The sequence below is a fragment of the Bos indicus x Bos taurus genome, chromosome 17, assembly GCF_003369695.1.
Source record: "Bos indicus x Bos taurus breed Angus x Brahman F1 hybrid chromosome 17, Bos_hybrid_MaternalHap_v2.0, whole genome shotgun sequence".
Taxonomy (NCBI): Eukaryota; Metazoa; Chordata; class Mammalia; order Artiodactyla; family Bovidae; genus Bos; species Bos indicus x Bos taurus.
In genome coordinates, this window is record NC_040092.1 from 9,345,156 (window position 1) to 9,485,495 (window position 140,340).

The window sequence follows — 140,340 nt, forward strand, 5'->3', positions numbered from 1 at the left end:
GAACCTGAGGCTCAGAGATGTGAAGTTACCTGCCTGAGGTCACACGGCAAGTCTGCGGAAAGTTGGGGTTCAAACCCCACAGCATAGACTCTTGTTCACATCCTGTCCCCTCCTTCCTCCCTGACCTGCTGGCCCAATGTCTGAACAGAGGGGAATGGGAGGTATCCCCAGTCTGATTCAGGCCTGCCCTCTCATGCATGGAGCCCCATCTGGATGCCTGGCATGGCAAGATTCGGGGAAGAAGAGGGACAGAGGGGACACCCTGGATGTGACCTTGCAGTGGGGACATCCACCTCCCTAAGGCCAGGCCCCAGAGCCTGGCAGCACACGGAGGTTTCAAGAAGAGGCTGTGTCCAGGGCAGGACCCAGGCCCTTCTGAGCCGGGTCAGTGAGCCAGACATGTCACCAGGGCCTGAAGAGCAGGAGCAGGGGTCCGGCTGGGTGACAGGCCAGGGAAGCCATCGCTGTGTGAAAGGCCCCTGGTGGTGGTGGTTTAGTCGCTAAGTCGTGTCTGACTCTGCGACCCTGTGGACCAAAGCCCACCAGGCTCCTCTGTCCATGGGATGTCCCAGGCAGGAATACTGGAGCGGGTTGCCATTTCCTTCTCCAGGGGATCTTCCTGAACCAGGGATCAAACCCACGTCTCCTGCACTGGCAGGTGGAGTCTTTACCCCTGAGCCACCGGGGAAGCCCGAAGGCCACTGGGTTTGACCACAGACAGGATGCAAAGGAGCACCGACACAGTGCTTTTCTGACCTCATGTAACTGAGTCTCACAACGGCCCTTTCAGGTCATTATAAAATCATCCCTGTTTTACAGATGAGGACACAGAGGATCTGAAAAACAGCCACAAAGAGAGGAAGAGGGAGGCGGGTTCTGGCATCAAGCCCCACACTTGGGCCAGGCTGCCCCCAGACGTTCTACCTTCACACATCTCTGAAGCTCACCAGGGGCATCGCAGCGCCCAGGGCTATCCAGCCTCTGGAGGGAGCATGCCCTAGGTACAAGTCCTACCATAGGTACTTTAAGTGACCCAGAACCAGTCCATCCCCAAAGAGGGCAACACCAAAACCAGGAATGGAATTCAAGGAGACCACAGTGTGGGCACTTGGGACAGGGGCGGGGCAGAGCAGGCTCAGCGCTGGGGGCGGCAGCCCGTGGCCTGGCTGTCCCCGGGGCTACCACTGCAGCCACCTCTGCACCAACGCTAGGTAGCCCAGGTCCCCAGGTCCTAGGCCTACCAGCAGGCCCGCCAGGCAAGGGGACAGAGACTGCAGCCACCCTCCAGGCCAGGTCCCTCACATCCAGGGTGAGGACCCGTCCCCTATCAGAGGAAAACCTCCTGACCCCTCTGCAGGGCGAGTGAAGAGGCAAGCAGGTGGGGCCACGGAGCACAGCCAGTCCGGGCCTGAGCCCAGGACCCAGCTCCGTCCTAGTACCAGCTCCCTGGGTGCCTTGGCCGGGTTTCTTCTCCCTGGGGGCTGAGGGAGCTGAGCTCAAAGGGCTCTCCAGCCTCGTTAAAACCACGTAGAGGAGCAGTGCAGGTGTTAACGATGTTATCATCACTACAATTACCGACAGCCCTGTTCCTGCAGGCCAACAGGCCCAGGCTCAGCGCTAAGTAGTAGGTAGCTCTCACCACAGTTCAGGTGTACGTGGTATACTTGAGGCCAGCAAGACCAGAGAAGGGCGATCACTTTGCCTAAGTTCACGCAGTTCAGGATGGAGCTCAGAGAAGGGGCAGGCGGGGGCAGAACACCGGCCTTCTGATTCAGAATCGAAGCTCTTAACTCCTATGCAGAGACTAAAACCACCACCGATCCCTGAACACGTCCTGCCTGGCTCCAGAACGCAGATCCAGCATTGGTTCCCACACCCTGCGGCGCTGCTGGGACCTCCTGTGGGTGATGGACGCAGAGAGGAGCCACCTGCTCCCCCACCAGAGCTGCCTGCCTTCCCTTTATAAAGACACTAGAAGCTTCTCCCTCTCTGGGTATCTGGGGTTCATCCCTAGTTAGAGGTGAGCTGTCTAGTCCCGTAGGCATGTGCTGGAACCACGTATATTACTACCACTTCCCATCATAACAACAGTTAGATCACTCCATGTTCCAGAGGCCTCAGATGCGCATAAGGGCTTCGGCAAAGCTTTAATTGCAGGGGAGTCCATGGCAGGGACACTCACCTTTGTGGGCTAGCTCCATGTCTTCTTGTCTCATCCCAGCCTTTAGATCCCGCTCCCATTTTCATTCCCGCGCCTAGCCTCCAAGCAGCGACTTCGACCTCGCTCCGCAGTGCTGAGCTGCACCTGGGACTCCTCGTGCCCCGCGTGCCCTGCGCCAGGGTTTCTCCTACTTGCGCTGTAGTGCGCATGTGCGTTTCGGGAGTCTTTAAAGGGCCCACGCAGTCACTACGGGGCCCCCTTCGCTGGCCATTGGAAGGTGGGGCCCAGCCATGGTGGGTGGGCAAGCCCGGGGGAACAAAAGATTTTTTTGTTTAGCTCACCAGAGAGTGACAAGGGGAGAGGAGGAGGCAGGAGGCAGGAAAACTGGCCGGTTCCCATAGACTCGACGTGTGGCCATGGGCCTCGGTCGGGAGTGGTGGTGGCATTTGAAGGGCTGGGACAGCATCACGTGATGTGTGACCAGGATGACAGGGCAAATTAGTGCTGTGAGTGGGCCCTGCCTCCCCTTGCCCCAGGCTGCCTCCCACCAGCATGTGGCCTTGGCAAGTGGCTGCCTCTTTGAGCAGTTTTCTCAATGTCAAGTGCGTCTGTATCACAAAGCATGCACCACATGCGGCTGAACATAGGCAAAGGGCGGTCAAGTCTGAGGGGCCCCTGGTGGCTCAGCCGTAAAGAATCTGCTTGCAATGCAGGAGACCTAGGTTTGATCTCTGGGTCGGGAAGATCCCCTGGAAGAGGGCATGGCAACCCACTCCAGTATTCTTGCATGGAGAATCCCATGGACAGAGGAGCCTGGCGGGCTGCAGTCCATGGGGTGGCAGAGAGCCGGACATGACTGAGCGACTCAGCAGCAGCAGTCAAATCCTCTAGGCGGCATGGAGCCTCTTCTGAAGGTGGATTATTCCTGTCATCACCAGAGGCTGATTTTCACATTGCAAAATGGGTTTCTAGGTTAAAAGAGTTTGAGAAACCGAGGCCTGGTTCACCCTCCCTCCAGCATCGTGGAGATGTATATTAGTATATTGTTTGCACATGGATTTAATATGGTAAGTCACATTAGATATTAAAGGTTCTGAAAAGTCCTGCAGGGTAGATGTGCATGCTTGCGTGCTCAGTCACTTCAGTCGTGTCCAACTCTTTGCGACCCCGTGGACTGTAGCCTGACAGGCTCCTCTGACCATGGGGATTCTCCAGGCAAGAATACTGGAGTGGGTTGCCATGCCCTCCTTCAGGGGATCTTCCCAAGCCAGGGATCGAACGCAGGTCTCCTCCACTGCAGACGGAGTCTTTACCATCTGAGCCACCAGAGAAGCCCAAGAATATTGGAATGGGTAGCCTATCCCTTCTCCAGAACTTTCCAACCCAGGGATCAAACCCACATCTCTTGTCTCCTGTATTAGCAGGCAGGCTCTTTACAACTTGTGCCACATGGGAAGCCCGCGGGGAAGATAGCCTTCCAGATTTAGCCCAGCATTTCCCTAACTTTTTCCTATCAGCTAAGTTTTTGTTTGTTTCTGTTAGCATCCCAAGGAACAAACGGGACTTCAGGAAATACTGAGTCCTAATTTGTGTTGCAAGTGGGAGAACTAAGTCTCCTCTCCCCACTGGGCCTCAGTTTCCCCATCTGCAACACAAAGACTCCTCATGGGTTTGCGGCAGAATCAGAACTGGGATCCAGACCTGCCCTGGAGTCGTTGGGCCTCATGTCCTAATTGGTTTTTGTCCACCGTGTTGAGCTGGGCTCCAAAGAGGGGAAAGACCACCAGGAAGAGAGAGGAAGCCCTCGTTTGAGAAGTTGGGATGATGTCCTTATTTTGAAAATGAGAAAAGTGAGTTTCAGAGGAGGGAGGCAACTCGCCTGAGGGCACACAGCAACTAGGTCCTAGACTCCCCGGAGGCAGAGACTCCTTTTTCACCTGGTGGGAGTGGCATGGTGGGGTTTCCTTGGCCTGTAGCTTCAGCCTCACCTCATGGGGAGCTCACGCTAGGGGCTCCTCCCAGACCATGGCGCCAGGTTCCAAGTTTCCCTACGGCCTCCTCTGAGGAGGCTCCTGGGCATGACTACAGCAGCCTCTGGTGGCCAGTCTCTACAATCAGCTGCCCCACCCTGTAGCAGCCAAAGGCAGATCTGTGGGATCCAGTGAGTATATCCTAGACTGTGGGGGTCTCAGATAAAGCAGGAGGCTCTCTGACATCACTGAGAACCTTGAGATGCAGAGATGAGCCTGAGCTCAGATATGGGGACCTGGGTTTGAGTCCCAGCTCCACTTAACCTGTCCTGGTTTCATCTGTTAGAAGCCATCAACAGCCTGTGGGAAAAACAAAGTCCTTGTGCTGTGGAAAAGCCACATAGCAAAAAAAAAAAAAAATCCTGCCACCTCCCAGCAGGGGTCTCCTTCTAAGACAGAGGGTTCAAATGCTGGAGTCCACCACATCCAGGCTGTGTGTACTTAAGCAAATGCATTTACTTCATTGAGTCTCACTTTCTTCATCTATAAAACAGGCAGAAAAGTTTGTTCTTGTGTCTTCATGATTTTGGCAGAGTAATAGGAAACCCTGACGCATTGGTATAGATGAGAAAAAAAATTACTATCTCAAACAATCATAAGAAACCCTAAGGCAGAGTGGCTCCAGGGTTGGTTAATTCACTAGCACAATGGTGAGATCAGGTACCCATGTCCTTTTCTTCTTTCTGCTCCACTAAGCCCCTTCATGATCACAAAATGGCTGCTACAGTTCCAGGCATCACACCCAGCCCTGATGGTGCCTAGCAAAAGAGAAGACAGTGTTTCTTATATTTCTCCAATTTCCCCCAAATCCCTCTTCCTTCAGCAGACTTTCTCTTTTGTCTCATGGTCCAGAACTCATTTATGTGGCTATTCCTATACCAGTACCTAGTAAGGGAAATAGAATCACAGTGGTGGGTGCATCTGGATAAAGCCCATGACTGTGGAGCAGAGTGGAGAACTCTGAACAAACTGAGGTGCTGTGAATAAGGAAGAGAGTCTGCCTTCCAGAGAGGCATCCACACCAATTCATAAGCGCTCACACATAGTCCCTGAGATTGAATCCCAAGCACTGAGCACAGCACCTAACACACGGAAGATGCCTTACATGTGCTCATTTGTCCCCTCCTTTTTGTGTTTCCCTCCAAAGTCACAAGACTCCCAGCCTGGCCTCTCCTGACCCAGCCTCCTGCCCTCCTTCCCTGGGGCCTGGGTCTCTACTGCCCAAGGCGGCTTCGCCTCTGTCCTCTGGCTCCATCACCACCACCTCCTTTTGTTTCTGTCCCAAAAGGTTGGGATGAACAAGGATCTCCCCATTGTTCCCCAGGACTTCAGATTCCTAAAAAATAAAAAGCGGGAGGTGCTTGATTCTCATGTAAATGCTTTCACCAAGGAACCAGAAATTAATAACAGTATGAACAGAGGCCTGGAGTATTTAACCACTCCATCCAACAACCAAAATGATCCGAATACACCGTTATCCAGGCGAGGTGTAGAAAATTGACTGCCGACTACGACATTATTACATCGGAAATGTCAGGAGCGTGTGAAAGCCAGGGGGAGATGAACAGTGTGGTTGAAAATGGCTTTTGATTTTTTAAAAAAATTCCCAGCATTCATCTAAAACAATAATAACAGCTAATAATAACAGGGCATGTAATAATGAACTATTCATAGGCATAAGAGGTAATTGTTCAATTAAGATCCGAGAGTTTCTGCGACTGTCTTCTCTGATGGGGTCCCTTTGTTTTTGACTCTGGTAGCACTAATTATTTCCCGGTGGTGCTTTAAACTTGGGATGAAAAAAGCCCTGCTGTCAAATATGACATACAAGTGCTTTATCATTATTAAATACACACGCATGCACACAATAAGAAATCCTTGTTGGGATAAAGTTAGGGGTATGTTTAAACTGACAGTCTCCGGGGTTCAGCATTAGCGATAGGAGACAACCAGGGTCTTCACCCACAGCAGAAGTGATCTGGCCTCACTAACTCTCACCCCTCCAGGCGTCAGAGTGTTTTTCTCTCTGGCATGAGAATACATGAGTTCAAATCCCGCCTCCACCACTTACCAACTGGGTGCCCTGGGCACAAGTCTTCCCCTCTCCGAGCCTCTGTTTCCCCATCTATAACATGGAGTGCAATGGACATTCAGGTTTTTGCAGCCTGACCAGGTTCCAGTTACTCTTTTTCCTGTTGTCTGTATTTGTTAGCTATTGCCACAAAATTGATGATTTGCACTTGAACAAAATCGCGAAAACTCAATAGCATACCAAAAAAAAAAGTTTTGGTCCCACGTTGGTTGGGGGCCCTCTGATTTCTGTGAGGCTTGGCTGGGCTGACGCAGCTCTGTTCCACGTACCTCTCATCTTCCTAGGTGCTGGCCTCGGCAGGTCTGCTAACACCCCATTGGTTAGAACAAGTCCTGCTCTGCCCACAGTGGAAAGAAAAAGAGGTACTGGAAAGGAACGGCTAAAGGGGAGAGTCAGGGCCATTGCCGCAGGCTAACACAAGTATCAGCATCCCAAATTGCCTCGGGATCTCTCTCCCCTCATCCTCAGTCCCTGTAGTCCTGGAGAAGTTAATATCATCCCTGGTTCTAGCTCTGCCTTTCGGAGATTCTGAGCCTGGGGTTTTTCTCCGTAAAGAGAGATTCATGTTAGGAAGGTCTTAAAAGCTCAGAAGCATCAAACAGAGACCACGTCATAATCAGGAGGGATATTTTTCTCTAAGCGATTCTATGGCCAATGTGTCCCCTGAAAATGTTTTGACCTACCACCAGTTCACACCCAGTCCTTTGAAGGACATTGGCAAAGGTCATCATTAGGATCTCACAGGAACAAACAAAATCTCGAACGGCTGGAAAATATTTGAAATTCCCCTGAAACAGCTTTTGAAAACCTTACAGAAAATCAACACCCACACCATCAAATTATTTAGAAAATCACAATTGAAAAAGTTGCTATCTATTTAGCTAAAAATGTTCCCATAGGAAAAGTCATAGCCTACAATGATTTCACTATTTTAAAAGAATGCATTCTGCATTCACCTCAATAATTTATGGAATCTTTTTGAGTTAAGAGGGTGTTTTGATTTTGTGGGCCAACCCATCACAAAACTCCTAGAGAAATGACCTCCTTATGGCCCCAGGATAAGTCACAGTCATGTTCCGTGACAATGTTGCCTGCCTTCCAGTGGAAAGATGGGGTGGCGGGGAGGGCATCTGGCTGCAGAGGCAATAGTGGTTTCCACATCCTCTTTTCCCACAGAACCAAGACCTGGCTGGGGAAACTTCCTTTCTCTATATTGCTTTCTGCTGCTTTAGGACAACTGCTGCTTCCAGCCTGCTGATTGGCTGAAGCACAGGCCACATGACACAATTCTGGCCAATAATACAAGAGGGAACCTTGGCTGGGGGACTTCAGGGAAAACATCTCTCTCATAGAGAGACATAGGAAGTACCATTTCTCCTTCATCTGGATGCCCCTGAACAACAAAAATGTGAGTTGCTCAGTCGTGTCCAACTCTTTGCAACCCCATGGATTGTAGCCTGCCAGGCTCCTCTGTCCATGGAATTCTCCAGGCAAAAATATGGGAATGGGTTGTCATTTCCGTCTCCAGAGGATCTTCCCAACCCACAAATTGAACCCGGGTCTCCTGTATTGCAGGTGGATTCTTTACCATCTTAGCCACCAGGGAAGCCCTGGATGCCTCTGAATCTGGGTGAAATGCCCGAAACAGTGGCTCCATCTTGTGTCTTTGATGGAGCCCCACGGCTTCCCTGGTGGCTCAGACAGTAAAGAATCTGCCTCCAATGTGGGTTGGAGACCTGGGTTCGATCCCTGGGTTGGGAAGATCCCCTGGAGGAGGGCATGGCAACCCATGCCAGTATTCTTGCCTGGAGAATACCCATGGACAGAGAAGCCTGGTGGGCTACAGTCCATGGGGCCACAAAGAGTCAGACATGCCTGAATGATTAAGCACAGCACATGTGAGGAAAAAGCCAGCACGCTTGGTGGGCGGTGACCAGCACAGTGCCTGATAAATGCCTGAAGGAATAGTGAGCTGGCAGAACCCTTAATGAATCACAGAGACTGAATTAACAAGCCTTACTGCCCTCCCTAACTTGGGACATCTTGCTGAGATATTAAATATTCTTTTCTTCAAGCCAACATAAGTCTTCTGTGACTTGCTGCCCCAAACATGTTGATGTATGAACACCACAACCACAATTCTCTCTTCTTTGAAAAGCCCAGGGAATCACTTGACCTTCACAAAGTCAGCGCCCATTTTACACATGAGGACACCGAGTCTCAAGAGTTTAGGAACTACCTACCATTTCGTAGAAGCCTTGGCTCAGCCAGGGAGGGTATCCCATCCCCCAGGATAGGACTGGCTCAGGTATGACTTGTGACCCATGTCCATTCAAACAGAATGGCTCTTGGGACCTCCATTAAGAATGCTGGAGGGCTTCTCTGGTGGCTCAGTGGTAAAGAATCTGCCTTCCAATGCCAGAGACACGGGTTCCATTCCTGACTGGGAAGAGCCCACATGCCGCAGACCAACTAAGCCTGTGCACCACAGCTACTGAGCCTGTGCTCTAGGGCCCGCATGCTGCAACCACTAAAGCCCAAGTGCTAAAGCCCGTGCTCCGCAACAAGAGAAGCCACCGCAATGAGAAGCCCGTGCACCGCAACCAGAGTAGCCCCCACTAACCACAACTTGAGAAAAGCCTGTGCAGCAACAAGGACCCAGCACAGCCGAAGATAAATAAATAAAATCATTAAAAAAAAAAAAAAAAGAATGCTGGAATGAGGAAGAAAGTATCCTTGGGAGAAGCTGGGTCATCCATGGACCACAAGGGCAGCCCATCAGCCCTTGGAAGCCAACGTAAAGGGAGACCGAAAGAACGGGTCTGTGGGAAGGCTGGCGCCCCCCCAGCCACCCTCAGTGGTAATATGAGTCTCCCCTTCATTCTCCGCTTCATTCCGATAGCCGAAGAGATTCCCATCCTTCAAGTAATTGACATCCTTCTAACAGACAGGGAACAAGGAGGCCCAGAGAAGTGACCTGTTGCCACTGTTTGGGCAGAGGGTGCAAAGCCGGGTCTTCAGACCCCACGCCCTGTGTGTCTCCCACAGCAGCTGTCCTTGGCCAGGTCCTCCAGAGTCCCAAGCTCTTCTCAACTGAAGCTTCAGAGGGGACCTAAGACTGGGTCCAAGCCAGGATCAAGGACCTGGGAGGTCAGAGGAAAACCGGAGGGCCCCTTCTCATGCCCGGAGGCTTGGAGCTGCCCCAGGGCTGGATCAGCAGTGGGGTGTGACCTGGGGAGAATGGCAGCCCTCGGAAGGGAAGCTCCAGCTCACGTTCACAGCTCCGCTGGTGCGTGGTCCCAACCAAAGGTTCTCTCTCGACTCCAGTGGGCCCCGCTGTCCTTATTAGGGCTGCTCTCCCCCTCACCATCACCCCACTGGACACCGGATGGCTCACCCACCTCCGTGGCTGTCGTCTCCGCCTCTGCTCTGCCCCTCCCAACTGCGTGCCTACTCCCCCTGAACCCGCATCACTCCGCCATGATGAGCTTTACCATCTCCCCACTGGCACCATTTTTCCCCACCAACGTCATCACCTCTCCCAGCACCTCTGGAGACTTAACTGTCTCCCCACAGCACCATTATGCCTCCACCAGTACTCTCTTCTCCTCACTCCCTTCATCTCTACCTCCCCATCACACCCCAAGCTCACCCCCATCTCTCAGTCACCACCACCACCGAGTCCAGCCCCTCCAACCATCACCCTGAACACTTCCTTGGTTGTAACTCCTGCCCCGGCTTCTTATCCCCACCCTACCCCCAACCACAGAGGTATCTCTTTGCTCACGGTCTCCCTGCTGTCTTCCCCCCATGCCTGCTACCACTGCCCCCACCATCTCCACCATCAATGAACATTTATTGAGCACCGACAATCCCAGACCCACCCAGGGCCCGGCCCCTCATCAAAGCCACCGCACTTCAGCCCAGGGTGGCCTGTGCAGCCGGCCCTGCACCTGGGATCCGGTCCTGGGGCCCCGGCCATGCTCCGGTTCGGGGCTGGGGGTTGGGCTACTTTCCTGAGAGCAGAGCAAATAAATAAATGAAGAGGCAGGGAGCTGAGTTCCGGTGGGCGGAGACCCTGGTGTCCCTTACTGTGACTCCATGGGAGTGAGACAGGCGACCAGGCGTCCCGTGCCCGGGCCAGGGAGGTGGGGCGGGGGACGTGGGGGGCGGGCAGGAGCCTGGAGACCAGAGGGTCCTGGGGCCTCCCTGGGATGTGCCTGGCCCTCACCTCTGGGGGTCGAAGGAGGGTACGGGGCGGGGCACACCCCGGTGGGGGGCACCTCTGAAATGCAGCTGGACTGGAAATGGGCGGCGGAGAGGACCTTGCTCCTGCCTGCCGGCCCTAGAGCGGGGCGTCGTCAGTCCTCCACTTAGGGGGGTAACTCTGCTGGTGGCCGTCGCAGCTGGGGTTCCCTACGTTGTCCAGAGGCACCACCACCTCGTCCGGGTTGGAGTTCTTGTTGAGCTCTACCACGCGGGGCACCACTGAGGACCAGCGATCTGCAGTGAGAGCGGTGGAGGGCGGGGTGAGGGTGGCCAGAGAGCGCATGCGCCCGTGTATTGCGCGCCTTTGATGTCCCACGCACTCAGCAGGGGGCGAAAGGAAAAGGAAAGTGAAGTCGCTCAGTTGTGTCCAACTCTTTGGGACCCCATGGACTGCAGCCAACCAGGCTCCTCCATCCTTGGGATTTTCCAGGCAAGAGTACTGGAGTGGGTTGCTATTTCCTTCTCCAGGGCATCTTCCCGACCCAGAGATAGAATCCGAGTCTCCGCATTATAGGTAGACGCTTTACTGTCTGAGCCACCAGGGAAGTCAGTGCTCTAAAGCGGGAGGTATATTATCCCCGTTTTACAGAGGTGGCAACTGGGGCTCAGAGAGGTCATGGAGCCCGCCTCGGAACATACAGGAGTAAAATGAAAGAATCAGGATTCAAGCCCAGGTCAGGAGGCCTGCGAGCCCAAGGCCTCCCGACTGTTCTCGGCTGAGTGGAAGAGCCCAGGCTTTCACAGGCAGCAGAAGCAGCTCGGCGGCCAGCCCATCACACCCTCCCATTCTACAGACGTGAATACTGAGTCCCAGGGAAGGGACAGGACTGCTCCAAACAAAACGGTGCTGAGGATAACCAGGGCTCCCCCTCTGTGCCCCTCAGTCTCCCCCACACCTCCCCTGACCGCCCCGCCAACTCACCCCTCCGGAGGCGGCCCACGGTGTGCGAGAAGCCGTAGTACTGGTAGTTCTCGTTCTTGCCGGGGTCCTCGTTAATGATGCCCAAGTTCTGGTTCCAGTGAGACCAGTTCACCTCGTCCACCCTGGTGGGGCCACAGCAGACAGAGGGTCAAGGAGAGCCCCCTTGCCCAGAGAAGGCACCCCTTCCCCACCCCCAGGCAGCCTCTAAGCTCCAGCCTTCCAGCACACCCTCCTGCTTTTTTTTTTTTATAACTGCCTCTGAGTCTGCTTCCTCCAGCAAAGGAGAGAGCAGTAACACCGGCTGCTTCAGGGTGTCTGCTCCAATGTGCGTTGGGTGCTGGCCGGGCACATCTCATGTGCCAACCCGTCTAATATGCACAGCTGGCCAATACAGTGATGCTATCATTGTCCCCATTTCACAGATGAAAAAAACGAGGCTGAGAACTGAACCCACAGGATCAGGCAGTGGAACTGAGCTCCGGTCAGGCCCCTGGGGGCTTCCATGGCTCAGAAGTGGCAATGGGTAGAAAGCACAAGGAGGCCCGGTGGTCTCGCCCAACCCGGCCTCACCTGAAGCACCACCTGCGGTCTGGAGTGCCGTCCGAGCTCTTGCCCACGGTCACCATTTCACCGGAGCGGAAGGCCTTCCTCAGGAACACGGGGAAGGAGCGCTCGATGTCCAGGATGGTGGTGGCCCACTGTGGGGAGAGAGGGTGGGTGGGCAGCGGGTGAGCCACGCCCGGCCTTGCCTAACTGTTCTCAAGGCAGGAATGACGCAGAGAACCAGGCTTTCTAGCTCCCACCACTCCTGCATTAAAGACTCAAATACCTACAGGCGCCTGGCCAGAGAAAATGAATGAAGGGTCAGCAGCCTGTGCCCCAGGACACCAGTGTCCCCTCAGTGCTGGGCATCCCCAGGGAGGGGTGGGGATGGGGCAGACCTGGAGGTGCAGGAGACCCCCACCCCGTGTGAAGGGGGCAGCCACCTCTCATTCATCCAGGAATGTGGGCCCGCCTGCAAGGCTTCCAACTTTTCAAGAAAGGCCAGAAATCTGGATTTTTCTATGAAATCTCTCAATTAAAATTTTTTTGCATTAAGTTTTTAAAAAATATATAGTGATGCAGAAAACAAATAAATCTTTGCTGGTCAAATCTAGTCCACAGGCTGTGAGTTGGCATGTTACAAGTTACATCCAGCAGGGAAACTGAGGCCTGAGGGAGGAAGTGGTAGAGATGAAGGGTAAGAGCAGGTCCCATGGTCCCCTGAGACCCAGACCTCGGGGGAGGACCTCGTGGAGTTATTTTTCCTCACTGTGCCATTTCCTGAAAATGTGCCAAGTCCCGGTAAGTGTGGGTGCTGCCTTGCCGGGCCTCGTGGTAAGGCTGTTTATCGGGAGCCCGGGTTCTTGAACTGCCTGCAGCCAGGCAGGCAGTGACACCCTCCCCCCAGGCCCTCTGCTCCCTAGGCTTGCACGGAAACCTGCGGGAAACAAAGGCAGCAGCTCCCCAGCACATCCACACCCAACACATCTGCCTGGGGTTGGGGGGGCAGGGGGAGTGGGGAGCCCCTCTGATGACTATGCTGATGCTTCCCGGCTCTGGGGTGGCCTGCTCCCATGCCAGCCTGGTGTCTTGGGCCCGGCTGGGGCACAGAAGCTGCCCCCGGGCTCCGTGCGGAAACCCCACTGAAATGTGAGGCTCTCTGAGCATTTCCGGTGCCCAGAGCGCTCCCTCCCTGGAGCTGGGGGGATTGCATCCCATGAATGGGACCGCAAGGGCAGCTGAGCTGCAGAAGCCAATGGAAATCCGCTAGGTGGCTCTGGGAAACAGACCTGCAGGCTTTATCTGTGCCCATTAAACAGACTGGGAAGTGGAGGCAGAACGGGGTGGTGCGGCTCGCCCGGAGCGCCAGGCCGAGGAGGTGCAGCAGGCCAGGTGGCCCCAGGGCAGAGCGGCCAGCGGGGCGGGCTCACCTGCAGCTTCCAGATGTGCTTGCTCTCCTTGGACACCTGGCCCACTGTCTCCCCCATGAGGGCGATGAGCATGTTAAGGAGCAGCACGAACGTGAGGATGATGTACGTGACCAGCAGGATGATGAAGACCACGGGGTACTTGGTGCTGCTCAGCATCTCCAGGTCGCCCATGCCGATGGTGAGCTTGAAGAGGTCCAGGAGGAAGGTGCTGAAGGTCTCGCTGTCGCGGCATGAGGGGTAGGTGGGCACTGTGCAGTTGGCGTGGTCCTCATCGCACACCTTCAAGTTGGCACACGGGTTCAGGAGCGAGACCAGGGCTGCGGGAGGGACGGCAGTGACGGTCATGGAGGGTGAGAGGTAGGGAGGCCCCTTCCCATTTGATGGAGGGGAACACTGAGGCCTGGGGAGGGCGGGGAGGCTGGCCCAAGGTCACCCAGAGTGGAAGCCAAGCCAGTGGTTGAATCTGGGTCCTCCTGCACGCAAAGCCTTTGCTCTTTCCACAAACTCTTATTAACAAGGAAGAGGGTCCCAGGACTCAGCCTAGTGGTTCTCAACCGGGGATAATTTGTCCCCCAGGGCACCTTTGGCAGGTTTAGAGACATTTTTGGTGTCACAAGTGGAGGAGGGACACTACGGGCACCTACTGGGTCAAGACCAGGGATGCCGCCCAACATGCCACCATGTACAGGACAGTCCCCACCACAGACAACTGTCTGACCCCAAATGTCAACGGTGCCAAGGCTAGGAGAACCTCACTGAGCTGACTGTTCTTACAGGTCTTGGCAGTCTGGGATGCCAGCATTCCAGGGCAGACTCACTCTCGTGTTCCTGTTTCCCAGCTCACAGCAGCACAGAAAGGAAGGGAGGAAGGTGAAACCAGGCACCAGCCTTGACTGCGCCCAGAGCTGTGCTCACTACGGCCGTCACCCCCTCCAGACATCAGCTAACTGTGGCGCGCCTCCCTTCCCATGAAGCCCAGATGAAGCCTCCGAGTGCTGCTCCTTTTGGATCCTGGGCGTCGGGTGGCCGGTCACCCGCCCCTGGCGACCAGCCCGACAGCTTGATTACCTTCCCCAACCCTGGCCCTGCCCCCCTGTGCCACTGAGGTCCCAAGGCATCGTGACATCAAGGATACAGCCTAGTAGAGGCTTTGTAGCTCCTGCCACCAAGAGGGTAGAATCTATTTCCACACTCTTTGATTTTTACTCTTTTTATTTTTTGGCTGTTCGCACGATATATAGGATCTTAGTTCCCAGACCAGGGGTTGAAGCCAGGTCCCCTGTAGTGGAAGCGCTGAGTCTTAACCACTGGACCACCAGGGAATTCCCCTGTTTCCCCACTCTTTGAATCAGGCTGAGGCTTGCTTTGGCCAATAAGGTGAGAGAGAGAGTGACGCTGTGCCAGTCAGTGATCTCGAACACTTCTGCTTACATCTGGGAACCCTCAGACCACCGTGTGACCAAGTCCAAGCTAGCTAGCTAGAGATGAGTGACCCCGAGGAAGACAGCAAAGTCACTCCCAATGGAGGCCAGCCCTAGCTACGCTAGTCAGCTGCAGCCAGTCCGCCAGCGAACACAGACACGGGAGCCCAAATCTGGCCCAGGTCAGCACAAGCACCCAGCAGACCCATGGACTTGAGCATAATAATAAATGGTGGCTGTTTGGGGGTCTTCCCTGGAGGTTAAGACTCCATGTTTCCACTTTAGGGGGCACAGGTTCGATCCCTGGTTAGGGAACTAAGATCCCACATGCTGCAGAACATAGCCAAGAATAAAAAGGGTGGTTGTTTAAAGTCACTAAGTTTTGGGGCGGCTTCTTTTGTCACAGTAGCTAAGATGGCAGTTTTACCGTTTCCTAGCTTTTGAACTTGGGCACGTTATTTAACCTTACTTAATCTAAGCCTCAGTTTCCTTAATTGTGAAAGGTCATAAGAAACGCACTTCCCTTACAGACTTGTTGGGAGGATTAAATGAGGCAGGGATGGGAGAGGACTTGGCTCAATGCCAGGCACACAAAGAGAACCCTACAAACGCTGGATATTCTCCTCCAGACACCATGGCGGCTGCTTCAGCCCGGGTGCCACCCCCCGCCAGGCCCTCCTGGGCACCCGGGGCTCACCTGACGCGTAGCCGATCATGAAGAGCAAGTAGACCAGCAGGAAACGGAAAAGGTCTTTGAAGAGGATCTAGACACCCCGGTGGGAATAGGAAGCAGAGATGAGATACGTGGTTTCTCGCTTTCCCAGCTCCTCATCCCACACCTTCTCTCCAGCTCCACCCTGCCCCGCCCCATGTCCAGGCCCTGCCCACTGCCCCTACACCACCCCACAGCCTCAGGGCCAGCGGCACTATCTGTGCACATGTGGTATGTGTGGCTCCCTCCAAGGACACACAAAGCCCAGGGGGAACCGCCTGCCCTGTACCTTCTGGATCATGATGCTATAGGTCCCCGTCAGCTTCAGCCCGCGGGTGAAGTAAAGGGCGTTCATCCAGCCCAGGACCAAGGCAAAGACCATGACGGCCAGGTACGCCTCGATCCCCGCCAGGTAGAGGGCCGCTGAGACAATCACCAGCACAGAGTAGATGAAGCTACAGGGCAGCAGAGGGCACGAGAGGAGCCAGAGGGGAGAGGGGGAAATGAGACCCTGGACAGGGAGGCAGGCCCCCAAGCCCTCTAGGTACTAGGACATCCCGACGACACCCAGAAGAGAGACCATGAGACCATGTGGCTTCATGGGGTTCCCCAGCATCCTGATAACCAGAATCCTCAGTTAACTGGCAACTGGGCTTCCCTGGTGGCCCAGTGGTTAGGAAGGCGCCTGCCAATGCAGAGGACACGGGTTCAATCCCTGGTCCAGGAAGATGCCATGGGGCAATTAAGCCTGTGTGCCACAGCTTCTGAGCCTGTGCTCCACAACCAGAGAAGCTACCGCAAGGAAAAGCCCGCACACCACCACAAGAGAGTAGCCCCTGCTCGCCGCAGCCAGAGAGCCCGCACGCAGCAATGCAGACCCAGCGCAGCCAAAAAATTAAATAAATAATTGCTTTACAAAGTTAATTGCCAACCGATGTGTGTGTAATTGTCCTGGGGCCCTACCAGATCCCAAAGTGATGTCCTTTGGAGTTGCTAGAGGAAGATTCAGTAGTTCTCAGTGGAGATTTTGTGGCTAAGTGAAATTTTTTTTTTGCCCTACCATGTGACATGTGATTTCCTAGTTCCCCGGCCAGGGATCAAACCTGTGCCCCCTACAGTGGAAGCGTGGAGTCCTACCCCCCCAGAATTTTCATTGTTCTCTAACTCTAGGAAAAAGGGGAAATATGTAACACACATGCAGCAACCCAGCCTGTGCCCCAGGCAGACATCATTAATCAATCCCAGCACTCTTTCCCACTGAACACAGACACAGCCTTAAGATTCTTAACATGGGCACTCCTGGCAGACGTTAGCAATCAATCACAAGCGTAAGAGGTTAAATTTATTTCTACCCATGGTGTATATAGTGATAACTCTCTAGCAACCAGAATCTTGCTTTAACCAGAGGACTCTTTTACTTGACAACAGCATGACTTTGGGCTACAGTAGCTGATCAGACTGGGTGAGTTCACTCCTAATAAGAGTCACACACACCCTCTACCACCAAACCTCGAGGATGTCCCTCCCAACCCCACCTTCCTCACCCAGAAGCTGCCACCCCAGGGACCTCTACTCACTAGAGTAGCTGGAAGGAGCCATCGATGAAAAGAGAGTTCACTCCAGGGCATTTCTTCATGAACAAGTCTTTGATCTGAAGGAGGGGACGGGATGGGTGAGAGAGGTGGAATCAGCAGAAGCGTGGAGCAGACAGTGGAGTGAAGAGAGGTGGAGGGGGACTTCCCTGAAGGTCCAGTGGTTAAGATTCAGTGTTCCCAATGCTGGGGGCATGGGTCTGAGCCCTGGTGGGGGAAGCTCCCCGTGCCATGGGGTGTGGCCAAACATTAAACAGATTAAAGAGGTGGAGAGAGAGGAGGGTCCAGGCAGGGTAAGGCTGGGGCCAAGTGCTCACGTTGGTGAAAAAGAACAGGATCCCAGTGAAGAGTGTGATGATCTCGCCGGCCAGCCTCAGGTAGTCCATTGTGGTGCGGTAAGGGTATGGCGGCTAGGGGGCAAGGGGCATGCAAGTCCTCACCCAGCCCCTCCAAATCCAGATGCTCCCCAACAGCCCAGCCTCTGGGTCCACGGAGCCTCCTCCCTCACCGTCCTCCCCCTGGGCGTGGGGGCGCCTTCCCACCCTGTTCCAAGCCTTCTCCAGCCCCTCCCACAGGGGGCCCAGCTGTGCCCCAGCTCCTGCCACCCTCGCGGCCACTCACAGTGCCCTCGAGAGGCTGGTAGTAGGCGGTGAGGGTAAAGATGACCATGGCACACAGATAGGAGACCACGTTGATGTAGAAGGAGACAGCCCCGAACTTCCGCCACTTGTCCCGCAGTAGTTCGTTGATGGGTTCCACGGCCAGCATCTCGTGGCGGTTCTGTGGGGGAGCAGGGTGGGCAGGGGGTGGGCAGGCTGACTCCAGTGCGCCTTCCCCAACCCTCTGTCCCGAGAGCTCGTTCTCCTCCTGACCCATTCTTCAGACACCCAGACTTCTGGGCTCAGCATTTAAGGCTCTGCCCAGTTCTGTCCCAACTTACCTTTCTAGCCTGTTCTAGACACACAGAACCCAGAGCTAGAAAGCTCCTGAAAGAACATCTATTCCTATGGTCCCCAAACTCTAATCAGTGGAAGTTGCCAAGTTGCTGGCACCAAAATCACCTATGGAGCTTGTTAAAAAACATAAATTCCTGGGGACTTTCCTGGCAGTCCAGTAGTTTAGACTCCGAACTCCCAAGGCAGGGGGCACGAATTAGATTCCCTGGTCAGGGAACTAAGTTCCTGCATGCTACAGCCAAAAAATTTTTAGTGCAAATAAATAAATAAACCCCTGGGTTTCAACCTCAGACATTCTGATTCAGGAAGTGGGAACTGGGAAATTTAGCCCCAGGATGATAAATACTTGACTTACCACAATTTTCCAAGTCTGAACCCAGGACAGACAGCAATAATTGAGTCCCACACAATAGTTCTCTATACAGTTTCCTGGGCAGACACTACCAATCAATCAGAGTTTGCAGCAGAGATGCTAAAACTTACCACCACCCCCAGTTTAAATCAGGTTGGTCACTGATTTGAAAGATGAGGGAAGTGAGCTCCGGTATGAGAAGGCATCTGTCCAAACTCACAGAGCTGGGGCTAGAAGGAAGACCTTCTGTATGCAGGCCCCAGGGCTTTCTGCCCCATTTGTGCAGCATCCTGTCTCTTTAAGGACTTGAGTTTCTTTATCATCAAGCACATGTGCAATGATGTAGCCACAAAGATGCCACTGCAATCTTATTCCTGATAGTTAGGTGCAGAAAGAAACTCAAATGACCAAGAATAGAGGAATGGTTAATTAGAATGTGGTACATTTCCACGCAGCAATGATACTGCAGAAGAATATTTAATGGTGCAGAACGATGTTCATAAAATACTGCTAAGTTAAAAAAAGAGCTTTTAAAACTTCATATAACAAATGCTAATGATAATAGCTGACACATAATGTTTACCCTGCGCCCGGCTGTTCATATGGTCCTCCCAGCAACCCAATGGGAAATGCTCTATTTTTATCTGCATGGTACCAAAGAGGAAGCTGGGACTCAGAGAGATTGGGGAGTTTGTCCTGAGTCACACAGCATGTCACTTACAGTGCCAGGCTCCTAAGCCAGTCCTGCGTGCCCCTGAAGTCTGACCCTTACAATCCTGCCATTCCTGCCCTTGCCAGATGCCATTCTGGGCACTCAGTTGGCCTCTTCTATTGCACCCAGTCCACAGACTCACTGCTCTGGCCCCTCCTGCCCTGCGCCCACCTCGATCTTGCTGTTGTACACCAGGATCTCCAGCACAGAGGTCTCCTCCCCACATGTGTCCAGGGAGGAGAGGTCGTAGAGCGAGGAGTACACCGGCCCATAGGCCCAGTCCTTGAACTTGCGCGACAGGTGCCTGGTGTCCTCGTCTGTCACCTCCCGACGGATGATGTGTTGGAAGATCTGTGTGGGAGGAGTAGCATCGGGGGGTTTTGGGGGGGCGTGGGCAGGGGTACTGCCGCGGCGCAACTCACGAGGGAGGGACTCCAGCAAATAGCACCTCCCCAGAGAGCAGGATGGGCGAGGGAAAACATTTACTGAGCACCTGATGGACGCTTTCCTCACATCACCTGGTTTAATTCTTGCCCTCACCATCCTGTTTGACAGATGAGCTAATAGCATGCGTGATAAGTTGCTTCAGCGGTTTCCGACTCTTTGTGACCCCATGGGCTGTAGCCTGCCAGGCTCCTCTGTCCATGGGATTCTCCAGACAAGAATACTGGAGTGGGTTGCCATTTCCTGCTCCAGGAGATCTTCCTGACCCAGGGATTGAACTCGTGTCTCCTGCACTGCAGTTGGATTCTTTACTGCTGAGTGATCAGGGAAGCCCCCATGAGGAAACAGAGGTTCAGAGAAAAGGAGGATGTTCCCTGAGGCCACACAGCAGGTTAGGGGCTGAGCCAGAACCCTGGCCATGGAGGGCAGAGGAGTACTGCAGGGCTACAGCTCTGGGGCACAGCTCTCTGTCAGTGGCATGCCCTGGCTGGTGGGAGTGGGGCGGTGAGCATCCAGCGGGGTGGGATGAGCAGAGAGGCTCTGGGATGAAGTTGAACAGCCTTGCTGGACAATAGGGAGCCACAGCAAGTTCTTGAGCTAGAACATCTGCACTCTGGGGTGGGCAGGATGGGAGGCGAATGTGCACATTAATAACACACGTCAGCTGCAGCCTCCCTCGTGTGTGTGTGTGTGTGTGTGTGTTTGTATGGTGACCCCGGCCCCACACGCACCCCAATCTTGCCCGTCTTGGCGGCCATCATGAGGGGCGAGAGGCCGTCATTGTTGAGCACGGCCTCCAGGTTGCTGTCGGGGAAGAGGCGGGCACACTTGAGCAGCAGCAGGTCGTACATCTTGGTGACGAACTTGGTGTTCTCGCGGGTGTTGTCGGCAATGGCCACCAGCGCGTGCAGCACCGTGTTGCCGCGAGAGTCCTGGCGCCGCATGTCCGCCTTCTTGTGCGGGTTCTCCGTCAGGTAGTTGACGATGTGGGGCTGGTTGGTGCAGGCAGCCAGCGACAGGGGCAGCTCACCTGCGGGGCAGGTGGTCGGGGGGCCGGGTCAGGGACGGGGCCCTCCCACGGGAGATGCCGTGACGATGGACACAGCGCCCATGGCCAACGTGAACCAGCCCTGGCCGACTGCAACTGTCTGGGGGCGATGTCCCCGGGGAGACGGACGTGGCTATTTGAGGCATGGCCACGCGACTTGGAGGCTGTGAGGGACTCTTTGAGGAACTTTATCTCTGAACCCCGAATAACATGTGTCTAAGTGGGGGTGAAATTTAAAATCTTTCATGGGTCCAGCTGGGCCATAGTAGTGATGCCATTTGGACCCTGCATCTGACCATCAGTGCCAGCTTAAGTCAGACCAGAGGATTCGAGTGATAAGGTGTGTGTTGGGGGGAGGGGACAGCCCACCACAGCCCTCTGATCCCATTACGATGCCCACAGCACAGACGGGACAGCTGAGGCTCAGACAAGCGAGGTGACGCTCCACCCCTCAAAGGTGAGACCTCAGTGACCAAGACCAACAAGGCGGCCTGTGCCCCGGGCTCCGTGTGGGCCTGCGGTCAGCGCGGCCCTGGGTGTCTCGGGAGGTGTCAGGACTGCCAGAACCACCAGGTACCCTCCGCGGCCCCCAGCTTCGGCTCCATGTGCCCCAGCCCCCACCCGACCCCTTCTCACCGAAGTAGAAGTAGCCGCCCTCGTCCTTGGGCTGGAAGAAGCGGCCCCGCGCCTGGGCATGGACGTCGGCTCCTTGGGCCACCAGCAGCTCCACATAGTGTTTGCAGCGGCGTTCGATGGCGATGTGCAGGGCGGTCTGGCCTGGGAGGGGGTGGGGGACTGTCACTGGGGGGTGGGTGGGCGCACAGCCCTGACCAGGTGTGGGGGGTGCTGGGGCGCAGAAGGTGGAGATCCACCCCAGGGCAGCAAGGGGACCTTCAGACGTTCCCGGATGTGGAGTCTCTGAGGCCTGAGATCCCAGACCTGCTGCGTCACACCCGCAAGAGTTTAGGCTCACGGGATATCTGACTTGGAGGACCCCAAATGTGGAGACTTTGCAGACTCGTAAGAGCCTTTCACGCCAGAGGAAACAGTGGCATCGTGGTCTCACAGGATTTGGGACACAAAATTCACAGCCTCTGAATCTGACATCCAGGAATCCGAAATGTCAAGGTGGATTCATGGATCTCAGAATTTAGACCCAGGGAGCTGGGCCTGGTGACACCTCTGCCTTTTCGAGCTGTTGGCTCACAGGACTATTGTCACAAAGCCTCAGAGTCTCCAAACCAGAGCATCTTGGGTCCGGGATTCCAGGTTCACAGCACCTTTGGCTCATTACATGCAAGAACCTTGGAACCTTCAATTCTGAAACTCAGAATTTAAAAGTTGGAAGGGGTAGTTATTGTTGTTCTTCAGTCCGTTCATTCATTCATTCGACAACTGGTTCCAGGACATGCTGGCACTCGCGGCCCAGGCTGAAATGAGGTGTTGCTGGGGGTGGGGAGGGGCTGGACAAGTGAAGAGGGAGCCCCTCTCCCGCCCGGCCCTGGGCCCTACCTCGGTAGTAGATGTCTCGGAAGGGCGAGTTGATGAATTCCCGCATGTTGCCCGTGCGCTCGGCGATGTCCAGAAGCACAGGGATGGTGTCGTTGCGGCCGTTGCTCAGATTCAGCAGGGCCTTGGGCAGGCAGGTCTTCCCGGTGGACGGTTCTGCGGGGAGATACGTGCAACAAGAGGAGTGTTCGGCCCGAGGCCCAAACTGCTGGGCAGCAGGGGACAGGGCACTGGGCAGGGAGCCAGAGGTCCTGGCTGTGTTCTCCTTCCTGAGCCCGGCCCCTATCTGCTCCCTGACCCCACCCCAGGGTACTGAGAAGGTCAAAGAAACTCAGAGGAGCAGAAGTTCTTTAAAACATGGGAAGCTGCAGCCTATAGAGACATGGTACTTACCAAAGCATATTTGGAAGGACTTTTCTTAAATATGGACCATTAAAAAAATATATATATATATTTATTTGTCTGCATTGGTTTATTTGCAGCAAGCAGGATCTAGTTTCCTAACCAAGGATTAAACCCAGGGCCCCTTCTTTGGAAGGCAAAGTCTTAACCACTGGACCACCAGGGAAGTCCCTGGAGGGGACTTTTAAAAAATCAGATAAAAGGGGCGAATACTGAGTTAATCAAAGCCAATCGCCGCCATGTCTTCACTACAGGACTTCTCAGAGCCTTTAATCTGCTAATGAGGACTGGGAACCTCTAAAAACAGACCCAGGAGGCAGTCTTTGCTTGAACACAGATCCTTTACCCATGAAGCGGGTGCAGTAGCGCCCCTAGAGGGGAGGAGAGGGAGTGCAGCGTTTCCCGAAGTAGGGGCTGTGAGCCATAATAGACAGGAAACTATCTTAGAGGATTTGGGGGCTCCTGCAGAGGCAGCAATAAAAACAGCAAAAGCCCAAATGTGCAAGGTGTCAGCCCCTTGTCAAATCTCTCCCGTGAAGTCAGTCTCCGTTTGGTACTAAGGGGTCTTTAACACCTCCCCCTAATGCTTACTAATGTGCCTTTGCAATTTTCTTTCCCTTGTATTAATTTTTATGGTGATGTGAGTGGATTTATATCTTTAAAAGAGAGAGTCAATGAAAAGAGAACTGGCTCTTAACCAGGCACAGGGCAACACAGCCCGATGCAGGAAGGGGCCCAGGAACGGGACAGGGAGTGGGAGAGGCAGGGGTGGGCTGAGGGGCTGGCTCTGGAGCCAGGATCCCTGGGGCTCACATCAGGCTTTGCTCCCCATTTCTGATTTGTGTGTGACCTTTTCTCCGCTTCCATTTCCTGTCTAACTACATTAAGCCTATAAAGGGAAATCATAGGCTAATAGATAGCTGTTGAGCCCAGCACCAGGTAGACAGGCATTCTCAGTAAGTCATACGGTTGCAGTTATTATTCTACCAGAAACGCTTTCGAGACTCTCCTTAGATACCTGGAATCAGTGGAGAGAACGGGAAAAACCTGTGGACGCAGAGAGACCTGAATTCCAGTCCCACCGCCCCTAGGAGTGAAGTTGCTCAAACCTCATTCTGGCTATTTCTTGCTACGTCCCTGGCGCCCAGCCCAGTGTCGACAGCAGGTAACTATGTATTGAAAAATAACAGACTTCAGCTTTCCATCTGCATAAGGTGGGGGGGGGGGTGCCAAATGCTGGCCCAGGCCCCTGGGGAGTCTGCTCAGACCCACGAGCCTGGAGGTGGATCAGTCCGTTTCCTAACTGACAGGGAATTAGAAAATTAGAATTGTGGCAACTCTCCATGCTGACCTCATCATCTTGCATTCCCCAAACCCCAACCCGATCTGCACGTGTCCCCTTCTTAGACACTGATGTCCCTAGCCAGCTGAAACCTCTGTCCCTCGCCTTCATCTTACCCTTGGCGCACACCCTCTCCCCCAGCAAGTCCCCACTGGTTTCACCTGTTTCTCCAAACCCTCCACCACTCTCCATCTCCATTGCCACCAACCTGGCCCAGCCAGCATCTCTCTCACATGCCCAGGACACCTGCCTGGTTTCCTCTGGACATCCTTGAATCCTGGACAGCCTCTCTGGACATCCTTGAATCCACTTTCCACATAGCAACTGAGTTCAACTCTGGTCATGGTTAGCCACAGGGACTTTGCACATGCTGCTTTTTAACCTTCTCTCTAATCCTTCCCCACCTGTTTATACCTGCTGCTGCTGCTGCTAAGTTGCTTCAGTCGTGTCCGACTCTGTGCAACCCCATAGACAGCAGCCCACCAGGCCCCGCCGACCCTGGGATTCTCCAGGCAAGAACACTGGAGTGGGTTGCCATTTCCTCCTCCAATGCATTAAAGTGAAAAGTGAAAGTGAAGTCACTCAGTCATGTCCAACTCTTAGCGACCCCATGGACTGCAGCCTACCAGGCTCCTCTGTCCATGGGATTTTCCAGGCAAGAGTACTGGAGTGGGGTGCCATTGCCTTCTCCAGTTTTTACCTGGTTAACTCTAATTCATTCAAACTCAGCTCAAGTGTCACCTCCTCCCAGAAGCTCTCCCAGATTTTCCTGATCAAGTCAAATCCTCCAACACAGCTTCTTTGTGGACACAGTTACAGGTTGTAATTGTGTATTTGTTTCTGTGATTGCTTAATCAGTGTCAGTCTCACCCCCGAGACTGAGAGAAACTTGAGGTCAAGTCTGCTTTGTTCATCATTTTTTGCCCCAGGCCAGTACCACTCCCGACGATCGGTAGGGGCCCAATAACCACTTGTTGAGTAAATACACATTCAGTGAAGGGGCATGCTGTGCACTGCAAGGAATTCCAAACCACAAGGGTTAAGTGGTTTATGTAGGATGTGGGACCACACGGTTGATTTGGACTGTAGCAGGGTAAGGGGCTGCCAACCTGGGTCCTGGAATAAGAAGCCATGAACAGGGCTCAGCCAGAAATCAGGCGTGGTTGCAGTCACAGGACTCCACCACCAGGTGGCGAAGTGGCTTTGTCCATTGGGGAGGCTGGAGCCAGGGGCCCTAAATAAACTTCTGTTGGAAGTTGTCAAACTTTTTAGGGGGTGGTCACTGACTCCCCTAATGAGCTCATGAACCTCTGGCTAGAAAAACATGCAGGGGTGGAGCCAGTGTTTGCGGAGCTCGAGACATGCAATTTGGGGATCCTGTTTATGAAAATGAACACACAACTACAAATTCCAAGTTAGGTCCACGGATGTACTGGGGGCCAGAGCAAGAGAGGGTCCTGAACCCTAAGTAGTGGGCCTCACAGTAAGTCCCCCTCTACACCTGCCTTATTCGGTACAATGTCAGGGACCTCCCCCCAGCCGGTCTTAGAGCCCCCGACCCAGGCTCACGCAGACCCATTTGCCCAAACTCAGCCTGTGCTCAGAGACCCAGTCCTGAACTCAGGAAAAACCAGAAGTCTTGGCAAGTCCAGCCTGGCGCTGCTCACCAAAGGCAAAGCACCACGATCTCTGTTTCACAGGGGCTCCCTCTACCCCAAAGCTCCCTACTTTTGCATGGTGAACTTGGGGGGCTAGGTGGGGCTGTTTGGCCAGGGCTTATATGTGGTTGATCTCCAAATGAGATTGGCAGCATCATGGAGACCTTCTGAGGGGGGAGGGGGACCCCATCCCCCTGCAACTCTAACCTCACGCCCCAAACAAGGCCACACCATCTGCGCCCTGGCTGGGCACCATGAATGAACGCTTTTTGTAAGTCCAGTAATTCTCTTCTGATGGACACAGTGATACAGCAGAGTACCATTTTGGTGTTCAGAGTCTGGCTGGTAAAGGTATATGTGAAAAATACACTGCAGACCTGGTCAGCCTATTTAGGCACTTAATTTGCTTGAAATACCTAAAGTCTCCAAATACCTGATCTCCCTGGAGCTTCGTCAGCCCTGTTACTGTGGCCAGCCCACCTGAGACAGGCCCTCCTTCCTGGCAGGTCACAGTTCTTGACATTTTATATTGATTTGTGGGGTCATTTGGCCAGTTAATGACAGCTCACCTGGTACCTGGCACACAGTAGGTGGCTGACTTGGGTGGAGAGGTTCACAGGCTCCCCTCCCAGATGTGCAGAGAGGCCGGGGCAGCGGAGGGAGCCATGGCCCGGGGCGGATGTTTGAGCCTGGACGAGGCTGGAGGGAGCTGTCTGGGCTACGTCCCAGGGCAGGTGACTGGGCTCCAGTCTACAGTGGGGACCCAGAATATTGGGCAGGGGCGGGGCTCGAACCTGGAGAGCAGAAGCAGGAATGACCGGCAACCCCCTCCAGAGCTCCCCCAGACAGGACAGGGGCTTCTGGGACCCTGGCTGCCTGTGCTCAGCACTATGGGATTCTCTGTCCGCAGAGGCCAGGGCTGTGCTGTGATTATTCCCCAGGGTACAGATGAGGAAACTGAGGCTCAGAGAGGCCAAGGATCCCTTAAGTGGTAGAGGTGGGATCTGAGCCCAGGTGTAGACTCTGGGCTTCCCTGGTGGCTCAGATGGTAAAGAAACAGCCTGTAATGTGACCTTGCTTACCTATGACACTTTCCATCAATAAAGGCTGAATGAAGAAAGGCAGCCAAGGCCCAGAGAAGTTAAGTAATATGGGAATGGACACACAGGACTAGACTCCCTGTCCAATGCTCTTCCTGGTTAGTGCAGCCCACTGACCCAAGAGAAGACGCTGACGGAAAAGGGGGCCCCTGACGCCAGGCCTCCCCCAAGCCCCAGCTGGCCTGCCTGCTATTCTTGGGTGGCTCACCCCGGAACTCCTCGTCCGTGAGGCGCTTCTTGTGGGTCAGCAAGAAGGGGAGCAGCCCATCCAGGTCAGCTGTGGAGCCCCGGGACACGATGTCAAAGAGGATAGGCCGGTTGAAGACTTTGAGGATGGGAGGCGGCTGGGGTGCGGGAGCTTTGGGGCTCTGTGGCTGCTTCCTGAAGGGGGAGGAAGTGGGGTGATAGGAGGGCTCATCCCCTGCCCACGCTCACGGTCTCCAGCCTTAGAGGCTGGAGGATTGTAGGGGAGGGCAGCTGGAGCCCTAGGGAGGGGCCAGGCTGAGAGGGGAGAGACATCTGGAGACACAGAGGAATGTTTTACCCCAACACTACCTGGCACCTACTGTGTGCTGGGTGGAGACAGACAGAAGCTCCCAAGGTCCCCAACCATCTATCCAAACATCCATCCACCCATTCATACATCCATCCATCCACCCATTCACTCACCCATCCATCTACCTATCCATCCACTACCCACACTCCCATCCCTCTACCCATCCATTCACCCATCCACCTATCCACCCACCCACCCACCCATCCATTCTTCCATCCCTCCACCCACCCACCCATTCACCCACCCATCCATCCATCTCTTTGTCTTTTATTAAGTGCTTAATAAGCCAGAGACTGGAAGAGACAAAGATACTAAGGACAGAAAGGAGGAACACCAGACTAAAAGATAAAGCAACTCTATCATTTATTCAAATCACTCACTGCTTGATTTATTCATTCAACAAACATTTGAGACAAATGAGGCCATGCACGTAGATGCTTAGCTCAAGGCCCCACCACAGTCAACGCTGGTAAACGTTAGCTGCTGTTCCTGTTATTATTTAGTGCTACTGGGTGTCTGGAGCCTGTATGTGTGGAATAAACGCTGAGCTGCAGAGGCGGGTGGAGAAAGAATAAGGTGGGGAGGGCTGGGGGAGGAGAAGTGATGGAGAAGTAAAGAAGGGAAAAAACAGACAGTCAATCAGCCATTCAATAAGCATTCACTGGGCACCTACTGTGTGCTAGGTTTTGAGAGACAAAAAGCTGGCGCAGAGCTAGCCCAGGGGCACCGAGGTCGCATCCTCACCCACCCAGCACCCAGCACACACAGGGGCAGGAGGAGGCTGTGAATGAAGACAGGACGGACAGGAGAGGAGGAGAGCGTGCAAACGGGAGAGTGGAGGGGAGCAGAGAGGGAGCCAGACAGGAGGCGCGGCCCAGGGCCGTTCCCAGGCCCAGACCTTGACCCCCAGGACGGGGCCTCCAGCAACGGGGCACCAGGGAAGGGACAAGAGGTGCTTCTGGACACTAGGGTGGGGGTCACACAAGCTAGGGCAGCCCCCATTTCACCTGCTCCTGAACTGTGACCTTTGAGCCAAAAAATGAAAAGAACAGCCTCGCCCCGCCCCCATCCTCACTGAGGCAGCCTTCGGGGTCTCTGAAGACCTCAAGTGCTCAGCCGCACCCCGCTCCGACTCCTCTGCAGCCCCTCCAAAGCCATCAGCCCTAGCTGTCTGAGGTAGTGGTGGGGATGAGGGCCTGAAGGAGGGGGAAAGGGAGACGAAGAGCCCACCAGCTTGCAATGCAACCTTCCAAAGAGATCGGGCACCGGGGCACCTTACTGTCCTGGGCCTGTCTCCACTTCTGAGTGGAGCTTACAAAGTTCATCCAGCAGCTTGCAGACTGCACTCCTTGGAGACCTCAAGCTTCTCCAGCCTCCACCTGGAATGTTGTTCAGTCACTCAGTCATGACCGACTCCTTGCAACCCCATGGACTGCAGCACGCCAGGCTTCCCTGTCCTTTACCATCTCCCGGGGTTTGCTCAAACTCATGTCCATTGAGTCTATGAGATCCAACCATCTCATTCTCTGTAATCCCCTTCTCTTCCTGCCCTCAATCTTTCCCAGAATCAGGAGCTTTTCCAATGAATCCCCTGTGTGGCTGCCCTTTCTCACTCCTTAGCTTTGGGCTTAAATGCCAGCTCCTCCAGGAAGTCCACCTGGATTATGTTTCCTGTATCAGCTCCCAGTCTCACCTCAGCACCTCCCCCAGAGTGAACTATTTCTTTTTTTCAATTCTACCAGTTTATTGCTACCAACCCATCTCCCTCCACCCTCCTCATGCATGCGGGCTCAGTCACGTAACCCCATGGACTGCAGCCCGCCAGGCTCTTCTGTCCATGGACTTTTCCAGGCAAGAATACTGGAGTGGGTTGCCATTTCCTTCTCCCAGAGTCAACTCTTTCTTTCTTTCTTTTTGACCAAGCAGCATGCGTGATCTCCCCCGAGCAAGGACTGAACCCATACTCCCTTCATTGGGAGCATGGAGTCTTAACCACTGGACCACCAGATAAGTGCAAAGTGAACTGTCTACTCACTTGCTTATTAAGTGTTCTGCCCTCCAAACTGAAAGTGCCAGTGACAGCTACTCAGTATCTAAGCTAAGCAGGGGCAGCACCTGGCCTGGCTCATTCCTGGAGCCCCAGGACCAACCCCTCCCCTAACCTGGCATGTGGTGGGTAGTCTAAAAACCTTCACTGAACAAACTGATGACTCGGTAAATAAACAAAGGAGACAGACAGTTCCTGACCAAGCAGGGGCTGAGAAGGTGGCTGGGCTTCATCCAAGGGCATAAATGAGTCTGTGATCAGCATGGGGGGACAGAAGGACACACGCAGACTTCAAGACTGCTCCAGACACACACAGAGGCCTGAGTGGGGTCTAACGGGTTTTCATGTGGAGATGGCTAGACAGAGAGATGGCAGATGAATAGATGGGTCGATAGGTATCCGAATGAGTGATGATGGAGGATAAACTGGACAAACGGATGGACAGGTGGAAAGGCGGGTAGCTGGTAAGAGAGAAAGAGAGAAGGAAGGAGAAATAACGAAAGAGAGATATGAAAATGGAATAAATGAATGAATGATGAATAGTTTGATAGCTGACTGGCTGGATGAATAGAAATGAAGAGTAGATAGAAGAATGGACAGCTGTTTGGAGAGTAAACAGTGGACAAACGGAAAGCGGGTGGTATGAGAGGACAACTAGATGATGGATAGAAGGGCAGACAGGTACTTGAGGGAGTCGATGAAGGACAGGTGGACAGATGGATGGATGGACTGGACAAGTGAATGGTTAGGTGGAAAGACAGGTAGCTGGATGAATGAATGAGTAGATGAAGGGTGGGTGGGTGGATGGATGGGTGGATGGGCGAATTCAATACAGAGGAGACCTTGGCCAGGCAGCCAGCAATACTCACTCTATGACCTTCCTCCTCCACCGCTTGTTGTCACTGGGGTGGTGACGATAGGTGCCGTAGTCAAACAGCGAGTCCATGGGCGCCTTCTTGGGCCCGGGCACCACGGAGGACTCGTACAGGGTGGACTCCAGCAGGTCGATGGGGTTGGGCACCCCCTTGCGGAAGGCGCCCTGGAACTTCATGCGCAGGTTGGGTCGCCCGTCGCCTGGGCCGGTGGAGCGACCGCCATCAGCTGGCGAGGGCGACGGGGAGCCGTCTTCCCCCTCGAACAGGTTGGCCAGTGATGACAGGGGGAAGGCCTCCCCGCCGGGGGGCCCACTCTCATCCCCGGGCGACTCGGCCATCTCCCCTGGCCCCACACGAGGGCCTTCGCCAGGATCCGCCATGCTGCCCTGGGGACCCGTCCACACGGCTCGGCCTGCAAGGGAACGGGAGGGGCATCAGGCCGGCTCCAGGAAGCCCCCCTCCCACGTGGGCAAACAGCACTGCTGCCAGCTGCTTCAAAGCCACCCTTGTAATGACAGGGGTGCAGGGTGGCCACTCCCAGATGTGGTTGGCCGCCAGCCCCCGGCAGGAGCTGCAACAGGAGCCCCATTCAGGGACCTGGAAACACAAGTCCGCCTCGCGTCCAGCTACCCTGGACATCAGCTGAAGAAGGAAGGGCCTCAGAATCACACCAGGTCCCCAAACATATGAGCCTGGGGCTTACTCCTGGCCAACCAAACCAGCTTTGGAGCACCCAGAGCAGGGTTTGAATCCAAGTTCCGCATTTAGCCATCATATGATAGGAAAGCCGATGGTTCACAGCCTCGGTTTCCTCATCTGTGAAATGGGGATGAAGCAGAGTGCATGCAATCCAGTGGCCTGTGCTGTGCCTGCCACACAGAAAACACCTACTAAAACATAACCATTGAACGCATGCTGCAGGCACACGAGGTGCTCAGCAAATACACATGAACTCATTGTGGGAGTCAGTCGCCCTCAACTTGCCAGTGTCATCATTATGACCCCATTTCACAGAACAGGAAACTGAGGTTCTGAGGGTTCAGTTAGCCGTGCCCAAACTCTGCTCCCCAGTGCCAAGCGCTGACCCCTTCCCTCCCCTCTTTGCCCGGTTAGCTCCTGCCCACCTGTGTTCCCAGCTTGTGCTGCTTCCTCTGGGAAGCCCCCTCGACCGTGTGTTCGTGGGATTAGTTAATCCTGGGCTGTGAGTACCAGAGGGCAGGGAAGGCCTCTGCCTGTCCATGCCTGCACCCCCGCCCCTTGAGGGGTGCCACATGGACACACGACCTGATGACAAAGGTAGTCTCTATTCTCGTTTGTCAGGTGCGGAGAATGAAGCTTGACGGGGGCCAGTCACACAGCTTGCAAGGAGAAGAGCTGGACTTGAACCCAGGTCTTTCTGCCTCCCAGGCCCAATGTTTAGCCAGGAGAAGGGCAAGGGAAGGACCAGGGCCTGCTGGCTGTCAGCCCCCTGCCCTCTGCAGCACGCACAGGGTGGGCTGGACACCAAGGGCGAGTTTCCTGGAACTCCTCACATCCCGCCTGGGCTGCAGAGAAACGTCTGCAAAGCTCTCTTTTCTACATCTCTCCCTCCGCGCACATTAGCAGAAGAACAAGTAAAGATTGGTCCCCACCTTGTTTGTTTTTGGTTGCCAGGAGAGAAGGCGAAGGCCCCTGCAAGAGGCCTCTCTTGGCGGGCACAGCAGGGCACACACAGGGTCAGAGCTCCTGCCTCGGACGGGCCCCATTCCGGGCACAAATGGGGAGGCAGAGCCTGGACTTTAGACTTTTCCCGGCCTGGGTTCTAATCCCAGCTAAGCTATTTCCATGTAGCATGACCTTGAGAGAGTGTCCCAAGCCTCAGTCTCCTTGTCTATAAAATGGGTACAATAGTAGTAGCTTTCTCATACATTTGCAGGAGGAATTAAATGAGATCGGGCATGTCCAGTGTTGACCCTGGGATTAACCTGGGGGCTGTCGATGAGCACAATCACAGAGGGAAGGAAGGGCTAGGTGCACAGGTGCTGAAATCGGTTTTACCCGGTTCCCCTCTGGGCCCTGGTTAGTCAGCAGCTGTGAGATCTTGGGCAAATCGCTTCCTCTCAGTTCCCCACCTGTAAAACCAGGGTAACCACAACACCTCCTAAAGCTTGGGAGATGCCAAGTGCCTTCAAGAATTTGAAGCATGCACTAGGTGCCGGCGCCTAGTATGAGTCAGGAGACATTAGTTCCAATCCACCTGCCAGGCTGGTAATGGAGACCCCCTAGGGGCTGCCCCCTGGATCCCAGCTCTGTGATGCAGGAATGAGGGTATGTTGAGGCAGGGAGGGCTGTCCACCAGGGTGCAGGCACTAAGGGGGAGATTAGACTTCCCCAGGCACAGTCCTGCTCACCTCAGAGGGGACCCCAGGGTCAGGGGAAGAGAAGGAGTTTAGGCACATACTTCTTAATTACTGCACCCCCTCCCAGGTCCCCACGGGGTTCCAGACACCCTCCACCCAAGGTGGGGGCCAGATGAGGCAGCCCCTCCAGCCCCCACCATGCCTGTACCCCCTCCCCTAAGAAATCTCAGCTCAGACAGCATCCAGGGTTTCTGGGGCTCCACAACAGGGGGTCTGGAGTCAGCCAGCCCCAGGTTCAAATCCCCGCTCAGTCACTCACTCACTGCCAGCATCCTTGACAAGGCAAACAGGGATCAATGTCAGTGTATTAATTATGGTGAAGCGATAATTATGAACTAAACCCCATCATCACCATGATCATGGGGCTCTTGAGGGCCCAAGTGCTTCACACACATGCTTTCGCCTGGTCCTCCCTGGAACCCTAGACCAGTGGTTCTCAGCCAGGGTGCCTCGGGTCCCCAGGGACACTGGGCAATATCCAGAAACATGCTTGGCTGTCACACTGTGCAGAGGAGAGAGGGCTAATGGCATCTAGTGAGTCAAGGCCAGGGGTAGCGCCAGATACCCTACAAGGCATAGGACCGTGCTTGCCACAAGGAACTACCCGGCCAGAAAACAGTGCTGAGGTTGAGAGATCTACCTCTGGAGGTAGGTACTCCTGTAATACTCCTTTCACAGATGAGGAAAACTGAGGCTCTGAGAGGTTAAGTGACTTGCCTGAGGGCACATTGCAGGTGAGTGCCAGAAAAAGTGAAAGTGAAAAGTAAAAGTGTCAGTCACTCAGTTATGTCTGACTCTTTGTGACCCCATGGACTGTAGCCCGCCAGGCTCCTCTGTCCATGAAATTCTCCAGGCAAGAATACTGCAGTGGGTAGCCATTTACTTCTCCAAGGGAATCGTCCCAACTCAAGGACTGAACCTGGATCTCCCGCATTGCAGGGCTTCCCTGGTAGCTCAGCTGGTAAAGAATCTGCCTGCAATGCAGGAGACCCTGGTTCGATTCCTGGGTTGGGAAGTTCTCCTGGAGAAGGGATAGGCTGCTACCTACTCCAGTACTCTTGGGCTTCCCTAGTGGCTCAGATGGTAAAGAATCTGCCTGCAATGTGGGAGACCTGGGTTTGATCCCTGGGTTGGGAAAATCCCCTAGAGGAGGGGATGGCAACCCACTGCAGTATTCTCCAGTATTCTTGCCTAGAGAATCGCCATGGATAGAGGAGCCTGGAGGGCTACAGACCATGGGGTCGCAAAGAGTTGGACATGATTGAGCAACTAAGCACAGCATAGCACTCCTGCATTGCAGGCAACTTCTTTACCATCTGAGCCACCAGGGAAGTGCTTAGTGACAAAACCAGGACTCAAACCCAGGCAGTTGGCTGTGGAGGCTGGGCTACCCTAACCCCTCAGTTGACAGCATGGCCTGGGGGCCGGGTGCCACACCAAACCCTTAGAGTATCTTGTTCAAGGTGCACAATGGCCCCTCGAGAGGATTATTACCATCAGCCCATGCTAACCTCTCTGAGCCTCAGTTTCCCTGCATACAAAATGAGAGTTGCAAAACAGCTTCTATCCTATAGGTTAATGGGCAGGTCAGGTGTCTCTTGGGCCCCTAATAAGCACCTGACAAATGTTTTTTGTATTTTTGTCTATTTTCTGGCCACACTGTGCAGCATCTTAGTTCCCTGACCACTGCAGTGGAAGCACCCGGTTAAGCATCTTAACCAGGGAGGCCCCTTGACAAATACTTGAATCATCATCACCATTATGATACAATCCCAGCATACCCACCCTCCCCAGGTACACGCACAGGGTGGTCCTACAGCCATGCATTCACAGTCCTTATTAACATTCACCAAGTCCTCCCAGCCTCTCCCTCAGTTAATCCGCTAGGGCCTGGTGAGCAAAGTTGCAATGCTCCCATTTCACAGCTGAGAAAACTGAGGCCGCTGAGATGACGCCACACAGAGTGGGTGACCTTGAAGAACTGGACTTTGGACTCCCTCCACAGCGCACAACCCAAGTGTGTACAGACACCAGCGTGCACGTACACGCCTGTTCACAAGCGGACACACACAGCCTGCTCTGTGGCAGTCCCCTCCCCAAACACTGGCGTTCTCTGTGGTTGGGGATCGAGATCACTCCCTGTTCTCATTTGCCCTGTAGGCTGTTATTACACATTCCAAATCCGTGCCAGACTTAGGGGGAAGGAGGGGTGCCAGCCAGGACAGGGAGGCTGAGAGTCCTCCTGACTCTCCTCTGCGTGTAAATATCGTGTATGTTTCCTCCTCTCTTTTCCCCCTGTGCTCATGCGCATGCGTGTGCCCACTGTGAGCCCCTGGGAATGCCTCTGCAGGGGGCAGCGCCCAGCTGGCACCAGGAGCGTATCAGGGGCTCAACGAAGGACATTTACGCCAAGTGTGGACATCCCCACAGGCTGTGTGACCACTGCATTCATTTAATGTGGCGGATTTCAAACGTTTTTAAGCAAACCTATCTATATATATACACACACACACACATATATAGGCTTCTCAGGGGTCTCAGATGGTAAAGAATCCACCTGCAATGCAGGAGACCTGGGTTCAATCCCTGGGTTGGGAAGATCCCCTGGAGAAGAGAATGGCAACCCCACTCCAGCATTCTTGCCTGGGAAATCCCATGGACAGAGGAGCTTGGTGGGCTACCGTCCCATGGGGTCACAAAGAGTTGAACACCACTGAGTCACTAACACACACACCCACATCATAATATATACTAGGCAGCAGTCCACACACAGATAGTAATTGTGGCAGGATGGACGCGTCTGAATCCCAGGGCCCAAAGAACAGGACTGGAAGCCATTCACCCATGTATTTACTCAACAAGTGTTTCCTGAGAATCTATCATGTGCCAGGTCTTGGGGGCACAGATGTGAGCAAGACAAAGAACTCCTGCCCTCCTGGGGCTGACCTGGTGAGAAAACAGAGCAAATAGCCAGACAGAGCAAGAAGCTGAGGTATGTCTGGGGATGAGAGCTGGTTAGACAGGAAGGGCTTGGGAGCGGTGAATTCACGGGTGCAGGACGAGGAGATCAGGAGATACAGGGCTGAGCCAGGGTCCCCCAGGTCTTCCTCTCTGCCCGGGTCAGACCCCAAGCTCTCCAGAAACATGGCTGAAGGTCACGCATTTGGCTCTGATGGCCCTGAGGACTCGGTCAGGGCAGCTAAATCCACACTCCCTGGCCCGACAGAGGAGGGTGCACCTGGTGGGAGCTGGTGGGTCTGGGAAAGAACGTGCATGTTGACGTCAGACCAATTGGGGTTGGTGCCCAGACCCTACTGCTCATTAACCAGGTGAGCCTGAGCTAGTCACTTGGCCTCTCTGAGCCTCGCAGGCCTCACTTGCCCCGGGGGACTTAAGTGGGTCACCCTGAGGATTATAGGAACTGAGTCAAGCACCTGGCACACAGTAAGCCCTCAATGAACAGCAAACCGCAAGACCGCATGAACGGCAGGTGCTTCTCCCTGGCAATCCCGGGTGCAGCAGGGGTGGGCTGGAGGGCTTTGGCTCCATACCCCGCACCCTTCTTCTGGCAGAAGAAGGGGCCCACCCTCGCTGTTACCCCAGGGCTTTGCCTGAGCTCATGGAAACCCTGGCACGTCCTTGTCAAATCCCATCCTCCTGATTACGTGAGCGAGGAAAGCTGCTTAGATCTGGGGGCAAGTTCAGGCGTGCAGGGGCTGCTCCACCCCAGGGGGAGGAATGCCAGGGAGCTGGGACCGATGCACGCCAACAGGCATCTGCTGAGTGCCAAGTGTGTGCAGGGCACCGAGGAAGCAGAGAAGAGTGGAAACTTGGGGAACTCAGTCTAGGAGGGGAGCAGATGGCTGACCTGCTCCGGGCCTTTGCCTGGGCTGGTCTTCCTCCACTGGCTCCCTTTCTCTGGGTGTCATCTTAACCAGCACTTCCTCTGAGAGGCCTTCCTCCCCCTGCCCCACCCCACCCCACCCCATTCTAAACCAGCTCCTTGTGCTCACTCTTACAGCAAACTGGGCCTCCCTTTACGGCACTTCTCGTGATTAAACTTTGACCTTTGCTTATATCACCCTTTCATTCATTTTCTCTCTTCTCCTCTGGAGTGTGAGCTCCATGAAGGAGGGACTATTCTGTGCTGGCTGTCTCCCCGGCATTCAGCGTTATGCCAAGGCACCAGTAAATATCTGCTTGCTTAAACAGTCAGGCAAGGTCCACTGAAGTTCTGAAAGGAGACAGGCAGGAGGAAGCGGCACTGATTGATTCTGACGGGCCCAGGAAGAGGCAGCGAGGAGGAGGGCTTGACACGCGCGACAGATAAAAGAGCAGAGGAGACAGCAAGGTCCGGGGTGTGGGGCCGGGAGACAGCAGGGGGCACTAAGGACCGGGCAGCCTGAGGTGTTGGGAGAAGACAGGAATGAAGAGAGACGAGATGGGTGAGTGGGCGGGCGGAAGGTGGGGGGAGGCAGGCAGATCAGGCGGAGGTTCTGGGCTCCCAGACAGACTGCTCCCTCCATCCTGTGGCTCTCTGCCCCAGCTGTGGGGTCCCCCACTTCCTGCAGTAACCTGGACTAGCCTATCATTCTAGATCAATCCTGGAGGGATGGCGTGGGTGGGGAAGGGCCTAGGAGGACAGAGCCCAAGGCTTGCTGGCACTGAGAGAGAAAACGCCAGCTCTATCCACCTCCCCACCCGCCAGGTAAGGAAACGGAGGCTCAGAGAGGTAGAGTCACCCTTACAGGGTTGCCCAGCTCCTTAGGTGTGGAACCAGGTCTGGGACTCACACGGCCCCAGGACCTGTGCCTTTAGTGGATACTTTATTATTTTTTTATTTGAGCCACACTGTGGGGTATGTGGGATCTTAGTTCCCTGACCAGGGATCAAACCCATGCCCTGCACACTGCAAGTGTGGAGTCCTGACCACTGGACTGCCAGAGAAGTCCCCTCAGTGAATACTTTACCAGGACCAGGGGACTTGAGAAGAAAAGGACGGATGATGGGGGTGGAGGGAGAGTGGTTCAGGGTGGGTGGTGGGGACCATGGGCCCCAGAGGCAAACTGCCCACTCACCAGCTGTGTGACCCAGGGCAAGTCACCCGGCCTTCCTGTGCCTGTTTTCTCACCTGTAAACGGTGATGGCCGCAGCGCCTGCCCTGGGGTGGTTGACAGAGTCAAATAAGACAGTGTGTAAAGCACTGATCCTAGCGCCAGGCAGGGAGCGCCGTGCTGCACTCAGCCGAGTCCGACTCTTGGCGACCCCACGGACTGTAGCCCGCCAGGCTCTTCTGTCCGTGGGGATTCTTCAGGCAAGAATACCGGAGTGGGTTGCCATGCCCTCCTCTAGGGGATCTTCCCCATCCAGGGATTGAACCCAGGTCTCCTGCGTTACAGGCAGATTCTTGACCATCTGAGCCACCAGGGAAGCCCAAGAATACTGGAGTGGGTAGCCGATCCTTTCTCCAGGGGATCTTCCCAACCCAGGACAGGTGGATTCTTTACCCGCTGAGCTACCAGGGAAGGCAAGGAGTACACACCCAGCAGGAGACGGTTGCTGTCGGCAGCATCGGTGTCACTGAAGTATCTTTACCAGAAGATGGATAAACAGACAAACTGAGGATCAAGGAAGGTGTGACAGCCAGGAGGGCCAAGCAGCTGGGCCCAGAGCCTGGGATGCTGGCAGCCACCTCAGAGCAGCCGCCACTGGGAGCTTGGCTCCCTGGCCAGGCTGCTGAGGCTCCCCCGGCCCAGTGGGTGGGAGCAGCAGGGGGCATCATGCCACGCAGGGCACCTTCCCCAGCCAGCCCGTATTTACCCAGCAGGTCTCGGCCCTGCCTGCTTCCTGTCTGCTGCACAGTGGTTGCTTGTCCAGGGCAGACAGAGCCCCAGTGTCCCGTTGGGTCCCCCCCACCCAGGAGGGGCAGGGCTGGGGTGACTCACCAGGCCCCACAAAGGGCAAGGCTGATGTGACCACGACCTCACTCGGTCATTCTGCAAGTCCTTGGCTGGAGGGATTCCGACAGGACACACAAGGATCCCTCTGAGCTCTCAGGGCCCCCCATTCGCTTCCAAGGTCCCCGGCCCCAGGGTGGGAAGCACCAGGAGGTGGTGCGGCTGAATGGGTTAAGAGCACACTCCGAGCAAGACAGAAGGTGAAGTGTGATAGGATCCCATGTACAGGAAATGTCCAGAACAGGCACGTCCATCGAAAAGAAGCAGAGGGACAGCTGCCAGGAGCTGGGGGGAGTGGGGGGACAATGACCTAGTGGGGATGGGGTTCATTTTGGGGATGATGAAAATGTACTGGGGTTAGACAGTGGTGGCGTCTCTAAAACCCTGAACATTCTACAAAAACACTAAATTGCACACACTGAAAGAGTGAGTTGCATGTGAGTTACATCGCAGAAACCCTTTGCAGCTTGATGACCTCGGGAAAGTCACGTCCCCTCCCCAGCCTCAGTCTCCTTGTTTTGACAAGGAGATGTCGTGAGCTTAGATGCTCATAGAGGGGGCAGCACAGGGAATGGTGCACAGCAGGGGACTCGAGGACATGAAGGTTCTGTCCCAGGAGGCTCTGGCTCCTTCTCCCGAGGTCTCGCCCCCTCCCATCCCTCTAACCTAGCCCTGCTCAGAGCGCGATGCTACCCAGCCCAGGTAGCATGGAATATGGAAGCCCCGTCTCTCTAGCCCAGCCCCTCTACCAGAGGACAGTCACAGCCACAGAGACTACACCTCCCACCCCTGGCCAAGGGAGGATTCTGCAGCCTTAGAAACCACCCAACCCGTGTTCTCTTCCCCACCAGCCACTTCCTGACAGGGTGGCCAGGAGCAAGTCACTTCTCTCTGGGCTTCAGCTTCCTCATCTGTAAAACGGGGGAAATGATCACTGCCATGTGGGAAGGATAAACTCACATATTTGCTTTATAGTTACTGGTTGGACTCTGCGTTCACGCTTTGAATGAAAAAATAAAATGGTAGCTCTTACACCAAAAGGCTGCCATGAGGACTGAATGATCATGGAAGATGATGGACTGAATTGATAATTCACGAGTTTAAGCCAGTGCCTGGTGCGTGGTAAGTGTTAACAACGGCAGCTGCCTTTTATTTCTTCAATTAACAGCTAGAGAGACAGAGCCCAGAGAGGGCAGGGCGGAGGCAGCTCTGGGACACAGACATCCCAGGTCCAAAGCCAAAACTCGTGATTCTGCTCGGAGACCTCGCCTTCTGAAAGCCTTTTCTCCCCTCCTCGTCCCCATCTCTCCTGCATCACTGTCCCGTTACCCAGCTGGGAGACTGAGGCCCCGAGGAGGCAGGACATACACCCATGCAGACCAACACCCACCCCTCCATCTCACACCCCTGGGCAAAATTCAGAGAAGAGAGCAGACACCAAGGAATGAATGGGCCAGGCAGGAGCCAGGGAAGGGTGCCCAGGCAGCAGAAAACCAGGTTCAAGATCCTCTTGCTGCCCCGGCCTGCCTTACCTGCAGCCTACACCAACAGGAGGCTGTGTCTCTGGCTAACTGCTTGAATGCCCACGTTAGCAGTGCCCACAGCCCTCTGGTACATATCACATACACCTTCTGTTTTAATCCAAAAAAATAACTCTAGAAGTTATTATCATTTCCATTCTCAAGGGAATAAACTATGACTGGAGAGAATGGAGGGGAGGGGCTGACATTTATCCAACACCCATCGTGTGCTGAGCACGCTTGCACTGACCTCTCAGCCCCATGTCACAGATGAGCAAACTGAGGCTCGGAGAGACCAGGAGACCCAGCTGAGGTCACAACTCCACAGGAGGGGAATGTGGTTGGGATTCCAACCACCTGCTTTTAAGCCCATTTGAGTTCATGCCTTTAGAGTGTATGAAGCCCTCTCCTTGGGGTCACTTTTCTAAATGCCACGCCCCTTGGAAGTCTCGGGGTGGGCCAGAACAGACTTGTAGTTTTCATTGTGCCTTTGCTGCTTAGTAGCTGTGTGACCCCAGGCAGAGTGTCACCTCTCTGAGACTCAGTTTCCTTGTTTCTAATTTTGTTTTGTTTTGTTTTGTTTGGCTGCACAGCACAGCATGTGGGAATCTTAGTTCCCCAACCAGGGATCAAACCCATGACCCCCCTGCATTGGAAGGGCAGAATCTTAGCCACTGGACCAGCAGGGAAGTCGCCTCACTTCTAAGAGCAGCTAATCACAGCACCCACCACTGGGTTGCCTGGGACTGTGGGTGTCAAGAGGGAGGCTCATAAAACACTGTCCCAGATGTTGGGAACTTGGACGCCAGTTCTAGGAGAGCGGGGGCCTCTTCTGTTACAGTCACCCGAGTTCCTGGGGCCTAGAACAGGGCCTGGCACATCGCAGCTGCCCAAGACATACTTGCCAAATGAATGACCAAATGGATGAATGCAGAGATATAAATGAAAGGAATCGCAGCTAAGTCCTTCTCCACAGGACAGACAGCCCTTCACAGCTGCACCTCTGCCCAACTAACCAGCTGGACACCCCCTCCTTCCCATCCTTGAACAGATAACGTACTGAGCGCCTGCTGCGTGCTGGGCTCTCTGACCTACGATGTTCAACATCCTCCCGCGACAGCGATGGCAACAGCTACCATGTGTCCATTTTGCAGATGAGGAGACTGAGGCTCAGGCAGGCCAGGACTCTTGCCTGAGTCCCTGTCTGAATCTGAGCAGGCGGGTTTTCCTGATGCCCCCACCTGGCTGATCTGTCTGTTGAGTCACTCGGTCCTTCCTTGCTTCATCTGTCTGCTCTATCCACAGGTATTCCTGAGTCCCTCCTCTCTGCCACGGGGCACAGGGACAGGAGTGAACCAGGCCAGCTGGTCCCCGTCCGAGATCTGTGGGCCCTTTGGCCGCCGGGGTCTCCCCTGAACCTGGAGGGCTCATTGGGGACACGCACTGGAAGTGCCTGCTCCATACACACCCTTGACGAGCCGTCCCAAAAGGTGGTCAGCCTTCCTGGTCAGTGAGGTGGAAGCCAGGCCACTCCACCCTCGGGGAAAAACTGGCATCCGGTGAGACTGAGGAGCTCTTTGTGCTGCGGGTGGGCAGGGCAGGGGCGGGAGGGATGGCCGTTACTCACCACCCAAAGAAAAATAAGCGCACTCCCATTTGGTCAATGGCCCTCCTGTCTGCCCCCACACCACCACCTCCTTCCCGAGCCTTTCCCGCCCTCTGATCTCATCTGGAGCAGACCTGTGAGGGCCTCCGATGCCCCTGGTGTGCCGTCTGTGACTGTCACTGATGAGGAAACAAGCTCAGAGAGATGGCGTGACCGGCCTGAGGTCATACAGCCAGAAGGGCAGAAGGGGGAAGCCGATGACCAGGACGGGGCTCAGAGGTGGGAAGGAAATCGGAGTCACAGTGAAAGCGAGGGCCTGGCCTCCCTTCCTCATTCCTGCTCGGCCAGGGTGACAGCTCAAGGGAACTCCAGGGCACCTGAGGCAGGGGGAGCCCAGGCCGGGGCAGGAGTGGGCAGCCAGAAGGATCCAAATCCCCCTCAACTGCTTTGCTGTGACCTCCTGCAAACCCCAGGGGTGGCAGCCCCAGGAACAGAGAGGTTAAGCCACTTCCTGAAGTCACACAGCAGCGAGTGGCTGAGCTGGGATGTGAACGGAAGTGGGTCAGACTCTAGGACCGGACAGTCCCAGTGGCTTTCTGGGAAGGAAGTTGGGCCAGCCACTGGGCTTTTCAGGGACCCTAGGGGTCACGGGACCTAGCTTTCAGGTCCAGCTCTTCCATAAGCCAGCGGGGCATCCCTTGGCAAACTGCTGCTCTCTCTGAGCCTCGGTTTCCTCTGCTGTAAAATAGGACTCAGCATTCCTGCCCTGCCCAACTCCAGTGCGGGTGATGCTGCGACCCCATCAAGGCAATAGGCCGTCAGGCAATAAACACTGGTTACATGCTGAACAGCCTGTGCTGCTCTGGAGACTGTCCACGACCACCCCAACAAAGCCTGCACAGTCGTCACCCCATTTTACAGGTGAGGAAACTGAGGCCCCAGGAGTGAGGGAACTTCCTGAGACTTGGGGTGTGAACCAGGTAGCTAGGCTCCAGCCCTCATGTAAGCACTAAGTCAGGAAAGTGGGAAACTCTGACGGCCCTGGCGCTCAGCCAAGGCCTGTAAGCACTTCCGAGCTGCAAAGGCAGCATCTCTTGTCCAAGTGCAAGTCCAGCTTTGCCCCTTGCTCCCGCCTTCCTGGCACAGAGGGGCTCTCGGAGGGATGAGCTGCAGGAAAACGCGCCCTGGAACAGGCTGGGGGACAGGATGAGGAAGCAGACGGTGCTCGGAACCCCCTCCATGTGCTCTGGACTGTCCTTGCAGAGAGGGGACTGACAGCCCCATTTGGCAGATGAGGAAACTGAGACTCAAAGGTATGGTGACGTGCCTGAGCTCCCCTGGGGAGAAGGCAGCAGGCACAGGAGTTAAGTCCGGGCCTGTCTAAACAATTCAGGCTCTTACCTCTAAACTGCAGACTATCTTCCCATGACCCCAGATCTAGACAAATGGGGACAGGCCACCTTGGAAGTTAAGGGACATGGATTTTATACGTATCTACTTTTATTGATTTGGCTGCACTGTGTCTTAGTGGCGGCATGCGGGATCTAGTTCCCTGACCAGGAATCGAACCTGGGCTCCCTGCACTGGGAGTGCGGAGTCTCAGCCACTGGACCACCATGGAAATTCCTAGGCACTGATTCACAGTCAGATAAATGGAGTTCAGACCTTCGTTCTGGCCCTCCTCAGGTGGGCCAGCAACTTTAGCATCCTGACCTCAATTCCTCCCTCTCAAAAATGGGTATCATCCTAGCTTCGCATCCAAATGTACTTAGTCTCGGGCTCAGTGTCTGGCACACAGTAAGTGCTCAGTAAATGCTCACTGTCATCATAATGACTGCTAACGCAGCCTATGCTTGGCTGAAGCCAGACAGAACCTTGCACCCAGAGTTCAGAGTGGCAGCTGCGGGTCTCAGGACCACAGGCATCTTGAGAGGTCTGAATTAATCTTTAACAGGTGAATTCCACCCCAACCTGGCAATACGGAGCATTCCAGAGGGCCTGCTGGCAGGAAATGTTCCCTCAGCTCCCCAGATCCTGCGTGAGTCAGGAGGAGCTGGTCCTTGGGTTCCCCCGTGAACTGAGGAGGGGCCTGGAATGTTTTTCCTAGAGTCGAATGGGGGAAACTGAGGCACATAGCAGGTTGAGGGCCTGGGAGGTGTAGAGCCGCCCGCTCTCCATGTGGCCGCCTCCCTCCCAGGGACACACGAAGGACCTCAAAGGACTCTGGCCCTCTCAAAATGCTGTGTTCGGGCACTCAACTGTGCAAGTGGGGTTAATTGCGCACCATGTGCCAGGCGCCCTGAGATCAAGTCTTGCATAGTGCTTTCCCTCCATCTTCCAGCCGCCTACTGGGGGTGCCAGCCCCTACCTGGGGCCTCACACCTCTGGCTGGATGACTTCTCCACCTGGGGACCGGCCTCCCCACCCAGCCCCGACTCCACGGGCCTTTCCAGACCACACATCCGGCGTGGCCCTCCCAGGCTGGACTTGCAGGGTTTCTGGGTCTGACCCAACCCACTGCCTGTCTGATCCCTTGTCCTTCCTGTTCGTGTCACGCTCCAGACAAACGGGACAATGTCTCAGCTCTGCTAGTTTCACCACCTGGTGACGAGTAGAAGTCAGGTCTTTACCTGAATACCCTTTCCTCCAGCATCTGCATTTACTCCTTCAGGTGAGCCTCCAAGGCCACCTTGATCAAGCCCTTCCGGGTTCCCGATCATCACAATCCCACCCACAGCCCGCTCCCCTGAGCCCCAGCCATCCGGAGCACACACGCTCCCTGGCTGGGTGCTCTTGGGGCTGGTGTGGGTGTTGCCTGAGGGCAATGCCAGGGTCAGGGAGACAGCTGCGGGGGAGGAGGCAGCCCTCCCTCCCACCCCACGGGCTCTCTTGGACCACCCAGGTCACCGACCCCCTCACCCAGGCTGGGGCTAGGCGGGGGTCCGACGCCTCAGTGCCCAGTCGAGGGCTGGCCCAGGGCAGCTTTGCAAGGGGGTTTTGATGGACAGAGGAGGAAATGGCTGAGGCCCAGCTCACACCTGCACAGCTGATGAGGTGGGAGGGGAGTCCACAGCCCAGGCTGGATAGAAGGCATCTGGTCTGGATTTCGCTTGGGGGATTCGAGGCGTCTTTACTAGTCTCTCACACACTTCTTCCTCAGGCGCCCATTCTCTAAACCTGGGGAAACTCCACTTGGAAATGACCCCACCCTGCTTCTATTAATACAAGTGTGAACCTGACTGGCCCAGGACTCATTTGTCGTTTGTCTTAGGAGCCCCTCCCCGCTCCGGTTTACCAATAGAAGTGGGGAAAGGGGTCCCTGGCCTTTCTGGCTCCCACCACCGTTCAAATAGAATGATCTAGATAAATGTGGAAAAGGCCAATTACCTTTTTCACCCCCTCCATTGGGCTTCCCTGGGGGCTCAACTGGTAAAGAATCTGCCTGTGATGCGGGAGACCTGGGTTCAATCCCTGGGTTGGGAAGATCCTCTGGAGAAGGGAATGGCTACCCACTCCAGTATTCCGGCCTGGAGAATTCCATGGACAGAGGAGACTGGTGAGCTGCAGTCTATAGCGTCCCAAAGAGTCAGACACAATTGAATGACTTTCACACTTCACATTTCACCCCCTCCGTTGAGAAGATGTTGGGGCAACAATCACCAGCGCAAACCTCATATCCTTAGGCTGGGCTCCAGGCAGTGTGGGGCCCCTCGCAGGGCGGCTGTCCTTGCTTCAGCCCAGGGGCGCCCTCAGCCCACCCCCATTTTCTAGATGAGCTGTCTGTCTCTCAGACAGCTAAAGAAGTAGCCCGAGATCACACAGAAGCAGGTGGCCAAGTGAGGGTTCAGACCCACACAGGCCCCACTTTTAACCTCACAGACAATCCACGCTTGACCCTCATACCTGACCTCTCTTAAGAGGCCACCTCCTCACCCAGTGACCCCATCCTTGCCCCTATGATAAAGGGGCAAAGCTCAAACCCTCCAGAGGGTCTCAGTGTCCGAGATCACGCCCCACCTCCACCCCCCAGCAGAAGTCCTTGGTTCTAGACACTCCGTGGCCATAAGTCCACCCCCTCCTTGGCAACTTCCACGACAGCCCCTGGGCTCCATGCAGGGAGGACGTTGGAGCTGGACAGCCCTGGCTTTAAATTCCCCTTGGCTATATCCCTGACCTGGGCCTCAGTTTCCTCATCTGCAAAATAGGGAGAACGGATGGAGGAAACCGGCTGGTGCTGGGCCAGGCAGGGGTGTCCATGGCTGGAAACCGCCAGGCACGTGGGAGGGTAGGCGGTCTCTCCCAGTTCTCAGAGACCTCCCAGGGTGTCCCCGCAGAGCTGGAGGGGAGATTAGAGATCTTCCTGCCTCCTGGGAGACGAGCCCTCTCTCTGGGGCTCAGTAATGAAGAAATGATCTTTGGAAGCTGCAGACTCCCAACCCTTCCTGGAGATTGAAGGCAAACCCCCAGGCACCCAACTCCCTCTTCCAAGCCCACCAAAAAGGAGGTGACCGCGAGGTGGGCTGCAAGGCCTCCTGTGTTTGGTTCCTGGGCTTGGAGCTCCGGGGGAGCGGGTACCTCCCTCCCCCAGGCCTGCATTCCCGGAGCCGGGAGCCGAGGTTAGCGCCCACTTGGCAGGTAGGGAAAGGGAAGCCCAGAGAGGTGGTGCCCAGCCCAAAGGACCCCCACGGATCCCGGGCCCCAGGCTGGCACTCCGCAGCCTCCAAGACGAACTTGGGGGTTCGCGGGGTCCTTGGCTGTGCCGTCTCTCCCGGGGGTCCCCGCCCCGAAGGCCCAGACCCCACTCACCTCCGAGAGGGCTCTGCGGGCGCCGGCGGCCGGGAGCGCGGCGCTTCCTGAATCCCGGCAGCCCGCCCCGCGCCCGCCCGGAGCCGCCGCGTCCCTCCTCCCCGAGCTCAGGTTCCACCGCGCGCGCCGCCCCCGGGCTGCACCCCCCGGGCTGCACCCCGCCCACGCCGCCCGCCCCGGAGGCGAGGCACCAAGCCTACCCCGCGCCTGGGACCCGCGCCCCTGCGGGAAGGGCGCGGGGAGTGGGGGGCGGAAGCGGGGCCTCAGTTTCCTCACCTGGAAAACGGGCGTCATTACCCCAGGTACAGGGGCAGGCGCTTCGTGGGGGGCGTGGGGTGCCTCTGGCTGGAATCCTGAGACCACCGGCTCCTGAATTCGTCAGCCCGGGACTGCTGCCCCATCTGGTAATGGGCTTGTCGCCGATTCCTCCACGCTTCCGCTCATTCAGCAGTCAATTCAGAGACAGTGTGCACTAGGTCCCGGCCTTTGGGTAGCTCCAGACTTCCAGCAGCGGAGGCACCTGTGTTACAGACAGAACCATCCGGGACTAAACCAACGCGAGCGCCTTTGAACCTCACCTCTTTACCCAGCTCCTAGCACAGAGCCTGGACTGAGTAGGCCACCAACCAGTGTTCTTTTATGGAGAAGGTGAGCCCCACCGCGCAGTCCCACTTTCTACCCCAGACACTTGAATACCCTCATGGACAGGCAGCTCACTTCTGCCAGGACTGGCTCGACTCCTCCAGCCAGACTCCCGGAGCCCAAGCCCTGGCTCTGTGACTCACCAGCTGAGCAGCCAGTCCCTACTCTGCCTCGGTTTCCCCTCACATCACAGTGAAGAGGCTGAGGGCACCAGGTCCATGCAGAGGCCGAAGAACAGCCTTAACCCTTTTTATTGTTATTCTTTTCTCTAAACTGAGCTGACTCCCACATTGGGAAGATGGTGGGGTGGGTCCTTCCTCAACAGCTTGCAAGCAGAAATAGCTGCTAGGGTGCGCTGGTCCAGCAGCCAGAAAGTGGAATTTGAGAATTGTTGGAGAGAGAATCTTAATGGAAGTGCTGTGTTCAAACCACTGGTCGAGGACTTCCCTGGTGGTCCAGTGGTTAAGACCCTGTGCTTCCACTGCAGGGGGCACGGGTTCGATCCCTGGTCGGGCATACATGCTTCAGTCAGGTACGACTCTTTGAGACCCTATGGACTGTAGCCTGACCAGCTCCTCTGTCCATGGAATTCTCCAGACAAGAATACTGGAGTGGGTTGCCATTTACTCTTCCAAGGGATCTTCCCAACCCAGGACTGAACCCGAGTCTCTTATGTCTCCTGCATTGGCAGGTGGGTTCTTTACCACTAGTGCCACGTGGGAAGCCCCTGGTCAGGGGACTAAAATCCTGCATGCCTCGCAGCCAAAACAAACAAAAAGAAAATAAAATGCAAACTGCCAGTCTGAAACAATTACCAAAAAAGAAACCTTAGTAAAGAACTTACTGAGCAACAGGTGGGAGTGAGGGTGGAGGGTGTCAAGTAAACCTTCCTCCCCCAAGGCTGTGCGGCAGGGATTGCTGTGCCCATTTTACAGATGGGAGATGGGGGCTTGGAAGGAACCGTGACCTCACCAAAGCTCTGTCCCTGAGGATTTGAGAGAGAGGAATCTCTCCTCTGGGCTTCCAGGATCTTAAACAGGGCAGACAGGCAGTTATCTGGCAGTGAGGAATGTAAACAGAGGGCCCCTTATACCTCCCTGAGGAGGAAAAGCCCTTCTATTTGGGGCCTTCCGGGCTGGGGGTGGGTCAGGGCGGGATGCAGAGGAGTCCTGGGCATATCTAGTCTGGAGCCCATTTCTGGAGAAAGCCTCTTGTTAAAAGAAAGAAAAAGAGGGGCTTCCCTAGTGGCCTGGGAGCTAAGCCTCTGCGTTCCCAATGCAGGGGAGCCGGGTTCAATCCCTGGTTGGGGAACTAGATGCCACATGCCACAACTGAGACCTGGCACAACCAGATAAATAAGCAAATATTAATTAAAAAAAAAAAAGGATAATTCAGTAGGAGGATGCTGGGGGCTTCCCTAGAGGCTCAGATGGTAAAGAATCTGCCTGCAATGCAGGAGACCTGGGTTCAATGCCTGGGTCAGGAAGATCCCCTGGAGAAGAGCATGGCTACCCATGCCAGTGTTCTTGCCTGGAGAATCCCATGGACAGAGGAGCCTGGCGGCCTTAGGAGGGTGCTGGAGGGGACTGGAGGCGGTAAGGTCAGGGATGATGTTTGCTCTTCTCCGGAGTGAGGGGGAAGAGGCAGGAGCCCTCCGCGTCAATATGGCTAACCCTACTCCCTCCCGACCCCCATTTCACAGACTGGCCCATTGAGGCCCCATACAAGGAAGTGACTCATCTTGGGCTGGGAGGCTGGATCTTGGCCCCTGTGCCCACTGTGAGTTCAAACTCTGCTTTGCCGCTGATGAGGTAGGGGCCGTGAGCAAGAGCCTCTCCCTCTCAGTGCCCCGGTGTTCTCATCTGAACAATGGGTATCAGTTTCCACGAGGCAAGGACCATGTCTGTCTTGTTTGCTGGACAAGCCTCTGGTACTTAGTAGGTTCTTTTAAGATACTGCTTGGTTGAGCTGGAGGGGGTGGGAGTTTAATGGGTATAGACTTTCAGTTTTGTAAGATGACAAGAGTTCTGGAGATGGATGGTGGTGATGGGCACTGCAGTAACCACCTGCGTGAGTTATCTTATGACGGGAGGTCCTGGTAAGGAACATGGAACTGACAAGCCACCACCAACCAGAAGAATTCAGGAAAGGTCAAAAGGAGAGAGGAGACTCCAGGCCATCTGTCCTGCTGACCTCCCAGAATCCTTCCCACTGGAATCCATCCTAGCTAAGCTCTGTGTGACCACCAGGAAGGGCCCTGAGTTGGAACGATTGGCCAAAGACAACCTAGAAGCTAACCCCATCACCATAAAACCCGAGACTGCGTGCCTCGGGGCAGAGCGGTCCTCCTGGGCTCCCTTACCCTGCTGCTCTCCACCCAGGGTGCCCCTCCCCAGTAAAGTCTCTTGCTTCATCAGCACGTGTGTCTCCTCGGACAATTCATTTCTGAGCGCTAGACGAGAGCCCACCCCCGGGCCCTGGAAGGGGTCCCCCGTTCCTGCAACAGTGATGCGGGTACAACAGTATGAATGATCTTCACGCCACCGAACTGTACACACAAATGGCTTACGAAAGCAAATTCCGTTACGTGTGTTTTACCACAAGAAAAGAAAAATTGGGGGAACGTACTGGCTGATTGAAAGCCTGCGGGCCTGCCTGGCAGGAAAAAGGGGAGTAGGAAGAGAAAGCAGGGTGCTCAGGGCACCCAGCAAATGCTCACTGGTTTGACTAAATAGGAACAAGGGTCACTGCTAGGATGTGACAGCAATGGCGGTCACTGTTTTTGTCGCTGGCAAAACTGCCCAGCCTCTGCTTTGAGAGGACGACAGATTCTCAACAGAAAGAACTTTTCCTCTTAGGGAAGGAAAAGATTTCAAAGCCATTAAAGCAAACGGAGAGTCCTGTAGAGGCTGCAGGTTGGCCCAGCGCCTTGTCCCACACGGGTCTCAGGGTCCCCAGGCAGGCAGGGGGCTCGGCCACTTCCACTAAGGGAGGTTCCTGGGCAGCACTGAGGGTCTGCACTTAGCAAGTGCCTGCTGTATGCCAGAATCAGGGCCAGTGTTGGGGAGAGACCGTGAACCGGGTGGGGTGCATCTCAGGAACTTTATACAGACTGCACCTGCCCTGGATTATAAAAACAAGATGTGTGTACCTCACTGTACAGTTAGCATAGCCCTGATTCTGCGGGTCACCTCCTGACAGCCAGGAAGGAAGGATTCCTTTTTTCTTTAACTTTCTATTTCGTATTGGGGTATAGCTGATTGACAATGTTATGATGGTTTCAGGTGGACAATGAAGGGACTCAGACATACACATACATGTATCCATCCTCCCCCAAACTCCCCTTGCATCCAGGCTGCCACGTAACATTGAGCAGAGTTGCCTGTGCTCTACAGTAGGTTCCTGTTGGCTGTAAAATTGAGATTCTTATGTCATTTCCCATGAAGGGACACAGAGAGCCCGTGTGCCCGACAGACTACAGCTGATAGCATTTGAACCCAAGCCTGGCAGACTCTGTAGTACAGCAGGGTCAATGAGAATACAGTCTCAAAAAGGCAGATTGTAACATGTTTTAGCAAAGAAATAGGGAAGCTGGGACCCTCATGCATGGCTGGTGGGAATACGAAATGGTGCAATCACTGTGGAAAAACCTGGCAGTGCCTCAAAAAGTTAAATATAGAGTTACCATATGACCCAGCAATTCCACTCTGTGGGAGACAGCCAAAAGAAATGAAAACAGATGAACACAAAAAACTTGTATACAAATGTTCGCACATCACTCATACCGGCCAGAACTGAAACAATCAAATAATGAGCAGATAAATGAAATGTGGTATATCTATACTGTTGACTATTATGCAATAATAAGAAGAACGAAGTAATTCCCTGGTGGTCCGGTGGTTAGGACTCTGAGCTTCCACAGCAGGGAGTCTGGGTTCAATCCCTGGTCAGGGAATTAGCATCCTGCATGCCACACAGCAGGCTTCCCAGGTGGCTCAGTGGGTAAAGAACCTGCCTGCAATGCAGGAGATGCAGGAAAAGCAGGTTCGATCCCTGGGTCAAGGAGATCTGGAGGAGGGCTTGGCAACCCACTCCAGTATTCTTGCCTGGAGAGTCCCTGGAAAGCTACAGTCCACAGGGTTGCAAAGAGTTGGACACAAAGTGATTGAGCGCACGCACAGATGCCATACAGCTAGGCAAAAAAAAATGGAAAAGAACAAAGAATTGATATATGCTACAATGTGGATGAACATTATGCTAAGTGGAAAAAAACACCTTGAAAACATGCTGAGTTAAAAAAGCCAGACATCAAAGGCCATAAGAGTACCCCTACACGAAATGTCCAGGAGAGACAAATCCACTGAGACAGAACTTAGACTAGTGTTTTCAAGGGGCTGGAGAGGCTTGGAGGAGTGACGGTTAAAGGCTATGGGTTTTGTTTTTTTTTTTAGGATGATGAGAATGTACTAAAATTGCTATGGTAAGAATTGCATCTATCTGTGAATATATAAAAACCACTGAATAATACACATCGAATGAGTGCACTGCATGGTTTGCAAACTGTATTTCAATACATCTGTTACAAGAGATTAAAAAAAAAAAGAAGAAGAACATGCTCTCTGAAGTCAAAAGGATCTGGAGGATCTGGGTGGGGCTGTACTGTATTTTGAAGCTGTGTAACCTCGGGCAGGTACCCCTGCTTCTCTGAGCTTCACTCCTTCATCTGTAACGTGGGGACAGTAACCTACCTCACGCGGTTGGGAAGGTTAAACATGATGATCCTCATGAGGGCTGGGCAATGCCGGGACAGAGCAACGCTCAGTAAATAGTCCTGTGGGGGCACCGTGGAGTCCTCACCAAGACTAGCGTCCCCCTCAGAGCACTCCCACGTTTACCCAGCACTCCCCCTTACGCATCTTCCTTCCCAGTAATCTGGTGAGGTTGGCATCAGCGTCTCCATTTTACAGATGAGAACTACTGAGTCCAGCAGACAACAGGCCTCCCTGGCAGAGAGTGGCTCCCTCTGACACCCCCAGGCAGAAACATTTTCCCTCCCCCTCCCCACACCCCACGTGGCTCTGTCTCTGCCTCTCCCCTCCTTCTCTCCCATTAGGCACCTCTTTAGCTCAGCTGGTGGTCTCACGGCTCCAGAGCTCAGTTTAGGCCAAGAGTTGGTGTTTAGGTTCCTGGAGGCTTGAAGTGGTTCTCAGACTCAGGGGTGCAGCCAAAAACCAGCACCTGCAGACCTGGGCCATCTCATCCCCTCCTCCCTACAACCCTCAGAGGGGTGGGTCTTTTCCAGCCCTTTTTGCAGATGGACAAACTGAGGCTCCACACAGTGAAAAGCACTCTGCCAGAGGAACCTGCTGGTGATGCAGTCAGGATTTGAAACAGGACTGTCTGAATTCAAACACCCACTCTCCAGCCCCTCTAGCAGCCACACTGCCCCCTGGACCTCAGTCCCCTCACCTCTGACGTGGGAAGCCCTGCTCGCATCCACCGAGGTGAGACTGCGGAGCATGGGGTTGTGGGGATGAGCAATTCTGATTGGCCTTTTAGCTCTTTCTCTGAGTGCCAGGGACGGGCTCAAGTGATGAGGAGAAACAGCAGGGGGTGGGGGGGGCGCATTTATGCAGCAGCAGCTGTGGGCCAGCCGTTTCATAAGTCTTGGTCCTCACTGATCCCCCTCCAGCTACAAGAGAGGAAGGCACTCAGAGAGGTGAGGGAACCTGCCCCAGGTCACACAGCCGGGAGGGTGTGGGGCCTGATGGTCTTCCTCTGGGAGCCGGCCCCAGCGGGGAGCAGGCCCTCTGTGAGATCACATCCCCCACATTCACCCAGAAGCCGTGGAGACAGGATACCCAGAGACTGGGGACAATCAGCTGGCCTGTCTATCTAGGGCCTACAAATTGCTGGCCTTGTTCCAAGGCCTCGCCCTGCCAGGGACGGTCAATGGGGCTGTTCTGGAATTCTCCCTGGGGCAGAAACCTGAGGCCAGGTGGTGAGGAAGCCCTTCCCCTCAGAGGCCCGTTGCCATGGACACAGCCACTCTCTGCTCTCAGCCCCTGGCTGTGATTTCAGTCTGCTGGGCAGCAGGCCTGGTGGCCTGTGGGTGCGGTCACCCAGCCACAGCTGGCCATGGGCATTTCAAAGTTAGCTTCATCTGGAGCTGGGGCCTAGAGGGGGCGGGGTGGGGGACCTTGGTGCCAGTGGATCTGAATAATTCCAACCTTCCCACATGGGGTTCTTGGGGGGGCCATGGGGGATTCTGGGAGGCCCCTGGAGTGGTGACTGAAATTGTGAAGGGGCCTGAACACTTTCCTGCGAGGCCCAGGACTTTCGCAGAGGTCTGGGACCCGGATCCCCAGCACATAGGTGATGAAGGCTCAACCTTCTCAATCAGGAAGAGGCAGAGGGTGGGACGAAGGAAGGATCCCAGCTAACAGCTTTTTAAGCTGAGGACTGGCTTCGTCACCCTCTACTCACAGAGGCTTATGATTTCCTTTGTTCTGAAACAAAAACCAAAGTCACATGGACCTCGGCATTGCTAGGTTTCCTCCCTCACTGTCCTTGATTATCAGGCTCCAGACACTTTGGACTCTCTCTGTTCTAAGAACACAGTGCTCTCTCTTCTGCCTCAGGGCCTTTGTACCAGCTGCTGTTGTTCAGTCGCTTAGTCATGTCAAACTCTTTTAGACCCCATGGACTGCAGCACGCCAGGCTTCCCTGTCTCTCACCATCTCCCGGGGTTTGCTCAGAAGTCATGTCCATCAAGTCGGTGATGCCATACAACCATCTCACCCTCTGTCACCCACTTCTCCTCCTGCCCTCAGTCTTTCCCAGCATCAGGGTCTTTTCCAGTGAAAAGACCAGCTGTAGCCAGCTTCTTTTCATGGTCTGCTCTTTCTTCCTCTTCAGATCTCAGCTCAAATGTTACCTCCTCAGAAAGGCTTTCCCTGTTCCCCACCCCTCCCCATCTAAATCGCTTGCCTTGGACCATGAGCCCCTTGGAGGGTGCAGGCTTATCTAACTCGGGGCTCACATACAGTAAGTGCTCAGCAAACAGAAGCTGAACGACTCGCCTTCCAGACACCTCTCGGGGCTAGATGGAGAGCTGATTAAGAGTTCATCATCATAGCTGCCCTTTATCAAGCACCTTCTAGGTACCAGGCGCTGTGCTAAGTACTCTGCACACGTGGTCCCATTAGATGTCACAAGGAGAAACCCACGTGCCCACGTGTGGATGGAAAGATTTTCCTGGAATTATGAATACAAACCAGGGACTGTCGCAGTGACAGTCCACTGTAGATGGGCAGAGCTAGGAGGGCACGTGGAACTGTCCAATCTCCTGACTTTACAGAGAGGGAAACTGAGGCCCAGAGGGGAGAAGGCATTCGTCCAGATCACACAGCCGATAAGGGCAGAGCAAGGAATCACTGCCTTTTTCTGGGGTGTTCCTGTTGATGCGTCGCTCTGTGCCCTGCGTTATCTTTCAAAACAAGGACTAAGTGAACACGCTACGGTTTAACTGCATTAGGGGGCCCGCTGCCCCTCAGGAAGCCCAGGATTACATGGGCTACAGTTATGGAAGCTGAACGTGAACCCTAAACTGTGAGGTGATGGTGGGGGTGGTACTACTAGCAGCAGCAGTGTAGCGCAGCGTTAATAGGAGTAGTGAGAGCGGCGGCAGAAGCCAGAGCAGTGCTAATAGTCGCGGTGGCGGTGGTAGTCGCAGCAGCAGCAGCAGTGGTACAGAGGCGGTGCTATATTACTAGTAGTAGCAGCAGCAGCAGCGGAAGTAATAAGACACATTTTGACCCAGCAGCAGCAGAGCAGTCGCCCTCATCCGAGTAGTAGAAGTATTAGGAGATACCCTTGACCCAGCGGCTGACGTTCAGTCAGAATCCCAAAGCACCCGCTTACGAGGCTTCAGACTATTCCAACAGTGTTCAAATAGGGCTCCTCACGTAGCCCTTGGAAGCCACCCCGAACACGTCAGTGGGGCACGCCTTGGGTGCGGGCTGGAGTTCTAGAAGGTGCGGACAGGCGTGAGGGACTCGCCGCTCCCGGGGAAGCGGCTCTCTGCTCACAGCGCCACCTACCGGGACCCGCGGGACCTGCAGGAGGTCGGCGCGCAGGCGCAGCGGCGGTGGGGCGCCCAAAGCCGCGACGCTGAACCAAAGGAACCCATTGATCAGCCAAATAAACCCAGGAAATGGAATCGTCCTCCGTCTTCCCGTAAGCTTCTGTAGAGGATGACCAATGGGTCAACACTGAACAATTAGCAGCCAAGCGCTTGCCTGGGCGGTTTCATTGATTCTCAGTGAACTAAGAACTGTTAGTATCCCCATTGTACAAGACAAGGAAACTGAGGCTCAGAGAGGTGCAGCGATTTGCCCAAGGTCACTCAGCTGATAACTAACAGAGCCAGACTCCGACACTTGGTCACGTTACCATACACATCACACACCAAAATATTCGTGCAATTTAACACTAAGACAGCTTATTTCATAAGTTTCTAATTGTTTTACAAATAGTATTTATTTATTCATTCATTCGTTTACTTTTGTGTGGCCCCACTGTGCAGCTTGTGGAATCGGTTCCCTGACCAGAAACTGAACAGAGGCCCTGGACAGTGAGCGCTGGGAGTCCTAACCACTGGACCACCTGGGAATTCCCTACAAGTACTTAATGTAAGCCTCACAACCTCTGAGAACGAGTACTGGCGGGACTCCCCCACCCCACCCCCCCGCCCCCGTATGGAAAAGGAAACAGGCTTTTTATGGAGAAATGAGTGTCAGTTCCTTGTCTATAATAGAAAATTTGAATCACAGTTCAGTGAGATTTAACTAAATGCAGCAACGAGTAAAGAGTCCTTTTTTTTTTTTTTTTTTTTTTAATATAATTTATTTTTAGAGTCTTTGGCCACACCACACGGCATGCAGACCTTACCCAACCAGGGATGCAAATGGTGCCCCCTGCAGTGGAAGCTTGGAGTCTTAACCACTGGACCACCAGGGAAGTCCCAAGAGTCAGTCTCTATCAAACTTTTGGGCTCACTCTGTCCGCTGGCATCCGAATGGGCACAACTTGGGGGAGATGAGTCTGATGAGAGCCCGAGGTGCCCCCAGACCTGGCAGGATCACCCTGGCTGAATCCTCTTGCCCCATCCCTGGGGTGTTCAGTCTCTTAATCTGATAAATGCAGCTTCTGATGCCCACGTCAGGGCACTTGTGAAATGATGTATACAAAGTACTTGTGCAGGGCCTGGTATACAGCTGGTGCTCAATGTGTGTTCCTTCCTCCCTGCCCCAGGCAGAAGTGAGTCCCACTCTGACAAGGATGACATGAGAAGGCATAGTTGCACTGCTGACTTCATCTCTGGGGTCACAATCCCAAAATGCTCCTGGGGCCAGGCAGGTACCAGGAATAAAGAAGGCTGTCCTGGGAAAATTCTGACCTTCCACAGAGAAACTGCCTTCCTGGTGTCACTATATTATGTTGGAAACATGCAGGAAAAACTTTTTTTTTTTTTTTAATGTGGACCATTCTTAAAGCCTTTATTGAAAATCTGTTACAATACTGCTTCTGTTTTATGTTTTGGTTTTTCGGCCATGAGGTATGCCGGATCTTAGCTCCCCAACCAGGGATCGAACCTGCACTCCCTGCATTAGACAGTGAGATCTCAACCACTGGACTGCGAGGGAAGTCCCAAAAAGCTCTTTGTAATATATATATATATATATATATATATATACACACACACACACACAGAATTTTAAAAATTTGTTGGCAGAATTTTATATTCAAAGGGAAAAATCCTAAAAAGCAGTTAGAGCTTAGAAAGATCAGTGGCATTCTTCCTATCAGCAATGTTAGGAAACATCATGAAATCAGAGACAGCAAAAAACTTAGTTCAGACTTCTAACCCTTGGCCACATCAGAGGGAACCTTCCAAACTGGATATCCGACTGATTGTGCAGAAGACCCCTGAAGATGTTCCAGTTTTCAGAGTCAAGCTCAAATTCCTCAGTGGCACGATGTCTCACATACACACACAGCCTGCTCTGGGTCAAGCCAAAAGGACATTGCCTATGAACTGGAGTGTCCCCTCTTCCTCCTCTATTGGGATCCTCACAACCCCAACTTTCCCATCGAGGTTCAGTGTGAGCCCCAATCTGTGGACTCAGGCTCCCTCTGGGCACCGACCACGCTATATTACCTCTGCTGATTTACTGGTCCATCCTGCCCACTAGACTGTGTGTTATGCAGGAGCAAAAATGAAGTAAAATATTTTCCCCCACATTTAACCCTAGTACCAGAAAAAGCACCCGCCCATGATAAAGTACAAATAACCAATGGTTACAGGGTTGGGGAGGCAACAGGGATTGGTGGAGACTGAGGCAAAGTGAAAGTCTATCTACCCAATCGCCCCATCCAGCCAAGGGAGCAGTCACTTCTCACTTTCAGCCAGGCAGTTTGATTTCTCTAAGAAGCTAGAAATAAAGATTTTTTGGGGACATATCAGTTTCTCAACGTGGCAGCCAGTTCTATTTTTCAAAACCAGAAAATAGGAACCAGAGACTAAAAAGCAAGTCCTTGGCTGGTTCCCAGTTGTATCCTTTGATCCAGAAAGAACAAGAAAAAAAAAAAAAAAAAATCAAGAATCAAAACAGCACACCAATGTGATTCCAAAATAGAGATTTATTTATTAAGGATTATTTAGTTTCTGCATAAAAATCACCAATTGTTCCTCACTGGGTTTTTAAACATACATCAATTCTTTGTGGGTTGCTTTGGTCATCCTGACACTTTAAAAAGACAATTTTTTTAAGAGCCAGGAAGGACAGTTAAGGCAGTAAGGCATGTTCATGGGTTCATCCTCTCCCCCTCAAAAGAATACACATGGTAGGTAGTTGCTTAGGTTGGAAAGGCTGTCCCTGAAGGTAATTATGCAGAAGAATGCAAATGCAATCATCTACGGTTGGTTATTTGTGTCTGATAGCTTTAAAATAAGCCTCCCCTTGGTCATCAAAGGCTTGCTGGTTGGTTTCAGCTATAAAAAACACTGTCTGGCAAAAGACAGTAAGAGAGGGCTCTAATGACAGTGCCGGAGGCTCGGCTGTGCAAACCACATGAGAACACACACCAGTTTTCTTTAAAAAGAAAAAAAATCCCACAAGAGGGGCCCTGTATAATTTCAGATCAAACCCCCTCATGGTCCTTAAAACACTCAAAACATCATTCAGCCAGCTCCTCAGAAAGACACGTGCCTATTTTCAAAGTGACGGATCTAACACCACTTACCCCAGAGTCATGCTCCAAATGGGGGTTGGAGGGGACCAAAAAACCCTAGGACTTGATTTATTAGAAATATTAATTGATTTTTACCACACTGAAATGAAGGCATAAAGTCAGTCTGTACTGTCATGAAATTTAAAGGAGATTCTAAAGTGTGACAGTTATTTATTGCTCCAGGAGGACAGAGCCCAAACGTGACTTTTAAAAGACCAGGGCCGGCCCCCTGTGGACCCTGGCCTGACTCAAGGCTGCTCTGGGGGCGCGCCACGGGCAGGGGGCAGCTAGCCAGCCAGATTCACAGTGATTCGGGTTTGCCTGTCCCTGCAGGGGGTCTGCGGTCCAGGCTGTGCCGTCCAGAGTACCCGCTGTGGAGCTGGCCTACACCTTGTAGTTGAGCTCGGCGTTCATCCTGGTGTACATCTCGTAGATGACGTCGATGGTGGCCGTGTAATTGACCAGGAAGAGGCGGATCTTCTCCAGGCATTCCTCCTCCGTCACGTTCTGGCCCTTGGAGAGCGCTTTGAGGAAGTCGGACTTATAGGGGGCGGCGTACAGCGCTGCCTTGAGATGGGTGACAGGGGGTGGCACAGTGTTAGAGGAGGGGAAGCCCAGCCACCGGTCAGGTTCTGGGAGGGAATGCCCCCAAGGTCTGCACTGGGCATGAGGCCTGTGTTATTCATGGCATTGAACAGGAAAGGCCAAATGTGGTGGTGGCGGGGGGTTGTGTGTGTGTCCCTTTCTACCAGGTGAGGGACAGCAGGAAGCTTTGGGGACAGACAGACCTGGCTTCAAATTCCAGCTTTTACTGCCGACTAGCGGTGAGCCTTGAGCAAGTTACTTAGCCTCTCTGAGCCTCAGTTTCCTCATCTGTAAAATGGGGATAACAATGGCACCCGCCCAACTGGTTGCTCTTGTCAGGATTAAGGAGGTCGTGCCAAGTGCTGAGCACAGCACCAGGCACACAGTAGGTGCTCTGCAAGGATGGACCTCTTCCCTCCGGTGGGTTCCCTGCTCTGGAGGTGAACAGCTTCCTCCTGAGACCCACTATCTGAAGGGCAGGGTGGGGAGAGGATGGCGGATCTGTGCTGTTCCTCTTTTGACCTTCAGGGGGCGACACTTGCCTAAATTTCAGGGCTTCGCTGACAACTTGAAAAGCCCAGAGAACCAGAAATTCATAGCATTTCCGAACTAGAAGGAAAACAATGCAACCGGATAAAAAGGCTTAAGAGTACAAGTTTGAGAAGGGGCGGGGGGTGGGGGTGGAAGGGAGGGAGGCTTAAAAGGGAGGGTATATATGTATACTTATATCTGATTTGGCTTCCCTGATAGCTCAGTTGATAAAGAATCCGCCTGCAATGCAGGAGACCCCAGTTCAGTTCCTGGGTCAGGAAGATCCCCTGGCGAAGGGATAGGCTACCCACTCCAGTATTCTTGGGCTTCCCTTGTGGCTCAGCTGGTAAAGAATCCGCCTGCAATGCGAGAGACCTGGGTTCGGTCCCTGGGTTGAGAGGGTCCCCTGGAGAAGGGAAAGGCTACCCACTCCAGTATTCTGGCCTGGAGAATTCCATGGACTGTATAGTCCATGGGGTGGCAAAGAGTTGGACACAACTGAGCAACTTTCACTTTCATGTCTGATTCACCTTGTACAGCAGAAACTAACACACCATTGTAAAGTAATTATCCTCCAATTAAAAAAAAAAAAGAATCAAAATAGAAATAGCTTCAACACACCAAGCACTGTATACAGAATAATACATAGACTCTTCACAATGAGCCTGTGAGGCAGGGCCTATTTTATGTCTATTTGCAAGATGAGGATACTAAGCTCAGGAATCCTGGCTCAGGAATTTCTGTGTGACCTTTAGCAAGATACTTAACGCCCGGGGCATCAGTTTCCTCATCTGTGAAACGGAGCCAAGGACAGGGCCTCTCGTGAAAGTGACCCTCCACGGGCAGCCCGCCTTGAGCTAGGCATTTAGGGCACCCAGTTATGGCGGTGGTCGTGAGGCCTTCACAGGGGGCAAGGCCCTGTGGGCGGCGGGGGAGCAGGGCTCTTGCAGTCCCTGCCCGGGATGGGTGCTTGCCAGGGCGGACGGACGGCCCACAGGTGCCATATTTCCTGCCTGGATTCAGTTGACGCCTGACCCTGCCTGCCCATGACCTGTGCCACGCGGGACAGAGACCCGCCCTCAGAGCCCCATTCTCTCCGCAGAGAGGATGGGCGGGCAGGGGGCGCTGTAGGATAAAGGGGGACCAGAACAGTGTGCAGTGCACCCGTGGGCTCTCGACGCCTCTCCGGTGGTATTCTCCCATAGCCGGGCTGGTGCCGAAGGCCTGTGGTCACCATCACCCCAACACAAGTCACCAAGAGCCTCGTGAGCAGATGTCCCTTCAGCAGACACCCCCGTGGGTAGGCACAGGGGCCCTTCCTCCCCTCCCCACCCGCCTCCAGTGCCAGGGTCCCAGCTGAATCCAAGGGGCCAGTGAGGTCAGCCCACCGTCAACCTGAGGGCCTCGTCCCTGTCCTGGTTCTTCTCATGGTCTCCCAATCGGGCCCCTCGTCAGAGCTGCCACAGAGCACTTAGGAAAATGCCCACCTTGCAGCAAAGGCCTCTCATCACACCAGTCTCATCCCAGACAGACGGGGGAGAGCCCCTCCTGAGCCCAGGGTGAGCAGCGCAAACACGGACACGGGGCAGGGGTGCCACAGCGACGGAGCGTGTGGCGGAGGGCGAACCCCACAACCAGGGGTCCCTCTGCGCCCGCGGGGTGGCTCACCTGGAAGATCTTCTGCACAATCCAGCCGTGGTACTTCTTGAGGGCCATCTCGTAGGCCTTGGTGGCGTTGACGCGGATGAGGTTGGGGTTGTTCTCATCCCGCTCGCCGTCGCAGATGCTCTGGAGGAAGACCTGGATGAAGCGCAGGCCTCTGCAGCCGGAAAAGAGAGGGTGCGTCAGGGCGCAGCACGCTCCCGTTGGCCCCGCCCACCCACTGCACAGAGACCCGGATGTACCCTGAGCCGGATGTACCCTGAATAAAGCACTTCCCGTGACCCTGGAATACCAAAGCTGACAGTCACTCAGCTGTCATGTCTACACCAGCTTCTGTGTAACATGACACCCCACCCCCCTCCACTTCCAGGGGATCACCTCACGTGTCCCAAGTACCTCGTCTACACCTGGCCTGGGGCTGACCCCGGCCACGGCCTCTGCTGGGCTGTGAAGTCTATAGAGGGCAGGGTCTGGACGCGCTTTGCCCATTTCTATGGCCATGTGGCCATCCGTGCTTGAGGGACGAAGCCAATCAATATAGTGTTGAAGCCCCAGCTCTGGTCCTCAAAGGGCTCAGGGACCACAGACCAGGGCCATGCAGAGAACACGAGCGAGTCTGATCCTGTGGGCTCCCCGCTCCCATCCCTGCCTGTGCCGTGGTCCGCATCCTCCCGTGGCCACTTGAGCCCTTCCTCTGAGGTAGGATGATGCTCCAGGAACCAGGAGCAGGGTGTGGGTCATGGCAAGGCCACCAAGTTTAGAATCAGATCAGTGCCAGCCCTTTATTCCACATCATCTCATCTGCTCCCCTCAGTCCGTCCGGTGAGACTGAGCTCAGCACAATCTGCCCACTTCACGGAGGGGAATACAGAGGTACTCCAAAAGCCTCAAAGGCTGAGATATAAGTTCATATCTCAGTCTCATATCTTAGACAGTGAGAGCCTGTCTCACTCCCTAACTGGGCTCCTCTGCTCCCTCCCTGCAAGGGGGTGGGGATCAGTTTGGGGGGTTCTTGGGGCAGAAACGCTTGGCCCGAGGACTGAAAGGATAAAGCTCAGCTTTATCACGTGTGAGGCGAAGGAACTCCTCCATGCTTGGATCACAACTCTCAATCACTGGGGATCAGCCTGGACTGTGAACCACGCTCAGGGTCTAGTCCCAGCCCTGCCCTGACTGGCCACCTCTCCTGAGCCCCTGCTTCTCCCAGCCTTTATGATCCTCCTGCTGCCCAGAGCTGGAGTGAGTCTTTGTCAAGCCTCATTTTACCCCATTGCTGATGCCCCTCCGTGGCATCCCAGGACCCCCAAGGAGGCTGGAATTCATCCTTGACCAATTGCACCTCATCTTTCCCTGCTCCCACCTTGCATCTAGGGCCCTGGCTGGACCAGATCCTCCTGGAGGGGCGGATACTCTGTACCTCTCCTGCCCTCCCACCCCTGCAAGGCCTCTTCCTCCTGGGACCCTGCTGCTCAGTCTTGGAGATGCTACTTGGTAACCCTCCTCCAGGAAGCCCTCCCTGATTTCTCTCTGCTCCAGGTTCTGATATCCTGCTGCCATGACCTGCCCCGCAGCCTGACCCCCTGCCTGGGCTGGACTGTGATACCCTAAGAGGGACCCTGCCTCTCCAAGCAGCATCCCACGCATCCGGCACCAGGCACAGCACATAGCAGGTGCTCATTATGTGCTCGACTTGTTGACATCCACCAGGATCTGCTCTCCCAGTCACCAGGCTCTGCCCATGTCTCCTCTGGACACAAACAACCTACTTCCTGACCTGAATGTCACTCTCTGCCTGGCTCTTCCTGAGAAACCTACAGAACCTGCCAGTGGATGGACCCAGGGGCATTCCTCATTCCAGGTATGTGACTCTCTGGCTGACACACAAGAGTAGGGCAGCTCAGTGTTGACAAGTCATAAAATAGGCCATAAAGGTGTTAGTTACAGCCCACCTACCCACTGATGCCCACACTGGCTACATCCTCCAGGGAGCAGACTCTTCCTGTTCCATTTCACCAAAGAAGTGCACAGAGAGTATGGGGTGAGGATTAGCTTCTGGGGATGGGGATCCAGGGAAAGTGTGACTTTCCTGGCTCCTGACTCCAGGCCCCAGAGAAGGGGCAATGTTGGGAACATCAGTGGAGCAGAGAATGGGTCCCTGGCTTCGTAGCTGCTGCCAGGGACTGTGGAGTCTGCATAGCTGAGGGAATCCAGGAGCTGGCAGAGAGCAGCATGAGCTCAGCAAGCGAGCTGCCTGGCCCTCTGAGCCTCAGCGGCTTCGTCTGTAAGATGGAATGACTACACGGTTCCAAGTATGTGCCACGAGGACAGTGCGTAACATGGTCACAAGCACTGTCAGCTAACTCCAGGGTGAGACCATCTGAGTTCAAGTCCCGTATCGGGGTGCCCTGCCCCCAGCCCACAGGTCGAATTTATGTGAATTAGAGTTCTTTTTTCTCTAGATGCTGTGGTTCTGTCAATAAGCTGTCATAATATACAAATCTGCCATGTGCGTGATGTGACTGGCTGGTTGTAGTCAGGACGTCTTTGTGCAGTGCACGACCTGTGCAACTGCAGAGCTCAGCCACTCTGTCCCAGCCCTGGCCCTGTGCCCTGAGCCCACGAATTGGCCCCAGAAGCCACCAGCATCCTCCGCTAGGACATAGGATATATGGGGATGATCATACCTAACTCACAGCACATAAAATATGATCAGGCATCTAAAGAGCTTAGCACAGTGGCCAGAGTATCTGTGGGTTTGTTATGCATCTGGTGAGGCTGGAACCAGCAAGAAGTGTCACCATCAGGCAGAACTTGGCCCCCAGGGTGCTTTTTCTCTGTCACTAAGTAGCACTGCACAAGAAGAACGCCTATGTGGAAGATGGACGTGCCCGTCCGCCCCGTCAGAGCAGACGCCCTGGGGCAGTGGCGGGTTGGCTGTCCGTCCTCTGCAGGGCAGGCCCCCAGCCCCCCGGTCACACAAACACCCCGCCACCCAAGCCCATCACCTCTTCAGCCACATCAGTGCCAGCGTGGCCCCCACTTTGGGCCACTCGGCCCCGTACATCTCCTTCTCCACCTCCAGGATGTTCTGCAGGGTCCGGAACTTGGTCGGGTTGGTGTCATAGACAGCTTTGATTTTCTGGAACAGAGCACACAGGGTTTCCCCCTGGGGAAGGCTGCCTCCATAGCTGCCACCCCAGCAGAGCCTCGCTGTCCTGCCAGGACCGGCGTGGGGGCTGGTCACGACAGTAGTAACCCCCAGGCCATCCGCATTCACTGGATGTACGCGGCGCTTCACAGCCACAGCCTTCTCTAACCCCACAGCAACCCTGACGTGCCTGCCGTCGTGCCAATTACAGATGAGGAAGCAGGCTCAGAGAGGCGAAGTGATGTGCTTAGGGTCACACAGCTGGTGCAGGTGGGAACGGGGTCCAGCCCTGACCAGATCCCAGAGTCCACGTTCTCCAACCACTACTGACAGCACCTTGAACCCCAAGTATCTGAAGTTTCGCTTCTGTGGACAAACACAAGTAGGTCCTTAGGATTCAGAGATGTCCCACAGGAAGAAGGCTCCTGAGTCAGAGGCAGGAAGTTTGGATGTGAATCCCACCCCTGCCACTTCCTTGCTGTGAGTCCCTCAACAGCTCTGGGCCTCAGTTTCCCTGTCTGTAAAATGGGGATAACGACACAGCATGGTGGGTCCTTGCTGGGGGAGGGGGAGGGCGGTCAGCGGTTGGGGGATGCCATCAGGAGCTCTAAGGATTGAGGAAGGAAAGGGCTGGGTCAGTGCAACTGTGGACCCCGGAGTTTATTTTTTGTTTGGTGGAGTGAATCCAAGTACCAGCCAGTTCCTTCTCAGGTCAGCCCTCCAGACTGTGAATCACAGTTTGGCTGTGACTGGATGGCATGACTGCAAGGAGAACCAAGAACCTGGAGCCTTGAGTCAGAGGAGCTGGGGGCCAGGCCTGTTTTCCACGTCTCCTTCTGTTCCTTAGCCTGGGGAGCTTGCAGTGGGTAGCAGGGCAGTGTAACCAGGGTGGGATTAGAATCCTGATCTGGGTACTGGGGCTGCTAGGCCAAGTACATACGGTGATGTTGCCACTTATATCCGCCTTGATAGGAGTAAACACTGGGGAGCCGAGGCAATCTGGGGACAAAACAAGAAGAGAGACGTTAGAATCCCAACAAGGGTGATATTCAGGACCATGGGACAGGGGGAAAGGTCACTTGATGTGTTTAAGGCAAGAACTGTTTGTAGGTGTTAAAACAGTTCGTGGGCAAGTAAATTTGGAGTCCTGGGCTCCAAGTGAGACCGGTTGCTTACTGCAGGACTTGTCAGAGCCTTTAAAATACAACCAGATTCTCTAAGGGGCAAATGCTTTTTCTACAGCACCCCTCATCCTAGGATAAAAAGTTCTGTATCTGCACCATCTAATATGGGCCACATGTGACTACTGAGCACTTCAAATGTGGTGTGATCTAGGCACTCAATTTGTAATTTTATTAACTTTCATTCATTTAAATGTAATACCCACATGTGGCCAGTAGCTACCATATTGGACAGTACAGTGTAGAGCATCTCGCAAAACTAACACTCTGAGAAACCATCTTGGCCAACAAGGCAGATGGCTGCTAACAAACCAGCTGGCCAGGAAGCAGCTCGAGAAATCTTAGTCCGTGGGAGAAGAGGGGCCAGATTTATGAAAGATAACCTTCTCATTCACCAGCTTCTAAGGCAGAAGTGAGCTGGTGACCCAGAGGCCCCCCGGTCCTGAGACTCTGCGTAGGAGCCTGGGAGAAGCCATCAGCAGGGGGACCCCCGTCACTTAACAGAGCTTCATGAACTGGGGCTGCACACCTGCTCTGCAGACACTGCAGTCGGGGGTTGGGAGTATCCCTTCTGCTCCCCGAGCCTCAGTTTTCCCATCCAGCAAGTGGGCCAACAGAGGTGGTTGGAGCTGCTACGAGGATGACTTGAAACCACCCACTTCTGAGACACATACTTAGTTCATCTCTGACATCCGAATGCTCTCCCTTGGAGGCAATGTTCCTTTCTTGGTGGTTCACAAAACAACAGACCACCTTAAAACAGGTGGCGCCTTGGAGCTGATGAAATGTGGACCAAGAAACTGGCAGTGCCTGGAACTCAGGGCTCCCTGGGAAATATAAGCAGTCTACGGCCTGTTTCTCCTCCTTTCCCGCCTCTGTGACCCCCCCCCCGCCCCAGCAGGCCGTCATGGGGACCAGAGACAGCCCACGGGTCAGAGCTCCCTGCTGAGGGCTGGGCATGGAGGGAACAGACAGGGAAGGGCCGGGTCTCTCCTGAGCAGACTCAACAAGGACTTCAGCCTCAGAGCCTGAATTCAGCTGTGCTTCCCTGCCACCTCTGAGCATCCTCGATACAGAGCCCAGGGGGCAAAGACACCTGAGCAGGCCACAAGTGGGTACCAAAACCTATGGCGGGGAAACTCCCCCCCGCCAGCTTCCCCTTGTCCGCAGGCCAGGCAGGGGCTTCGGGCAGGCACCAGCCAGCTGCACGGGGCGGAGGACTGGAGGAGGGCCACCTGTGGGCTGAATTCCACCCAAGGTGACCCGGCACACCTGGCCAGCCATCTGGAACATTCTAACTGCATCTGTTAAGAGAGGTGCATTGAGGAAACAGCACTGGATGTTTTACATGAAAAAGCCCCAAACCCCATAGAAAGGAGGTCAGGTAGGAATCCAGACAGACTGGGTTTGAATCCAGGTAAGCAGGTCTCCTGCCTGGGCTCCATGTAACTTAGTTTCCTCACATGGCAAATGGGGCAGCATGTGTACGTACTAAGTCGCTTCAGTCATGTCTGACTCTTTGCTACCCCATGGGCTGTAGCCCGCCAGGCTCCTCTGTCCCTGGGATTCTCCGGCAAGAATTCTCCTGGAGTGGGTTGCCATGCCCTCCTCCAGGGGATCTTCCTGACCCAGGGATTGAACCTGCGTCTCTTACATCTCCTGCATTGGCAGGCAGGCTCTTTACCACCTGTGCCACCTGTACGTATTTCATAGCGTTGTGGTGGGGATTGAAATCCAAACACTGAACACATTTAGCAGAGTGCCCAGTGCAGCAACCCTCAGTAAATGAACTCTGACCATCTTTATGACTTTGGGACACGACTAGGGCTAGGCTCCGCGCTCCAGCAAACATCACCCAGGCTTGGAAGTCACCAGGTCCTCCAGGGCCTGCGTTGAGTGGGAACACAGGGCCCGAGCCCCTGGCCACCTCTACTCTCCTGACTCCCAACTGAGGCCCCCTTGGGGCCCGAGTAGCCGCGTGGCCCAACTGCAGGCTCCCGGGTACAAGATCCTCAGGCTGGAAAAACCCTCCTCTCAGCTTGCCAGCCTCTCTCCCACTCCTATGGGGTCACATCTCCCTTCCCAGACGGTGGCAGGAGCTGCTCTGGGGTGCCAGACGGGGGTGCAGACATCCTGTCCCACCAGATCCTGCCAAGGGCGTTAATGCAGTAATGACTCCACCCATGGTTTCATCCTCCCTGATGTATCGCTGGCCTCATCCTGCAAGGCCAACCTGGGAAGCCTGTGCAATTTGCTAGTCCTGCACCGTGTTCTCTGCCGGGACGCTTGCCACAACTCCCCGGAAGCATGATGATGCACAGTAATAATGCAGAGAACTTCCTATGGTCCAGTGGTTAGGGCTCAGTGCTTTCACTGCCCAGGGCGCGGGTTCAATCCCTGGTCAGGGAACAAAGATCCCACACGCCAAACGGAGTGGCCAAAAAATAAAAAGAAACCTCAAGAAAAAAAAAAAAATGTAAGACAGTCAAGACTCTCCACCGCTAGTGACTCTTTCCCTCTTGACTGTGTAGCCAAGGGTCGCCAATTCCGAGTCTCACAGGGGCCATGCAGGCGCCATGGATGGGCTTTCTGGGGACTGGCAAAACTCTTCTAAAGGCATGACCATGGCTGCACCTCCTGGTCTTTCAAAAATATATGGTGCCCAAAGACATGAGGCGGGTTGACAGATGGACAGAGAGGTGGACAGACAGGTACAGTCAGATATAAATGGTAGAATCTAGATGGTGGCTACGTGAATAGCTGCTGTGAAATTCTTTCAATTTCGTTATATGCTTGAAATTTTTCATATAAAAAACTGGAAGAGAATGTCAGGCTTTTTTTTCCTGCTCATGAAAGTCGGACCTCTTCCTTCCACTTTTTCTCCAAGTTCACTGCACTGCTACCCTCGCTGTGGTTCCACGTGTAAGTCTGTCTTCCGTCCACCTCCCCCTGAGTGCTGAGAGGGCAGAGACCAGGTGGTCTTAGTCCCCTGCTCTGCTCCCCACCCCCGCAGCCAGTGGCATGAACAAGGGGGCAGATAGTGGGAAACATGAATCAAGAGGCACCCCACCGTGCTTTTTCCAGCCACATTCTTGTAGGGCAGACTGACCCAACGCACGGGTCTGAGGACCCACACAACTAAGATGGCAGAGGCCATGGGAAGGGGCTTGGCCTCGGTTTCCCCGTCTGTAAAGGGACCGTCCCTGTATGGCTGCTGTGAGGGAGCATGGGGGAGGCATGCCAAGTCAGGGCTCAGAGCCTGGCCGTGATTTGATTACCACTGCGGGCTGATTTTCGAGTAATGCCATCCTGCGTGGAGATGCAGAACCAGGGTTTGGCGATCATCAGCCACATGTGGGTGGCTTACCAGCTTCTCACAGTGACTCAGGTCAGTCGACAGGCATTTTAGAGACACTGAGAGTAACATTCGGTTTCCCTGGCTCTGGAAATGGCTTCTGTGTGGTTCTGAGTGTCCTCCCTACCCCCAGATGGCAGGGAGAAAGGCTGTCTCATTTTCTCCTGACACCACGTGGGGCCCGAGGTCATCGTGGTCTGCAGGAGCTGGCCCCAAGGCAGCTGCTCTTGCAGGTCATGGCGACCATGCAGAGACCAGGCTTCTGCTCAACAAGGGGTGGGATGTGGGGCCTGGATGGACTTCTGGAGCCGGGAAGGGAGCAGAAGGAGAGAGGGGCAAAGCAGGGCTGGGAGATGGCCCCCAGGAGAGGGGGGTGGTGTGTACATAGAGAAACACACACAGGAGTCGGGTCAGCAGCATCTGGACCGCCTGTGATCAGAGGAGGAGCAGCGTAGAGCTACGCAGCCTTGGTCCTGAGTTCAGATCTCAGATCTGGCATCACTCTGGACAAGTGACTTAACCGCTCTGGGCTCAGGCCCCTCCCTTTCCAGAGCCCCAAGGTGCTGGGCAAACAGGAGGCACTCCAGGTGACCTGACGCCGGCCTCCACACGCCCTATGGAAGGCTCTGGGCTGCTGTTTGCTTTGGCTTAGCCTGACGCTACTGGGCTCTGAAATGCCTCATGACGGTGCAGGGTCACCTGGTGAGAGCCAGGCACTCACACACAATTCCAGACCCGAGGCTGGTACCAGCATCCCCTCTAGCCTTTCTTTCTAGAATGTTTCCATCTGTGTGTGTGTGAGCTCGGCAAAAGCGAGAGGACTCTGACCGCAAAACTGAAAATGATTTTGACCCCTGAGCACTCGGTGGCCTGCGAGCTGAAACTCACGCCGGCCCTGCTCTGGACACGACGCATTTCTTGTCAGGCCACCCAGTTTTACCTTTCATACAGAATACAGTCCTGCCTCAAAATTACCTTTCTAGTTTTACCTGTTTTGCAGTTATCCCAAACTTGTTTTTCATTATTGTCAGCCAATGGGCTCTTTAGAATGGCACCCGGAACCTGCCAGAAGAGAGGGAGTAGGCTTGGGTGGCTTTCTAGTTTATCGTCTCACATCCAGAGTAAAAAGAAGCCATCTCAAAAACAAGAGAAAAAATCAAGTACATTCCCCCCATCTTACTTCATAAAGGGTCACAGATTCTAAACACAGTCAAGCCTTACCTTGGTCACCGGGAACATGTGGCAAATGGCCCCTTCTCTTTAGACTTTTCCTAAGCATGCCACTCGGAGAAGGCGATGGCACCCCACTCCGGTACTCTTGCCTGGAGAATCCCAGGGACGGGGGAGCCTGGTGGGCTGCCGTCTCTGGGGTCGCACAGAGTCGGACACGACTGAAGCGACTTAGCAGGAGCAGCAGCAGCAAGCATGCCACTCAATCCAAAAGGCATAACAAAAAGGCCAATAAGTCTGATTACAAACCCCAAAACCTTCTATATGGGATTGGGTGGGCATGGGAGGAAATCCCATCACCAATCAAAGCCAAACAGCAAACTGATTGGGAGAGGGGGTGACCCATGTAACAAATGTCATAGACCAAAGACTATTATCCCTAATATGTAAAGAGCTCTAACAAATTAATAAGAAATAACCTCCTTATAGAAAAATGGACAATTAAAAGACATTTAATCTCAATAATGGAAAAAAAAGCAGTGAAATATTTTCCATCTACCAAATTTGATGAATGTACCAACTTTCTCTCTAGTTCAGCTATCCTGGATGGAACTTATCCAAACATATGACACATGTCCCTGCATTTGTACAGCAAGCCATTTGCAGTGTACTAAACAGGGCCATCATCAAAAATAGGAATTATGATAAAGATGTGGCCCAGTGATATCAGAGGCCCCCTCAACTGTTCCCTAAATGGGTCTACATGGTATGCTTCCAGGGTTTTAGGACAGCGTTATGTAGGTTGTTTTTTTTTTTTTTGCTGTGCCCTGTGGCATGTGAAATCTTAGTTCCCTAACCAGGGATGGAACCCATGCCCGCTGCAGTGGCAGTGGAGAGTCCTAGCCACAGGGCTGCCAGGAAAGTCCCCAGCTTTGTGTAGTTTTTAAAAAATTCCTCTTGCTTTCTCGGCAGTGCTTTGATTCTGTGAGATACTGGGAGAACAAGCAGCCAACTCTGTCAGCATCACTGACAGAATAAGAGGAAGCAGACACCCAGCAACACTGTGACCTCTGTGACAGTTCTGCCCGGGTCTCTGCCATGGTTCAGACGGTTGAGGTTGTCTGGAGAGCAGAACTCCCCATAAGCCAGCAGTCCCCATGTGCCGCACAGAATCACATTCATTTCCTGTTTTTCTGGCCTCCATGTAGTTGGAAAGCACCTGCTGTTATGCTCCGAGCAAGCCCCCAGCACATACTTGGAAATTTCCATCCAAGCTGCCCCCTCTACGCCTGCCTCTCTAGGCAACCATCTCTTCCAGTAGGTGATGCTCCCAACACTGGGCCACAAGGTGACCGAATAGCCCCCACCCTCTCATTTCATCTCAGGAATAATTTTCACTCAAGAACAAAAGCATTCTGCTTTTAAGACGCACACCTTCACTTTCAGCCTGTGTGGTTCAGTGTGGGAAATCCGGGCCCAACCCGTAAATATTCATTTGAAAAAGGAAGAACAGGGTGCCTGTGTCAGGATGCTAGGGGCCTGGTTTGGGGAGGTTCTATTTCAAATTCAATTTTTTTTTTTTCAATAGCTGGATAGTAAGGTTTCGCTGTTAATCACGTGGGACAGATTAACTTTACAGATCCTAGGTTACAAGGATCATAATGGGAGGCACTCAAATTACAGCTGATGGAGATGAATCATTTATTAATCCCGTGGTATGTGGGGTGTGCATGTGTGGTGGCTCAGTCTGCAATTAGGCCTATTTTGAAGCGTAAGAGCCCGAGAATGCTCACCTTTCAAAAACTAGTTCCCACTCTAACTTCTATCTAAGAGGAAAAAATATTTACCAAATGGTACTTTTAAAAATCACCCGTGGGACTTCCCTGGTGGTCCAATGGCTAAGACTCTGTGCTCCCAATACAGGGGGCCCAGGTTCGATCCCTGGTCAGGAAACTAGATCCTGCATGCTGCAACTAAGACCGAGTACAGCCAAATAAATAAAAGAAATTTTAGAATAATTTTTAAAATTAAAAAAACAAAAATAAAATCAGCCCCGTGACATGCCAACTCTCTTTATCCACAATTGTCCCCTTTGGCAAAAACCAGCCAGCAATTGGGAATGCAAATGGGAAAATGAGTTCTCTTACTTGCTGTGTGGCCTGGGAGAAATTAGTTAACCTCTCTGAGCTGCAGTTTCCACATTTGTAAAATGAGGTTAATAACACACCCCATCTTATAGAGCTATTGCAAGGCTTAAATGAGGCTGTAGAAATAAAGGGGTTAGCATAATTTCTGGCTCAGTTTTTTAAAAGTTATTCTTTATGATTATAATAATTGTTATCATACATTATAGCATCATTCTTTAGGAAAGAAATCCAGGAAAGAATGATTCCAATGATTAAGATGTCAAAAAGGGAATTCCCTCATCGTCCAGTGGTTGGGATTCACTGCTGAGGGCCTGGGTTCTATCTTTAGCTGGGAAACTAAGATCCCACAGGCATGACAAAAAAAAAAAAAATCAAAAGAGAAAGAGATGAAGACAGGGAGGAGAGAGAGGTAGAGAAAGGTGTGGATATGGATAAAATCAGCAGGAACTTTCCAGTTATAAACTAAGGACTGTGCACTCCTGACCATTACAGTCTGAGATCTCAGCAGGGAGTGGTGAAGGGAAGGTGGCCTAATAGCAGCGCAGAAAATGAATCATTTCTGAGCCAGAGGAAGTGAGCTGGCCACAGAACTGCAGATGGAGAAAAGAGGTTTTATAGGACCCTGGGGAGCACTGATCCATTGTAAGGACTTGTAAAGGCTCAGATACAGTTAACACAATAACAATTTTTTGGGGAAAAAAAAGCCCTGATACAAGTAACTCGGTAAGAATGTAACACAAGCAGTTAACATCCATCCAGACCCTTTTAAAACTGAAACAATGCAACCTAAGACCAGAACTCAACATTGCTATTCTAACAAGCTCATTGAAATGAGCACAGTGTCAATGCCAGATGGGAACTGCCAGCATTTCCCATCCCCCACAACAGCTCTAAAAGGTCCTTTCTGCTCTGAAAGACTTGTGTGCAGGGCTGGCCCCCTACAAAGCCCTTCCTCGTTACCTGACTTGGTCACCTCCCTTCATCACTCTTAGCCTCAGTCTCCTCTTCTGTAAAGTGGTGCCCATTCCTCCTAATTCATAAGGTCGTGAGGAGGAGGATTGGAAATGAGAGATCGGCTTGTTCAATGCTGAAGCACATGGAAGTCACTCAAAACATGGGTTACGCTAGCTATGGGGTCAGGCGTTATACCTTACAAAGCCGCCGTCACGCATTCTTTCCATTCCCTTTCAAGTTATCCATTGGCTGGGCACCGATGCTCTGCCAGGCACGTTGCTGGGGCCTGGGACACGATTCACAATGGGGCACTGTTCCTGCAACCAGCCCTACGCAGTGGACATCCCACAGATGAGGAACGAGGTGGGGGCTGGACAAGCTAGCAGGGGACAGAGCGGATGTCTGGGTCTTCCCTCTGGCTTCTCCATCTTCTTCCCTCCAGGAGCAGAGGCCAGACCTCCATCCTTGACCTCAGGGCTGGACTTTTCTGAACCCAGAGGATCAAGAAGATCTCCTTTTCACTAGAGGAACAAAGGTGGTGGACACCACTGGTCTGTGCTCTGAGCTGGCCTTTGGATGTTATAAATGAGAGTTGCTTTAGCAGCCAGGCTGCTCAGCTGGCCCCTAGCCCTGGCAGCTAGTCACCAAGAGCCCGAGGAAGCTTCTTTTTGCAAGAACCTTGTTGCCCAAGGGCAGTGTGGCAAGAGGTGCAGATTCTCAGGCTTTCGGGTGGAGAGATTCTCGCATTGGACGCCAACATCATCTGGGGGAGTTAGCCTCCACCAGCCCCCTTGGAGGCCTAGCTTCCCCCTTTTACAGTCGGGGCTGCAGGCTTAGAGAGGGGAAGCTCCTGGGTGAGGACACACAGCTGGGACACCGTGGAACCAGCATTCAAGCTCAGGCTGGCTCTGCTTGATACCAATTTCCATCTATATGCAGAGTACATCATGAGAAACGCTGGCCTGGAAGAAGCACAAGCTGGAATCAAGATTGCCAAGAGAAATATCAATAACCTCAGATATGCAGATGACACCACCCTTATGGCAGAAAGTGAAGAGGAACTCAAAAGCCTCTTGATGAAGGTGAAAGAGGAGAGTGAAAAAGTTGGCTTAAAACTCAACATTCAGAAAACAAAGATCATGGCATCTGGTCCCATCACTTCATGGAAAATAGATGGGGAAACAGTGGAAACAGTGTCAGACTTTATTCTTTTGGGCTCCAAAATCACTGCAGATGGTGACTGCAGCCATGAAATTAAAAGACGCTTACTCCTTGGAAGGAAAGTTATGACCAACCTAGATAGCATATTGAAAAGCAGAGACATTACTTTGCCAACAAAGGTCCATCTAGTCAAGGCTATGGTTTTTCCTGTGGTCATGTATGGATGTGAGAGTTGGACTGTGAAGAAAGCTGAGCGCCGAAGAATTGATGGTTTTGAACTGTGGTGTTGGAGAAGACTCTTGAGAGTCCCTTGGACTGCAAGGAGATCCAACCAGTCCACTCCGAAGGAGATCAGCCCTGGGATTTCTTTGGAAGGAATGATGCTAAAGCTGAAACTCCAGTACTTTGGCCACCTCATGCGAAGAGTTGACTCATTGGAAAAGACTCTGATGCTGGGAGGGATTGGGGGCAGGAGGAGAAGGGGACGACAGAGGATGAGATGGCTGGATGGCATCACTGACTCGATGGACGTGAGTCTGGGTGAACTCCGGGAGTTGGTGATGGACAGGGAGGCCTGGCGTGCTGCGATTCATGGGGTCACCAAGAGTCGGACACGACTGAGCGACTGAACTGAACTGACCTGAACTGAGAGACTCCCATTCAGGGACTTCAGCCAACAATAAACCCGGGTTCAAAGCAACTTCTCTCTAAGCCTCCCAAGCAGCCAACAGATGAACAGGTTAACACACAGGGCCAGAGGCAGCCCTCTGTTTAGGTGTTGCTCGGCTCTAATCTGGGCCAGGTAAGCTCACGAGTGGGTCTCACCAACACACAGGAGATGCTTCTCAAGGTTAATAAGACCTCACTCCCTACTTGCAAATACACCTCCAATGGATGAGAGGAGTCAGCAGGCTGGTTCAGTTCAAAGTTGCAAAACCAGGGTTGGGGTGAGTGGGGGAAGTGGGGGAGTGAGAGGGAGGTCCAAGAGAGGGAGGATATGTCTACACACACAGCTGATTCACTTGGTTATACAGCAGAAACTAACACAACATCGTAAAGCAACTGGGTTGTAGTTTAGTGGCTCAGTTATGTCCGACTCTTTTGCAACCCTATGGACCCCGCCAGGCTCCTCTGTCCATGGCATTTCTCAGGCAAGAAATACTGGAGAGGAGTGGGTTGCCATTTCCTTTTCTGGGGTTGTCCCAATCCCGGGATGGAACCTGTGTCTCCTGTATTACAAGCAGATTCCTTACCACTGAACCACCTGGGAAGCAACTATACCTCAAAAAAGAATTTTTTTTTAATTGCAAAACCCATTGCCTTAAGCGGCTGTAGTAGCAGCGGAACCCATCCCGGTGAAAGGAAGGTGGTGGGCTGGAGGGGAGTGGTGCCCCGGGCAGTGAGACTCTGACGCAGGTATAGAGCCAGAAGCGAGTGATGTCATGGCGCCATCTCTGGGGCTGCAAGCTATTCAGAAAGGCTACAGCATGGATTTCAAGGTGGGGTAATAGGGAGCCACTGCAGCTTCTAGACAGAGAGTGACAAAACTAAATGATAACCAGGTCTCTCCCTTCGCCTCTCTCTCCCTCCATTCCCCACGCTTCAACTGCAAATGCTCTGGAATGGTTGTGTAATCCACCGTAAAAGCTGAGAGGGTAGGGCCTCACAGAAGTCAACTGCAAACTGATCAGTGGTGAGATCCGATTACTTGGTCAAGGTGGAGAAAGAAGATGGACAAAGGGTTGTTGACCTCTAGGTGGACACAGCAAAACCTATCCGGCTTGGGAGGCTCAGACCAGAGATACAGAAGAACGAGCCCAGGATACAGGTGCTCTGAACCACACATGACCTGCAGCCCAAAAGAATCAGCATTCATCAAGCCCAACCAATTCTGTCCCAAACCACATCCAATGAAGCATTAAGAAATGTGACTGCGCTAAACACATGTAAAGCCTTCACCTGCTTCGACCCAGCAATTTCCCTTCAAAAAATTAGAAATAACCAAAGAACTATGCAAAGAAATATACATAAGAATGTTCACTGTAGCATGGTTTACTAGAGAAAAAAAGAAACAATGTGAATATCCAACACCAGGGGCCTGGTTAAACAGTTTATGGCTACATTCAAACAACAAAATTCTAAGTAGCTCTGGAAAATGACAGTTGACATGGAAAGCTAGTTATGCTATATGGTTGGGTTTAAAAAAAAAAAAAAAAAAAGCAGTTTATCCTTTTCCCCTTAAAGTTGGATAAAGAGACAAATGGGTCTGAAAGGAAAATAGTCTGAAATGTCACCACTGATTTCTCTTAAAAAAAACACGGGACTTTTCTGGTGATCCGGTGGTTTCCTGGTGGTCCAGTGGATAAGAATCTTGTGGCTCAGCTGGTAAAGAATCCACCTGCAATGCAGGAGACCTGGGTTTGATCCCTGGGTTGGGAAGATCCCCTGAAGGAGGGCATGGCAACCCACTTCAGTATTCTGGCCTGGAGAATTCCATGGACCATATAGTCCATGGGGTTGCAAAGAGTCGAACACAACTGAGCGACTTTGACTATACATTGAATGCAGAAGACGCAGATTCAGTCCCCGGTCCTGGAACTAAAGTCCCCTAGGCCGAGAAACAACTAAGCATACATGCCCAGTGCAGCCAAATAAATTAAGGTTTTTTAAAATAACAACAAAAAACTCTGTCTCAAAAAGCCGTGAAAGGATTAAGTGAACCCATCTACATAGTCTACTTAGCATGGAGTAAATGCTCAATAAAAAATGGCAGGGAGATTTTTAATTTATCATTTCTTCTTGATCAATTTTTCCTCTGAGAAACAGATCTTCCTTAAAGAAATAAATACTTTTTAAAAACACTGCTCTTAGCCCTCTGCTCTATTCGTATCAAGAGAGGAAGCTCTCAACTGGGGGTGACTGTTTCTCTGCAGGTATTTTTGGTTGTTACAACTTGGAGAAATGGGATGCTGCTGGCATCTGGCAGAGAGAGGCCAGGGATGCCACTGAACATCTTACAAAGCACAGGACAGCCCCACCCCCCCACTCCAAAGAATGGCCCAGCCCCGAATGTCAGCAGTGTCATGGTGGAGAAACCCTGCTTTGGAAGGAACTGCCACAATGCCATTCAGACTTATTGAGTTCAAACTTCAGACCTGCTCCATGCCAGAGACACACACGGCACCCAGATCACAGATCACCCAAGGGGCCAGACATTCCCAAGACCTGGACAAAGCCCATGTTTCAGAGCAGATGGGCCAATCTCCATCAAACCCGGTGTGCCAGGGGAAAGCCACTGGTGGGAGCATCCTCCCCAAACTTCAACCCTCGGGAGGAACCCTCCCCCGAGAAAAGCCTTAATGCTTCAGAACGGATCATCACGTTTTTCAAACAGTGCTAAGAATTATCCTCTGTGGGCCGACCCACTGAGGCTTCTGTATAAATGGCGGCTCTGTCAACAGATGTGACGGCCCACAACACCCAGTTCGCAGCAAAGACAAGGGTCTTTTGAGATCAGGGAAGGGGGAGGGGACGTTCTCCTACCCAGGCACCAGCTCACCACCCGCTCCAGCCACCACCACCCACCTCTTTTCCCGTCAAACTGGCCCGATACTTGCATCAAGTGAAGGCGGCCCCGAACGCAGAAACTGATGGACAACCTTGCTGAAGATGCAGGAGGAAAAGGCCACAGAACTTACCTTGGGGGTTTCTCCACCTTGAGAGACAGCTAACATTTGGGGCTGGCTCAGTTCTTTGTGGTTGGGGTCTATGTTGTGCCCTGGAGGGTGTTTACCAGCGTCCCTGACTTCCAGCTGCCAGTACCATCTCCCTGTGCCCCTTACCCACCGCCCCCCCAGGATGTGACAATCAAAAATGTCTCCAGATACTGCCCGTTGTCCCCTGAGGGGGCAAAACTGTTTGAGTTGAGAAGGACTAGATTAAACAGATTCTGAATCCTTATTCAGAGCAAATATTCATAGAACTAAAAGAGGAGGGAAAAACCCATCACAAAAACCAACAGTTCCTCAATGCTAAAATCAGACAGTTCGCAAGCTCCTGCCTGGAGATTTAGCATTATCTCAACATGGAGATACAAATATTAAGAATATTCTGTACATTTAAGTGCTGACTGAGCACCTACTGGGCACCAGACATTGTTCTGAGTATCAGGGATGCAACAGTAGACGTAAAGGACCCAGGTCTGAGAATCGTACAAACCAGGCAAAGGCACTCACTCAAACACTCATTAATCAATCATCTACGCTATGAAGGAACCAAAACTGAACTCAGGAACTTGTATAACAACCACGCCCCCAACAGCTAGGCATTTAAAGGCCTCGGAACCTTACACACTCCACCTCATTTAGTCCTTGCCACTAGCCTCAGAGATCAGCATGCCCATTTCACAGATGGGGACGGTGAGGCAAAGGGTGGAGGAAGAGAACAGGGATGTGACTTCATGTAGCCACAACCACCCCAGAGCCCACAGCACTGTAGCAACTACTGCCCACTGGGAGCCCTGATTACCCTCCAGGGGAAAGGGAGTGACTGCCCTGGGTGCCACCATCCCTTTAGTCCAAGTTAGTGTCAGCTTCTGTCAGTCTGCAGGTTTCTGTTGGACTCTGCCCTGGGGACTGGTCTCTTCCAGCCAGGCCACCAAGTAAACCAGCAGGGCGGGGTTTCGGGAAAGCCCACATGGAAGAGGAGAAAGCAGAGCTCAGGTTGCATTCTTTCCTGGAGACCAGCAAGGCAAAGGGCAGGGCCCTACTGTCTTCTGTTTCCCATTTTCCATCCAGGGTGTGGGCTGGGTTGGAGGACGGGAGAAACGAGGGTCTGCAACTGGCTTAGGGCCGCCTCCCAGTGTTCCTGTGCCCTCCCAGGGCATGACAGATGGGGGAGGGGACTTTTTCCTTTGGACCCCACCCCAAGCACCCAGTGTCTGATGTCACCCCACAAAGCAGGTCCCCTGGTCTCGACCCCTGCTCCAAACGGAGGGGAAAGTTTAGGTGGTTCTCCCCAAGAAGGGGGCCCGAGAGTTTTGCAACTCCATTTCCAAAAACCCCCTCCTCACTTTGCCAGGCTTTCTGCCCCTGGAGTGGGGGTGGGGGGTGGGGGGTCTTGGACTTGGAATTATGAGGAAAAGAAGGGTTCACACCGTCCCACGAGGGAGAGGATGGGAGAATTTACAGAAAAGAGGGGGTTTATCAAATGAGGGTTTCATTTTAAAGTGAGAGAGTTGGGAGCCATTCAGAAGAGGAAGAACGGGAGGATGGGGTGAGGGATAAAAGACCTGGGCGGTGGGGGACGGTGGGACGCTTTGGGGGAGACAGAGGACTGCAGAACTGGGGATGTGGTAGAGTAGGGGTGTTCGTGGGGAGATGGACGTTTGGGGCGCACAAGCGGGTGGAGATCTGCGGGCATCTGACGGATGAAGTGTCTGGGGAGACAGAGGATTTGTGGATGTCCGGGAAGAGATGAGGATGTGACATGTTCTGGGGAGAGAGGATCTGGGAGCGGTCTGGGATAGGGGAAATCTAGGGTGCTTGCAGAAAAAGGGGATCTTTGGTGCCTGGGGAAGTAGGATTTGGGGTGTCCACGGAAGGGCTGGTTTGGGGATATTTGAGAGAAGGAAGCGGGTGCATCTGGGAGCGCCCTGGGGCAGGGCTCCCGGCCAGTTCCCCCTTTCACCCCGGCTCACCGAAGAAGGGCGGCAGGTGGGACACCGCCTCCAGGAAGGGCCCCGTCTCGATCTGCTTGTCCGCAGGCAGGGGCCTCAGCAGGTGCTCCGCCAGCAGCGCCATTTCGGGGTCGAGGCCCGCGGTGATGCCCCAGCCGGCGCCGCGGGCGTCCACGCCGCCCCCCGGGCCGCCGCCGTCAGCGCCGGGGATGTCACTGCCGCCCTCAGCAGCCTCCGGGGACGCCAGCGTCGCCACTTCCGCCCGCGCTGCGCCCGCGTAGCCGAGCGCTCAGCGCCGCCCGCAGGCCGAGCGCCTAAACTGCTTGCCGCGCCGCCCCACCCCCGCCCGCCCGCGCCCAATCCGCGTCCGCCGCCGCGCCCGCCAGCCCAATCCTCGCCCACGGCCGTGGACCTCCGCGCCGCCATTGGCCGGGGGGCGGGGCCAACCCGCCCGCGCGGAAGCGCGGCGACTCCTACATTCAGGTACGCCCAGGTGAGCCGCTCCCAGGTGTCCCGTCCCCTCGTGTTTCCTGCCACCTCCGGCGTGGCACCCCGCAACCAGGCGAACTGGCTCGGGCCCCGTCCTCGCCTGATGGGCAAGGTCACAACTCACAACCCATCCACCAGCCCAGGTTACGGCCCAATCCTGCCAGCATCCTTCAGGACATTTGCTACCCCACAAACAGGGACTAATCTTTAACAGTCCCAAGAGGCTTTTTGGACCCTGCTGTGATCAAAGTTCTCTTTGGCTACAACAGTGGGGATCCTTGATTCTTTAGTGATCTTCTGCCTGTTGGACACTGGCCAATCACAAGTTAACTCAGTCATGCCTAACTAGGACTCTTGTCAGCTGAAATCTGGGGTCCAGTCTGACCTGTACAGTCTGATATTACCTGATGGACTCAGCCCAGTGTACAATCCAACTCAATCACCACCTGACTGGTGCATGTTTCCTCAAACCTGACTTCACCCCAATAGACCAAGGCACATGCTTGCCACAACCTGGAGCACAATTCATCTCAGTCACAACTCACCTTGATGCATGTATCCTAAAATCTAGCACATAGCTGTTGAGAGCTTCTCATTCATTCTCAGAATAAGCAATTCACTATGCTCCCACCATGCACCATGCACTGTGCTAGGCATTGAGGATAAAGTGATGAACAGTACAGCAAAATCCTGGCTCCTGTGGGGGCTCACATTCTAGTTGAGGAGACAAGATAATACATTATATTACAATACAATACATAAGTAAATAAGACAAATTCATATGCTAAGTGTAATGAAGAAAATAAAATAAGGCAGAGTGACAGGGATGACTGAGGATGTACTTGTGATAGGATGTAGGGAGTGAGGGGCAGTAAGTACCTATGAAGTGGTGACATTTGATCCAGGACCTGAAGAAGAAGTAGGAGACAGCCAGAGTGGCTGGGACACATGAAAAAGCCTTAAGGTGACAAAGAGCTTGGTGTGTGCAAGCAACCAGGGGAGGGAATGGGAGTGGAGTGAGTGAGAGGATGAGGCAGAGAAATGATGATAGGAACTGAGCTCAGGGAGGAGAGCAGGGGCTTGTTAGGTTAGGTAGAGTGTGGTATAAAGTTTAGATTTTAAGCTAAGGGCAATGAGAACTCACCGGTGTCAGTAAAAATAATTGCCAAACTTTATTCAATATTTCTCAATGTAATTTTGCAAGGGGAAAATGAGAGAAGAGGCTGTTCCAAACCCATGTATAGTCAGGAAATGAAAGGATCTGGGGGAAAAAAGATTATCATCATGTCTTACTCATGACCCAAACCCTGACATGTTCCATCAAGTCAGCTCACCCACGAATAGAAGCCCAAGCCGTCAAACTTGGCTTGTTCCCACCCCACCCAACCTCACCCCCCTCAGGCATCCTAAGATACCATCTCCTTGAAGCCTCCCTCACCAGCCCGCCCAGCACCTGGACCCAGAACCCCCACCCATATTTCAGACACAGCCCTGCCATTACTTCAACAGAGAGATCACAGCCTACATGGGGACCACCAGCCTCAGATGACACCCCGATTTCTCAACTTGATCCATCTCAGCCAAACCACCGGAGACTGTGGCTGATATCAAAAATTCAAGTCTAGAAAAACTGTCTTGTCATGGAATATGGGTTCGATGTGGTGAGATGGGTCGTTGTTCTGAGTGAATGTGATGTCTTGATGCCTACCCATCCATACAACAAAATTTTTAAGTGCCTGCTGTGGGACGGAATCCCCAGCTCTCCACAGTCCCCACCACTCTCAGAGAGCCTCTGAATCTCCTCTTTCCTCTTTGAAAATAATACGTAGTTCATGGAGAGGTATTTTGAGACTACTATCCCATCTCTCATCAGACTTTCCATTTATTTATTTTCATCAGTACAGACTTCTGATTCCATGGGTTACAATCCATTGCTGTTATTATTTATTTGGGCGCCCAATGTATCCCAGACTCAGCCCGTGATGGTCCTTTTCAGCTGGCTTCTGTCTCCCTACCATTCTTTAAACATTTCCTTACTTTCTGACACAAGATATTCCAGGCTCTTCTTGTACTTTTTGACTGCTTTGAGTCTTAATTGCAGCATGTGATATCTGTGTTGCAGTGTTTGGGTTTCTCACTAGTTGGGGTGTGTGGGCTAAGACTCCCTGCAGCATGTAGGATCTTAGTTCCCCAATCAGGGGTCGAACCCAAGTTCCCTGCATTGCAAGGTGGATTCTTAACCATTGGACCACCAGGGATGTCCACACACACACACACACACACACACTTATATCTATATTTGTTTCCATGGTTTTCTATTGATGTTGAAAAGCATGAGTTCACCCTAATAGATCCAAGTCCAACCTAACTCCACAGGGTTAATGCTAGTCGTTCCATGTTGGTAACCTCCTCTCTGACAGTGAGAAACCTAGTATTCTCGGTGTGTTCACTTAATTGACCAACCCCCACCCCATAGATCATGATTTCTTATTGTTGATGCTGCCCTCTACCCAACAAGGATACCCTCTACACCCTACTCAATCTCTGACACCCCATGTGTGCGTGCTAAGTAGCCTTAGTCATGTCCAATTCTTTGTGACTCTATGGACTGTAGCCTGCCAGACTCCTCTGTCCATGAGGTTTTCCAGGCAAGAATACTGGAGTGGGTTGCCGTGCCCTCCTCAGGGAGATTTCCTGGCCCAGGGATCAAATCAAATTTACATCTCCTGCATTGACAGCTGGGCTCCTTACCACTAGTGTCACCTGGGAGGCTGCCTGACCCCCCATGCCAAGCTGCTTTTCCATTAGGATGCCCTCCTCACTCACACAAGCTCTGGCCCCTATGATGGGGCCACTCTCACACCATATGGACACTCTTCTTATCCCACTGGGCTATGACACCCCTCTGTGGACCAGCATGTGTCTTATCCCCCTCCCTCTACAGCTCACTTGATGTTGCTGGGACCCCCTTGTTTAGACTACCCTGGATTCTTTATTATGGCACATGCATGGGCTTAGTTGCCCAGCATGTGGCATCTTAGTTCCCAGACCAGGGATCAAACCCATCTCCCCTGCATTACAAAATGGATTCTTAACCACAGGTCCAGCAGGGAAGTTCCTGATCAAACCGTTATCAAATATAATGGAAGTGGGAGGAGGGGGCTTCCCAGGGGGTTCAGTGGTAAGGAATCCACCTGCCATGGACAGAGGAGCCTGGCGGCTACAGTTGATGGGGTCACAATGAGTCTGACACAACTTAGCATGATGGAAGGGAAGGGCATGGGCGGGAAGGGGAGGGAGAAGAGGGGATGGGAAGCGCGGGGAGGAGCCACATGAACGTTAGCAGCTGGGGCCATCAGCTATGGACCATCAACCCCCACTGTAGCTTACTGTAGTGGGGCAAACGTCACACATTCAGTACATATGTATTGGGTATTACTCTGAAACAAAGAGGACAGAGGATGGAGTCAACAATAAATAAGGTTTTGTGTGGGAGATACTTCCAGACACAGAGGAGCCACCTCATCTTTTTGAACTGTTGGGCCATCACACTTGCTCCATCAGCTACGAACCTGCTCTCAAATTGATTTGCAGGACCAGCTTGGCCAGTGGAGTTAATTCTAGTGCTAGGCATTGACTCAGTGGGAGTGAGGTGTTCATCCTACCAAGTTTTATCGTTTTCCTGACCCGACTCCACCTGTGTTAGTAGCTTCTTTCCAAACCAAATTGTCAAATCTGGGTGACTCAGACGGTCCCTTCTCAACAGTGTTTGTTGGGATGGATAAGAAGACCAAGGGCATGTTCCTTTGGACATTTCACCCTGGAAATCAGCTTCCCAAGGCTGATTTGGTCATAATATGGTCATAATAATAGTAACAGATGACATTTATTGAGGGCTTCCCTGGTGGCTCAGCAGTAAAGAATCTGCTTGTCAATGCAGGAGACGTGGCTTTGATCCTCAGGTCAGGAAGATCCCCTGGAGAAGGGAGTGGAAATCCCGGAAAGAGGAGCCTGGCAGTTTACAGTCCATGAGGTCGCAAAAGAGTCGGACACGACGTAGTGACCAAACAACCACACCAACGTTTATTGAGCACTTACTATGTTTTGAGCCACTTCATAGCTGTATGGCCATGGGCCATACTTCTGTATAAGTTTCCAGTGGCTGCTGTAACAAACGACCACAAACTTGCCAGTTTCAAACAACTGAAATTTATTCTCCCAGTCTGGAGGCCAGAAGTCTGAAATCTGTATCTCCGGGCCAAAGTCAAGGTGTCAGCAGTGCTGCACATGCTGGGAGGGCCCTAGAGGAGAATTTGTCCCTTGTCTCTTCTGGCTTCTGATGGCTCCAGATGTCCCAGACTGCGGCTGCATAACCCTGGCCTCTGCCTCCGTCTTCACATGGTCTTCTCCTCTGTGTACATGAAGTCTCTCTCCGTCTCTTCTTCCTTTTCTTTTTTTTGGCTGCACCATGCAGTTTGTGGGCTCTTCCCAGACCAGGGATCGAACCTGTGCCCCCTGCAGTGGAAACACAAGAGTCCTAACCACTGCACCCCTAGGGAAGTCCCCTGTTTCTCTCTTATAAGGAGGGCACTTGTGATGGCATTTAGGGCCCATCAGATAATCCAAGATGATTTCTCCATCTCAACCCTTAATCACATCCGCAAAGACCCCTTTTCCAAATCCTGTCCAAATCTGACAGGCTCCGGGGATAGCACCTGATCTTTGTGAGGGCCGTTCCTCAGCTGGCCACACTTCCCCTCTCTAAGCCTCAGTTTATCCCACCTGTAAAATGAGGATAGTAATCATGGTAATGGCCTCTCAGGGCTGATGTGGGGTTTAACAAGTTAATGGAAACCTGGCGGCAGGGGCGGGGGGTGGGGGGTGCCCTGGCAGGCAGGCAGCCCTCGATGAATGGTGTGGTTATTACGAATCGATTTCTTGAGTTATTTCTACCCAGGACTGGCAATTCTGGGGGTAATTGATTCCAGTGATGTCACTTCCCCAACTGCCAGGTTTTCAGCAGGATTAAACGTGCCAAATTGGCTTTGTTGAGCCAACTCCTCTGGGTGTGAAGAGCCGCCATGCCAACCCGCCTTGCAGTTTCGCGGAGCCCGTCTGCCGCTTCTCCCTAATTAACGCAAAGGCAACGCTCGCCAGCAGGCCCGCTTGCTGCCATCCCAGGAAAACAGTGCCACAGACAACAGCTAAATATTTGAACATTTTTTGTTTCAGTTGCTGCATGAAAATAGTATTTTGGGCATTTAAACAGCACAGAGTAAAGGGAGAAATTCTGCTTCATTTTCTATCCATGGGGCAACCTTGGGGAAAAAATGCTGTGAGGGAACCCAGTCAGGTCACTGACCTAAGACAGTGTCACAACAAACTACCATTGCTACTGGTAGCCCTACCACTTCTAGCTGTGTGACCCTGGGCAAAGAACCTCTCTGAGTCTCAGTTTCCACATCTGTAACATGGGTATCCTAAGAGCCCCTCCTTCAACATAGTGGGAAGATTCAAGGAGATGGCACCTAAGGATTTAAGGAATCACCTGGGACATAGGCTGGCGCTTAGCCTAAGTCACTTGGGGGTGCTGCAGGTGAGACTGTTGATGATTCTAGAAATGCCCTGCCCAGCTCTCAGTACTTCTGGGTGGGAGCAGAGTGAAAGCAGCCAGGTCCACCTCTCGGGGGTCTCCTGGATCCGGTCCTGACTCTGTTGTTGACAGGTTTCTAGACTCTATTTCCCTCTGTGTGTCTCAGTTTCCCCACAGAGCAGATGGGTCTGGAACAAGTATTTCAAAAGCCCTTTCTAGGGGGAGAGGGACAAGTCAGAAGGCTGGGATTGACATGTGCACACTCCTACACACAGAAAACAGATAACTATTAAGAACCTATTGAGACTTCCCTGGTGGTCTCGTGGTTGAGAATCTGCCTTGCAATGCAGGGGATGTGAGTTCAATCCCTGGTCAGGGAACTAAGATCCCACGTGCCTTGGAACAACTAAGCCCACACGCCACAACTACAGAGCCCATGAGCCACAACTTAGAGTCCACGTGCGGCAATGAAAGGTCCCACGTGAGGCAACGAAGATGTGACTAAGACCTGATGCTGCCAAATAAATAAACAAAACAAAGAACCTACTGTAGAGCACAGGGAACTCTCTTCCATCCTCTGTAATGGCCTATGTGGGAATAGAATCTAAAAGAAGAGTGAGTATATGTATACATATAACTGGTTCGCTGTGCTGTACACTTGGAACTAACATGACACTGTAAATCAACAACACTCCAATACAACTTTAAACAATAAAATAAATGAACTAACCTGAAGCCATTAAAAAAAAAAAGCCCCTTCTGCCTTCTGGTTCCACTAGTGGCTCCGGGGGTGTGCCCCTCACTCTTGCTGCCCCAGGTAGCTGGCTTGGCTGCAGGACCCAGGCCAGTAATGTGAGTTCCTCACTGTGCCAAAAAGGGTGGAGTGGAGGTGCAGCTCAGGGGACAGGAAGAAGGCTCCTGAAACTCATCCGAAGAATCTGGGAACATCCCAGGTGCTTGCTCAACAGATCGCACTGATTTTTTAGAAACCGGTCCTGCACACTGCCCAGGTTGTGTGGCAAACCTCTCCGGCAGAGGTGTGGCCCTCCAGCCCATGTCCCCACACTCCTGACTATGAGGATGTAGCACCCCACGGGCCACAGTTTCATTCACCCACTCTCAAAGTATTTATTAAGTACCCACTGTATACCAAGCAACACAGCAGAGGCTGGGACACACACCAGCATCCAGACAGCCAGGTCCCTGGCTCTCATGAACTTTGCAGTCCACTGCAGGCAGGATGTTACTCTTTAAAATCATTTACTGAGCACTGGAATGTATGGAGGAAAAATCCAATGTGTTCTGAGGCTAGGTGACCTGACCGGGTTAGAGGGGTTGTGGGGAGGACCTCTCACAGGAAGGGGCGTTTACACCAAGACCTGAAGGATGAGAGAGTCAGAATGGGAAAGAGCCTTCTAGGCAGGGGGAGCAGCACAGCAGAAATAGTGCCGTGAGACTCAAACAAAAAGATGGCTAGCGTGCCGGGCAAAGTCGGCCAGGGCCCAGACCGTGCCAGGCTCAGTGGCTTGCTCACAGGGACATGGGGAGCCAGGGAGGGCTCAAGTTCAAGCAGAAAAGGGAGCTGCCCCGACACCAGCCACCAGTCACCTTGTAGTTAGGAACGGGAGGCTCTCTGCCATCCGGGGATGGCTAGTGGGTGCCCATGTCTGGGAAAGGCATGGAAAACACAGGGCTGGCTCCATGCCCCATCTCTGTGGACTGTGCCCAGATCTGATGATGGCTCAGCAGGATGGAACCAGTGTAAGCTTTGGGGTGGGGACCTGGCACACATCATACGGCCAGCCATGCTGTATGTTTCCCCATCTGAAAAATGGAGTTGTGATAACCCATAATTCCTAGAAACACTAAGTGTCAAGCAGGTGCCAACCGAGTCTCCTCTTCTTTGCTGCCTCCATGCACTAACGCCGCCAGCGGCTCTCACTAGAGACACTGGCTCTGCCACTGATCTCATCTGGGTACGACCTCCCCATCTCTGGGCCTTGGTTCCCCTAGAGAGGAAGGGATTTGGATGGGTGAGCCCTGCCTCGCAGGGCCAGGTGGTTCTCCAGCTGTGGTGACGTCAGATCCAGCAGGGGGACTTGTCAAGAGACAAGTCTTCTTGGGCTTCACCTCCCCCAAGGGAGCAGGGGGAGAACCCCTGACATCCCTTCCCCAGTGGTTCGCATGGTCCAAGAATTACACTTTGATTCTAAAAGCAAGAGATGCACACATCACCTGTTTTCCAGAAAGGGCGCTGTGTGCTCGTGGTGGCGCCTGTCTTTAGAAATTCCGCCGTGGGAAGGGAACCAGCCCGAGTGATGAAACAGCAGAGTTCAAGCAACCACGCTAATCCAGGCCCCTGCCTCACTGCCACCGAGCGGCATTCTTTCGGAATTCTCTCTGTGCACGTGGGATGCAGCTGACTGCCAACCTGCCCGGGGAAAGGAGTGTTTGAATAGTTATTTTGTTTTCTCGCGCTTTCTCTTGCCAGTGACACCCTGGCTATGGAAACATACCCACAGTGTGATGTCTGAGCTGCAGAGTGATAATGATAATGATGATTTGTATTCCCATGACCTGATTTTTTACATTAAATAGTTGAAACAGAAAAAAAAAAATTGAAAAAAATTCAAAGTAAATTTAAAAATCCTACTTTGAGATGGTTGTACATTGTGAATATACTTAATATCACTGGACACTTAAAAATGGTTAAAGTGGTCATTTTTGTCTCTTTTATGTGTATTTTACCCCCAAACCCATGTCATATGTCTGTCCTTTGGGTGTATGAAATGTTCATAAGATGTTATTAATAATTACAGGGGAAACTGGTGTGAAATATAAGGAAACTCTCTGTTCTTGCTTTGGAAACTTTCTGTAAATCTAAATCTATTCTGAAATTAAAAGTTTAAAAAAATATCAGATGTCCAGGCCCCGGTCCTGACCAATGCAATCAGAATCTCTGTCTCGGGGATCAAGCATCTGGATTTATCAGAAAGCTCTCCTAGCAATTCAGAATGTCAGGGTTGGACGACTCATGCATGGAAAGCACCTCTTAAGTGTAAAGCATGGGGGAAGTGCAATATGTTATGATCAACCAACCAAAGTTTTGATTTTTTAAGATTTTTTTTTTTCTGAGGTGGACCATTTTTAAAGTCTTTATTGAATGTGTTACAATATTGCTTCTATTGTTTTGGTTCTGGATTTTTGGCTGAGAGGCATGTGAAATCTTAGCTTCCCTACCAGGGATCAAACTAGTATCCTCTGCGCTGGTAGGCGAAGTCTTCACCACCAGACTTCCAGGCAAGTCGCCCAATGCTTTATTTTTAATAAAATTACACAAATAACAGTGACCAATGTAAAATTAAAAACCCAGAGAGAAAAATTAAAATCACCCCTAATCCTGGCCCCTATTGACAACCACTGTTTCGGATGAAAAAGTCCTTTTACACCTTTTTCTCATGGATAATACCTACCTCTATTATTATTCCTGTTGTTATTGTTATTAAAACACAAAACCGGACTTCCGAGAGGCAGCCTTGTAGCCCCAGAGTCTTTGAGCTTCCCTATCTACAAGACATCCTTGTCTTCAGGGAGGGCGGGGAGGCCAGCTTAGGTATGAAGAGAGAACCCAGGGTGGTTGGTGAAACGCTGTGAAAACCCAGCCTAGATAAATGTGCCTCGGCAGCGCCACCTGCTGTTTATGTAAGGGCATTGCATGGCCTCCAGCACGGTCCCCGTTCGGCTAATAGGGAAGCCGCTCCGGTGTTACCATGCCACTCCCATTCCTGTTTTCTCATCTCTTGCCAGAATACCTCCAAACAAGCCCAAGAACAGCACCAAGAAACAGTGCACTGGCCCAGGGCCTGTGCATGCGGTGTCCATCTTGATGGCTACCTGCCAGGGTTACCCCTCTGTGGGCCATAGTCATCAACCTGTCACAAAATATTTAATATTCCTGAGCACTTTATATGGCTAAACTGGTCCACATCTACTGGCCTCTTTTAAGAGTTATATCTGTAAACCACACAGTTCTGGAAAAGCAGACTGAAAAGAGGTTCACAAGCTCTGGAAGTTGGATGTAAATCCTGGCTCTCATGGTGCTGGCAAGAGATTTGCTTGACCTCTCAGAGTCTCAGTTTCCTTATCTGCAGAACGAGGGCAGGAACCTCACCTGCTGGAGGGAAGCTTACACAAGAAAATACATCTGAAAGCATTTGGCACATGGTAGGTATTCAAACAATGTTAGTTCCTTTTTGTTTTTCTTTTTGCTTTCTTTCAACACCATCTTTCCCTTTTTCTCTTGGAGAAAAATTAGGGGCTCAAAGTTGGGGGGAATCTACTCATTCATTCTCGATGAATATTTGTTAAATGACTACGCTGTGCTGGGCGCTAGAACCATAGCAGGGAAGGTAATGATCCCTAACCTTGTGGAGCGGCAGAGCAAGTCCAGGCCCTGGAATCAGACAGAGCTGGGTTCAAGGCTGGGCTTACCACCTACAAGCTGTGGTTCCTCAGACAAATTCCACAACCTACAAGCTTCTCCTGTCCCAGAAGAAAGGCCAGAGGCTATGGCCTGGGGCCTCAGGCTTCCAGGACAAGGTCAGTTAAGCCCTAGGCCCTTGATCCCAGTAGTTGAGCTTGTTTGGTCCTTTAAGGCCATTATACAGATGAGGCAACTAAAGCCCAGAGAGTGGAAGGCCCTTGCCAAGAGGTGCAAAACCAGGACCTGAAGGCTCATCTCCCACAGCACAATTCACACATTTCTGAAGTTCCTATCACACTCAAAGAGGCCCATCAACAACTATTTATTAATCAGGCTCTTTTGCTGTGTGGGCGGCTCTGGCCTAGGTTTAGGGTGACTTGCATAGGCTACGGAGGTGTCACAGCCTTCCCGGTAATAATAGGCTCCTTTTTCAATTACTTGAACATTCTTATTTCACGGATGAGGACACGGAGGCTCAGAGTGATGAAGTGACCTGTCCAAGACCACACGACTGTTGTGGTGGACGCTGCAACAGGGGTCACTCTGCTCAACCAGACATTATACTTCATCCAGGAAAAACAGAGAAGTGAATAAAAGAAGGAAGTGGAGCAGGGGTGGGGGGGCTTCCCTGGTGGTCTGGTGGTTAAGTGTCCATCTTGCAATGCAGAGGACCCAAGTTTGATCCCTGGTTGGGGAACTAGGTTCCTACATGTGGCAGAGCAACTAAGCCTACAAGCTACAACTAGAAAATGGGAGTGCCGGCGACTAAGACACCAGGCAGCCAAATAAATAAAATAAAAAATAAAAAGGAGGAAAGGGTGAAGGGAAGAATAAATGAAGACAAAAGTGGGAAAATGAAAAGAGCATGAGTAAAAGAGTTAACACTTTTGTTCTTCATTTATTTTTTCATTTATTTTTGTCACACTACAGAGCTTGTGGGATCTTAGTTCCCCAACCAGGGATTGGGGAACTGGGATTGAACCCAGTTCCTGGGTTGAATCCCCAGCTGGGATTGAACCCAGGCTCTCGGCAGTGACAGGGATTGGGGAACTGGGATTGAACCCAGTTCCTGGTTGAATCCCCAGCCTGGGATTGAACCCAGGCTCTCGGCAGTGACAGCGGGGAGTCTTAACCACTGGACTGCCGGGGAATTTCCAATCTTTTAATTTTATTTTTTAAGAGAATAGTTGGTACATAAAATGATACACGTAGCATGTGAGTTACAAAACATACTAACAGAAGGAACACCCTTGAACCCACCACCATCCTAAGACAATAGAAAGTTGCCAATAGCTCGAACCTACTTACACCAGCGGTTCTTCGAGCTGGCGGCACGTTGAACACACCTGGGGGGCTTAGACAGCCACTGATTCCCTCGGAGTGCTCCATGGGGTTTGTCTGGAGTCCGGTTTGGGCATCTGGATTTTTCAGAACTCTCCAGATGATTCTCTTGGGAACCCAGGTTTGAGGGCGACTGGCTTATAATTCTCTTCCCTATTATACCCCTCTGATTTTCCCCGACGCTTACCTGCCTCCCTCAGGTAGCCACCATCCTGAATTTGGTGTAGTGAATGGATTCTTTTCCTTAGACGAGCGATGTCCGCGATTGAGCTCCCGCCCACCACGAGGGGGCACCACAGAAAAACACAGACTTCTTTTCTCTCTATGCACGCCGAGTAATCGCGATGCAGGAGGCTTGGCCCTCGCGGCGCTCCATCGCCGGCCCGTTGCCTCGGCAACGAGCGGGGAAAAGGCCGGCGTAAGTGCAGCGCTGTCCGAGAGGGTCGCCGTGGGCCGGCAGGGAATAGTTGGGGCTTGCGGGACCTTGGGCCGGGGCAGTCTTGGGAAACTCCGGCGCGCAGAGAAACGTGAGTCGGGGGTTTAGGCTCGGTCGGGGGCCGGCGTTGGGGTCGGAACCCTCAGAGCTCTGCCGCAGTTGGCTCCGCGCGGCGGGAAGCGCGCCCGCCGTTCCGGGACGCGATCGCGGGCGCCCGGGGCTTCGGCTTCCAGTCCTCACTCGGCTCCCCGCGCGGCCTCGGTCCGACCCTTTCTTCTATAACCGTTTTTGTTGTATGTGGCTGAGAGAGGGATGCGACTTGTTCAGAGAGCCTCCCAGCTTGTTGATGGTTCATCTGGGGCCGGAATCTTCACTTTCCTCAATCCTCGTGCAAAGATTTATCCGCAGGCGGCCTATGGGGCAAAGAAAAATGTTTGTCAGGCCTGCCACAGTCTGAAGACAGATCTTGACCTGGCAGCCTCAGGCTAAGCTTGACTCATAGACGCAGATGATTTTCCTCCCGGTTCGGAGGACTCTGTTTATTTGCCAGAAGCTCCTTGAGCACTGTCACAGCCAGGCACTGTGTAGACCCTGCACCTGGGGCAGCTTTTGGACCGGGAGTGGTTGAGGGGAGGTGTCGGAGAGACTGGTTCTGCTTTCGAGTCTCCGGCCGTGTCCCCAGATCGCCCCCTTGACCCGTGCAAATTGGTTCTTCCCTCTGGGTAGTCGTTTCCCCATCTGTAGGAGGAGGGATCTCCCTCCATGCTCATCCAGAACATTACCAGGTGTGACACCTGGAGATGGCAACCCACTCCAGTATCCTTGCCTGGAGAATACCATGGACAGAGGAGCCTGGTGGGCTACAGTCCATGGGGTTGCAAAGAGTGGGACACGAGTTTCATTTCAGCAAGCGACTTTGATTTCACCTCACAGCCAGGGCATGTTGGTGTACTGTACCAACAGGTACTGTCTTGCAGTTTACAGAGCTTGGGCCTCATCCCAGCCTAACATGAATTAGACTCCCAGCTCTTGTTTAAATTTCCTCTGCTTCCTTGCTTTGTGATCTTCAGCAAGTCATTTTACCTCTTTGAACTTGTTTCCTCAGCTGCCAAAAAAACAGGGCGATAGTAACAATGAAAAAGGTCATATAAGTCAAGGGCTTGGCCCACATCCATATGCCTTCAGTTATCCTCTCTGTTACCTTAGGCAGAGCACAGAAACCCCCCGTGTGCTAGTCCAGTGTCTAGTCCAGTGTCGTCAGGACTGGCTCCCTGCCTCTGCACTGCCCTTAATGATGTCAGGCTCACAGCTGGGTGCAGTCCAGGCTTCTTCAGCTAGATGATTTGCGGTCCTGGTAGCAAGTCATTTTTAAAATGCTGATGCCTGGGAGCCTGCACTGAGATTTTTTTTTACTTAATTGGTCTGCCTTAGGGCCCAGGCGATTCCAGTGTGCAGCCCAGGGGTGAGGACCGGGCCTCAAAGGGATGAGGGGCTGCAGCAGGCTCCTGTTCTTAGTGCCCCTAAGAACATGTTCTCCTCAGATGGCACTCCCCACGCTGCCCTCCTCCTGGTGCAGCCGGCGACTCCCAGATCAGCAGGCTGCCCGACAGCGCCGCCGGGAGCAGGAGGCACATCTTCGGCAGCAGTGGGACCAGAACAGCCGCTACTTCCAGGTGTCCGACATCTGCAGCTCCAAACAGGCAGAGTGGAGCTCCAGGGCCTCCTACCAGCGGAGGTAACTGTGCGGTGAGCACCTTCCCTTAGGGCTGGAGGGCCTCCTGCTGCCAGGAGATGTGACTGACTCAAGGACCTGGGGGAGGGTGGCTGGCCGGCATGGATACTCTCATGGAAATGTGATGATTTCCATGGATACTCGCATGGTGATGTCTTTCCAACTGGAAACGGAAAAAAAAGGTTATCAGTGAAGTAACACATTTGACTGAAGAAGATAAGATGATGAGACATGTATGTAGAATCCGGAAGTCCCCTGGTAGCCCCATTTCCCCAGGAGAGAACCACCGTGAACTGTCTGGTCCATAGCCTCCTGTACATTTCTTCATCTGTGTTTGTGTGTAAATATAGATACAAGCATACAACCATTTTTATAGAGAGAGATACATACGAAACGACGGAAGTTAAAAGCATGGGCTTTGGAGTCAGACAGACCTAGATAGCAATTCTGACTATGGGCTTTGGAGTCGGACAGATCTAGATAGCAATTCTGACTGTGTCACTTGCTGTATGAATGAGCCTCAGTTTCCTCATCAGTGAAGTAGGGCTCAAACAGAACCTACTTTATAGGATTTATGTCATGACTACTATAAAAACCATCCAGGTTATGTAGTACATGGTAACTACTCAGATAATATTAGCATGTGCATATATATGCCTCTCATACATTTTCTTTCAAGAACAAGATTCTGTTGTGCATAGTGGTTCTATTACCTGGTCTGTTCACTTTGGCTGGAGGACACCTTCCCAGGTCACCACGTTCTGTGTGCCTTAGCCTCTGTCACCCACACAGCCAGCCATGCAGCCCCCGTGCAGCTGGAAGCACTCCTGGCTGATGGTGGCCCCTCTCGCCCAGCATGCATGCCTACCAGCGGGAGAAGATGAAGGAGGAGGGCAGGAAACGTCTGGAGGCCCGACGGCAGAGACTCAGGCAGCTTCTGGTGGAGGAGCAGGACTTGCTGGCCAGGCAACTGGAGGAGCTGAGGCTGAGCATGAACTTGAGGGAAGGGAGAATCCGGGAGCAGCACGGGAACCTGAAGGCAGCCCGAGAGGAGCAAAGGAAGCTGGTAACTTTGCGTAGCTCTTTAGGAGGCTGTGAAGCCCAAGTCCCCAGCCTGTCAGTGAGGCCATGAGGTGTCCCCCTCAGGGGCTATGAGATGGCAGTTCACTGCAGAGCCAGCTGGGAAAAGTGCTGACTCTGAGTCGTTCTTCGTGTGTATTTTCCAGGAGTCATCTTTAGTCTCTTGGGCTCCTTAAATCATTATATCTGAGTCCTTTTTCTTTATTCTAGTTCTCTGGTCCCATGAAAGGCTGGGACTGGTGTATTTTAACTTAACTTCCAAAGTAGTCATGTGTAGTGGTGGTCTCCAAGCTCTGTTTTTAAGCCTGCTGTATATTTTGAAGTAGATCTTTAGCATCTAGGACCCATCTGTAGCATCAGATTTTGGCCCCCTTTTATCACCATTATAAGAGTCACTTGTGGGAACTCCCTGGTGGTCCAGTGGTTAGGACTCCACACTCACTGCTGAGTGCCCAGGTTCAATCCCTGATCGCGAACTAAGATTGGCGTAGCCAAAAAAATGAATCATTTGTCAGCACCTGATTGTGTCTGTTGAGAGCCAGAGACCTCCTGAGGCCCGAGGGAGGTCTGAAGGGCAGGAGTGGTGCTGGCTGCCAGTGGAAGAGCTCTTAGGCTCAGCTGACTTCACTGTGGGTTACCTGAAACGTGGATGGATTGCAAAAGCGACGTCAGTCTCCCCTCTTTGTGTTTTCTTGGCAGATTGCTGAACGACTTTTGTATGAACACTGGAAAAAGAACAACCCCAAACTTCGAGAGGTGAACACCAAAGAGATCCTCCCATTGGTTTGCCTAAGTAGATGAAATCACGTTGCTCGCCTTGTTTTTAAATTTGCATCTTGTGCTGGGATGAAAAAGACATCACTCCAGCTGCTTTGGAAAGAGGCTCCACACAGAAGATCTGGTTCATTTGGTTATTTAACATCTACAAGAGGCTGCAAGAGGTTGGGACATCTGATAGGAAGGGGGAAACCCAACAGTGGAGGCTGGGTAGGCAGATGGGGCCACCTGGGACAGCCTTGGGTGGCCTTCCCCTGGAGTCACCTGGGAGCTCCTGCGAGATTCTCAGCAGAGGTGCAGTGGGGCCCTGGCTGCATTTTGGGGAGCAGCAGCAGTGTCGAGGGGGTGGGAAGGGGTGATGTCAATTGAGGGGTTGCGGCTGCAGCCCAGGTGAATGATGGTCAGAACTGGAGTGGCAGGAGAAAGGGGACAGATCCACAAGACTTTGGGGCAAGGAGAGAAGGGTGCACTGTGGCTGGGGTGACATCATTCAGCAGAGATTGGTCTACAGGGAGAGAATCCCGTGACAGAAATCATTAATTTAGTTCAGTTTACAATTTGTGTATACATTTGTATTTAGTCTCTAAGTCGTGTCCGACTCTTTGCGACCCCATGGACTGTAGCCCATCAGGTTCCTCTGTCTGTGGGATTTCCCAGCAAGAATACTGAAGTGGGTTGCCATTCCCTTCTCCAGGAGGGTCTTCCTGATCCAAGGATCATACCTGGGTGTCCTGCATTGGCAGGCAGATTCTTTACCCTCTGAGCAACTTATTTGGTGGTGTTAATTTATGTGCACGTAACTATATTTAGAAGTTGCCAGTCATAATAGAGTATCTGGCTGCTCTGGTATGCCATGTGGTTACCACTAAACCTCTCCTCGGCCACTTGTAGATTTCAGTGGATCCTCCAAAGTCAGGTACTCAGTTGTTTATTCAGAACATTCAAGTTAGTTGCAAATGTTTATGTTTGTAAGTTGAGAAAAATTTAAAACTTGTATAAACAATTTTCCAAACAAAAGCCTTTGGACATTGTTACGATTCATTTTCTGATCCAAAAGATTCTTTAAACCCAGATCTCTTATTAATAATCCCAAATTTGTTGCATCCATCGATACAGGTGGTGTGTGTTTTCACAGCTGCTCCTTTGCAGAGGGAGGTTTGGGGAGCCAGGCAAAAAGTTGAGTCTGCTCCTCACCCAGGTCTTGCTGCCCTGGGGCCTCACAGGGTTTAGACCCACCACAGTAGCCTTTGAGATTGGATTTCCATTTCAGTGTCAGCTCAGCTCCAAGGGGACTGGGAGAAAAGTTTTTGATACTTTGTTCCAGTTCTTGAGATGGCTTAGAATTGCCTGGTCCTTTGGTTTTCTTACTGACTTGCATTTAGACTATGTATGTTGGGGTCACCATGCACTTCCTTGTAAGACGCCTGGTCACATTCCAGGCCACGGTACAGGGCTCAGCAGTGAACATCCATCCTGTGAACCACTGAGGAAGTTTATATTTTTTGCCTTCTCATCCTCAGATCGAATCGGACCTTCACAAGAGGCATGTGATAAATGCTTGGGAAACGCAGAAAGAGGAAAAAAAACAGGTGTGCTATGTGTTGGGAGACTCTCTCCAAGTCTTTGAATTTGTTTCTTTTCCATCTCAGTGACTCCAGGCCAGGAATAGACCTTTGCTCGGTTTACTTCACACCTGTTAAAACGGAGTGTTTGTTGCTCTTGCACAGAAAAGAGTCCCAGGTGATCACTCTCGGGGCAGAATAAGACCAGGTGTCCAGGGCTGGGCGATGGTAGATGCAGTGCGCATCCTTAAAGGTGGTTCTGTTGCCAGTAGCCTCTTTGGACATAATTTACATCATAAACTCTCAACCTGGGTTGACAGCAGCACCTCTGGTGATGGAAGTCCACACTTCGTGGCCCCATCGCTTTGCCTCTGGGTTCATTTTGGAAAGTGCTTTGTGGACTTGTGAAAGGGAAGGAACCCGGTGTCCCTGAGCCCCTCCTCCGTGCTGGGCACTGTGCTCCCAGCCTCGTCTCTGAGAGCAGCACCACGCCCATGGTTCCCACCGTGAGAGCTGAGCCCAGGCCTCACGGCCGATAAGTGCATAGCCTGCTCAGGTGTAGACGTGTCAGAGTGAAGAACGGGCCCTGTGGCCTGATGACTAGTGGTGAGGTCTTCGCTGGCTCCGTGTTACAGACACTGACCCCCACGTTCCTTTGGCTCCATGCAGCAAGAAGCCGCTGAAGAGGAAAAGGAAAAACGATTTGAAAATGAGTATGAAACGGCCCGCCGGGAAGCGCTGGAACGGATGAAAGCAGAAGAGGAGAGGAGGCAGCTGGAGAGTAAGCTGCAGGCAGAGGTGCTGCGCCAGCAGATGGAAGAGCTGAAGGCGAAGGAGATGGAGGTGAGGGCGTGCCCCGGCCACCAGGGCCTCCTCACTCTCAGCCTCTCATTGTGAGGAAACAGGCATTTTAGAAGCTGCTCCATACGGAGATGGCATCCGGGAGGTGGTTCTAAGAAGGGGAGCCAAGCTGGTTTCTCCTGACGTGCGGTCTCACCAGTGGTTCTTCCACACTCACGCTGTGTGCTGGATTCTTGAACGCTAACCCTCAGGGGATCACACCTGTCCCCGCAGATGTGACTAGAGGCCTGCTGTCTGAGGGCCTCTGAGAACCCGGAGTTCAGTGTGTGCTTGGTAGACCTGACTTAGTCTGATGAGCCAGCCCACAGTTCTCCCTGGCTAGTAGTTTTGGGGTCTTGGGACAAACCATGAGGATCTTTGGTCCAGGAGGCTGTTCCAAGAATCCTGTGCCCAGCAACTCTGAGGGGAGCAGCCCTCCTCCCCCAGGCCTCAGTGATTCGAGAACTGGGTCCTTTGTGCCTGAGCACTAGACTGGCTGCTGGGAATACAGCCAAGGGCTGTGTCAGGTTGGGGAGACAGAGGTTAAGTTGCAGTAAGCGTGGGCAGTGCAGGGTCATGTGGGGCAGGGTTTCATTCTTGTCGGCGGGGTTGGGAAAGACCCAGCCGGGATGACTGAGTAAGCTGGGCCAAAGGACTTAGTGCCTTGGAAGTGGGAGGGGATCCCGGGTACCAGGTGGCCAGGCCGCCCTTGTTGCATCGTGTCTGTTAGAAAGGGAGATGAGGGATGACGAGCCTAACTGGGTTTGCTGTCCGGTAACCACAGGCCACCAAACTGAAGAAGGAGCAGGAGAATCTGTTGAAGCAGCGCTGGGAGCTGGAGAGGCTGGAGGAGGAGAGGAGGCAGATGGCAGCCTTGCGGCAGAAGGCGGAACTGGGGTACGTGTGGGAAGGCCCCCACCCCTCGCCTGCCCATCCCAGGCCAGCGAGCCTCTCACTTTCTCAGGCTTGCCCTGGTAACCCTGAAAGCAGAAGGGATACAATCTGTAGAAAGTAACAGTCTAACCTCTGCAGAATTCTTTATGATCATAAGCACTAAAGGCAACCCATATCTTGTCATTTCTAGACGCTTCCTGAGACATCAGTATAATGTGAAGCTCAATAGACGCACACAGCAGATCCAAGAGGAACTGGTAAGTCTGAAGTGGCAGTCTGGTGTTGCTTGTACTTTCTTTTGAAAAACTCGTTTTTTGTTGCTTAGTAACGGGTGCGTTCTCATGAGAAAACACCAAGGGTCATCCCCTCTTGACCAGCAGCCCTCGCAATCCCTGCCCCTCCCCAGAGGTGTCTGGGTATACATCTTTCTGGATATACAGTTGACCCCTGAACCACATGGGGTTAGGGGCACTGACCCCCATGGAAATGAAAACCTGTGTACTGTTATTTCTGCCTCAAAAACAAAGGAACTGATAGGAACTGATAAATGACTCACTGAAGGGCAGGAAGCTAAGACAGTTTGGATAGAATCAGGACTCAAACCCCAGTTCTTTTGAGTCTGCATACTGTAATCTCTAGTCAGACACTTCTCCCCCACTTAGTTAATATAAAATCTGTAAAGGGAACTCCACTCAGTACTCTGTAATTACCTATATGGGAAAAGATTTTAAAAAGGAATGGATATATTCCATTATAACTGAATCACCTGGCTGTATACATGAAACTAACACAATATGGTAAATCAACTATATTCCAAGATAAAATTAAAATATTAAAGATCTATAAAATAAAAATATGAGTACTATCCTTATTGACAAAAAACTGTGGTTAGTGGACTCGCCCAGTTCAAACCCATGTTGTTCAGGGGTGAGCCATACACATTCAGGGAAGTGGTGGGTTTGGGGCTTCTTGGTTTCGTTTTTGAATGTACTTGATGTGGCATTGCTCAACCCAGTACCTAACAGTACACCTCAGACCTCAAGACCCGTGTTCTTAAACTGAGCTTGCCCTTTCTGGCTAGCTGTTCAGTGTTTCTGGCAAGTATTTAGACGGGCTCCCTCGCTGAGATGGGACAGGAGAGATCGCTCATCCTGGTGGCTGTCCTCTTATGGAACAGCTGCAGGAAGCATTTTGAGCATTTCTGTAGCTTATATCCTCTGCAGTGGAACTGCTTGAAGTTGTGTTCTAGAAAGCTGGGCTGCCAGGTGTGTCCGAGGGCAAGGATGTGCGTGTGGTGCAGAGGGTCTCTCCCGATGGTGGGCAGAGAAAAGCTCCTGGGCGTTGGTGGCCTCTAAAGTGGCCCTGAGCAATCACTTCCCAGAAGACCTGTGATCAGGGAGGGAGGCTGTTACTTGTGGTAACTGCGCTTCCTCGTCTGTCCTCTAAGGAGGCGGACAAGCGCATCCTGCAGGCGCTGTTAGAGGAGGAGGACGAGAACCAGCGTGTGCACCAGGCCCGGCGGGAGCAGGCCCTGGCTGACGTGGCCTGGATGAAGCGGGTCATTGAGGAGCAGCTGGAGCTGGAGAGGGCGCGGGAGGCGGAGCTGCAGATGCTGCTGAGGTGAGAGGTGGCATCCTCAGGTCCCCTTGTGCCGCGGTCCCCACAGGTCAGCAGGTTACCATGAGGGTCGTCTGCTGCTGTTGAAACGCCCGTCCTTGTTCCTCTGTCCATCGTTCGTGAGGAGCACACCTTTGCTAATGGACCTAGCTTGTGGGTGTTTCCCTCGGGTTATGTAAGGTGGAAACCCCTGGGGTTTAAAGTAAGGATCTGTTCATCTGAAATCTTAGAAATTTGAAAGGAAATTGTTATAAATTATGGAGACATTTTTGAATGCATCTTAGGCCTATATAAATGAGTCTTGATCCTAAAACTTCATCTGGTAGAGTGAAGTAATGGAATAACAGTTAACACTTATTGAGCACTTACTGTGTGCCAGATACAGTGCTAAGTGCATTATAGTCCTCCTCCTGTTTAAACCTGACATCCAGGCTGGTGGGCCACAGACAGTCAAGGCCACTCACCTGCCTGGACCACGGTGAGCTAGAGTGACCGCAGGAACACGGCAGCAGAGCTCAGGCACTGGCGTGCCCCTCCTCCTCTCCATTCCCAGTGGTTTCATTCACTTCTGTGTTTAAATGTCCCGGGGGCATGTCATCACCAGTGCTTTTTGTAAGGAGAGGGAGTGTTAAAAAAGAGAATTTAAAAAGTACTTATGACAGTAGTATTTTCTGTGAAGTTACCGTTACCTGTAATCCACTGAAGTTTACCTGGAGGTTGACCCCGCAGAAAGTATGCGTTACCTGGCTCCCTGGAGCCTTGATTGTTCTTTGGTTCTCTTCTGCCACTGGCGGTGGTAAGGAGCCCGCTGTCATCCGCTCTGTGTCTCCCTAGGGAAGAGGCCAAGGAAGTGTGGGAAAAGAGAGAGGCAGAGTGGGCCCGCGAGAGGAGTGCTCGAGACCGGCTGATGAGCGAGGTAATCCCGGGAGGGGCGCAGCTCGGCCGGGCAGGTGTCTGGGGTTGGTGACCATGTGTTGACCCTGCCAAATGCTCAGGGAACAGAGTCCCCTCAGGTTATTTTGTTGTCTTTTATGTCATCATAAAAGTAATATGTTTCCCAGAAAAAAACTTCAGTACAGAAAAGTAAAACCAAAAAGTCACCTAGACCCGTCATCTCCACAGCCACTATTTATTTCCTTCTATGCTTCTGTTTCTATGCATAACATTTTTCCTATGTATTACTTACTATACTGAGCTATTTGTCATTTTAATATGTATCTTTGTAAGTATCATTGTGATGACATATATCACGTGGGTAGACTACACTTTGTTTTTCTGTTCCTTTTGTGGGTCCATTTTTTTCTAATTGGAGCCTTTTAAGAAACACTGCGATGAACACCTGGTGCAGAAACCTTTTTCATATTTAGGAATTTTTTCTTGGGGTGCAACACCAGAAGCGGACTAAAGAACATGACTGTTTCATTTGTCATTTAGAAGTAGTCTGTTATAAGACACACCCCAATTCAAAGGAAATCTTTTGGGGAAGAAAGCCTTTATTCTCCATGTATTGAAAGTCATCTACAGTAGTTTAAAATGGATCTTGTATTCTGTGCATGCCAGCATGCTATATTTCAGAACCTGTGGGAACGTGGGTCCCAGCTGGTGCTCTTTTAGGAATACCAGATATTCTCCAGCATCTTTTGACTTTTTTCCCTCCCATTTAAAACATCCCTCCTTGTTGTGGCCACTTGTCCTGTCCAGAGAGCCTGACTGTCCAGAATGGCAGGTGGTTCCCGAGACTGGACCGTGTTCTGGACGAATCCTCCAGAATCAAGCACAGCAGGTTTCTGTTGCTCTGAGCAGTGAATTCACAGCCACAAGGTTGGCGGGATGACCCCGACTCTACCTCTGGCTGCCTGCGTGGCTTGTGGCTCTTGCTTTTCTGGCACTCGCTGATAAGGAGTGAGTGTCGCCTTGTGGCTGTGCGTCTGTGGGGACGGAGCTCCAGCCCTGCCTGCCGGTCTTGCTGGTGCTTGGCTGTCTCCACACGCACAGGCCACGTGCACCTTGCGTGTGATGGGGGCGTGTGGGAAATACAGCCAGTTGTCTGGGCTGACCCTGCAGCAGGCTTGCCTGGTGCATGTGGGCCTGAGGCCGAGGATTAGGCTGGTGGCTGTGTAGCTGCAGCTGCAGAGTGGTCCACGGTTGGTGGATCACTTTTGAGGCATCTGTTAAAGTCTAACTAAAACCTCCCCTCTTACTTTCTGCTGAGGATAGGTTCTGACAGGAAGACAACAACAGATCCAGGAAAAGATTGAACAAAACCGACGGGCGCAGGAGGAATCCCTGAGACACAGAGAGCAACTTATTCAAGATCTTGAGGAGGCAAGAGAGTTAGCTCGTCGTGAGAAAGAGGAGAGTGAGGAACTGAAATCGGCCAGGAAACAGGAGCTGGAAGCACAGGTGGGGCTGAGCCCTGGGACAAGCGCAAGGGCAGCAGGCCCTGTTGGGGTTGCTGTGCCATCAAGGCACAGGGCTCAGGGGCCCTTGACTTACTTCCACAGCCTGGCCTGGACTTTGTCTAGGAAGCCCACAATCAGGAGCTCAGAGCATCCATTTTTGTTTCCCACTGGAACCTTGACCCTTCTGGTTGTAGGCTCTGGGTCCTCCATCTCCTAGGAAAGCTATGCTTACTGTTCCTGCCCCTCACCTCTTTCCTGGTTGCCTCTGCAAGCACTTGGCTCTCTGGCCCCAAGTCTCTTTTATTCAATTCAGTACCTAATAGTTAACACAAAAGAATCTTCCAAACACGTGGCCACATCCAGAGTGTTTCACAAGGTACATACGACCACACACATAACCTCTCCAGGTCCATGAGTGTCCTTCCCACGAGAGCACTGGTGCTCAGCACTGATGCTCCAGTGAGGGGACCCCAGGCTGTCCCTCGAGATAGGAGGCAGGGTCCTGCCCGTGGCCCATCCAGGGTGACTTTCCTCTTGGTGCCCAGGTGGCAGAGCGGCAGCTGCAGGCATGGGAGGCAGACCAGCAGGAGAAGGAGGAGGAAGAGGAGGCGAGGCGGGAAGAGCAGCTCACGGCCGCCCTGCTGCAGCAGGAGGCGAAGATGATGGCCAAGCAGGGCTATCGGCCCAAGGTAGGGAGCCGCTCAGTCGGCCCTGCCCTCCTGGTCCCCCGTTCATAGCCCCAGGCACAGGGCCACTTCCCAGCACCTTGGACTCTTCCTTGCTCCTCTTTTCGTGTGTTTCCTTTCCTTTCCTGACTGGTAGGGAGCCTGGACACACGGTCTGTTTGATCCTCTGTTGGGCCTCAAATAGACCTTGCAGCAACTTTGCTCTGGCTCCTGCCGCTGCAGCCTGATGACTGAGGTCCCGACTGGTCTGCTGGTGCCTGGCGACCCTGTCTGGGACAAAGAGCAATCTGGGAAGAGGTTTGGGGCGGCTGGTGAGGGGGGAAGGTGCAGTGGGACTGGGTCCTAGCTGTCTGGACAGCAGTGCCCAGCTGAGCGGGGTGACCGGGACCTGGGTCCCTTCCTCTCCTGCCCTCAGCACTATGGTCACCCCCTCCCTGTCGTCTGGTCCTCTCCTTCCTTCTTTGTCTCCCCAAGTACTTGAGTGACCCCTGGTGCAGGACCTCAGGGGAGCACAGAGAAGCGAAGGCCATCACCCGTGCTTTGGAGGAGCTGATGAGTAAAGCACCAGGGAAGTGAGCAAGGGCTCAGCAGGCATGTCACCACTGTCCCTCCTTGGCCAGGGCCACCCTGGCCACCCTGGCACTAACATTCTGCCAGACAGAGGCCGGCCCCTCTGGTCAGAGACTCTGGGAAGCTGATGGAGCAGAGCAGGTCCCACACCTTCTGCAGAATGTCAGTGTCCTAGCCAGCCGGGGCTCTCGAGTGCAAGGAACAGCATTTTCTAAACTTCCTCCACCATGGATCAGTGCGTGTCTCAGATCAGGGACTCACAGGGCCACGTGAAGTGTTATTTAGGGCTGGTACTTAAAAAAAAATCAGAGTGCCTCATTTATGGCTTAGGGTCAAAGACTTTTTAGCTGTAAGTGAAAACAGCCATTTATAAAACGGTGCTTTTAGCTGTTTCTTGAGATTAATTTCTAATGCTCCAGCGACTGCTGACTTAATCAGTCTTGTGTTTTCTCTTTCTTCTCAGCCTTATGGACATCCCAGAATCGCTTGGAACTGACTTCGTTGGTACAGAGAGTGAGGATGGTGAGGTCTCTGATATGCCGCCGCCAGACCATTGTACAGGCTCTGTTCCAGTGTTCGGGTCACTGTAAAATAGTTCCATGAATGTTCAGGTCCACGATTAAATGGAGTGAGGGTCTGGCTGGGCTTTAAGCTGTGATGGCTATACAGGAGGCCCTTTTCTGCCTTTTTTATCTCAGAAAGGGACTTCATAGTCACACGTTGACAGTGCTTTCACAGTCTTGTGATATGTTGATAAATAATGTTAGATTCTAAATCGGTGCTAGGACTTACAAGTTGTCTTCCATGACGGGCTACGGGTTTCCTGTTGTCTCACCCCTAATTGTCAACCTCCAGTGAGGACTCTTAATTACAGATAGGAGACAAGTTTTTCAGTTTTTAAAATTGCCATTTAAATTTGTTCTATTGAAAACAAACTTGTGGGTCTTGGTCTAGTTTATTATTTTCAGGGTTTATTAATTTAGTGGTCCCAAAACGATTTTGTCTTGTTTTCTGGAAGAAAAGAACTATGAACCCCGAGACAGTCTGGGGGCGTCCATGGATGCTTTCTGAAAAGGTGGTGAGAAATGAGTCTTTCCTAGTTTTAGAAGCATTTTGGTAGAATTTGCATAGAGCATTGTTGGGGGTGATGGGTGACCCCAACATGTATGTAACTGAGCCTCAAAAGGTCACCTGGCTGGCTAACGTTTTGGCAGGACACCTTGGGCCTCTAGTGTCTTGGATAGGGCTCAGCCATGTGCAGCCTTTTGAGATTTATGTCCCCAGAGGAAGGGGCACTGAACCTGAAGAAACTAGATCAGACTCAACTGCAGATCAGCCAGAAATGTCTCTTCTCACTGTTCTATCAATGTGACATAGTCCTAGATTAATCTCTATAAATAGCTATAAGTTCCTTGCAGCAATCATCATATTTTTATGACTTGTATTTTTTTTTCATATTTTTCCTCTGAGGTTTCAGTTTTCATTATATTGTGCTCAAGATTCCATATCTCAGTAAATTACAACTAATTACAGGGCTCTGTTCCAGGTTATTAAAAACCAGAGTTTATTAAAAATCCCGAGTCTCAGGGTGGCACTGCCTTTCATTTCTATTGTGCCATAAAAACAAACTGAGCTGCGAACTACATCCTTAGTCTGGTTTTCATTTTCTCGTCTTACATCCCTTTTGACTGTGACCCCGAGCACTGCTTTCATTATGCATGCTCATGTTTGCATTCCTCCTCTCAGATGTTCATGTGAAATAAAGTCCTGGTTGATGGCGCTGCTCCCAAGCTTTTGTCACTGTTGCTTTTAGTAACTGCTGCAAAGTGGGTTGTATAGAATAAGTTTTACTGATTCAGTCCATATCTCTAACGGGTTTGGGTGTTTTCACTTTCTTGTGTCAGTGGTATTGTCTCTGTTCTCATTTCCACTGGAACCTCTTCTAAGTAAAACTGCAGGGAATCACTAGCAGTCATACATTGTCCAAGCTCCGGGATAGAATTCAAAATGGACAGAATGCCTGGTAAATAGGCACTCATGTATTTACTATTTTTTATTTCCTTGAGTTTTTTGTTTGTGAAGCCTGGCAGCAGTCTTATTAGCATTCAAGTTCATTATAGGGGATTCCCTGGCAGTCCAGTGGTTGGGACTCGGCAGTCTCTGTTACACTAGTTCTCTACCCTGATATATTTAAATGATTCCTCTCTGAACTGGGCCTCAGTCTTTGTTTCCAGATTTAGAGCATCCACTGTCTTAACTATTTCTGGTGTAGCACGTACTCTTAGCTCGTAATTATTGATCGTGTATATTGGTTTTATTATTTTAAGCAACTTTTCGTACTTACTGTAAAATTAATGATTTGTAAATCATTCTACAGCAGATTCTCCTGCAAGGTTCAAGTTGTTTAGAACAGATGGTGTTGAAGCCACTACTCACATGTTCTGTATGTGAATGATTTTCACTCTTTTTGCTCACTCAGCACATATATCCTCTCTAGGGAGGATGTGCTGCTAGGCCTGGGGAAGTTACAAAGCTGAACAAGAACAGGGACAGGAATCAAACAAGTGCACGGGTGAGCAGATGTCCCTGGCAGGCACAGAGCCAGCTGTAACTCATGGGGCTGAAGGAACCATTTGTGCAATAAATATATTCAGTGCATCCGTATTTCCTTATGGGTATATTAATATTTACGTTTTTAAAAATCTGCTTTTGGCGTCACTGGGTCTTCATTGCTGCGTCCAGGTTTCTTCTAATTGTGGCAAGCAGGGTCTACCCCCTAGTTGCGGCTCACAGGCTCTGAGAGAGCGTAGGCTCAGTAGCTGTGGCCCACGGTCTCAGCTGTCCCCAATGTGTGATCTTCCCAGACCAGGGATTGGACCTGTGTCTCCTGCACTGCCAGACAATTCTTAACCACTGGGCCACCAGGGAAGTCCCATAATGAATTTCTTTTTTTTTTACAATCTGGGTTTTTAGGTAGTTTTCAGTCTTCATAAAATACAGAGCATCATCATAATGCCTTCAAACACATTAGCATTAGCAGTGCTTGCTGACCGTGATGAAATTTGGCCATGAAGCCACATGGAATTATTTTATTTTAGGGAGTCTGACACCATCGTGTCTTCATTTTAGAGGGTTATTTACTTTCTGACTTAATGTTACAATTACTCAAAAGTGCTAAAAGGTAGGAAAAAACTTTCTTCAAAGGATACAAGCATGTAATTAAAAAATTTTTTTTATTAAGACTTTATACCTTAAGTATTTCATTTTGTGGTGCTAATGTAAATGGTATTATTTATTCATTCTCATTTGGCTTCCAGTTTTTTTCTTTTAAAAACTGGGTTTCTGTGAACATCCTGACACATAATTTCATTTGCATGCATTTAGGATCATCTCTAGCTAGACAGCTGGAAGACCTCTCTCTCAGCTTTCCGTGATGATGACGTGAAAGTCTTATGCTGTGATGCTCTCCTTGCAGTGCCGTAGTGGTTTCTTTCTCTCCCTCACTTTATTTTGGTTATTAGCTGATTTAAAAGGCTGCAGTTCCCTTTGTTCGTTTTTTTGCCCCTAAATACCCAGTCCTCCGTTTCTGTACACACTGTGTAGAGAACACTGCCCTGAACATTGAGACAGCTGAGCTGGGTAGTGTCCTCCACTCAAGAGATCAGAACCTGACTTGAACAGCAGTTTCCACATGTCTCAATTTGAAACCAACAGAAGAGAAGAGAAATACTTATGGCAAAAAAACAAGGAATTGGAAACAAAACACAAGCTCGGCCACCCAGGTGTTCAACATTCCTTTAAAGCCCCCAGCACCCACGGTGGGCAGAGACCAGCATCCCTGCCTTCCCGCCCTGATGCTCCCAGACCAGAGGATTGCCTTGGGGCCTGCCGCCCACCTCACCTCTGTCCAGGGTGCAACCATCCCTCACCCTCTCCTGCTTCCAGAAGGTCTGCCGTCCACTATGTTCCTGCAGCCCACATCCTGGAGGCTCCTCTGGACAGTGAGAACCTGTGGCTGAACACAGGCCCTGACCTGCACCACCGCCACCACCAACTGGGCTGTTTCCTCGTCTGCAAAATGGGAGGTCGTTTCCATTGTGACTGTAGGAAATTGCACTTAGCCAGGGACTGCCCACAATAAGCACCTATATATAGGTAATTATGTAGATAATTCAGCCCCTCAGAAAGGAAGGGGGCTGGGCAGGGTAGGGAAATATTGAAAGAGGTCCTGGGAGGGGAGGGCTAGGAGAGGGAAGCAGATAGCAAGGTGTGGGGCAAGAGGGGGCTAACATCTACTCTTAGGCCATAGCAGGGGCTATGTGTGTGTGTGTGCAAATTGCAAGACCAAGTTAGATTTCAAAACTTATCCTGTCTGTAATGCATTGTGGGCTCCTGAGGAAAGCAGGGCCTGGGAGAGAGACGGTCCTTCCAGTTGGTCCTTACAGGAAAAAGGTGAGAGGAGGCTAGGCCGAGTGGGAGGGAATTAATTACCTGGGTTTCTGAAAGGCAGAGGTAGAGAGCTGGCGGGCGGCAGGACACAGGCAATGCTACAAGGACTGGGGAGGAAGAGAGAGGCCTGAGAGGGGACAGACAGAAGGGGGAAGACGAATCCCAAGAAGGGAAGGTGTGGGAAGGGGTGAGGGGGGAAGAGGAGTTTCGGGGAGCAGCTGCACTGGGGTGGGAGATGGGCTGAGAATTCTGGGGAGTGTGGTCAGGAAAACTGCTTGTGAGTAAGGGCCTAGGAGCGGGGGCGGGAGGATGAAGCCCAGCTTCCCCAGACCTCCCCTTGTCCGCAGCGCCCCCTCCGCCAGGGAGCTGCTGTGTGGTGAGCTGCCACATGACCCCAGAAAGCTGTGGAGTCCGTGCCATCTCCATGGCTCTGGCCACGGAGACAGCTCCTGGACAGCCTCTCGGCGCGTCACCCGCAGATGGCCCCCGACCTGTCCCTGTGGTGAGGCCAGTGGCCTCTGTGTAGCCCCATGGCTGGCAGAGCACTGCCCATGGTGCTTGGGAGCCAGTGGACAGTCCTTTCAGTCGGTTATTTCATAGACGCTGCGGGAGTCCTGGCACCTGGGGCTCAAGGGTAAGACACAACTTCTTGGCAAAAGAAGACTGTGCCCCGGTTACTCACTCAGGAGAGGTGACGGCACCTGTGCTTGGCTGGCTTTCGCTGAATTTTAAAAATCTAACGTGAGGAGTAAAGGCCTCACTATCAGATACCTGGAAATGACCCCATGATGCAGTACCTCTTGTAAGAAAGCTGTCTGCTGAGAACAGAGGAGGACAAGGCCATCGACAGAGCTCCCAGGGTGGAAGCACCTGCAGTACTGCCTCCCACGGAAGACGGGTTTCCATGGGGACAACTTCCTCAGAACTTTGACCGAGTATCTGGAAACATCAGCTAATTGATGGCAGACACGGTACCCCAAGGACACTTACATAGCCTGTTTATTGCATAACTAGCAGGCACAAATTCCAAAACGATTTTACAACGCTTACAGGGTTGAACAATAATTACAGGGATACAAATGTACAACGAACAGGAAAAATAAGTACAGAATCATGGGTGACATGGATAGAAGACACTGGGATAAAAGGCATTTCATTTTTCCTATGCAGCATTTTCTTTTGGAAAATCAAGGTGACCTTCAACCAGGACAAGGAAAGAAGGAAGACCCTCTGCATGGGGAGCTCAGGGCGGCTGTGGGGGAAAGACCCGAGCTGGGCTCGCTCGGGTTCTGCAGCTGAAATCGCTGGGGGAGTCGGAGGACAGCTCCTGAGTTGTGCGTTTCCAGTTCCCATCCGTGAAATGCTGTGTTTAGTCTTTGGGTCCGAGTCGTTGTTCTTTGGCAAATAAGAACTATTTGTGTTCCGAAGCAGAGGAGGACTTCAGCGGGAGGCGCTCAGGTGGAGCTGCCTCCCGGTCGCTTTCCTACCTGTGTCCTCCCAGCTCCTTAGGGCATCTGAGGGGGCAGGGATTTGAGAATCAAGGGGAAGAGGATGACATGACAGAGCTCAGACGTCAGTGTAAGGCCCGGGAACCCCTGTGCAAAAGGTGGTGAACGGCTGCTGAGACGAGGTGAGAATGTCCACAGGCCCTGTGGGTCTCCGACCCTGGCCTCAAGGAAACACGCAGCGGGCTGGAGGAGAAGGGTCCCCCTCAGCCCTCCTGTCGCTGGGTGTCACTCCACCTGGGAGCATCCCTTCCCAAGTGCTGGCACTGTGGGTCAGCAGGGCGAACTCCTGTGGTGTGCTCACGGCTGGGCATGCTTTGCTGGTCCCCATGTTCCTTGACTTTCTCCAGGGGCACAAAATGACATCCCCCACTCCACGTCCTGAGTGTGCCCGTGAAGACGCTGCTTTACCCACTGCAGCAACTCATCATCCAGAAGGCTGTCCTCCCGACAGAGGCGGCCAAGGGCACCGACCCAAGGCTGCGCTGGGCCTTGCCCAAGGAGCCTGTGTTGGCCGGGAAGAAGAGCAGGTGCTCGCCAGGAAGAAGAGGGACAGCCTGTCCGTGCAGCGTGCAGAGATGGTTCTCAGACGGTGCCTGAAGTGGAGGTAGAAGACCTCCTTTGAGAAGACGCCCCTCAGCATCTGACAAGAGCGTGGCACTTAGGTTTGTGCAGACAAATCTTGGAGACGTGGACCCTTTCCCCGCACTACTCAGCAGAGCAAAAGCCGGCGAAAGCACCCAGCACAGTGACTTAGTAACCAAATACCATCACCGTACTCCTTCTGACAGCATTCAGTCAGGCTACAAAGGTGTTTGTGATTCAAACAGTTCTGTGAAAATACAGGCTTACCGAGCATGTTTTGGGGCAACTGTGATGATTTTGACTTTTCCATGTGTGTGAACGAGCGCTACGGGACAGAACAGATGGCGAAACAAGGACCAACAGCAACTTTAACAGAGGGTGCGGCAGCCCCACAAAAGGTGATAAGGCTCAGAGGCTAAACCCCGGGAGGCCAGGGAAGCCAGGCCTCGCAATCCACAGCAGAGCCGGGAACCAGCAGCCTCCAGGCCGCAGCATGCCCACACGCGTGCTGTGAACACGTTTAGACGAGTCACCGACGATTACAGATGGAGAGATGGCACAGAAACATCTGAGGTCTTCTGACAAGTCAAAAGCTTCAGCAGCTCCAGGCCCGTTTTATTTACACGGCAGCCTGAGTGGAGCTGGGCAGCTGCTGTCCCCACTGACATGCCGTGGGCTCCTTGCTGTCCCTCCCTGGCACCTGGCTCGCTTCATTCATTGTCACTACTGCCTGGCCCCGCTGGTTGAGGTCAGGGTCTGAGCCACGCCCACACAAAACAGTGGCCACGAGCAGGAAGGAATACACTTTAAGCTTCCAGAACGACCCAGCTCTTCTTAGAAGGCAACCTCAGGGCATCCCAGACCTTACACCTGCAGGCTTTTGTAGCCTTGGGATAGCGCACGGTCACCTAGAGCGCTCTGCAGGGAATTCCTGAAATGTGATGTCTGATGCTGAAGTACCAGCGAGGAGGCGCCAGAGGAGAAGCGAATCCCGGTGACTGTACGCATCTTACCTTACCTGAAGTCCTTAAAGGTGGTGAGACGTGCGGGGCTGGTCGTGTGAGAAGGCTTTAAGCGGCTAAAGGAGTGAGGGGAGTAGGCCATTTCTCTCGTCACAGTTTACGGCAGTGCTATCTGAAGGGTGGGACGAAATTAGCTATGGCTCGTGGGGCTGGGGGTCCTCAGCCTGTGCGTGACAACGTGGCCAAGGCACACAGGACACGGAGGGCGAGTGCTTATCGCTATGCGGACTTAGGGGTGACAGTAAAACAGAAACGGACAGAAGACAAGACAGAAAAATTAGCTGAGAGAACACCGAGTGTGGCAGGACGGGTAAACAGAGCACTTCATTGTTCCCTCCCGAGAGAGACTGCTACGCTAGTTTTAGAAAGCGGCAAAGTCCTTTCTCTACACGCCTGCTTGGAGATACCCCAAACTTAAAGAGGTTCTGCAGTAGAGCCTGGAAAACTTGCTTATTGCACAATGCTTGACAGGGATCAGACAACTCTCTCCAGAGAATGTTTCACTAAGAACCTCACTTATAGTTTTAGCCACAGGCAAGGAGTCTGAAGGGATGGAGAAGGTCTAACAAACTTTAAACAACAAAGCTCTGCTTTCGGGTGTCTATGATCGTTAACTCGACGGTCACGGACAGCACAACAGAACGTCAGAAGGTAAACTGGCAGACAGGCACAAAATAAGGCAAGTGGGTTAAATTAATAGTTGAAAATTTGTTAGAAAACATGCAAAAATAATACTGAGTTTTCTTTTTAAAAAGTTTTAAACTTTCATTAAATGTTTGTGTCTGCAAAAATCGCAAGAGTTCCATGTCTAAAGTGGAAACCGGACTTGGAAAAGCTTAGAAAACAGAAGGGCCAGCCCTGCCGTTCAGTTGTTGTTCTCTTTGGTGGTGATGGTGACCAGCTGCTTGGCGGCCTTGGCGATGTCGTAGGCACACTGGATGACCTGCTGCGTGACCAGCTGGATGTCCGTGGGCGGGCCCGGGTCCCCCGGGAGGGTCTTCTTGCATTCTGACTGCAGTCGGTAGGCACTGGACGTCAGTAAGCGGAGGGAGGTCCTCACCATGTCGGACTTGGGTTTCTAAACAGAAAAACAGGCGTTCGCCATGGACTGCAGGGCGGACACCTCCGAGAACAGGGACTAGCATTCCTCGGAAGACAACTCAAACTATTCCGCAGTTGTGTCCTGCATGTTTTTACTGGGGATGTGTGAAAGACCACAAGTTTGGCAACCCGCAGTGTAGGGGATTCTGGGGGCTCTGACTCAAAGTTCAGAGTGCACGCAGTATATTTAGCAGTATGCATTTACTAGTGCTATTCTGAAGCAGCATTCGAAAAATTATTTACACAGGTGAAATATTCCAGATAAAGTTTTTTTTTCTATTAATGCTTTGCCTTGCAGCATTTGGCTCATACATTCTTGTCTTATTAAACCCAAACCAATAGCTCTATATGGCTGTTTGCATATTTAAAACTCTCTGTGCTACAAAAAAAGATGAATATAATGTAAAGGTCATCAAGAAATTTCTTGGAGCTCATTGAAAAGAATCCAAACCAAGTTAGCAGGGAGTGACTTACTTTGGGGAATAACGCTGCCATTTCTGTAACAGCCACATGTATCCTCTCTGAGCAGGGAATATAACTGCAAGAATATTGAAAAGGTTATTCAAAGACAGCAAAAATAATTCAGAGACAGAGAACACTCCCGTAATAAAGGGGCTGAGGCCACAGCCAGCCTGCTGTGGATCCCACACCAACACAAGGCACTCGGGGATAAAGCCGGGGCCCCCATCCTTCAAAGTTGATTCCATTATATAAAACCAGCCTCCAGGTATGAATGCAGGCGACGTACATAACAGCCTGGTGGAACCACAGAACACTGAGATCACAACATACACTGAATGGATTTGTACATCTTAAAAAAAAAAAAAAAAACTTCCCAGATTGTACCAAGCACCATATTGCGATCTTTGAAGCCAGGAAACAGCCCCAGGACACACATTTATATTCTTGACAACCATCAAAGAAAGAAACATAACGTAAGCATGTTTTTTTGGTCATTTGCAATACGAGCGGGGCACTTCCGAGCTGGGTGAGATGGGAAGTGAAGCGTGTTGCTCGGCAGTGGGAGAGCGCCAGGGGAGGGGTTTACCATGTTATCGAGGGACCCTAACAGACCATACATGGGAAGGTGGGAAACGTTTTGCTTCATGTAATAAGGGAATAAAGGCGCCTGCTGTCCAGGCCGCGGTGCTGAGCAGAGGTACTGCACATCTATAGCGTGTGAGGCAGGAGGGGCATGTGACGAACAGGATGTCCCGGGGAAGGAGAGATGAACAGTTATATGATTGTCATGGAAGGAGGCTGAGAAATCATGTAGGTTCCTCTTTTTCTCTGAGGCTCCTCCAGCCATCCACCCATGAAGACTAATTCTGCTCTGGTAATAAACACTGCCCGCTCCCCTCCTGGTGAGGGGGAAATGACGCCATTGGGAGAAGTCTGAGCTGTACAGCAAAACGAAAAGGGTGGAAAATGGGGAGGTGAACGTGACGCTGCCAGGGACACGGAGACTGCAAGAGACACCGGCCCATCTTTCTGTGGAAGGGAGCACAGAGGAAAAAGGAGGGCAGTGCTGTGCTCCTCAAACAACTTCTGTTTGTGCAAAGGCATAAAGAGAACTTCTTCACGGAAGCACTAAACTTTGCTGTCGGTTAGTCGCTGAGTTGCTTCTGACTCTTGCGACCCTATGGACTGTAAGCCCGCCAGGCTCCTCCGTCCATGGGATTCACCAGGCAAGAACACTGGAGTGGGCTGCCATTTCCTCCTCCAGGGGATCTTCCCAACCCAGGGATCGAACTCACATCTGGATTCTTTACCACTGGGCCACCTGGGAAGGCCAAATTTTGCTGACCTACTGAAAAAAATGAGGTTTTCCTGGATTTTGATCAAATTCTGCTGCTTTCACAAATTCAGTGGGATGATGTTAAATGTGTCTGGAGCAGGCCGGCCACCACCTGAAACTAGGGTCAACTCTCAACTGCTAATAACCTACCCAAGAGGAGAGGGGCGGGTGATAACAGGGGCCGGGCCCTTCTCTGCAGCTGCAAAGAACTCTGCGGGATGCCGTTCTGCCCAGACTGAGCAGGTTTTTCTTTCAGGAGCAGAGAATGATTTGGGGTGATGATTAGACCCACTTTTATTTGTAAACCACTTGCTTCCTAGACGTGCACATGCACATGTGAGGGAGCTGGGTAAGAAATCAGGTTCATTTCAGGAAATCTATGGCACACACTCCTCCCCAGCTAGGCAGAGCGGCCGGGAGAATCTGTTGCCAGTTTTGAGGCAGCTTCTTTCACCTCAAGAACTAGGAATGTCACCACCCCAAAGATGCTGTAATTCTATCTCTAGATGCAGTTTTATTCTGAGCATTTCGTGAGAAAATGAAAGATTAAAAATACCATATAAAACAGGTGAGACGAATGGAGAGAGTAGCATGGAAGCATATACACTACCATATATAAAACAGATAGCCAGTGGAAATTTGCTGTAGGACTCAGGGAACTCAAACGGGGGCTCTATGACCCCCTGGAGGGATGGTAAAGAGTGGGAGGTGGGAGGAAGGTTCAAGAAGGAGGAGACATATACATCTAAAGCTAATTCATGTTGATGTGTGGCAGAAAGGAAACCGATATTGTAAAGCAATTATCCTTAAATTAAAAATAAATTTTTTAAAAAGAAAAAAAAGTACCGTAGAAAACAAACAAAAAAACCCCAAATTTACATATTTGTTTTTAAATGTCTTAAGTAAACCTGAAATTTCTGACCTTCTGATGTCAGCGTGTTAAAACCCAGTCCCGTCTGTAACCAGAGCGGCAGCATCTCTCCCAGAGCGCCAGGCGGGATTCTCAAGCCCCCTTACCTGTCATGTTTATTTTCTTGGGCTGCCCTTAGGAGCTCCTGTATGTTTTTGGTGATCTGCTCTGTCTTCCGGATGACGTCTTCGGTGCTGGGGAGGATGGGGCTAGGGGCCACATGGGGCTCTGCCGTGTCTGGGCCTGAGCTGTCACTCTGCCACACCGAGCTCCTCTGCCTTCCTTTCCTGCTTGACCTGTGAGCGTTAAAGAAGTGGTTAAACGTGACAGGTGCTGATGGGCGGTCTCTCTGCTTCTAGGAGCCGCGGCGTGTGCATCTGCTGGAGGCACGAGCGGGCTGCTACTGTGGTTTCCTTTATCCTGTCTGGCAGGAGACTCGGGGTAAGGCTCGTTGAGCAGCAGCAGCCACTGCTCACGAGGAGGCGGCTTCATTCTACCATGAGGCTGAATGGGATGGCCCTCATAGGAAGGCTAATGATGGGGAAAGGGAGGGAGCAAACAGAATGGGGAGCGTGTGTGGTTATCAAGTCATTTGAATCAAGGCAATTCTTGGGACAGAGATGCAGGGTATAACCTAACGTTGACTTGAAGTGAAGGACTGACTTTAAGCATAATACAGACTCAGAGATGAGTCTAACCGGCTGGTAAAAGGAAAAAGGGCCCCTGGGACAATCAGGTGAGATGAGAAAAGGTGTGAACTGTGAACTTATGTCTCGGTATCTGAGGACCTTAAGGGTCTGAGAACAGAGAAGCAGGTGGAGGTGGTAAAGGGCGTGACCAAGCTGTTAGGTTTCTGGTTAAAGAGCCCAGCCCCGAGGCCTTCTTCCTGCACAAGTACCCCATGTCATCCAGGTCCCTGTCGTTGGGAGTGTTGTCGTAGTCACTCTCAGGTGTGCTATTCTGCTTCTCCAGCCGGGATGCCTACAAGAGGAAACGTGATCCTATTAGCTGAGAGCACCAGATACTTCCTGAGTGCCCTCCCAGGAATCCTTACCTGTCAGGCCACATGGCCTTCATGCCCTAGACTTCATCTGGGACAGGGGCCAATGCTCTATTAAAAATTTAGTAACAGGGAATTCCCTGGTGGTTCAGTGGTTAGGACTTGGTGTTTTCACTGCCCAGAGCCTGGGTTTGATCCCTGGTTGGGGAATTATGACCCCACAAGCTATGTTCAAGGCCAAAAAAAAAAGTTTTAATTAAAAAAAAATTTTTTAGTAACTGATTAACAGTGGATCCAGAAATGCTTTCTTTCCTATTCTACCCCATCTTCATCTTCACTCCTTAGCTGCTCTGCACCCAGATCCCTGATACAAATTAACAGAGACACGCAAGGCAACACTCACGTTTAGCTAAGAAGTATGGAGTTTAACCATAATATAAAGAGACCCATTTAAGAAGCAAACATGCCATATCATAGATCGGATTGTCAGTGCTGGGAGCTGCTTGCAGATTAGCTGGTCTAATACCAGATGGGAAAAGGAAGGGCCAAAAGAGCCGGGGGTCACCCCTAAGGCCAAAAAGTCAGCAGAAAACCTGGACCAAAACCTGGAGCCTCCGTCTCCTGCTGCCTGCGATGCCCCAGCTCGGGGTTCTGAGATCCACCACTGCTCTCAATCTGGCCCTCCAAGAACCACCCTTAGAGACGGCTTCTGTGAGCCACAAGAGGAAGCCAGACATCACTCATTCATTGCCACACGTTGTTTGTGGGCCAAAATGGATCAAGCCGGTGTGACAACTGGTTTCCAAACATTTTCATCAGTCTCCCCAAACATCTATCCCTTAAAACATAAAGATACAGCGTAAAATAAAAGGGATGCAGGAACCCTTGAACTGTTTTGAGCAATGGCAGCACCACTAAGTACAGGGCCTTCAGGGTGGGGTGGGGGAGTACTACATTTAGAGGGGACCACATTCCTTTGAAGGGAACTGTGTTAGTTCTGGAGTATTTAATACAGAGGATTTCCTCTCATTATTTATCCACAGTGCTTGAGAATTTCTTCATTTGAATAGAAATCTGTGGAAGCCGATTTAAAACCTAGGTTGATTACCAATTGCAAACGACAAACATGAGCTATTTCTAGTTCTATACCCTGAATTTAATCCAAGTGAATCAAAACATGTGACTAAGGAATTTTATTGCAGCTGTAGTAAGAGATAGCTGCAAATTCAGAATTTCTTCATGTGTAAATTCAGAGCCCTGTTTTAAACACATGGAGTCCCTGTAGCTTCACTCATAAGAATGGTTCCCTTAGACTAAGTCAGTTAAGAAAGCCTCCCTAAAGTTTAATTATTTGGTCCTTACTGATCATGCTGCTTGGCCTTCTGAAGGCCTATGTGAGCAGGCAGGCAGGCAGCCCCTATTCTAGAAGCAGAATACTATTAGGACTTGGTGCTTTCACTGCCCAGGGCCTGGGTTTGTTCCCTGGTTGGGGAATTATGACCTCACAAGCTATGGGTAAGGCCAAAAAAAGTTTTTTTAATTAAGAAAAAATTTTTAGTAACTGGTAAACAGTGGATCCAGAAATGGTTTATTTCCTTCTCTACCAGAATATGTGTTGCCTGCTAGCCTCTCTCTGATCTCTCCCAGGTAGAACGCTCTTTCTGTGTGTGCGCTGAGGTCTTTCGCGTCTCCCTTAGATGCTCTATTTGGTTCCAGCCACTTAACACAAGACACTTGCGATGGGCTTCTAAAGAGTCTGTGCTTGAGTTCATCTGGCAAGTGATTGAAAGTGTTGGCTGGCAGCTGCACAGACAGTCCGCAGAGCTAAGTTCTGTAAAAACTACAACATTCAAGATCCCGCTGTTTCGATCTCCTACCAGCAAGCAGCGCTGCTTCACTTGCTGCCTCTGATCTGGCTTCATGAGCCAATCAGTGAGTTAGTGGCTACTGGCTGTCTAGATGAAAGACCAAAGCAGGCACTATATCCCAGGAAGGGAACAGTGAAACCAGGCTCTTCCAGAGATATTTCAAAAAAACAAAACAAAACCAAGACAAAACAAAACCAAAAAACAAACAAACTCCTCTTACCTTTCACAGTGCATGTTTGAATAATCTTTAAATTCCTTTTCCTTTAGTTTTTATATATACATACACACAAAGATGACTGTGTGCTTCCGTGTGTGTACACATATATAGAGCATAAAATAGAATGTGAAACACTTGCATTTAAATAAGGATTCTGAGAAATTTGTCCAGAGTAGTTCCAGTGAAAAAGCTAGAAAACAGAATTAAGCCCAGAAAAATCCCATCTATTTACAATGGATCTTTTTGCCTTCCTTGATGTAAATTTGACAATTACAAATCAAATGTATCACCCATGATCAAAAGTACCAAGTTTAATTGAAGCATGTTACAAGAGTAATGACTCATCTATCTGATTAAAGTACTCAGGAAATGCTTCTTGAATACAGATAACAATGTACAGCAATAACCACCCAGGAAATCGGTTACTTACATTAAATCCTTCATTGTTGTCAACAAAAGCATATTTCGGGCTTTCAAATTAATCAGTGTTAATTTTAAGGAGATTACTGTCAACATGCAGAACTCAGGTCTATTAGTTAAAAGTGCTGCTCTCTTAAAGCTGTTAATAGAAAAGTTACCTTATAGTTGGTGCTGGTTCAGTTTATTTAAGAGAGTGGTAGCTTTCTCTGAATACAGATGTGCCAATAAAAACCTAAACTCATGACGCAGCTGTCAGGAGCAGCTGGGATCACCAGTGTAAATGACGTGTATAAATCACTGTCTCAGCAAGCAGTCCTGGCAATAATTCTCAAAACTACCAAAAATTAAAAAAAAAAACACAAACTTTCACAGCGGACAAAAAGGTTTACCTGACTCTTAGCAACATTTCAAGAAAGATATCATTTCTCTTTAGCTGCCCCGGGATGGAACCTGGGTCTCCTACATTGCAGGTAGAGTCTTTAGCACTCAGCCACCAGGAAATTCCTTAAGTGAAATACTCTAGTAAAACCAGTGCAGTTCGACCTCAGAACTGCTCAGAGGATAGCAGCATACACACGCCAAGAGGCTTCTTTTCAATAGGTTACCTCAAACATGCAGAAAAGAGCCCCTGAAGGGCCACAATGAGCTGTGAGGCACTGGGAAATCCCTCCTGAGTGGGAAAGAAGACTCTCCGTAGTTCCAGCCAAACGCGGAGGGAATAGACAAAGGCCTGTGCAAATCCCCCCTGGTCTGTAAAGGTGGTCCCTCACCCACAGCCTCCCTCCCTCCTTTCACTTTAGGGACACCATCCTTCCAGTAAAAGGCGCGCGAGCCAGGACCTGAACACAGGTTTTCAAAGCCTGTGCTCTTCCATGACTTTCCCAGTTTGCTGTCATGTACTCTTCATGCATCAAGGCATTTTTTAAACTGACAGGGCCTTTGGGAGCAGGGGTGTCACCTAACTTCCTAGGACTCTTTAATTGACTTTCTGAAAGGCAGGGTGTGGATGAAGTGCTTAATAAATACTTGCTGCCTGGCTACTCTAAAGGGAGCTTACCTGAATCACATGCTGTTACTGGAAATGTAAATTATACATTGGCAAGTTGGACTTGACCAACTAAGAGTGAACAGCTTTGTACTAACAGCTACCTACACCTCCAATCCGGATGTGGAATGCAGGGACTGCTAAACCTGGGTCTGTCAAGTCAGGTGCTGACATAACACGTCAAGACGTTGAAAAAAAAAAAAAAAGAAACACGGTGACTCAGCGTTTCTGTTAGTCCTAATAACACTCTCAACAAAATTGCACAGATTTGCCATATTATGTTTAACCAGCAGCCAGCTAATTTTCTGATTATTTAAAAAGACAGAACGTTCAGAATCAACGTTACAGGGCGAACTGTGGACTGTGTTAAATGTCACGTGAGACTGAGCGATGTGGAGTGAGCTAGAGGGAGGCCCTCTCCCGCAGACATGAGTGCGGGTGTGCGTGCGAGGCCTCATGCAGGACAGAAGGTGGTTAGTGGAGGAGGGAGGGCCAGGAGAAGCACCAAGCGCCCAGGAGCAAGGCCCCTCCTCCAGAGAGCAGACCATTCAGTGTACTTAACCCTTCGGGTGCTCTCGTCCCTCGACCAGGACAGTGTTGAGGGGAAGGAAGGCAGAGATGAAGAGGAGGTCACAAACGCACTCCTCCCGATCTGGAAGGGGAAAAAGAGACACACTCGGGAAAACACAAAACAAGCATGAAACCCCACCACCCACCCTGGCTTCACCTGGGTTCCCAGTTAAAAGACTCCTAAGGAGCAACTCACTACGTGGGATCAGTGCTGAAACGCCCACGCTAGCCAACGACAGATCCCCAGAGATGTTTAATCCCTCAGTGAAATAAATGCCTCTCGGAAATTACTTGGAATCTGTAAGGCTACTTTTCCATGAGGGAAAAGACAGTACCTAGCATAATCTGTCAATTGTGCCAATGGTTTCTTTTTTTTTTTTTTTAATAGTCTTAAACAAGTATTTGCTTTTTAATCAGGACAGATGATATGAAATGAAAATCTATACAAATGATTTAAAGTTGGTTTATGTGTATCAGATACAGTACAGATATGGAACTTTTAAAATAAGACATTTTTACATTTTAAATGTTTTTAAAATCAAAAAGTACACTGTGAAAATGAACAAAGTGGCTTTTCCTAAATTTTGTTCTCAGTTATACAAAAATAAGATTCTTAGTTCAATGGCATTCCCATTACACCAAATGTGTTGAATCAATTGTTTTAGAATGTTTAGCCCAAACAACTTTAAAAGCTGAAGCAGCAGATTCCCAATTACAATATAACAACACTGTAATTTTATCACACTAAACCTTGACAAAATTGAATAGGGTATAATTTCCAAGGCCATATTCTTTACTATTGACTCTGAGAACTTTTTTGGAAATTCCTATAAAAGTGGACTGAAGAGCAACTGACGTTCAAAAAGAAAGTATTACTCTCTGAAAAAATAAAATCATGTAGGTTCAAAATGCAGACAACATTTTGTCAAAACATAGGTTTTTAAAATAAATTAATCCAAAAGATATAAAATTTGAAAACCTCACAACACAATACTTCTTCCATGGGAAAAGCAAGAGTGTTAGCAGCCTGTTACAGAATACCATCTTTGGAACATAAAACAGGTAAAGTTGATACAGGAGTTTTTACATCTCGTTCTCATGAAATGAAAAAACAACACTTTTTCCCCACAAGGGAGGAGGAGGAGGCAGCAGCTAAGCCGGCACACTGACCACAGGTGCAGGGCTGCCGAGGCCCACGTGCTTCCGACCAGGCCTGCACCCCCAGGCCACAGCCGCCGCCCGCTCCACTCGGAGAAGTGGAGAAGGCACTCTGAATTCCAAGGGCTCTGCTGCGTAAGTGGGCATGTGCCCGCCTACCTGGAAGAAGATGGTACTTTCTTCCAGTGGTAACCTTTATACATTTTTGGTTTTGGACATGGGGAAGGAAGTTCATAACCAAAAAAGTTCCAACAGTGGCCACCCGGGAAATATACTATGGATATGGGGCAGAAAAAGGGGGAGAGGGGGCCGAGCAAGAGCCAGAATCCCCAGAGCTGCTGGGACACCTTCGGCCACGGGCCCTGACGGCTTGTGGGAACACCACAAGCACCTGTCGACATCCTAATACAGCAAACACAAGGACGGTTCTCGTAGCCCAATTTGGCAAAGCGGAGACTGGGGATCTGCAAGCTGAGAAGAGGGAAGGCAGGGGTCAGGCTGGACAGAGAGTAAAGAGTGGAAGCGCTGGTGGTGTTACTTACGTGCGCCGGGAAAGGCTGGAGTCTCGTCCTGCTCTCTTCGGGATGGTTCACTTCTCCCATTGGGAGATAGGGTTTCTGACCCGATCCTGTCTCGTACATGGACATGGGCCTACTGCCCCGGGCAGACGGACGTCGCTTTAAGGAAGAGTGGTTGGAAGTGTCTGTGTACTCAGAACCAGTTTGCACCTGATATATATTGGTTGTGGCCTGTTTCCTGAGGTTCGAATTTTCACTCTGGAGTGTTTGAAGCTGAAAGACATGTTTGGCAGTGGGACTGTGTTTTTCTATAGCAAGCAGAAAAAGCAAACACCAAGTAAACGCATACGACTACCAGCTTTAACAATAACAACAGTAACAGCTTGCTGAGCTGAAAGTCAAAGGCAACCACAAACACAAACTCTTTCTTCTAGAATGAGTGAAATGCAATCAACTCACTTAATCACTTAAGCAAATGAAATCAATTCTGACTGTGGAAAAGTTGCAGTTTGGACTTTTTAAAAGCAAAATATCTCAAGGCTTAAAGACTGGTCATGGTGGCCCTGGAAAATGTCTGCAGGCAGGCTGTTTCTAAGGCTATTTCAAGCAAGAGCTTGAGATCATTAAGACATCACTTAGGTAAGGCTGTTTCAAGCAAGAGCTTGAGATCATTAAGACATCACTTTGGTAACCTGCTTTTCAGATGAGCCCTGAGCAATTTAGAAATGCCAAAAATGTCAGCAGACACCATGGAAGCAGCACAAAGATAACTTAGAGTTCTTTGCAAAGCAAGAAAGACAGTGAAATCCAGTTTACGGAAAAAAAAAAAAAAAAAAATCAGATGAGCTATTGCTGCCCAAAAAGCCAACAGGAAAAATTAAGATCAACAAGTTTTTATTATATAATATATTCTTTGAAATTCCAAACAACTGAGTATTTTTTTTTTCCTTAAAGAGAGGGAACCGGATCATGGTAAATTTGCTCTATAAACATATCATGAAGAGAACCGGAGGCCTACTGAACTATCAACATCTTCATCTGAACGCTCCACTGGCGCGCGCCGCCCTCTGGTGATCAGTCATCTTTCAGCCAGGGCCGGAAGACCTGGCCTCGCTCTCCTTTGGCTCTGTCACCCAGAAATGCGACCGTGATGGTGTCAGCTTTAAACACGCTAAGCTGCCTGGCACCACCCCATTTTAGTTAGAGGCTGGCACCTGGAGGCCCTGAATGCTCTTCCCATTGCTCACATGCAGGCTGCTTCATGGTGCTGGATGAATTAGAGTTACAGGGATCGGCAAGGAATTGGGTTCCTCTTTAGCCATCTGGCATGTTAGACACAAGTAACTGAGTCCAGGCTGTACAACGTCCTTCCCCTCTGGTGCTCCTCCATCCTCCAGGGCATTTTATAAGCTGGGTGTGGTATGAGTTCAGCTGTCTACTCCTTGAGAGAGAGCAAAAATCTGACCAAACTCCCCACCGGGGCCAAGGCTCAAGTCCACAAGCAACTGTGTCTGCACCAGAAGATCATTACTTTTTTCCAATAGCCAACCCATTCAGTGTTAGGAGTTACTTTCAATTTCTATTTAGAAAGCACCGCTCTGTGACAAATACACCAATAGTGGCTGCTCCTCTTCATTAATTAGCATCTTTTCCAAGCAACTGTTAAATGTGAAAGATCAGACACAAATCATGCTACTTTGTTGACTACTGTATTAAAAAACTTTACCTGAATTTGAAATAAAATCAATGTTTCTTCACTGAATAAACGAGTTCCATATACTTTATATCAGTAGTGCCAAACGCCTGTGAAAGTCTGACTTACTGACTTTGCCACAGAAATACCCTTGTTTTCTATTTTCTCGAAGCATGACCCTTGAGAAATGAGAGGATGCTTCTACACCTATGCTTCAGGCCATAACTTGTATCTGCAACTCCCTTTCCAAGGACAGAATGGCTGCAAAGTAATAAGCACCTACTGAAAAGTGCTACATTCCAGGAGACAGACAGGCATAACGTGCCTGTCAAAACTACTTACTAGGGAACCCATGTTCTAAAGTGAAATAAATGGTCGAGGGCCAGACAGTGAGGAACATAACTGACACACGGCCCTCAGTGAAGGACGGGGGGATCTGGTCATGTGCTTATCTATGTGGAAACCTCCTAGAAGATTTTAGACAAGGTCTTGAAATCTGAAACTTTATCTTCACACTTTTCACTCTAGAACATCCAGTCTGGATCTCACCTGAATGTGCGAGATCTCAGCTGGTCTCAACTTTAAAAAGTTTTAGTACTCTGAATTTAGCGAGATGTCCTTGGATAAACCTGAATGATGCTTATCTTAATAAGAACCAGGCTATACTTTTTCTGTTTGGAAGGAGTACAACAGGAAATGAAAAGTTACAGATAACAGTTTCAGAAATCAAGAGCATTTTCTAAGAATCAAGGAGATAATCCACGAATGATGACAAATAATTCCACTCAACATTTCTTAAAGAAGCTCGAGACATTTGCTTTCAGAGATTCGAAGTTATCTCTGGTGATTTCTACAAATACTAAAAGGAGCATAACAGAATAAAAATGGTAATGCTTAGCAGACTGATTTGCAGTGGCAAAGTCAGCTTGTTTCAGAAAATGTCACCCCAAATCCATGTTTTAGTTCAACTAATGAGATAAACTATAATTCACTAAACAAAAGACATTTCAGAGAAGAGAGAAGTGCAAGCCCTGTACATTATGGCAAAAGGGCACTTGGTCTGTCTTGTTCATGGCTGCACACCAGCCTTAGACAGGGCCAGGGTGGCAGAGAACAAATGTCTGATTAAAATCTGATTGATCTTCAGGTATTCTTATCCCCTTCTATTACAGGTATTGAAGCCATCTATGTCAAAATGTCTCCAAAAAATGATCTAGACTCAAAAAGAGTCCTGGACCAAGGCCCAGGTGAGGTGCACTGCCGTGTCCTTTCCTGACAAGCAGAGGCACACGGGCCCCTTAGTTCTTCAGCCTTCCCTCAGGAAGCACCGCTGAAAAGGGCCCAGCCACAAACAAGGTGCGCTGTGTCCTCTGGTGGTGGTAACGATTCTGAAGCATTACTCTTCAAGTGACAGTAGGAAGATGCAGATACATACTTTGTTTTCTTTCTGGTTAAGGGAAGCGTGCGTGCATCTCGTTTTGTAGAGCACTGAATGGTGGGAGCAGTGCCGACAAAGTCTAGGGCAGAATTTAGAATTTTTCTACTTCCTCCTCTTAGCATTCTTATAAAGAATGACACACATAATCCTCTCTTAAACATTTTCTTTGCTACCGTCAGCCACACGCTTTTTAGAGATCAATATATTCATGTATTTCTGACTCTCTCAAAAGGTGGCAAACAAGCAAATGCTGAGCAAATGGGATTGTCTCTCACCAGCATACAGTTCTCGCTTGTACACATGAAAGGTTTTCTTATACTGAGTATCTATTCTGCGACTCTGAGGACATCATAAATTAGTGGTAGGAGCTGGCGAACAGCGCAGTGGGACTGTGAGACTAGGCTACCAGGCCGGGGGTGGGTAACAATAAACAAGAGTGAACAGGGACAGCAGCCCGTGTGTGGCATGGGGTGGGCTCTGAAATGCTGGTGAACACACACCCTGTTCCGGGCTTTCGTCTGCTCTGTCTCATGGTGTGATTAAAATAAGCAGTAAACAGTAAGAATCACATCCATGGAGCTGTGTCTAGCTTCCCAGGAAACACAGGATCCTTGCAAGGGTCTCTACAACTGATATGAACACTTACTTAATAGGTTATGATGTTCTCCTACCTGGGAAACTTAAACTGGATTTATATCTAATCAAAGCTACTTCGTTGAAAATATCCATAATACATACTGCTTCCAAAGAGACAGCTTGGCCCAGAGATTTTCAGGTCTGTTTTTCTTCCCTCTGATCACAAGCATCATGCCTGGGATTCTTCCTTATATACTATGGGGTTAAAGAGCAACCATCCTGGCATTTATTGACATGTTACCTTTTTCTGCATAATTCTCAGCTCGTCACTCAAGTTGTTATTCACCTTCATTAGCTGTTGTATCTTGGCCTCAGAAGCCACTAGAGCGTTTTTGACCTCCAAAAATTCCTGCACAGTGACTGGTCCATCTGATAAATCTGAATCTAGGCTCTAAAAATAAATTGGGGAAAACGTTCACAATCTGAGACGATGATAACATTCAAGACTAACAGCTCAAGAATTTCAAATTCTGACTGTGCCAGCTGGATCGCAAAGTTAATCAAACCAAATCAAGGCTTCTGAGAGGAATACAAAAATAAAACAGAAAGGTAGGGCTCCTACAATAGATGAAAAATTTTCAAGTCAGTATTTTCTGGCAATCAGACAGTGGGGCCACAAATCTACTCTAACATTGACTCTGTATACCTATCTCATCTGCCTTTCTCTTGTTTATTTTTCTTTTTTGATTCATTATTTCACTCATTCTGACAGATTTTTACTAAGCACCAGGCAGTGTTCTAGGGGCTTAGGTTACATAAGAAAAGAAAATAGAAAAAGTTTCCTGCTTCCATGGTGTTTACATCCCAACTGAGTGAGAGAGGAAAAAAATAATAATAACTACATAGTATAGGGGAATGTGATAAGTGCTATGGAGGAGGAGTGAGGGGCTGGGGAGCTGAAAGACGGGTGGGGGTGGGTGCATTTTAACTAGACAGCTGGGTCGGGGGACATGAACAACAGCCTGCAGGAGGGGAGGTCACTAGTCTGGTGGACGTCTGGAGGACAGCGTTCCAGCCTGCGGTAGGACTCAGCTAGAGGGCGTGGGTATGCAAGGCCCAGAGGAGGGGGAGGCCGGCCAGTGCAGGGACCCTGTCGTGCAGGGTCCAGTCATGACCCGCCTTCATTTGACTGAACCCAGCACTTCTGGGGAGACTGGCAGAGACGTTTCAGATGGGACGGCTGACTCTTGCTGTCCCCTCCATGTTCCCTGCATCTGCCGGTGGCACCACTGACCCGCACAGCTGTTTAAGCTGGAAAACTCCGGACACAACTCGGGTAAATCTACCTTCCCACTTCCAATGTCTAACTTGTCACCAAGCCCTGACTTTCCTGTCTTCCTGTTTGTCCATTCTCAAGTGTTGGCTGAGCCCCTGTGGGCCAGGTCTGGGATATTCAGCGGTAGGCGGGCCAGCCAGGCCCCTGCTGCCCTGGCCTTGGGCTCACCCTCTGTTACAGTGACTTTTTTTTTCCATCCAGACCCTCCCAGCTGAAGAGGCCCTGAGGTGAGCTGTGTCAGCTCTTGTTTGGACCTTGTCGGCACCTCCCTGCCTGGGTTCCTTTCCTCCGCTCCTGACCCACCAGAACGGTCCTCCCCAAACAGAGGACCCAACAAGGTGGACATGGTCTTCCTGCCCTGCCTAAAAGCTTCCTGGGCTCTGCGCTGCCAGCCGAGGTCTCGGCTCTTCAGTCTGGGGTCACACTCCTGCACGGTGTGACCCCTGCCCTCTGCCACAGCTCAGACTCCCTCTCCTTTCAGGCCGCCTCTCCACGTGACCAGACATCCCCCAGGTGCCCGTCTCACCTCCGCTCAGTCTGACCCCTCCCCGCCTCTCCACGTGCCCACGTCCTGGGCCTTCCAGCCTCCCTTGACACTCCCCGTCAGCGACAGGCTGTGTCTGCGTGGGCAGACAGGCTGTGGCCTGCCCCCACGCCTCCGCTCCTGTCTGTATTTATGACCCTCAAACCGCGGTTCCCTCTCCTTTTGGTGAGGACGGCCTCACAGAGGAAAGAGACCAGGCATCATTTAGGAGAGTATTATCCAGAGAAGTTTGGGTAACTACCCAACAAAAGTAAACATTTGTTGAAAGAATAAAACCCACCCGTCCCTCCTCACAGGTTTTATAAAGTCAATACTGCAGCCGGGCTGTGAGTCAGCAACTGACTCAGGGGCGAGGGACCCCCTATTTTAAAACTATTTACCTTGTTGACCTTTGCTTGGGCCAAACTAGTAGAAAACCCAACTTTACCTCCAGAGCACCTTTCCCAGGCCTAGCCCTCAAATGCTTTACAAATCAGGCAAATTTTTAGGAGGAAAGATCTGAAAAAGAACATAAGCTCACTTTCTGTGTGCAATGCACCACCTTACCTTTTGCCTGTGGGCCTTGCTTGCAGTGGCTTCCGGATCCGTGTCTTCGTCTGACGCCACACTGTCGTAGTCTGGCTGGTCATTGTCCTGACTCTCAACACTGTGCTGGTTACTAATTGTTTTCAGTATCAGTTCCACATTGTCTGTCAACAGAAGCAAATAACTTTACTTCAGGCTTGAAAAGAACTTCTTTTTTCCTAAAAGAAAAATGAGCCATTTAAAAGACTGGAAGAAAAATGACAGAAATAGCAAGGTTCTATTCACCCCAAAAAGGGATAACAGAGCACGTTATCAACTAGACAGAGTCTACGGAAAACTATAGAGAGAGAGTAAAGCAACCATCTGAGATGCCTGCCAAAATGGGCACAAATTAGATGGCTAGGGAAGAGCTGCTCATGTAAGGTGGCTGCTGCTGCTGCCGCTAAGTCACGTCACTCGTGTCTGACTCTGTGCGACCCCATAGACGGCAGCCCACCAATCCCCGTCCCTGGGATTCTCCAGGCAAGAACACCGGAGTGGGTTGCCATTTCCTTCTCCAATGCATGAAAGTGAAAAGTGAAAGGGAAGTCGCTCAGTAGCGTCCGACTCTTCGCGACCCCATGGATTGCAGCCTACCAGGCTCCTCCATCCATGGGAGTTTCCAGGCAAGAGTACTGGAGTGGGTCACCAGTGCCTTCTCCACATGTAAGGTGGCAGGTCCCCAAATTTGTAATCATTCAAGGAAACAGTATAGCTCGAAATCATGAAAATAAAGCTGTAACTAAGGTACGATTAACTGCAATTCAGTTACAATTGTAACTTTTTTACAAGATAATGTCAAGTCAAAACAGAAAGAAAACTGCTAAAGTAAGCCTAAAAACTAGGAGATCATTGAAAAGGCATGTTGGCCTTTCCTTAACTGAACGCCAGTGAGAAAGAGAGAGAAAGAAAATGACCCACTGGACACACCCATGCAGACCAAGAGCATATGGTTACAGGGAAATAGTGATGGTTCTATCGGCTCTGACACATTATGAATGAAAGACTTCGCAAATTATCCAAGTTTCTCAGCTCTCTTTCAGGCAACTCAAGCAAACCTCGAATTTCCAATACTGTTTATGAACATTTTGAAGGATAATATCTGGGTGATAAATTATGTTTACTCAAAGGGAATTTTAGTTTTCAAAATGAATATGTAAAATATACATACCATCAGATTACAGAAGTAGTAAGGACTCAATATAGAAGGAAAGTTATGACCAACCTAGATAGCATATTGAAAAGCAAAGACATTACTTTGCTAACAAAGGTCCGTCTAGTCAAGGCTATGGTTTTTCCAGTGGTCATGTATGGATGCAAGAGTTGGACTGTGAAGAAAGCTGAGCGCTGAAGAATGGATGCTTTTGAACTGTGGTATTGGAGAAGACTCTTGAGAGTCCCTTGGACTGTAAGGAGATCTAATCAGTCCATTCTAAAGGAGATCAGCCCCGGGTGTTCTTTGGAAGGAATGATGCTAAAGCTGAAACTCCAGTACTTTGGCCACCTCATGTGAAGAGTTGACTCATTGGAAAAGACTCTGATACTGGGAGGGATTGGGGGCAGGAGGAGAAGGGGACAACAGAGGATGAGATGGCTGGATGGCATCACCGACTCAATGGACGTGAGTTTGAGTGAACTCCGGGAGATGGTGATGGACAGGGAGGCCTGGCGTGCTGCGATTCATGGGGTTGCAAAGAGTCGGACACGACTGAGCGACTGAACTGAACTGAATGATAAGAGTAGTCATTCATAGCTATTGATACATGTCGTTCTATTTTCTGCCAGTCTTTTTCCCAAGCATATACAAATACATACAGATTTTACTATTTGTAGCAGTCACGGTCTATAAAGTTGCTGTGAAGAACAAATCAGCAAATACTGAACCACTGTTCTGAGTGGAAATACAGTAAGGTTCCTGCAAATGTTTGGTCACATTTTTGTCAACTGATAAATACATAACCTTGTTTCACATGCGTTTCTATTTAAAGACATCTTGAATATATATCATTGATCCATCAACATTGAACTCATGGTTAACAGCCCTGTAACTCAGGCCTGAACAAAGCTAATCTAACACATGTATTTTCTGTAAGGCATGTCACCGCCTTTGTGTGCTCAGGAATGCTATACAGCTCTTCAGCACTGTACTTGGGGACCACTTTAAACAGTGAAATTATCAAAAAATGTGAAAACTGTAGCACTAAATAAGTATCAAAAAGGCTACTTGCTTACAGTATAAGAGCTGAAATAAAAGGAAGAGTGTGGCCTTGCTCAGTCTCACATGGGAACATGTGTTTTGGGTGACTCAAATTTTTTACCACACTGTACAGATCCACAAATTACCATCAAAGTGGTGTAAGATTTTAAGGTAATAACTTTTAATTTATTTATCTTTTTGCTGCCCTATGCAACTTGCAGAATCTTAGTTCCCCAACCAAGGATTGAACCTGCACCCTTGGCAGTTAAAGCCCAGAGTTCTAACCACTGGGATGCCAGGGAATTCTCAAGGTAATAAATTTTAATGAATAGGTGAACTGGCAAATATGAGATCCGGGAGTAATGGGGATAAATGGCATCTTTATATTCATTTGTACATATGCATGTACATAAATGTTTTCCTTACAAAACTAGGATGATACTAAACCTTCTTCAAAAAATTATTTTATATTATATCATTACATAGTCCCTGAAAAACAGTGTGCCCTATTCAAATATGAAACTAACCATTGCTCTATTGTTTCCAGTGTAATATGTATCATACATATAATATCTCTAATTCTCCTCCATTAACACCTACAGATGGATCCACCAAGTCAAAGGAAGTTATACATTTTAAGGCTTCAAATTTATGAGTGGACCCTTATCACTGCACCTTCACCAAAATTTAATCGCGTTTCTTAGAACTTGTTTATGTCTGGTTGAGTCAGTAAAATCAAGAAGGACAAACTGCTGTCAGTTAATGATTACTATCTTTGGGGGTAAGATGTTGACTGAAAAACTGAATTCTTATTGAATGTATTTTTCCGGTTCACATTTTTTAAATTTTAAAATGAAAACAACAAAAATACAGTATCAGGGCTGGGGAGGAAGTGTGTTCTCAAGCACCGAGACAGGACCCTGAGCCACTGAACAAGACTTGAAGGGCACCTTGGAAATATGTGCGAGGTGCTCTCTTCCCAACTTTAAACACCAAAAATTCTCAGTGCAGATATCCTTTAACAAGATCTAAGTCATACCTGAATTAATTTCAGAATGCAACTTTATAAGGAAGGCAGGTGACTGAGGGGTAAAAACTCATATATAAGATAAATGTGAATCACAGTTAATAATGTTGAGATATTCAACCAGGACTCAGAGAGAGAAACTTGTCATCACAACATAGTACCAATAAAACTTAACAGGGCTTTACGCTGTGGTATCGATGACTGCTTTAATTATTTTTATAACTTTAACACGTGTGTGAAGTTCAGAAGGCCAAAGAAGCAAACATTTAGAGGTCTGAAACAGTTACCTTTTGAACTAGAGAGAGGGCTGCCTTGCTGTCTCCTCTTGGCATCACTGAGAATGTCGATAACCAGAGTGGCAAACTCATGGGCGTTAAACCGAGCTAGTTTCTGTCTGCCCTGAGGGTGAGAAAATAATTGGAAATATTCCCAGATATAAAAATACACACATGTTCACATAAAATTAGTCAGACTATTGTTAGAGTTCAGCAAAGGCCTTCCAGCATGCTCAAAGTACCATCAATCACAGCCATAACTCAATCAAACTTTGTTTCTGTGTATAGTTTAAAACCATTTACATAATAGAATGATGTAACATTTCTCACAAGGCATATTTCTTTTTGTGAACTGAAACGAAATGGTTCTACTTAATGCTTTATCAATTCTGTTTTGAAATAGGCCTACTAGTTAAAAATCAACTTGAAGGGATAGATTTTTAAATTTCAAGACAGTTTAGATGCTGGGACTCTATCACTATATATAAACATTAATCAATAAAAATGAAAAGAATTTCATCATTTATTCAACTTCTCTCCTTTTGATGGATGCTTAGGCTTGGTTTCTGTGCTTTATCATTACATACAATGCTTCAATGAAAGTATGCATAAAGCTTTGTACTTTTATTTTATTAGGACATATTCCCAAATAAGGTATTTGGATGGAAGTTATTTGGTATCCTGGGTGAAAGGATGCAGTTAATTTTGAGACCTCTGTAACCAGTTAACAAACTGCCTTTCTGCAGTCTGTAGCAATTTAAACTCTTATCTGTAGCATAAGAATGCCACATCCTTACCAGTGTGGAGTCTCCTTTATCATATACTTTATTAATTTGATGGATGAAACACTCATTAATGACTTCAGGCTGCTTTCTTTGATTACTAATGAGGTGAAATATTTCTTTAAAAGGTGTTTGAAAGCCATTTGTAATTCTTCTGTGAACTGTCTTATGTTCTTTCTCAGTCACTTATTAACTTCTGTTGCTTTTCTTATCAATTTGTGATGTGTGTGTTGGTACATAAAGGATATTACCATTTTAATCAGTCAAAAACATTTTAAATACCTGTCCTGGGAAAATAAAATACCACAATATCAGTCATTCCTCAAAGATCACTACTAGTGTGTTTTTGGACTCGGCCACTTGCCTGGTTCCGTGTCGATGAGTACTCGGGATTGACTGGAAGGAAGGGGACGACGGTTGTCTCGGTCACCAGGGTGCTGTGGTTCTGCGTGGCAAGCCAGACTAGCCAGAGGAAAGAGCCAGAGATACAATCTCATCACCACAGGCGCTGCTGCTCCTCTGAGAGCCGCGGCTCCCGCGTTACTAGGGAGACTTGGGGTAGTGCACTCCAAAGCCAACATACACAAGAGTCAAAGTCGACACACGTGTTATCAGGACAGCAGGAGTTGGGCAAGGAGAAACACTGAGGCTGGCAGCTTGCTGCTGCCTATGGTAACAGAGCTTAGTAAACAGAGCCACATGTTAAGTCACCTGCATCAGTCTCTCGCCTGTCAACTTCATCGTACACATCCATGGCAAGTTCTTCAAACAAATGATTACTTAGCTGAAATCAAAAACATATCAGGACACAAGGGACAAGGATTAACACTAGGAGAATGAGTGAGGACTGTGACTTATTCACCCTTCTACCTCCAACGTCTTATCCAAAGCCAGCACTTACTTAGCAAATACCCAGCGTTAAACAGACAATAGCATTTCCAAAATGGTACAGATCCTCTAAAAACACTTGCCACCCGCTGCAGCCTCCCTCCAGACATGCAGATAAGAGATGCACAAGGCAGCTAAAGTGCGAATCTCAAAGACAAGAGTCCATTCTCCACTCGTCGCATGACATCACCTTGAAGTCTCTTCTGCTCTTTCTGGAAAATGTTTGCCAGTGCCCCCCACCCCCATTGTAAGGGATCTTAAACCCTTGGTAGGATAAAGAAGTCAAAACATGCCATCTCAAGAGGATAAAACGTGCCCTGCAGGAAAATACCACCCAGACCTCTGGGTTAAGTCTCTCTGCTGTCTTCCTCAGTACGTTGCTGCTGCTACTGCTAAGTCGCTTCAGTGTCCGACTCTGTGCGACCCCACAGACGGCGGCCCACCAGGCTCCCCCGTCCCTGGGATTCTCCAGGCAAGAACGCTGGAGTGGGTTGCCATTTCCTTCTCCATCCTCAGTAGGTAGGGGTCCTCCAAACCCCCAAAGAACTACCTGAGCATCCCCTACCAAGGACAGCCTGTCTAATCAGTACACCGTGTAGCGTCCCAGCAAAACAGTCTTCACGGCCTGGGGCGCCCGCTTGGCAGCAGCCAGGTCTTCCTCAAACCAATGGAGACTAAGCCCCCGCCAGGCTGGCCCCAGCTCTGCTTGTACTTCCTCCCTCATGAAACCCTGCTGCCCAGTGGATGTTACTTCCGGGGTGACCACTGCCCTGCTCTGTGAGGGCAGATGCTGAATTTGTTCCATTCTCTACTATTCCCTTCATCCCCACACAGGCCCCAGCACTGAGATGGGACTCTAAATATCCATTCATTCACTGACCAGAAGGTACTTCCCGCAGAATTTAAACCTGGCTGTGCACACCTCCGGAGAAGGCAATGGCACCCCACTCCAGTACTCTTGCCTGGAAAATCCCATGGATGGAGGAGCCTGTGGGCTTTAGTCCATGGGGTCGCTAAGAGTCGGACACGACTGAGCGACTTCACTTTCACTTTTCACTTTCATGCATTGGAGAAGGAAATGGCAACCCACTCCAGTGTTCTTGCCTGGAGAATCCCAGGGACGGGGGAGCCTGGTGGGCTGCCGTCTCTGGGGCTGCACAGAGTCGGACACGACTGAAGTGACTTAGCAGCAGCCGTGCACACCTCATTGGGACTTGTTAAAATGGTTACAGTACATTGTTAGGTGACACAGGCAGAATAAACAATTCTGTAATTATGCTGCAGTTAAAAAAGACAGGCATCTGAAACCAGAATAAGAAAAATATACCAAAATACTGAGCCTGAACTTATTAAGAATATAGTAAATGAAAAAAAAAAAGAATATAGTAAATGAAGATGATTCCCTTTCTCTATTTTCCAGATTTTCTCTAGCGTGGTTACACTACATTTATAATTAAAAGTCAGCTCTGAGAGACTTTTGCTGGATAAGGTGATGAAGGATTGGGAAACTGAACTTGCATCATAAATACCCAGTGTGCTTCCTCCAAGGGGCTAAAAAGCTAATGTTATTATTACTAACAATCACTACAACAGCAATACTGCTGAGGGCTTGTACTGGAGGTGCCTTGCTAATATCATCATGATAGTAAATACTACAGCTCCCCGAAGACAGGAACTACAGTTATACCACTTTACAGAGAAGGATACCCAGGCACAGAAGTTAGCGTGCCTCAAGTCACAGAGCCAAGAAGTGAGGGACTGGAGATGCAAGTTTCTCTCAAAATGTTAAAATTTATGAATTCAAGGAATACATTAGTCGTCTTATATTTCTCCCAGCTGTTCATTACGGAGATACTGTAAGATAAACACTAAACCGTCACTGATATGAGGAGGAGACCACAGGGTGTGGGGAGCTGACCCTCACCAAGCAGCTCTGACTTGCAGCTCTGCTGGACCACCATCTTGCTTTCTAGGAGGGGACATCGAGGCACGGAGCGGTGCGGAGCTCATCTGAGCCGAGATCTGTACCTGAACAGTCTGACCCAGAGCCCAGGGTCTGGAGAGCTACACTCGACTTTGTCCCAGATATTTATCTAGCGCCTCTAACATCTAGAGATATTACAGACCTAACCCCAACTTTCAGCCAAGCAAATGCAAAACAGCATAGTCAAGGGAGCTGGGGTTTTCTCTTTAATGTTTTTATTATTTAAAATAAAAACTGGCTTACATACTGTAAGTAATTAAAAGGAAACACAGAATATTCAATGCTGACTCCAAAGCTTATTATCTTAACTATAGGACCTCCTTAGTTTAAGAAAGGCAGTAAAAACACATACACACAGAACTGCAGATACAGAACACAGAGACACCAAACAAATTGCATAAAATACATTTATTGCATATTACAGATAAATGCTAGTAATGAGAAATTCATTTTATGTATTATGTAGTACTTAGTACTATATGAAGTTCTAGTAAAGAGTTTTCTATAAAAATGAGGGTGAAGAGTAAGACATGAATTAGGAGAGCTGCGAATTCAGAGCTGAGCTCTAAGAATACTCCTACCTACATTGCAAATGTGGTCAGACTTCAGCCACTTGAATGATGAAAGGGAGGACAGCTGGGAAAAGAGGGTTCCAGAAAGAAGACCTGAAGGTGGCCTGAGAGGGTGCTAACCCTTAAAGAAATAGTTAAATGCACCCTCCCACACCCACACACAGTGGGAACCAGAGGGGAAGAGGGGCCAGAACTGACAGTGAGAGCAGAATGATGCCCTTAGAAGGTATGACAAGAAGGATCCTGGTTCTGATCTTGAGAGTACAGAGAACAGCTAAGGTGGGTGAATCAGGTGCTTAGAATGGCTGGGGAGCGCCAGGTGAGGCTTCATTTGTGGGGACTTTACACAGAGATTGTGTTCCCAGAGGAGTAGATTTCTCAGGGGCCTGATTTAAGCTGAAATGGACAGGCTGGAAAGAAACACGCAGACTAATGTGAGCTTGTGACCTGAAGAACTGGGTAAACTCTGAGCACACAGCCGGGGCAGAACTGGCTATTAAAAGCCTACATTTTACAAAGCTCTGATGAATGGTGTAGAACATGCCTGACAGTGAGTGGGGGCTGGATCCCAAATGGCAGTGAGCTTTTTATCAGTCTCTAGCATCCTACGAGGCCATAGGAAGTCATCCCAAGGAGTGCCCCACTTACTAGTTTACATTGAGAGAAACTAGGGAACTCTCTTACAGGGAGAAACAACTTTCTAAAAGTCAAAGTCACAGTCCTCACTTTTAAAATAATACCCAGTATTTGAAGAAAGATGGCAGTATTTGAAGCAGAGCCAGTGAACTGGATGTACTAAACTTAGTACTTCCATTCTTCTTTACTGCAGACTTGATGGTTTGCTTCTGATTTAATGTCTGAGAGCATGAAACAAAGTAATCTGATGTACTAGGTAACAGGCTGAGAAAAGGTATTAGGACACATGGTTTTCCATAGGGGAGTTCACTAGGAAATAGAGATACTCACAGACTGAAGTTTCTTCTTAGCAGCTTTTGCCAATTCAGACAAATCCAGGCTGCTAAGAAAATGTACAACACTGATAAGCAAACAAATAAAACCATTTTCATGAGCTCTGTAAAAGGCTAAGGTAGCCAAGGGATCAAGATATTCATTACAGCTCATGGACAAGGTCAGAGGTCAAAATTCTTTAGCCCAATAGTCAGTGAGGAAACTGAACAGAACTTGGTAAGACTATCTCCTAAAAATACCACAATCATGCAAACATTTCTCATGGTAAAGAGAAAAATAACCACCTACTAACCAAAAGGCAAAAACTATGCCATGCTAGTCCCCAGGGTGTGTATGTGAGAAATCATAATTTTTAAAGTATTTTTTTTAACAGCACAATAGAAGAAAAATATAAAAGGGGCAGAATGTTAGAAACCAGAATGGCAAGATTACATATGGAATAGCAATTAATCTTTTCACAAACTCTTGACAGGATCTGTGCAAAGGTTATTAGCTATATAAGGGTTTAAAGTACATTTCTACAGCCATGATCTCATCTGACCTTATAGACCAGAGGTCAACAGATTATAATCCCCCTTTTTGTTTGAGCTAAGTATGGAATTTACATTTTTAGGTGGTTGGGGGAAAAAACACAACAGATGATACCTGGTAATATGTGGAAATTATATGAAATTCCAATTTTAGTATCCAGAAATAAAATTTCACTGGAACAGACACGCCTTTCATTTACAGGGTCCACGGATGCTTTCATTTACAACTGGCAGAGTAGCTGCGGCAGAGGGTGTGTGGCCCAAAAAGCCTGAAGTATTTACTATCTAGCCCTTAACAACAACAACCACAAAATTTGTTGATCCCTATTATAGACAGAGGATATATTCTCTAATAACACAGAAATATTCTGTGATAATTCTAGAGACACAATACTGTCACAGCTGGCTAGAACTACCACAGTATCACAGACTCTGATTTTCTTATTAGCAAATTTGTTACTTGCACTCTTTCAAACTTAAAATTTTATATGGTGGTTTACTTACAGCCGTCTTATTTCCAAAGTGCATAGCCATAAAAGAGAAAAATGTATGGGCTTTGTTAAACACAAAATATAATACATTTATACACTAAACAACCAAGGAAAATACTCGAGACAGATGTAATTGATTGGTATTTCAATGGCCTTACCTGTCCGCCATTTGAGGTATTATAAAGTGCTGTCCATTTTTGTGATCTGAAACAGAAACCAAGCCAGAGTCTCATTTGTATAAATACTAATAAGATCTGTAAAGGAATACCATTATTTTCTGAATTTATGTTTTGCTCCTCTCACAACACAGTTTTTGTTCCTCTCTCTCCTCTTTGCTCTCTTTGAGTATTTTGAATCAAAACATCTTTTGATTATTTGGATAATTTTTTAACATTCCATTTTAATTTATCTCTAGAGTTTCTGACCATATATGATTGTATAGTCTTTTTTCAATGCTAGGGATTATAATATGCAAAACTTGTTACAATCTACTAGAAATAATATTTTACCATTTTAAGAAAAGTGCAAAAACTTACCTTCATATTTCTTTTACCCTCTCCCCTTTCATGTTGTAACTATCAAATATATTACTGACACATGCTGAAAACCACACCATACAATACTATAACTTTTGCTTTAAACTGTCATACATACTTTTAAAAAACTTAAGAAGAAAACAGGCTATTGTATTTATCCATACTTATCATTTCTGTTGTTGTTCTTTCGTTCCTGAAGTTCCAAGATTCGCTTTGGTTTATCAACTCCCTTCCACCCAAAGAACTTCCTTTAGTATTTCTGTTAGAGCAACTAATTCTCTTTTTTTTTTCCATCTTAAAATGTCTTTTTTTAGGGGTACTCTTTCTACCCCCTTCTGATGTCTATGTCAGAAGCTTTCTCTATCTTCTTTATACTTTAATAAAACTTAAAAAAAAAAAAAAAAAGTCTTTTTTTTTTTTTTCATTCCTGAAGGTTATTTTCATGGAAATAGAGTTCTTTCCTTTCAGCATTTAAAAAATATTGTTCTACTTCCTTTTCATCTCTATGGTTTCTGATGAGAAATCCACAGTCATACACATAATTGTTCTTTTATATAGTATCATTTTTTTTCCTTGGCTGCTTTCAAGGCATTTTCTTTCTTCATATTTTAGCAGTTTGATTTTGATGTGTCTGAGTGATGACTGGAGTTCATCCTGTTTGGAGTTCTCTGAGCTTTTCAAATTGTGATTTTATGTCTTTTACCAAATTTAGAGTTTTTACCCAATATTTCTTCCGATATTTTTTCTGCACCACATTCTTTCTTCTCTCTTTCTGAGAGTCTGATGATACTAATGTTCTGGTTTTGTCCCGTAGGTCCCTAAAGCTCTGCTAAGCCTCCTTTTCCTCCCACTCTTCTTTCTCTCTGTTGCTTAAACTGGATTATTTCTAGTGATCTATTTTCAATTCACTGACTTTTTTCTTTGTCATCTCCATCCTAACTAAACCCATCCAGTGGGTTTTAAAATTTTAGTTATAGTATTTTTTAGTTCTAACATTCTGTCCTTTTCTATATCTTCTGTTTCTCTGCTGAGACTTTATTCAATTTGCTTCAATAATGTTCACACTTATTTCTTAAAGCATATTACTATCTGCTTTAAAATCTTTATCTGATAATTCTAACCTCAGAGTCACTGAGGGTTGGCATCTGTTAATAACTACCTTTTCCTATGCAAGTCTTTGGGATTTTCCTGTTTCTTTACATGTCAAGTAATTATGGATGGTATCCCAGATATTTTACATAGTACATTGTGGAGACTCTTGTGAGTCTTCCTTGAATTCTGTGGTGAATGTTAGTATTTTG

General features: G+C 50.8%; 5 protein-coding genes across 21 annotated transcripts in view; 1 reads left to right on the top strand and 4 right to left on the bottom strand.

The window, feature by feature from the left end:
• Positions 1 to 10,118: 10,118 nt before the first annotated feature.
• TRPV4 (transient receptor potential cation channel subfamily V member 4) lies at positions 10,119 to 47,645 on the bottom strand. 2 transcript variants are annotated; one of them, XM_027566530.1, is made up of 16 exons: positions 46,738 to 47,645; positions 30,168 to 30,585; positions 26,904 to 27,076; positions 22,197 to 22,349; positions 21,321 to 21,461; positions 20,368 to 20,666; positions 19,364 to 19,543; positions 17,794 to 17,952; positions 17,490 to 17,582; positions 17,158 to 17,231; positions 15,870 to 16,035; positions 15,566 to 15,632; positions 13,448 to 13,764; positions 12,045 to 12,172; positions 11,475 to 11,596; positions 10,119 to 10,786 (listed from the first exon to the last, which is right to left on the bottom strand). In XM_027566530.1, the coding sequence occupies exons 2-16, from the start codon at positions 30,551 to 30,553 to the stop codon at positions 10,629 to 10,631; spliced, it is 2,616 nt and encodes an 871-aa protein (XP_027422331.1). In that variant the 5' UTR covers positions 30,554 to 30,585; positions 46,738 to 47,645; the 3' UTR covers positions 10,119 to 10,628. The 2 variants fall into 2 exon arrangements, with proteins under 2 accessions (XP_027422331.1, XP_027422330.1); XM_027566529.1 differs by lacking the exon at positions 46,738 to 47,645 and adding an exon at positions 46,462 to 46,517.
• A 10,142-nt stretch (positions 47,646 to 57,787) lies between these two features.
• Positions 57,788 to 80,248, bottom strand: GLTP (glycolipid transfer protein). Of its 2 annotated transcripts, none has more exons than XM_027566531.1 (5): positions 79,991 to 80,248; positions 65,265 to 65,323; positions 64,182 to 64,315; positions 61,183 to 61,333; positions 57,788 to 58,965 (listed from the first exon to the last, which is right to left on the bottom strand). In XM_027566531.1, exons 1-5 carry the CDS (start codon positions 80,091 to 80,093, stop codon positions 58,783 to 58,785), a joined length of 630 nt encoding a protein of 209 aa, XP_027422332.1. In that variant the 5' UTR covers positions 80,094 to 80,248; the 3' UTR covers positions 57,788 to 58,782. The 2 variants fall into 2 exon arrangements, with proteins under 2 accessions (XP_027422332.1, XP_027422333.1); XM_027566532.1 differs by having other exon boundaries at positions 57,788 to 58,961; positions 79,991 to 80,203.
• A 4,270-nt stretch (positions 80,249 to 84,518) lies between these two features.
• Positions 84,519 to 93,253, bottom strand: LOC113907718. Its single transcript, XM_027567337.1, has 4 exons — positions 93,243 to 93,253; positions 92,063 to 92,374; positions 88,287 to 88,486; positions 84,519 to 84,973 (listed from the first exon to the last, which is right to left on the bottom strand). The coding sequence occupies exons 1-4, from the start codon at positions 93,251 to 93,253 to the stop codon at positions 84,723 to 84,725; spliced, it is 774 nt and encodes a 257-aa protein (XP_027423138.1). The 3' UTR covers positions 84,519 to 84,722.
• On the top strand, positions 92,261 to 106,261 carry TCHP (trichoplein keratin filament binding). 2 transcript variants are annotated; one of them, XM_027566535.1, is made up of 13 exons: positions 92,261 to 92,402; positions 93,853 to 94,046; positions 94,899 to 95,109; positions 95,823 to 95,879; positions 97,421 to 97,489; positions 98,132 to 98,305; positions 99,087 to 99,199; positions 99,387 to 99,453; positions 100,644 to 100,816; positions 101,648 to 101,729; positions 103,031 to 103,216; positions 103,761 to 103,904; positions 104,935 to 106,261. In XM_027566535.1, exons 2-13 carry the CDS (start codon positions 93,853 to 93,855, stop codon positions 104,965 to 104,967), a joined length of 1,503 nt encoding a protein of 500 aa, XP_027422336.1. In that variant the 5' UTR covers positions 92,261 to 92,402; the 3' UTR covers positions 104,968 to 106,261. The 2 variants fall into 2 exon arrangements, with proteins under 2 accessions (XP_027422336.1, XP_027422335.1); XM_027566534.1 differs by having other exon boundaries at positions 92,264 to 92,402; positions 93,743 to 94,046.
• Positions 106,262 to 109,901: 3,640 nt separating this feature from the next.
• GIT2 (GIT ArfGAP 2) overlaps positions 109,902 to 140,340 on the bottom strand; it is a 42,690-nt gene continuing 12,251 nt past the window's right edge. The window contains exons 8-21 of one of the 14 annotated variants that reach the window (XM_027566537.1): positions 138,662 to 138,707; positions 138,517 to 138,522; positions 137,480 to 137,528; positions 133,781 to 133,853; positions 133,434 to 133,531; positions 132,300 to 132,411; positions 128,771 to 128,913; positions 126,646 to 126,795; positions 122,662 to 122,910; positions 120,954 to 121,043; positions 116,740 to 116,822; positions 115,949 to 116,137; positions 113,608 to 113,671; positions 109,902 to 113,110 (exon numbers count right to left, since the gene is read on the bottom strand). In XM_027566537.1, coding sequence (XP_027422338.1) covers positions 112,898 to 113,110; positions 113,608 to 113,671; positions 115,949 to 116,137; positions 116,740 to 116,822; positions 120,954 to 121,043; positions 122,662 to 122,910; positions 126,646 to 126,795; positions 128,771 to 128,913; positions 132,300 to 132,411; positions 133,434 to 133,531; positions 133,781 to 133,853; positions 137,480 to 137,528; positions 138,517 to 138,522; positions 138,662 to 138,707 — 1,565 coding nt within the window. In that variant the 3' untranslated portion in view covers positions 109,902 to 112,897. Of the gene's footprint in view, positions 113,111 to 113,607; positions 113,672 to 115,948; positions 116,138 to 116,739; positions 116,823 to 120,953; positions 121,044 to 122,661; positions 122,911 to 122,947; positions 124,297 to 126,645; positions 126,796 to 128,770; positions 128,914 to 132,299; positions 132,412 to 133,433; positions 133,532 to 133,780; positions 133,854 to 137,479; positions 137,532 to 138,516; positions 138,523 to 138,661; positions 138,708 to 140,340 lie in introns of those variants that run through there. The other 13 variants (XM_027566540.1, XM_027566536.1, XM_027566541.1 and 10 more) reach the window with 13 other exon arrangements.

Bases quoted from the DNA above. Each gene is read 5' to 3' on its own strand.
- TRPV4 (XM_027566530.1), bottom strand. From the start codon at position 30,553: ATGGCGGATCCTGGCGAAGGCCCTCGTGTGGGGCCAGGGGAGATGGCC. The intron at 22,350-26,903 runs GTGAGCCACCCA...ATCTCCCCGCAG, and splicing joins CACGGACGAGGAGTTCCGGG to AACCGTCCACCGGGAAGACC. The intron at 10,787-11,474 runs GTGAGTTGGCGG...CTCTCACTGCAG, and splicing joins CGTGGGCCGCCTCCGGAGGG to ATCGCTGGTCCTCAGTGGTG.
- GLTP (XM_027566531.1), bottom strand. From the start codon at position 80,093: ATGGCGCTGCTGGCGGAGCACCTGCTGAGGCCCCTGCCTGCGGACAAG. The intron at 65,324-79,990 runs GTGAGCCGGGGT...TTTTGTCCCCAG, and splicing joins CCACCTGCCGCCCTTCTTCG to ATTGCCTCGGCTCCCCAGTG. The intron at 58,966-61,182 runs GTGAGCCACCCC...ACCCATCTCAAG, and splicing joins TTGTGCAGAAGATCTTCCAG to GCAGCGCTGTACGCCGCCCC.
- LOC113907718 (XM_027567337.1), bottom strand. The intron at 88,487-92,062 runs GTAAGCGTCGGG...TCCTTTCCCCGG, and splicing joins TGGCTACCTGAGGGAGGCAG to GCAGGTTGGCAGTCAGCTGC. The intron at 84,974-88,286 runs GTGATGTGTGCA...TTTCCACTGCAG, and splicing joins GCGCCCTTTCTGGAAAACAG to GGGGCACAGGTTCGATCCCT.
- TCHP (XM_027566534.1), top strand. From the start codon at position 93,796: ATGAGGGGCTGCAGCAGGCTCCTGTTCTTAGTGCCCCTAAGAACATGT. The intron at 97,490-98,131 runs GTGTGCTATGTG...GGCTCCATGCAG, and splicing joins AGAAAGAGGAAAAAAAACAG to CAAGAAGCCGCTGAAGAGGA. The intron at 101,730-103,030 runs GTAATCCCGGGA...TGCTGAGGATAG, and splicing joins GAGACCGGCTGATGAGCGAG to GTTCTGACAGGAAGACAACA.